Source organism: Stenella coeruleoalba (assembly GCF_951394435.1).
Source record: "Stenella coeruleoalba genome assembly, chromosome: 6".
Taxonomy (NCBI): Eukaryota; Metazoa; Chordata; class Mammalia; order Artiodactyla; family Delphinidae; genus Stenella; species Stenella coeruleoalba.
Window position 1 is genome coordinate 45,662,338 of NC_137151.1, and position 144,179 is coordinate 45,806,516.

Genomic DNA, 144,179 nt, shown 5'->3' on the forward strand with positions numbered 1-144,179 from the left:
GAGTGTGGTCAACTAGGGAGCCTTTCATTGAAAACACATTTTCAGAGATTCTCAATGCTCATTTGACTAAGAGTAGTGGAAAAAAATAATCAATGTCAATGTTGACTATATATCTTCATCTAGTCCTTTCTTCCTTGGCTTTAATCCCAATAGATTTCTCTGAAGCATCAGACCTGGGGAAAAATAACTGACATGGCCTCACACACAAAAGAACAAACCTGGCAGGCTTCTAAGGTACAGCAGCCTTAAAATATCCCTGTGCTGGCAAGTTGCCTGCAAGTTTGACTGCCAAGGGAATTGCCCTGGTTGGCATTCACATCCAGTGACCTACCAGTGAGAACACAGTGACAGAAGCTTGCTGGCCTGCCTATAGCTAAAGAGGTGGTTTCCATCCAGGGCATTTGTGCATTGTTAAGCAAAACCATATGGAGAAGTGTGTTTAGAGGGACTGAGGTTATTTATATTCACAATGGAATGTCCATATTGGGGTCTTAACATAGCATAGGAAATCCTCTTGTGATGCTATGCCTAAAGTCCCATTTGTTCACATAGATGAGTGAAGAGTCATTTTTACCAAAAAAAGTTATACTCAAATTCAGAACACCATGATAAATTGGATCTAAGAAAAAAGTATAAGCTATTTTGTGACAGCAGCACTTTCCATGTGTTTTATGTTAATATCCCATGCTGGCAAAGTACTTTGTCCTATTTTTTATATGATTTTTAAAAAGAAAAGTGCCCACTTTCTCTATAAGCTTTATAAAAAAAAAAAAAAAAAAAAAGGCCTCCTTAGACTCTCCTCTCTAAGAAATTGGGTCAATGATGGAGAATGAAATATTAAAAGCACTTTAAGAGGAAAGGGAGCATAGCTATACAGATTGATGTCATGATCATTTTATTATATCTATTATTGGTTACAGTAAATGCACATACCTTGTAATAAATATATCTGAAAGAAAGACACCTAGACCTTAACTGAAACTTTATTATAGATGTGTTTATAATGTGTTTTTCCAATTATTGGAAAAGATATTGATACTAACTGACTTGCTTTCTTTTCATGAATGGTAATGAGCATATATTATTGATGATGAGCATATATTATTGCATTTTATCTATTTGTACTATCCATGCTTACCATTATCATAAATACTCCATACAGCAAAACTTAGAGAGAAAGTGACCGGAAGATACTTCTTCACTTGGTTCTTTTATTGTAGAAGTAGAACTCCACCTACACAGAGAATTCCTAAGAGTGGCTCTCTATCTGGGTAGAATATTCCCTAATTTTCTTCACCTTAGAAGTTTTAAGTTTGTCTAAGAGGTGAGTAGAAGAGGAATAAAATATTCAAGCAATAATTCCCAAAGATAAGGGGATTTCCATCACTTTGCCTTTGCCATGTTCTTAATTGTTTTCATTAGGGATGATTTCCAAATGTTTTCTGCTCATTGAAGCCATTCGTATACTTCAAGGCTGTTCCTCTTTGGAATTATAATCTATTTCATATGATGGTTATATGTATACAGACCTATCTCACCCAACTGGATTATAAACCCTCACAGAGCAGGAAACATATCTTAGTCATCTTTGTCTGGGAGTTTAATGAACCTTGTGAGGGAAGCCACAGACTGGCAGAGAGGAGAGCAAATACTTTGTGCAAGAAGAAGAGTCATATTTGCATTTGCTTGACCTTTCTTGTAGTATAATCCCAATGAGATAATTTCTGCTGATTCTGTAGTGTTTCTTATATCACTTTATTCTTTAGGAACCCTGTGTAATTAAAGCTATAGATAAAAAATAAATGTGTTTGGGGTGCAAATTATTTAATTATTAACCTCACCTTATCTCAGTTGTGGTATAACAATAGCCAACATTTATTGAACACTTGGTACATATGAAACAGTTTCTAAGTGCTGGATATAGATTCTCATTTGAGCCTCTCTCTCTCTTTCTCACACACACACACACACACACACACACACACACACACACCCCCACCCAATGGAATGGGCACTGTTATTATCCCCTTTTTACAGAAGAGGAAACTGAGGATAAAAAATATAAAGTGGGGCTTCTCTGGTGGCACAGTGGTTGAGAGTCCGCCTGCCGATGCAGGGGACACGGATTCGTGCCCAGGTCCGGGAAGATCCCACATACCACAGAGCGGCTGGGCCCGTGAGCCATGGATGCTGGGCCTGCGCATCCGGAGCCTGTGCTCCACAACGGGAGAGGCCACAGTGGTGAGAGGCCCATGTATGGCAAAAAAAAAAAAAAATACATATATATGTGTGTGTGTGTGTGTGTGTGTGTGTGTGTGAAAAAATGGTAGAGGCTGGATTAGAATCCAGGTCTGTTGACTCCAAAATCCTATACATCAAAATAATAATAAAAAGGATAGTATTATGATGGTTTCTAAAACTACAGTAGTAAAATGCAATTTAAATATTTAACTGAACTGCTTACAATCTACCAGATGATATAAGAAATGCATATTATCTAAAATAAGAGAAATAAAAAAATATTATGGGAGGTAGGGGAATTCCTTTTGAATGGATGAATCAGAGAAGACTTCTTGAGAGAGGCAGAGATTGTAAAGAGTAAGCAATAGACCCTTGGAAAGTGGGAATCTGGGCATTCTAGGAAAATGGAACATAAATACACACAGATGCAACACTGTATGTACTTTTCAAAGTCCCTGTTTTGTTTGGGGGTTTTTGTTTGTTTTTGTTTTCATTGTTGTTTTTTGTTTTTGTTTTTTGCAGGAGTTTAGAGTACTTACAGGGATAGGAAGGTCTTAAATACCAAGCTAAGGAATACAAATTGTATTCCATTGGTAACAAAACAGAGTAGGAACCTGTGGGGCCTTCCCAGGGTGCTAGTCTTTTCTGTGTCCCCCATTCCTTGTTTGTAGGAAATAGGCTTCATTCAGCCTCCTTGACCTTCCCTGTGTTCCAAAGGTCAGATTCAAACAGTTCCTAATCAGGGAAGGGAGGGTATGCAGAAAGAAAGGAGGAGCACTTAAGAAACAATAGTGCAGCCTTGGGACAGGATCCTGGTTCCTCCTCAAGAAATATACACACAATATCTTTGAATTCTTCTGCAGGAACTAAGGGCCCCACCCAGGTAGAGGATGGCAATTTCAGGCTGAGCACAAGATTCCAGAATACCACCCTGTTACCTCACCACCAACCAATCAGAAGAAAGTCACACACTCTGCAGCCCTCACCCCAAATTTTGCCTATTAAAAACTTCTGCCCAAAAACCATTGGGGATTTCAGGTTTTTGAACATAAGACACCCATTCTCCTTGCTTGGCCCTACAATAAAACTTCCTCTGTTCCAAACTCTGACGTTTGTTTGGCCTCACTGTGCATTGGGCACAAGAACTTGTATTCAGTAACAGTAAAAGGGACAGTAACAGTAAGGCCAAGTTGTGCTTTAAAATAAATTCATCTGGTTCTTGTGTTAAATTGGGTTAACATTAGGAGTGGTTGAAAGAGAGGAACTCACTTAATCCAACTCTCTAAATAAAAATGAGAGCCTGGTTTGTAACAGAGGAATGAAAAGAAGGATTGCACCTTGCAGAAATGAATTCTGTAAGGCTAACTATGTAGGGAGAGAGTCAATTCAAAGATAATACCAAGGTTTTGCCCTGAATAACTGGCAAATAAAATATGTGGTTTGAGAAAAAGATATTAAATTTATTTGGTATCTGTTGAACTTAAGATGCCAACCAGACATTTAGGACTATCTGACCAGTCACTGGGATTGAATCATTAGTAGATGGTCAGCTGATTTGACAATAAGGATTGTGGAAGTTATCTGGGGTGACACATCATCTTTGAAATCCAAGGAATGGATTAAATGGTGACTGATACCAACATGTCTTTCCTTTCTTCATATTATTTCTATTATTATTGTGTATTGAGAGTGTTCCAAAAAACTAAGATGGGGGTCTTTTTTTTTTAAATAAACTTTTACTTATTTTAATCCAAAAAAGAAGGAAACATGTAGTCCACATTTGGATAATAAAACAGAAATACATTCTACATTCCCAATATTTAGAAAAGAAAATAAAGTGGAAGCTAGCCCATGAACTTCAAAGTTCATGAAAACATATTGAAAATCGTGTCTGGAGGCAATAGGAGAAAGCGTGTTAATTGATAATTTACAGAACTTCCAGCATCAACCCACAAGTGAGGAACACTAGAGAAACAATGTGCCCTTCCACATTAATTGACTTCAATCCTTTGAGTATACTGTCTAATGAATAGATCAGGGTGAAACAGTGGACAGCTGGACATCAGAGAAGCATGTGATACAACTGCATGACACAAGGATTGATTTACAAGATCAAAAACATAGCTTGAGGGAAGAACTTTTGGAATGGATTACGGATTGGCTTGGGGACAGGAAACTAGTGTCAGCCAGAGGGAGGGGACTTAGTAGCAAACAGCTAATAAGTAGGGGCCAAACATTTGTTCTTCCCATGTATGTCCATGAGAGTCGTATGCAGGATTTTTGGAGAATTTAAACTTCACTTGTCGTGGAAAGTGAACTAACGCAGTAACTGTTGCTAGGTAGAAGAGAAATGGTTAGAATTGTTCAGCTAGGAAGAAAAATCCCAAAGGAGGCCCTCCATTACAGCCCCATCTCCCAATAAGATTAATATAGAAATTCACAGTAAGTATTTAGAAACTTGTGCAGCAGTTTGACAGAGTAGTCATATCTGTTGTACTTAATAATAAAAAAATTGGAGGTTTTGTTTTGTATATCTTTTAACTTCAGTTTTCTATTAATTCAATTATATAGTATTTTATACTTTAAAAATTGGTCTGTGACAGCTTGGAAGTTAGAAGAAAAAGAAAAAAAACTGGTCCTCCCATACAGATAGTTTGAGAAACAGTGGCACCAAAGTACATCTTTTGGTAAGTAACTGAGATTGGGGCACTTGGTTTGGACTAAGATAACTGGGTTGAAATTTTGGAGCAAGATATTTTTCAGGGAAATTCCCATGGACAGTAAAAAGAGACTGATGTATTTTGAGAATCTTATGAATGAATGAATCTGATTTGGTAGGGTTTGGGCCTAGGAACCTGTATTTTTTAAAGCTCTTGGGTAACTTTTATGATCATAAAGCTTTGGAAATACATCACAAGAAGGTAACAGTGCTCTCTATATGGTATTTTTTTATTTATTAGAATCATGAAAATAAGGTCTCAAAATTCTAAATCACACAAATAAGATTTTTTTTCTGATTCTCTGTTTGAGGGCAAAGTCATAGAAAGAATATGTATTATATAAAAAAACATGTCCCAACAACAGGATGAGTGGACTGTGGAAGCTGCCATCAGGCTGACAAAGTGGGAGCCTGGTGGAACTTCCCAGTTCAGTTGCCTCTCATAGCCAACTCAACTGGAGTTGTTCTCTCTGGGACCTGAGAACACAGCCTCCAGTCTCACCTTCAAGCTCATGGTCTGATGCAGTAGCACCATACAGTATCTCCCTTTTTCTTTTCTTTCCTCTTTTCCCCTTCCAGTCTCCCCTTTCTCTCTTTCTCCCTGTCTCTTTTACTTTTCCTCTTTCTCTCATCTGTTTCCCTTTGATTTCCTTACACTTACCCCATCTTTTCACCTTTCCTTCTCCTTTTCTGTTTCTTCATTCTCCTCTCTTTAATTTATTCATTGACTATTTCAGTAAATATATATGTATTGGTACCTCCTTGGTGCAAAATAGCATGTAAGAGCTGGAGTTAAGAGGGCAAGTCAGGCACCAGCCACAGCTTCAGGATATTAGGATGACCATCAAGGCAATAGATGGATTGATAAAGCAGTAAACTCTTTCCAAAACCAGAATAATTAACTCCTGCTTATTCCTTTCTTCTTCTTTCCCTTCCCTGGCAAAACTCAACAAAAGTAAACTTCTCACTCTTGTGAAGATCCACATTTGGCACCACAGGGTACCAAGATTTAGCCCTAGATCTACTCTTTTGTATACATAAATTCACAATTGTCATTTGCTTTACTAGGAAAGACAATTTTTTTTTTTTTCTCTTTAGCTTCTCTGTAGCTGAGATCCTTCCCTCTTGTTACTTCATGATATCCTGAACTGCTTCACACATTTGCTCTTCTACCTATATCCACAGTAATGGTCAGTCCCACTACTTTGTTTTTATCCCAAGGTTGAGATCCTGAGTCTTGCAAATTATACCTTGAAACTGCTCTGAGGTAAAGGCATCATACTATGCAAATATAAGCCCACAGATTTGTATTTCTTCCTGTTTGATTACCTACTGCTGTGATGCAAATTACCCTAAAATTTAGCAGCTTAAAACAATAAACATGCATTATCTTACACAGATTTCTGTGGGTCAGAAATCCAGGGACATCTTAGCTAGGTGGTTCTGGCTCAGCAGCTCTCATGAGGGTGCAGTCAAGTTGTCAGCTGAGGCTGCAATCATCTGGAAGCTTTACTGGGGCTAAAGGATCCATTCCCAAGATGGCTCATTTGCATGACTACTGGCTGGAGGCCTCACTGTATTGTAGATTGTTGACGTGTAGCCTTCATACATACATAAACGGACCTCTCACACAGCTGTTTAAGCATTCTCACCAAGTGGCAGGTAGCTGCCCCCAGAGCAGGACATTAAAAAAAAAAAAAGCAAGGAGGAAGCCTCATTGCCTTTGTGACCAACTACTGGAAGTTGTATAGCATCACTTCCACTTTATTTAATTAATTAAATGTGAGTCACTAAACTCAACTACACTCAAAGACTCAAAGAAAAGGAAATTAGGCTCTGCCACCTGAAAGGAGAAATATCAATAACAGCAAAGAACAAATGACATTTTAGTACACTTGACTCCTTCGTATCATTATAATCTGTATCCAAATAACTGACAAATTCCTTTTTTTTAATCTTCTGTTCAAAATTCATTCAGTTCATATGTAACTCTAAGATAAAAATCTTACTCATTTTCTTAATAATTTAACATCTTTCTTTTATGATTTCTTTAACTCGGATGTAATTCTTCCCCAATAAGCCTATATCAACTTGACTAAATTAATCTCAGTGCTTCTACTTACTAAGAAACCATAACATTCTGCCCATCCCAGTTCTCTCATTAGCTCGCAAATCAAGTGTATACAGTTGCTTCTAGAATCAAGCTTTGCCCTTAAACTAAAACTATTTCCCTTTTCTCTCTCATTCCAACAAAAGAATTGTTAGCCTTTGCTTCTCAGCAGAAGCCATGATCAATCAATCTGAAGTTCAGACAAAACAAGGATAGCATAGGAAGTATTGTTTTAAGTCTAAAAGAGTCTTTCCTGACTGGACACTAAATGACAGGAGGACTATATCTGTTGTGTTGACTGATGTATGCCCAGTACCTGAAACAATGTCTGGCACACAGGGGCCCACAAACAATATTTACTAACCATAACAACAAATAAAACTGAGTGAGTTGATAAGTGAGCTGAATGAAATATCCTCTGTGGCGTTCACCTTAAAAAATTGTCACTGACATATATGATATCCTCATTTCCCCAGGCCACAATATTGCAACTTGAGAGGCCACAATATTGCAACTTGTTTCTCCTACATGTTCTCCTCTTAAGGCCAATATCTGTTGATTCATTTTCATTTACTGATTATTTATGTAAGCTTTAAAGCAAGGATAAAAATCTTTATTTAGGAGTCATTTTATTCTCAATTAAAAATCCTTATTTAGGAGTCATTTTATTCTCAATTAAAAAATAAATTCTCATAATTTTAATTGTGGCACCCAAGAGAAAATATATATATATAATATTACTGAAAATACTGAATTTGTGGTAAAAAACAGTATAGGTAATCTGAAAACCAATCACATTGATACTCATATCACAAACTCTCTTGGTAACATAAACCAAATTTAGAGCCCCTATACCTTTTTCTTTCTATTCAAATAATGAGTTTAATTCACTTGCTCAAGGAAGATTTATTGTGATATTGTCTTATATGTATGTATATAAGCAAAATAGATACAGTTACTATTCTCTCAGGAAACTCAGATTAGTTTTGTAGCAAGTAACATAAATAAATATGTAACTACAACTTATTTCCCAACCAAATTAAAATTTTGGACTTAAGAACAGCAAAAATATATAATCTGATGAAAAAAAAAGGTATAGAAAACTTGTTATCTCCCCCTTACAGCTGACATCTGAAGATGAAATATATTGACATAAAGTTAAAATCCACTGCTTAGGGGGATGTGTAAAATCATTCAATGCACACTGAATAGGAATCATCTCTGCTGTCTGTACTCCTGGTGTTAGAGGCTCTCAGTTGTTTCAATCTACTGAAAACTAGGTTCCATACAACTTCAATTCACGTCAAAATAACAGGATGTTTGAAGGGATAACTTCTACATAACTGAATATTATCTGGAATAATTTGAAATTAAAAGTTAACTATTCTACAGCCACGAAAGGAATTAATAGGGTCTAAATCTTGGTCATTGTAGCGGGGAGGCTGTCAATCCTCACCCAAGAATCAAAAATGGTCCTAGCAGGACTCATATTTCGCTCTCAAAATGGATGACTTGAGGAGAGTTTAACAAAGGAGTAGTTACAAAGGGAGTGGGGAAGGTATTAAAAAATATAAGGGAGCATGCAGTATTCCAGAGCTAGGAGTAGTGGGTGTCATTACCCCCTGGGCCTGCAGGTTCAAGGAAAGAACATGGAGGCAGAGATAGTGGTATGGAAAGGGACATCTGACAGAGGCCTTGGGCTTATGGAAGCGGCCAGTACCCAGCAAACCCACAGGAAACCCGGAAAACAAGTTCCCTAAATTTGCTGTCCTCCCTCAGAACTCGTGCTAGGGTTCCCCCTTATTCAAACAGACAGAAAGCAGAAGGGAAGGGAGATGATGATGTTCATCCCAGTCACAGTCCTTAGGCACAGAGGTGGGATGAGAAGCATGAAGTTGACCTGGAGTAGCAAGCAGAAGATAACCAGCAAAAGTCAATCATTTTCACAAGCACTCCTTAACGTCCACTTTGATTCTTTGTCCAGGCAAGAGATTTATCTCCCCGGCTAAGTCCCATCAGATACTCATCATGGCCATGTTCCTACCTGAAACCTAATCATGAGCCATCATCGGTTGTTTTTTCAATGTAGGGTAATAGGTAAGGAAGAGGAACAGAAGCAATTAATTAACATAAAATAGTTACTACAGTCCCTGCTTCTAAAGCTGATCACAAGGTCTCTGTTTGTAATCACAGCTGACACTATTCATTCTTACCCTATGTCAATACCTCAGTTAGATGGGGCTCTTTAGATAGTGAGGTGACTCCCTGGGGTGGGAGAATATGAGTCCTTAGTTACCTTCTCTTTATTGGGTTTTCATGGCTTTCCACTGATCAGGACTACTGAGCAAGAAAAGATACTAAGAGATACCCTAGTGAGTCCTCTGGGTTCCAAATATAGTTCTCTTTGCCTTTGTTGTTTAGCAGCAACCCAATTTACCCGTAGTAATTGGCACACCTATCTCAACCAAAATAATGACTCCTTTCTCTGTCTTCTGATTCAAAGACATGAAGAGCCAGGCAGCAGGCCCAGCTTCCACCAGAGACATTATCCATTGTTTTGGACAATGGCCACATCGGAAGACCAGTCACACTTTCCTTGCTGTAAAATATGTTCTCTAGTTGGAGGCCATGTTGGGTGGAATATCATGATAAGGCAGAAATATAAGTCAACGAATGGTAATGCTGGCCAAGGCTGTCCAGGCAGGAAAAGCAAAACTGTTCCTGAAATTTGACAATTTTCCTATGGAAACAAAGCACTGACTTTAGCCATGAGGGGAGGGATCAAATGTAATCAACTGGCTACCAGGTAGCCAGATGAATTCTCCAGGAATTGTTACGATATCAGGGCTCAACTTTAGGCTGTCTTGGTAGGTGGACACTCAACAATGGCAGGAGAAAGAAGAGCCTTGGTGAAGGCATACTGTTGAGTTTATAGGGTTTATTTTCTGATTGAGAGGTAGTCTTATAAGATTGAATAGATTCAAAGAAAAAGTTAAGGAACTGCCTACTGAGTCTGGCTCACCTCAAGCTTTAAGGAAAACCCAGCTTTTCCCTGAAAATACCCAGACACCCCAAAGTTTTCCAAGAAAGGTGATGTGGATTCCTTATTCAAGTAAAGGCAGTAGACAAATGTATGAAGACTCAGCAGACTTCTCCCCATGAGGAGAATGTCCTTCTCTTGAAAATTTTGGGGTTATGATTTTTTATTAAAAGAGAGGGTAAACAGAAGATGTTACATATTGGATTAGCCATAATCCCCCTGCCTGCCTTTCCAGCACATGTTTCTGTACTACAGACTTTTTCTACTCGAATTGTGGTTCATGGAGCAGAAGTACTGGCATCACCTCTGGTCTTACTGGCAGTGACCACTGGACCTGATCAGAATCTGTATTTTAACAAGATCTCCAGGTGATATATATATATATTTACATATATATGTATATATATATATATATATATATATGTGTATATATATATATATATATATATATATATACACACACACACACACATACACCTTGAATTTTGAGAAATACTGTTGTAGATTCCTTTAGTCTTCTTTGTAGAAGAAGACTACGTAGCCAGAGTTCTTCATATGACCTGCATTCTGCCAAGCAGATACACCTATATGTGCATAAGATTTATAGTAATAAAGTGAACCATCTCATACAGCAGTAGTTTTCAAACTTTTTGTCTGAATCAAAAACACAAATCATCAGGGCTTACCCCCAGAGCATCCAATTCAATAGGTCTGGGGTGGGCTCTGAGTATTTGCATTTCTAACCAAGTTACCAGGTGATGTCAATGCTGCTGCCAGGGACCACACTTTGAAAACCACTCTTAGACAGTATAGTGGCAGAGGTGTCTGGTTCTTCGGAGGCCAGCAACAGTGGGAGAACTTGCCCAATGTAACATCTTTGTGATCATGGCAGAGGCCTTGGGTTCCAGGCCAATGGCAATAGCAGCTTCCTTAGCAAGCCAGTTTTCAGTGTGGTTCTGGGCATTGTTCCCAGAAATTCAGCCTAGAGTCTGTACTTTTAGCTCTCCCAATAATTCTGTGAACTATCATAAATCCCTTGCTAAGTAAACTTGCTAGGTCAGATTCTGTTGCCCACAACTAAGAATGCTGGTCAATGGAGGTCTTACATATGCTTAACAAAGGAATTTTAGGGACTGTACTTATTGTTCAGCCCAGATAACTTCTTAGTCCATCCATTTAGGATGCAATAACAAAATACCACAGACTGGGTGGCCTACAAAAAAACCAAATTTATTTCTCACAGGCCTGGAGGTTGAAAGTCCAAGATCAGAGTGCCAGCACAGTTGGGTGAGGGCCCTCTTCCAGGTCAGACTTCTCAATGTATCATCACATGGCAAAGAGGAAGCAAGCAATCTGAGCCTCTTTAATAAAGGCACTAATTCCATTCATGTGGGCTCTGCTCTCGTGACCTAATCACCTCCTAAAGGGCCGATCTCCTAATACCCTCACCTTCAGGGTTAGGATTTCAACATATGAATTTTGGAGGGATACAGTCAGACCATAAAACCTGGGTAGGTCAGCAGATAGAAGGGACAAGGCTTAGTCAAAAATGAAGAATGTTTTAAAATAGTGTCTCCTGTGTCAGTTATTTTAGGAACCTAATCACAGTAGCAGGTGACTGAGTGGAGCATGAGTCTAGGACAGGTGAGGGACATTCAGCATCTGGAATTATTAAACTCAATACCTGAGACATGAGTACAACCTGCATTATATAAACCCTAACATGGTGATTAACAAAGACAACATTTTTAATATCCATTGAGAAGTAATCTCTATTGGGTATCCAAACCCTATCGTGAAGCAGCAATGAAAGGCCTAACTTCGGATCATACACAAACATACATTTAAAATAATTTTTCACAGAAAGTTGTGCTAATTATATGTACTAAATATACCTTCTCTTAAAATTAGGGCTAGCTACTGAGTTATGATGATAACACTGCCGAGTGGTGGCTCCCTGAATACCAACAATACAGCCTGTTGATAGCTTGTTGAGACAAAGCTGAGTTTGTTGCTTACCATGCAAGGGAAGATACTACCCTGATGGTGCTTCGGCAGTATCTCAGAGAGGCAAGCTCATAATTTATTGAGAATTGGAAGGTTGGTTTAAGGTGGTCTTTTAATTTGGGGGGTGAGGTTGGAGATGGGGGGTTGGTTAGGACTGGGTAAGGACCATGAAACAGCAGGGTAAGAATTTTTGAGTCAAGAGGTTCAAAGAACTTGAGGGTGCAAAGTGTTTATTGAAGCTTTCCATTGAAGAGTTAAAGCCATAAGTCTGGGCAAGGGTTTCATAAAATAATAAAGTTATGTTAATATAGACAGTACATTGTCAGGGAAAGTAGTTTCCAAGCTTCCAGTATGCAAGCTTTGTGTGTGAGTGTTGGGCGGGGGGAAGGTAGGAGGCAAATTTTTGGTTCTCACATCCTACTAGAAAGTAAAATTCTTACTCTCTATTAGAAAATGAAATTCTACAACCAGTGCCTAGTAAGTACCTGGTACTCAGTAGATGTTGGATGGATGGAAGAAAGAAAGAAAGGAAGGGAGGGAGGGAGGGAAGGAAGAAAGGAAGAAGGATGAATTCACAATGGGTTTTCCACATTCTCATAGAAGTCCTCAAGGGTCCAGTCAGAATCAGTCAGACTACCAAATATTTTCTTACATGGCAAACAATTTCCTAAATGTAATACAAAGCTAATAGACAGGGAAGATTCTGATGCTCATTGGAAGAGTAAGTTGCTACAGTATAGATCATAAAATTTCAATCTGAAAGGGAGATGGCACTCCCTCCCAAAATAACAGTTTGGAGGGTCCTCATGTTCCAGACATACAGACAAACAAAGCCTATGATAGGATTATTGTCCTTCTTGGTTGAAGTCAGCAGAGGACAAATCAATGTGGAGGAGTGGATGCCCTCTCTCCCAAAATACTGTATCCTGGAACATTCATGATTAACATCAACCCCAAGGAGAATCAGAGTGGGGGGATTCTTGAAGGTGACTGGATTTAAATCTGAAATCATTAAGAAACCACTAAAAGTATAAGTAACTAAATGACATTTTCTGCTTCAGACCATAAAGGGGGCTGAAGATTAAAATTAAGTTGTTATGGAAAGATAAAGAAAGTATTGATAATATTTTTGCATATCTATGGCTTATGCAATTTTTACATTGCTACACAAACATATACTTTCCCTCTCCAATAAAAGGATTAGGCTCCAAAAATCCCTGTGCCAGAAGAATCCACACTTCCAGAAAAAATAAGCCTTTAAAGGAAAAATAAGTTTGGGCCACCAAGGTTGAAGGAAGCTACAAAAGTTATTATAAATGACTGTTTTTTGTTCTTGAAAGCCAAACAATGAAGATAACATAATAAAATCTCTTCCCAGCGTTTTCAACAACATACCTGTATATTTGTTTTGCTTTGTGGCAGATAATATACCTCTCCCCTACCCAATACATATTACATTCCATGACTTGCTGGGTAGATGGATGACTCCTTGACTCCTGCCTCCTGGGTCACACGGTGACCCCAAATACATACAGTAACTTGGCTGGAAAAAAGTCCTCAGCAACTTTCATTTAAGCAACTAGGCACACCAAATATGTACCTCTCAGGCCTTTGTTCTACCCACTCACAGAACTTTAGCTCTGCTTGTGATGATTTTGTGCTAGAACACATGCACCGCTCCTCTTTCCAGCCAATGGGATGCAGTTCTAACTTTGCCTCAGCCACCTTCACTTCTCCCAAAGCTGCATTTTAAAAATCTCTCTCCTGGTCTGCCACCTGCTTACCTCTTTTTCAAATTCCCAACTTTTTACTGCCTCTTTTTCAAAGTATCCCCAACAGGTGTGCATCTAATCAAAGTAAGATTCTCCTGATTGTGGAAAAGTGTACAAAAGTAAATCTTCATATGCACAATTTCATGAAAGGGAAATTGCATTTGGTAAGGGCTTTTTGTAAAGGAAATTATGTGTGAAAACTGCTACAGTAGTTCTGTGGACAAAATGCTGGAGAAGCACTTGAAATAACTGAAACTTAAGCACCACGCAGCTGGAATCAAGAGGAATTTGTTGTAGTAGAAACCCGTGCCAGAAGAATTCACATTTCCAAATAATATGTCTTTGAGGAATAAATACGATGGGACAACGAAAGTTGTGAGTGAAACTATGAAAGTTACTATAACTAGCTTTCAGTAGAAACTGGCTCTGTGCCTATAAATCTGCTGATAAGAAAACCACAGTCAGATTAACATGTTTCATTTATTGATCCATTTATTCAACAAATATTATTAAAAACCTAATATGTTCTAACATCTGTGTGGAGCACTGGGAATACAAAGGCAAGCAAATACCCTCTGACCCTGAACTTATGATTCTTGGATTCTAGCTTCCCCATGCAATGGCTGACTTTTGCCAACAGAAAGCAAGAGGCCCCCAAGGAGGGGAAAAACTGTATCTTTCTTCAATTTGCTGTGCTTCTAAAACTAAATAATCAGGTCTAAAATGTGATCCAAATTTTTGTTCTCATGATCATTTAACATTCCAAAAGTTTTCCATAACTTTTTTGTTGATGTTTTAAAATTTAATCTTTAGTACATGTCCCTCTTTCAGAAAGTTTGACAGAGAAATATCATTAGACTGCATTCTTTCCATCAATAAAATTTAAATGGATTGCTACAATAGGAAAGTCACAATCCTACCATTTCTATAGGATTCACGATCTACTCCACACATGATGTGGAGGAAACCATATTTAGCCTTCATTGAAATTGGTTCATTCATTGATTCATATATGCAGGCATGCAGGGATTCATTTCAATAAATATTTGAGGGGCAATTACTATAGGCCTGACAATGAACTGAGCCATAAGGATACATAATAAGACATAGGCTCTGCCAAATAACTACTAGACTACCAACACAACAACCACCAAAAATAATAACAGTAATAATTCAAGATCATTGAACAAATTACTTTTGGAGGAAGGATTGACCAGTTCTGCCAAAGTAGATTGATCAAAATTTCACAGAAGAGGAGATATTTGATCTAGTCCTCAATAAATGCCTAGCATTTTGCCCTAAATTATAATTTGTCTTCAAAACAGGATTTTATGAGATGTGTAATTCCCATATTCTGAAGCACTGTGTTTGCTTGTTAAGTAGTCTATTTAGTTCTACATTTCCTTTGACCCAAGCACCCCACCAGCAATAATATGGTCTTTAGTTTGACTGGCCTATTGTAAAGCACTTTTTTTTTTTTTTTTTTTTTGCAGTACGCGGGCTTCTCTCTGTTGTGGCCTCTCCCGTTGCGGAGCACAGGCTCCGGACGCGCAGGCTCAGCGGCCATGGCTCACGGGCCCAGCCGCTCCGCGGCATGTGGGATCTTCCCAGACTGGGGCACGAACCCGTATCCCCTGCATCGGCAGGCGGACTCTCAACCACTGCACCACCAGGGAAGCCCTAAAGCACATTTTTAATCACTCTGATTTTTCCTTAAGAATGAGCAAGCTACAGGGGTTACTCATTGACTGAACTGTTCTGATGAATGCTTTGCTGTGAGTAGGTTCTGCATAAAGTTAACCAAGTCAGATTTACAATGCTATCTTGTGGTGCCCAGAGTGTCAGTGGTGTTTTCTGATAGGTGGCACTTCTGAAAGTAAGTCATATGAAGGTCTAACCAACAATCCCTTCATTAATAAAGCCGGTACAGCATTGCCCTGACTCTTTTTCTAAGGAACCATTCACAGTACTAGTCAGTGTTTGGAACAAAGAATTCAATCTTAATTTCAATATTCATCACATAATCGTGGTAATTTTACTTGAAAATTGAGAACTAACATTAGAGAACAATGGAGTATTTAACTTTGGAGGAACAGACTGAACAATTCTAAGCTTTGGGGCTGCTAAAGGGAGAGTTTCTTTGGGCAAATTAACCCTAGAGAATTAGCTTTTTCATTCTCATAATATAATTTCACAGGTAGGCCAAAAAGCCACCTGCATCTGGCAGGTAGACAGGTATTCCAAGTGTCATGAGCAGTGGGGAATGACCAGGTGGATAGAAAAATCTTAATAAGAATGCTAAAGTAAGCTTCCCCCTGAAAAGTGGTAGTGTCTTCACCCTAGTCAGGAGGTCTCATTGGCATTGGGTCATCATTGTGGGAACCTGAAGTCCACTGAAGCTTCCCCCATCAAAGGGCAACATGCTTCTTCATCTCCTTTGTCTGTGTATCATAAATTGTGCCTTTACCTACAACAAAGGACTTATATTCTTTTCTTCTGTCCATTACCATTTCTCCATGGATCACCATCATCCTGTGACAACTATATAGGCTACTGTCTGATATGTAAATCAATACAATTGCTCTTGATTTAAAAAAGGTTCCACACCATTAGCTTCCAATGTAGTCACTCTAAAAATCCCTAAAATACATATAAAAATACTCCCTCCCAAAGGGCAAAAATCTTCAATACTGAAAATAATGTTTTATGGGCAACTCAATGCCAAAATCTCAGAAACATACCCATTAAATACAAGGAAAACAGACTTGAATTGAGAAACCCTACTCTAACTTTATCTTATAAAAAGAGACTACCTGTAAAAAAGAAGAAAATGTATTATATCTTACATTTTACACCATTTAAGTGCGACCCAGTGTAAGAAAGAGCTGAACACAAAACAATAAAACAAGCAAATGGCGCCACCACCTCTCTATCATACTGCTTCCTTGGATACTTATCACATCTTGTACCCTACATCCTTTCTAAATCCTTTTCGTGAGAGCAACTCACAGGAAAAATAATGGGATTGGAAGAAGGAGGGAAATATCAATGCACAGTGTACCCTACAAGGTCTGCTCCCCAGAAATAAGAGTTATACATAGACAAAATGAACTCTGAAAAAAGTACATGCTGAAATTTTTTTTTTTTTTCAATTTCTTCTACACCTAATGGCAAAGGTGCTAGGGAATATGGTCTACCTAATGAAGAGTAAAAGGTTTTGGTAAATGGCTAATCATCTCTGCCTCATGTACAGCTCTACCAGATTAATTCCAGAGAGATATTAGAATTTGCTCAGGAGCTGGTGTACTGCCCTCCCCTCCCTCTATAGACTATAGAAATTTTCCCATTGTTCAAGACTATGGCAAGTGGAACTAGCACTTTGAACAGCGGGGATAGTATCCAGATTAAAGTTTTAGAGCAGTGTTCTCAATCCAATTAGATCCAGAGCCCTCATTTTATGACAGTTTGTAGAATTCCCTTTTTTGCCCTGAAACTAAATTCATATATGTTATAAACTATTTACACAAATAATTTCCAAAAAATATTACTATAATTCCCTAACTATACTATAAAGTAAAAGAACAGAAAGGCAATTTATAGTAAAATGATATGTAATTCTAAATGAAAATGCTCAGGTATAATAACAAGAAGCCATATGAAGTAGTCAGATGTTTGTGTCTATACTTAGAATCAGCATGAATGCAACAACTACAAATGGACTCAGGTACAGGTGTGTTGCATTGGCAAACTCATATGCCACAAATGGCGTCGCCATTGGTGATGTGATTTTCTGAAACGGTGAGCAAGTCTTGATAGAGTTCTAACAAAACAAATTACAATCTTTCCTCAATTTACAATGGGCTGTATTCCTAGAAATTTCAGGGTATGATAGATAACTCTGTGTTTATATGTAAAATTGAATCAGGTTTTAGGTCCAAATAATTGTAAGAAGACTTGTTTCACCTACATGAATGTCTGGCAGGATATCTGAAACTCACGTGGGATGCAGAACTGGGCTCATTTCATGGACATCCTGCACACTGCAGGACATCTTAGATCACTGACCCACACACACTACCAAACATCACAATAAGCAAAGATGCAAACAAAAATTTAAAAATGTCCCATGGCGTGGTACTTTCCTGTTAAGAATGACTAAGAAGAGAAGGCAAGTGTTGTCAGTGTGCAGAAAGCAGAGGAAAGTGGTAGGAAATGAGTTAGAGTGGTAGGGAAGGGCAAGATTATGGTGCTGTTTTTGTTTTCAAGTATTGTGGGAAAGCATCAGAGATTTTAAGAAGGAAGCAATATGATTTAAAAATATCATATAGTTTACTGTGTATAGAATGAATTATAACAGTACAAGAGTGGAGGAATCTACAGACCAATTAGGAAGCCATTGCAAGTAAATTCGTAAAGATGATAATGCCTTGTGCTAAGATGATAATCTCAGATGAATATGGAGAAACTGTTGTATTTACGATTTTTATTTTTGAGATGAAGACAGAGAACTTACTAATAAAGTCAGATGTCGAAGGTGAGCAAAAGAGAAATCAAGAATGGTTCATAAATGTTTTGGCAACTGGGGAAATGGCCATTTTCTGAAATGTAAAACATTAGTAAATGAAGAGGTTTTGGTGAAAAAAAACAAGAGTTTGGTTTTATTTTATACATGTTGATATGCCTACATGAAGTGTTGAGTAGGCAGGTCTATATGTTGGTCTGGAGTTCAGTGAAGCAGTAAAGGGAATTAAATAAGTTAAGTGAGAGAGAGTATATAGATGGATCAAACTGGCACAATCACAGGTTGCACCAGAAAACGATCCATTAAAGGAGACTGAGAAAGAGTAACCAATGAGGTAGGAAAATATGGTATTGCTAAAATCTTTACGAAGGTGGCATATCTTTGTTGAATTATGCCGAAAGGCTGAGTAAGATGAGAGTCGAGAAGTGATCACTGATATTGGCACATCCTTTGTACTCACTACTCACCTCCACTTACTGATTACTGGGGAATACCTGCAACTCTGACTAGGGACTATATTTCTGGACACAGGAACAAACTTAGCCCACCCACATGGAGGGCAAACTGAAGGTATAAGAGAGGTAATGCCCCCAAGTAGTTTTCAACCAATGATGAGTGAGGAATTGGTAGATAAATACACCAGTTTCTTCACCGCTAAGGTAGGATGGCCCTGAAGTATGTTCTATACTATTTCCCAGAGACTTCTCACCAAGGATTAAGCTCCATGTGCCTACACTGGTAACTTTCTTATAACACACATTTTATTGAATTCCTTTCCTTGCTATATACTCCCCTGCTAGTGTTTCTTGGGGTGACCTCTCAAATCAATTCAACATACATTTATGATTTCAACTTTGTTAAAATACATCATTTGATGAAATGCTGATACAATACAACTAAATTGTTGGTATTAGTTTATTTTGGGTGGTGGGTATATCAGGGGAGATTCTTTACATTGCAAATGGCAGGAAACCCATCCCACAGTAGCCTTATAAAAATAGTGTTTCTTACTATATATCCAAAAAGTGCAGGAGGAAGGAGACGGTTTGAATCAGGATGCAAATAACATCCTCCAGACTCAAGTGTATCTCTTTATTTCAGTTTTGAGCTTAGGGGCCAGCCGAAAAGCGTCAAGGTGGGACTTAGCTCCAGTCCCCATGTCTTCTCAATCTTCAGAATCACTGAAATGAATGTCTACTTTCATGATAGTACAGACAAAAGTCCCACCATTGAAACTTGTTAGGCCTGATGGGCAGATTTGAGATGTGCTCATCTGTGTAGTAATCACTGTGGCCACAGGGATGAAATGCCCTGATTCTTTCAACTCCAGTAGACAAGGTGTACTCCCCCTGTCCCATCTACAGGGGTCAGGTGATCAACTCTGGTAAACAGATTCTTCTTTGTGGAGGCCTACTAATAAGGTGGACACATCCAGGCCTCCCTCACTACCACATTAAATATGACACCCAATTCTGTGGTCCCTATATCTTATGCATTTGTCTCCTACGCTCTAACCCAAATGCCTATACCGTGGTTCAAGTCATTGGCATCTCTCACATGGATTAGTTGGTAGCCACCTAACTAGTGAAGATGCATCCTCCCTTGTCAGTCCACATTCATTCTTCACAAAACACCCAGAGACTTCTTTCTAGAACACAAAATTGATCATGTAACTTCCTTGTTTAAATCCCTTTAGTGCTTCCCATTTCCCTTAAGATAAAGACAGAATCTTTTAAATCTCCAGTTTGCATCCTAACTTCCTCTCCTATCTCATCCTGTGCTGCTTAATTTTCTATGCTCTCACCATAGTAGATTTCTTTGGCTCCTTGAACATGCCCTATTTTTGCCTACCACAGGGCCTTTGCATAGGCTATATTCTCTGTTTGAAAATCATTTCTCCTCCCCAGCTCCACATCCTTCACCAGCTAACTGAACTTTAAGTCTCACCTTAAATGTTTCATCAACAAGTCTTCAGAGTTATTGCCCATCCCCTTACCCATTCCCTGGAACAGGTAAATTCTGCCCATTGTATGATCTCATAGCACTCTGTGTTTCTTTCTAATACCTCTCACACTTAAGATTATTTAGTCTCTTCCCCAACTAAACTGCAAATTTAATGAGGTCAGGGACTGTATCCCAGCTTCTAACACTGTAGAAGGAACTTAATATTTGAATGAATGAATGAATGAATGGAAATCCCTGCTGCTTTATCCCTCATTGAAACTGAGATCCCAGAAATTCTATGTCTAGAAAACTGAGAGTAGATTATATATAATATATGATTACAATTACTTTTAAAAATTATACTGAAGCACAATAAAAATACTGGAAAGGAATATTTCAAAATGTTAAGAATGGCCTTCTCACATTGTACCGGGGCAGAGGAAGTGAGAGTGAGGTAATGGTTTTCCATTTTCCATACTTTGAGAACAATCAAAAAGAATCATGTATTACATTTATGTTGAAAACATTTTTAATGACAAAATTATCCATCGCTCAGATTCATGAAGAAAAGATGTACACTTAAGAATTCCAAAGCTTAGTTCTTATAACTCCCAGCTGACATTCTCAGAGAGATCATCTAACTGATTTTCAAACATTTTTAGCATTTGAGTTTTTTTTTTTTTTTTCAACTGAAGTCTTATGTGGAAACTTGATACACAGAACAGTTACAAACAGAATTTTCTGGTTGAAGTAGGATGGGAAACAAAGGCAGCCACTGAGACACTGCAGTTGCCCCAACCCACCCTCCCAGAGAAGCCTTGAGATGCAGCCACAGAACCTACGGCTATGGAGAACACAGTTTGAAAACCATGGATCTCACTCAGACATGGCGAGGACAACAAACCCAAGCCCCATAATCTACCAAGTGAAACCCAAAACAGATTGGTATCCCTCAAATCCTGAAGAGCTTGTGGGTCTGTATCTTTAAAATACATAAACTGGTTCAAAACTATGTAATGGATAGGAATTTTGATAATGGAAAAGGTAATTTATTTATTTTAATATTACTTTAAGTCTGTCTGTCTGCCTGTCTCTCTCCTCTTCTCTCCTTTCCTCTCCTCTCCTCTTCTCTCCTCTCCTCTCCTCTCCCCTTTCCCCACCCCCCCTTCTTTGTCTCTTCTCTTCCATTCCTTCCTAGAACAATTCAATTCTATAACAGCCATCAAGTGGGATTGAGTATGGTAAATTTCCTCACTAGGATGGAGGAGATATGGCCCAGAGCAGGATGTAAAAGCCCAAGTAGGTTAGAATGGCATCCATGCAGAGGGCAGTGGCAGCAGTGGTCTGGCATCAGGAATTAGAGCTCAGTAGGATGAACAGAACATCTACATTTGGGGTGGCAGGCAGGGCTGTCAAAGCTGGCAGAATTAGGGGATACATAGATAGATAAGCAGACAGACATCTAGAGGTATAAACATATGAATATATAGAGAAATAGATACAAATGAGAAGGCATGGGAATAGTGACACCCCAATAACAATGTGCACACAGAAGTTGTTTTCTAAATACCATTCATCACTAAATGGAACTAGCCTCCTTAGAGAAATGGCTCATTCCATGACTAGGGCAAAAAAGTTCCCAACAAGCTTGGAATATCTTTATCTACCAGAAAGCAAGAGAGTGTTCAAAAACAGAGATGGTGACATGTCAAAAAAAGACACAGAAGCCGGCTTGAGGGGCTCCCACTGGACAAATCTGAGACAATTCAAACATTAAAATAAATAATTGCAATTACAAATTATAGCCATTTGAATAGAAAACAATAAGTTCATACTGATATAAGTAAATGAATGAATAAACTTAAAGTGTGATAGAGAAATGAATGAATGAATGAATAGAAAGCCTTATGAGTAATAAAATATTTACATAGTTGCGAAGTATCACTCCAAACAAATAATTGTTAATTACAAAGGGGAAAAGAGCAACATTACTGTAGAGAAGCCTGGCAGATACCATCTTTATCAAATGATCAAAGTAATAGCATCAGCAGCAGGGCAAATCCAAATTTACCTAATAAGATACAATGAAAGAACACAGCATCACTGTTGTGATATTCCCACCAAACGTGCATAACTTGAATCCGTTCATGAGCAAACATCAGTCAAACTTAAATTGAGGGACATTCTATAAAATAAGTGGCCTGTAATCTTCAAAATTGTCAAGGTCATGAAAGTCAAGGAAAGATGAAGTAACAGTTTCAGATCAAACGGGACTAAAGATTCATGGCAACTAAATACAAGATGTGATTCTGAACTAGATGTTTTTGCTATAAAAAGACATTACTGGGAAAACTGTAAAACTTGAATGGAATCTGAAGATTATATGGTAGCCATATATAAACATTAATTTTCTGATTTTGATGATTTTATTGTGGTTATTGTAGGAAAATGTCCTGGTGGTAGGAGATACACACTAAAGTATTCAGAATATTGATGAAGCATGAGATCAGCAACTTAACCCTCAAATGGTGCAGGAAAACCAAAGTTCTTCATATAGTACTTGAAACTTTTCTGTAAGTTTGAGATGGATTCAAAACTTTAAAAAATTATAACAGCAAAACACTGTCTGGGCTGACTTTTCATTTAGGAGTACCTTGTAAACCAAATCTTAATCTTACGTAATGGTAAGCCTTTCTCCCCTACTCCTCTTGCTCTAAACTTGAAGGAGGTGCTTAATTCTCCCAATTGCTAGGTTCAGTCCTACCCTTTATATAGACTATGTTTGTCCCTTGGCAGGGAAAATATAAGAAACCCTATTTTCCACTTTAAAAATTCTCTAGTCCATCTGACAGGTGTCAAAAGTTTGCGTCCTTGCCTCTTGACCTGTCTGCCATCCAGAGACTGGGTTTCAGCCTGTTTTTCCCTAGCTACCTTGACTAAGTCCATGGCATTCAGTCAATGTTTCATTTTATCACTTAGTCAACAAAAGACAGAAAAATATTTCCTGGGCACCAACTATGTGCCAGACATTGTCCTAGACACAGGATAAAGACACAGCCAAGACCCTTCTTATTGAACACCCAGGATTGAAACTGACAGGGATGATAATCTCCAGGAAAAGCTCATTTCCAAGGTAACAAGTGTTACTCTTCACACACACACACACACACACGCACACACATACACACATTAGAAGGGGGAAGACGATAAAGAAAAGGACTTACAGGTTGTTATTCTCTGATGCCATTCCAATTGGAATGAACAGCACAGTTCTGGAAAATAAACGACATGTACCTGAGCCTATTAAATTGCTGTGACTCATCCCTAAAGTATTCCATTTGGCTTATAATGCTTCTGAATCAATTCTATTAAAAATATCATTAACACTTGCTTACATCATTTACATAATGTGAAGGGACTAAATTAAAAGAGTTGGGAACAGTTTATCTCAAAGCCTGGATTTAGTGCTATTGTATGCCCCAGTATTTCTATGTCTTATTGCAACATTCTCTCTGGCACCAAGGAATGGGTAGGAAGAGTCATCACCTTAAGGCTCCTTAAAGTGTCTCAAACTAATTCATAATGACTTGTCTCCTCCTTAAATGTTGCCATTTGTAAGCAACATACCCATACTTCTGAATGACTTATACACCTATACACCCTGCCCCAGACTGAACTGCTCCTGAAGAATCCTGGGAGGATGATTCTAGTGCAGGTTCATGCATTGGGTTCCAAACTTCTCAAGACAATTCCACAGCCAGTGTCTTGCCTAAAGCTGTGTACACATTTTACATTATATATTTTAATGAAAAAACAAGTTTTAATTTTATTTTAAAAATTACCCCATAGATGGTTAAAATACAAGATCTGGACAATCTCGTCTAGATAAGCTACACAATTATTCCACCCAGATCTCATCTCTATCTGATTCCCATAGGTACCACTGCTCTATTTAGACCATATCTCTCAAGTGGTAGGCTTCCAGTTTGACAAGGTTAGCCAAATGGTCCCCTTTTGCAACACTTTTCCTTTGTGTATATTAAATCCATGGCTCCTGTAACCTAATCTACTTTAAAACCTAGTCACCCAAACTCGATCCTTGCCTGCTCACTCTGCTGCAATACATCATATGCAAAAATGGCCAGAGCGTGTTCTAGTCTCTACTCAAATGAGCTAGGAAATGATAAAAACCCTGTTGTTTACTAAGTTCCTGGCATTTTCAAAATATTATAAAGTCCTCTCTTGATAATACCTCCTGTATTTATGCAACTATCCCTACATATGGTGAGAAAGAGTGTATTGTTAGGACCCATAGCACCGAAGGAGAAGGAAACACACATAGGTTGCTGCCATTCCTTGTGGTCTCTAGACTCCATATTTAGTACAGCATTTCACTTGCACTGTGAATGGGGTTGGGAAAGAGAATATTTTAACCCAGATGTAGACAAAGAGATAATTTATATTCAATCATAAAACTTCAGAAAGGACACTCAACAATGAACAGGTTTACCTTACTGCCTTCAGATTAGTGTATCATCATCACCCAACACTAAGAAACCCATGAAGTTACATGTCCACAAACGCCTCATTTTCAGAGCTTGTATTGTATTTGACCCTCAGAATGTTAGGAAATTGTTAGACATATGTATAGTATTTCTTGATTACACTCAGTGCATCTGCTTCCCCAGTAGACTGTGAACTCTTCAAGGACAGAGAATAGGTCTGTCTACCTTTTCTGTTGTACCCCCTGCACATGACTAGTGCCTGGAACAGACTGGGTGACACTAAATAAATACTTTTTGTGTGATTAACTGAATTGAAAAAACAAAAAAAGCTCATGAAGGGTATAGGTTATGGTTTAGCACGCTGGAAATCTAGAGATTCATCTTATGCGCCCCTCCCAAAAAATCTCTTCTACCATTTAAATTGAACACTCTTGTTTTTCTAAACAGCAAAAGCAAATGGTAAAACTCTTCTACATAAAGAAAAACTGTATGCATTTGGAAATGCCAATTAGCTGGGTAATGCCAATTAGGATTGCCTTAAATCCAAGCAGGGAGCTAAGTCAAGGCCGGTTACAGATTTTGCAAACCTTCAGGTAACTCTGGTTCACCACTCTTAGTGTGTACCTTCCAGAGGTCCATACTGAGAGACTAGTGAGCTCTTCCTGCATGACAGATGATGACTCCAATTTTTGTCTCTTTATTTCCAGAAGAATGTCAAAAGCCCCAAACTGCTTTTCAGAGACTTTCTGGCTTATTTCTTAAACTTTTTCTCTTCCCAGATTAAGAATTTCTCTCTCTCTCTCTCTCTCTCTCTCTCTCTCTCTCTCTCTCTCTCTCTCACACACATACACACACACACACACACACAGATGTAAGGGAAAATCTTAAAAGGTTGAATTTATTTCTCTGTACCTCCCCTCTCTCCAGGATCTTGGTCCCTCAAGTCCTGGCAGACTTCATAATCCTGTATCTCAATTTTCATCCCTCTTGCACTGTGACATTATCAGAAGTTCTGCTGGGTTTTCTCTTGGCTACACCCCTCTGCTGGATTCTTAGTCTCCCTCCACAGGCCAAGAATTGGTTAATATCCCTATGAGGAAACCAACTCACAGAATATAAGCTCTTCTCTCAGTAGTTGCCTTCTTTTCTAGCAACTTGGCCCCTCAGTCATCTCAGCTGTTCTCTAAATTCTTCAAACAGATCATTTTTATATTCTGTCCAACTTTTCTGTCATTCTCAGTGGCAGTGCTGTTCTGCCATAAGCTAATATATCGTGTACTTTGGTACCTTTTATGATTTGCTTTTTATCTGAACATTCATCATAGTTTAAAAGAACGAAGAGAGACTGAAGGGGGATTCAAGACGGCAGAGGAGTAGGAGGACGGAGTTCATCTCTACATGGATGCATCAGGAATACATCAGTAGATGCAACAATTCTTACAGAACACCAGCTGAAAACTAGCAGAAGACCTTGGACACCGGAAAGGACTATAAAGATCCTTGCATAACTGGGTAGGACAGAAAAAAGAAGGGAGAAGGAGGAGGAGAGGAAGCAGGGTGGAACCTGCACCCCAGGTCGGGGAGCTGAAGCAGAGGAGAGATTCCCAAATTTGGGGAAACCCCCTCTCTGATGGGGAAACTGATTGGGACACAAGGGAAGAACTTGAGGCTGTTGGAAGAGGGTGAAGCAGCCAATTGGTGGCAGACGGGACAGGGTAAGAAATAAACAGATGGTCCATACGCGGCCCTATGTGCCCCGGACTGGGATGTGTGCAAGGGGGCTGGGAGCTTGTGCATGGGGATTGGAGAACAGGCCTGGAGTGAGAACTGCTGTTGGCTGTGGGATACAGACTGAGGGGAAAGGAGGGAAAAATGCACAGCAAGGAATGCCTACGGAGGAAGACTGGACTGCCACAGAAGCAGGGCATTACCGCTGAGTCATACATAGGGGGAGAAGCTGCTATTGTAGCCTCTCTCTCCCCACACACTGGCAGCTGCAGACGAACAATTAAAGAAGCCCCCTTAGGGCTGACCCTCATGCACTGGCTGCAGGGCCAAAAAAAAAAGCCCTGTCAGGGCCGGTCCTGGTGCGCCTTATGCCGGGCACCAGAAAATGCATTCACTAGGGCCATATCTCTTGTGCCTGTGGCCGCCGGCTTCCCTGCACATTTGACGCCACTGGGGCTCCCACAATCCAAGCAAAAAATCTACAAACAGTAAATGCTGGAGAGGGTGTGGAGAAAAGGGAACCCTCCTGCACTGTTGATGGGAATGTAAATTGATACCACTATGGAGAACAGTATGAAGGTTCCTTAAAAAACTAAAAACAGAGCTACCATATGACCCCGCAATCCCACTGTTGGGCATACACCCTGAGAAAACAATAATTCAAAAAGAGTCATGTACCAAAACGTTCATTGTAGCTCTATTTACAATAGCCAGAACATGGAAGCAACCTAAATGTCCATCGACAGATGAATGGATAAAGAAGATATGGCATATATATATATATATATATATATATATAAAAATATAAAATGGAATATTACTCAGCCATGAAAAGGAACAAAATTGAGTTATTTGTAATGAGGTGGGTGGACCTAGAGTCTGTTATACAGAGTGAAGTAAGTCAGAAAGAGAAAAACAAATACCATATGCTAACGCATACATATGGAATCTAAAAAAACGTTACTGATGAACCTAGTGGCAGGGCAGGAATAAAGACTCAGACGTGGAGAACACACTTGAGGATACAGGGGGAAGGGGAAGCTGGGACAAAGTGAGAGAGTAGCATTGACATATATACACTACCTAATGTAAAATGAATGGCTAATTGGATGCTGCTGCATAGCACAGGGAGATCTTGATATTTTGTGATGACCTAGAGTGCTGGGACAGGGAGGGTAGAAGGAAGGCTCAAGAGGGAGGGGATATGGGGATATATGTATACATATAACTGATTAACTTTGTTGTACAGCAGAAACTAACAGAACACTGTAAAGCAATTATACTCCAATAAAGATTTAAAAAAAAATCAAATAATGTAACTTAAATGGAAGTCCACAAGGGAAGTTTGTAACTCCTATTCCTATGTTTCTGTGGCATGTGATATGATTTGAATAATGTAGAAAGGGTGTGCCTACTTCAAAGTGTTTTAGTTATATATTCCTGTTACTTAAGATCCAACTATAAGAAAAATGTTTAGGACATTGTCTCTGCTAACAGACAAATATCTCTAGAAGAAGATTAGTAGTCATTAACATTGATGATGACAGACATCAGGCGTTTACACAGGGAGGAAGATAGGAGGAAAATATGAGTTTGAATCATGCTAAGGAGAGAATCCCAAGATCAGATTCAAGCTACAATGCACCCAGGAAAAGGGAAAGAAAGCACCAATGTGAGGAAAATACCATGAGAGGATCAAGCTTTCTTACTTCATGGCTTTCCCAGGACGGACTCTAATCTGTAGGATTACTGCACCTCTATCCAGATTAATAAATATTAGAAAGAAATATGTCCACCAAGGCTGGATACTCTTCCCAGGGGCCGATATGAAGCAACTCTGCCTGCCTGCTTTGCAGATGGTACGTAACCCAACTAGGCCTGAACTAGTCTCTACCTTCCTATATTTCTCTTTAGTTAAGTTTTTATTGACCCACTATGCTAACATTTGTTGTCTATTTTTTGCTTTAATAATCATGAAACCCATGACAGAGCCTTCTGCTTGCACAGAATTAAAGTAACAAATAGGATAGAAATGAGACTTTTGATCCTTAAGTGCTCATGCTATGAGCAACATATGCTAAATCAAACAATTTCTGTATGTCCAATGTTGGCCTTAGGTTTGGTTTGGACTAAAGCAAGTTCTGTTATTCATTATGAAATGGGTGTGTTTCTTGTTACCAACGAAGTAGGAGCTGGTCTGCATCAAAAGGCTTCATACCAAGACAGAAAAACCACAAATCAGTATTTGTGATCAACGTTAGACATCCTACTAGCATGTTGCAGCTGTTTGCAGCTCTCTTGGGGTAAAGCATTGACACCTGTTATTTGATGAGGTCTCTATGGGGTGGACTGAGCCACGAGAGGAAAGCTGCAAGGCCAAACTGCTGCAAATGGTGTTTTACTTTTTTCCAAAATGAAGAAAAGTGGTTACAACCCCAAGGTTCAACCTTGGACCCTCATGGCCAAATTTGTCCTAAAAACAAGAGATAGCACCTATATCTCAAAGATTCACAGGTACGGGCTTCCCTGGTGGCGCAGTGGTTGAGAGTCCGCCTGCCAATGCAGGGGACACGGGTTCGTGCCCCAGTCTGGGAGGATCCCACATGCCACGGAGCGGCTGGGCCCGTGAGCCATGGCCGCTGAGCCTGCGCGTCCGGAGCCTATGCGCCGCAACGGGAGAGGCCACAGCAGTGAGAGGCCCGCGTACCGCAAAACAACAAAAACAAACAAACAAACAAAAAACAATAAAAGATTCACAGGTAGAAAGAAATGGAAAAATACTCTGACCAGCAGTGACTGATTTCATATTGGGGTTGAGGGTGGGGGAAGTAAATAATCATTATTCATCTACTTTATACCTACTAGGCTCAGGGCTTATTTACATGACAACATTTAGCTTTCTCATTTTTCCCGTTAGCTGGAGTAACATTTTTAAAAACAGATATTAGAAGGTCTGAAAAATTAGATCTTTATCCAAGATGATCCCACTAATGAGTGGTAGATTGGAGATTTAAACCTAGGTGGTTCCAATTTTGAAGCTCATATGCTTTCCATTACTCCATAAGGATGAAATATCCACTTTGTATCATCCTGTCATTTGAAGTTTATGAAGACCACACAACTGTGTTGGCCAAATTCAATGCCTTTTTAAATAACGTGGAGGCAGAGATCCAAGATGGTGGGGTAGGAAGATCCTGAGCCACCTCCTCCCACAGACACAATCTACAGCTACATATGGAACAATTCCCTCTTAAAAAGCAGTGAAAACTAGCTGCACTGCTCCTCCACAACAAAGGATAAAAGGGCCACATCGAGATGGGTAGGAGAGGCAGACACATGGTCTCACCAAAAACCCAACTCCAGTGTGGTGCTCCACGATAGGAGGGGAGCCCACAGGTCTGGAGCTTCTCCCACAGAAGCAAGGGGGCTGTGCCCCACATCAAGCACCCCAGCCCTTAGGACCTGTACCAGAGAGACAAGCCCCCAAAACATTTGGCTTCGAAAACCCACAGACCTTATGTCCAAGGGACCCAAAGGGCTGTGGGGAACTGAGATTCCCCTTTTAATAGGCTTGTGTGCAGTATCACTTTTGCGGCCCAGCACAAAAGTAGCAGCTTGAAAGTGTCTAGACTATATGAGAAGGAGGTTCATTTGCTAATTTTAAAGCATCTGCTAGAGGGGCGGGGCATAGTTAGGACTCTCTCCTGAGACACAGATGCTGGTGGACGCCATCTTCGCACTCTCCCTCCATCCTGCTAGCACAGACGGCACTTTCCCACTGCTTTACTAAGGCCTGCCCTGTTGAAACCGGTGAGTGGGGCTCCCACTCCCTTACTAAAGCTGGTGGGCATATGCAATCCACACAGGAGATGCCCCTTATTGCCTGGCCCTGGTGGCCAAGAGGGCTTGTGCTGCTGGTCTCCACAGGATTGTAATAATCGGAAAGTCAGTTCTTAGCAGGGTACCACCCCCAGGTTGCTGCACAGACAAAGACTGAAACACACCCAGAAAGGTTTATTTACTCATCCTGGACCTCCAGCCTGAGCTTCAGGTTTTTCACACATCTAGAAGCTATGGAGGCTCTCTCAGGGAACACAGATGGAGGACACCATCCTTGTGTACTCCTTTGGCCTCACGACAGCTCACTGATACTGCCCAAAAAAGAATTTATACAGTCATCTGGAGCCCTGATTTTTGTAACTGTAACCCAGGGGAAAATTCTAGATTTCCTGGTCTGGAGGCCAGCAGGGTTTACAATTGCAGCCCCACAGGGCTGTATATATTTTCATCCTTTAAAAGCTGGTGCCTGAGGATCTAGCTTCCAATCAGTCTGAAACTAGGTGCTAAATGATATTCCTCCTCTTGGAACACTGATAGGTCTTGCCACACCCTCAAAAACAGGGACCTATCAAGAATAAGTCAGGCTGCTTAGACAATCACAAAGTTCAAGAGACAACCAAGAGCTAGGGAAAGGTTGAATGATAAGGTTTGGTAGGGAGGTAAGGAGAGGTAGTTGTTTCACCTAATACATAGAAAGACACACACAGAGTTCAGTAAAATGAGGAAAAAGAGTATGTTTTCTGAAAGAATGAATAAGATAAACCTCAGAAAAAGACCTTCATGAAACAAAGATAAGTAATCCACCTGATAAAGAAGTAAAAGTAATGGTCATAGAGGGAGAAAGCAGATCAAGATGGTACAGTAGGAAGAAGCTCACCTCCTCCCACGAGCACATCAAAACCACAACTACATATCAGCTCTCTCTGACAATGACCTGAAGACTAGCAGAATGGCTCTGCTATAACCAAAGTTAATAAAGAAAGAGCCACAGAGAAACTGGTAGGAGGGGAGGAGAAACAATCTAGTTGGGACCCACACCTCTGGTGAGTGATCCAGAAGAGAAGAAAGATACCACAGTTTTGGGGATCCTTCCTAAGGAGCAAGGGGTTTGAGCTCCATATTGGGTACCTCAGCCCTAGGGTCTGACATTAGGAAGATAAGCCTCCTTGGCTGGTTTGTGTACCAGTGGGGCTCAACAGGAGACTGTAGGAAACCAAGACTCCACTCTTGAAGAGTGCACACACAGACTTGCTTAATCCCAGTCACAGCAGGGAGACAGCAGATTGAAAACAGCCTGGTACTCTGGCCAGCCTGCCAGGACCATCCCAGTGTAGCCCCCAGCCTACACTGGGCTCCTGCTCCAGCACTGCTCTCCACCAGGGCAGACACTGCCATTTTACCACGGAGAAGCAGAGCTCACTCAGAAGTGCAACTCCAGCCCCTCACACCCTGCACCCAACCCCTGGCCTAGGGAGAGACCACCATCAAGCCTCAGAGAAGCAAAATAGCTCAGAACTGCAGCTCTAGCCTCCCAGGCTCCACCCACCCCAAGTCTACCCCCACACCCTTGGCCTAGGTAGTCAACAGCAGACTAGACAAAGCAGAAGAATGAATCAGGGCAATGGACCGCACCAAAACAGAGCAGAAAAAAGAATTTGAAGAAGTGAAGATAGCTTGAGGAAACAATGGAAAAACATGAAGCAGAATAGCGTTTGCACTCTAGGGGTCTCAGGAGAATAGAGAGAAAGAAGTAGAAAACTTATTTGAAAAAATAATGACTGAAAACTTCCTTAATCTGGGAAAGGAAACAGACATCCAGGTCCAAGAAGTCCAGAGAGTTCCAAATAAGATGAATTCCTAGAGATCCAGAACAAGACACATTATAATTAAAATGTCAAAAGTGAAAGATAAAGAGAGAATCTTAAAAGCAGCAAGCAAAAAATAACTTATTTTGTATAAAGGAACCCCTATGAGCAGATTTTTCGTCAGAAACTTTGCAGGACAGAAGGCTGTGGCATGATACAGTCAAAGTACGGAGAGGGAAAAAGAATCCAACCTGGCAAGGTTATCATTCAGGATTGAAGGAGAGGTAAAGAGTTTTCTAGACAAGCAAAAGGTAAAGGAGTTTATTACCACTAAACCAGTCAAGAAATAATCAAGGGACTTCTTTAAGCTGAAAAGAAATGGCACTAATCAATAACAGTAAGACATACAAAAGTAAAAATCTCACTGATAAAGGCAAATATAGTAAGTGTAGTGGATTAATCACTTATAAGGCTAGTATGAAGGTTAAGAGACGAAAGTAGTAAAACTAACTAAAACTATAATAATTAAGTTAGTGATACATAAAATAAAAATATGTAAGATGTGACATCAAAAACATAAAACATGGGCAGCAGGGTAAAAATGTAGATTTTTGGAATGAGCTCAAATTTAAGTTGCTATCAACTTAAAATACACTCTTATAAACATAGGATGTTATATGTAAACCTCATGGTAACCACAAAGCAAAAACCTATAGTAGATACACCAAAGATAGAAAGGAAATTAAAACATAAGACAGACTACAAGGGAAATGAGCAAGAGAAGAAGAAAGGAATGTAGTGAAACTACAAAAGCAGCCAGAAAACAGTTAACAAAATGGCATTACTGCATACCTATCAATAATTATGTTAAATGTAAATGGAGAAAATGCTCCAGTAAAGACATAGAGTAGCTAATTGAATAAAAAAAAAACAAGGCTCATCTATATGTTGCTTACAAGAGACTCACTTCAGATATAAGGACACACAGACTGAAAGTGAAGGGATGAAAAAAGGTGTTCCATACTAATGGGAACAAAAAGAAAGCTGATACAGCTATACTCATGTCAGACAAAATAGACTTTAAAACAAAGATTGTAATAAAAGACAAAGAGGGGCATTACATAACAATAAAAGGGTCAACCCAACAGGAAGATATAACATAAATATTTATATACCCAACATAGAAGCACTAAAATATATAAAGCAAATATTAGCAGGCCTGAAGGAAGAAATTGACAGCAATACAACAATCATAGGGGACTTTAATACCCCACTTACATCAATGGATAGCTCTTCCAGACAGAAAATCAATAAGGAAACATTGGTCTTAAACAACACCTTAGGTAAGATAGATTTAATAGGTATATATAGAACATTCCATCCAAAAGCAGCTGAATACACATTCTTCTTGAGCAGACATGGAATAGTCACTAGAATAGAACACATGTTAGTCTCAAAACATGTCTCAATAAATTTAAGAAGCCTGAAGTCATATCAAGCATCTTTTCCAACCACAATAGTATAAAGCTAGACATTAATTATAAGAAGAAAACTAAAAAAAAAAAATATAAATATGTGGAGATTAAACAATATGCTCTGGAGCAACTATTGGGTTGGTGAAGAAATTAAAAGAGAAATTAAAAACAAAACAAAAAAACTAGAGACAAATGAAAATGGAAATACAACCTACCAAAATCTATGAGATACAGCAAAAGCGGTTCTAAGAGGGAAGTTCACAGCAATACAGGTCTACCTCAAGAAACAAGAAAAATCTCAAATAAAAATATTTAACTTTACACATAAAGGAACTAGAAAAAGAAGAACAAATAAAGCCCAGAATTAGTAGAAGGAAGGAAATAATAAAGATCAGAGCAGAAATAAATGAAAATAGAGACTAAAAAGACAATAGAAAGATTAAAGAAACTAGAAACTGGTTCTTTGAAATAATAAAACTGACAAAATCTTAGCTAGATTAACCAAGAAAAAAAGCAAGAGGACTCAAATAAAATCAGAAATGAAAAAGAAGTTATTTACAGCTGATACCACAGAAATACAAATGATCATAAGAGATTACTATGAACAATTATACCCTAACATGTTGGACAACCTAGAAGAAATGATAAATTCTTAGAATCATATAATCTTCCAAGACTGAATCAGGAAGAAATAGAAAATCTAAATAGACTGATTACTAGTAAGGAGATTGAATCAGCATTCAAAAACCTCAAAAGAAACAAAAATCCAGATGACATATTATATATAGAAAACCCTAAAGACTCCACCAAAACTGTTAGAACTGGAAAAAAAATTCAGTAAAGCGGCAGGGTACAAAATCAATATACAAAAATTGGATGTGTTTCTGTAACTGATAACAAACTATTAGAGAGAGGAATTAAGAAAACAATCCCATTTACAGTTGCATCAAAAAGAATACCTAGGAATAAGTTTAATCAAGGAGGTGAAAGACCTGTACACTGAAAACTGTAAGTCATTGATGAAAGAAACTGAAGACACAATGAAATGAAAAGATATTCCATGCTCATAGATTAGAAGAATTAACATTGTTAAAAGTTTATATTATCCAAAGCAATATATAGATTCAATGCAATCTCTATCAAAATTCCAATTTATCAAAGAAATAGAATGATTCTAAAATTTGTGTGGAGCCACAAAAGACCCCAAGTGGCCAAAGCAATCTTGAGAAAGAAGAACAAATCTGTAGGCTTTACACGCTCTGATTTCAAACTATATTACAAAGGTATGGTAACAAAAACAGTATGGTATTGGCAGAAAAACAGAATATAGAACCCAGAAATAAACCCACACATATATGGTCAATTAATTTATGACAAAGTAGGCAAGAATATATAATGGGGAAAGGATGGTCTCTTCAATAAATGACGTTGGGAAAAGCAGACTGACATGCAAAATAATGAAATTAAGACTACATAGAAAAATTAACTCAAATGCATCAGACTTGAATGTAAGACCTAAATCCATAAAACCACTGGAAAAAAACATAGGTGATCAGCTCTGACATTGGTGTTGATGAATTTTTGGATCTGACTCTAAAAGCAAAGGCAACAAAACCAAAAATAAATAAGTAGGACTACATCAAACTAAAAAGCTTCTGCACAGCAAAAGAAATCATCCACAAAATGAAGATAACATACTGAATGGGAGAAAATATTTTCAAATCATATGTCCAGTAAGGGGTTAATATCCAAAATATATGAAGAACTCATAAAATTCAGCAGCAAAAAGCCAAACAATCCAATTTAAAAAATGGGCAGAGGATATGAATAGACTTTTTTTCCAAAGAAGACCTAGAGACAGCCAAAAAGCACATGAAAAGATGTTCAAATTCATAATCATTAGGGAAACGCAAATCAAAATCACAATGAGATATCACTTCACACCTGTTAGAATGGCTATTATCAAAAATACTAGAAACAACAAGTGTTGGCGAGGATATGGAGAAAATAAGATCCTCATGCACTGTTGGTGGGAATGTAAATTTTCACAACCACTATAGAAAACAGCATGAAGACTCCTCAAAAAATTAAGAATAGAACTACCATACTATCCAGCAATGTTATTTCTGGGTATTTATCCAAAGAAAACAAAAACTAATTTGAAAAGATATATGTACCCCCCCTGTTCACTATAGCATTACTTATAATAGCCAAGATATGGAAGCAACCTAATTGTCCACCAATAGATGGATGGATAAAGAAGATATGGTGTTTTATACACACACACACACACACACACACACACACACACACACACAAAGGAATACAAATCAGCCATAAAAATCTTGTCATTTGCAACAACATGGACAGACCTTGAGGTCCTAAGCTAAATAAGTCAGACAGAAAGACAAATACCACGTGATTTCACTCATATGTGAATCTAAAAAAGAAAATAAATGAACAAAAACATCAAAATCACAGATACAGAGAACAGATGAGAGGAGTTGGCGAGTGGGTGAAACAGGTGAAGGGGGTCAAGAGGTACAAACTTCCAGTTATAAAATAAACAAGTCATGGGGTATAATATACAGCATGGTGACTATAGTTATTAATATTGTAGAGTATACTTGAAAGTTGCCAGAAGAGTGATAATCCTGAACGTTAACTTCTTATGGTGATGGATGGTAACTAGATTGTTTGTGGCGATCATTTTGCAATGTATACAAATATCAATTCATTATGTTGCACACCTTAGACTAATATGATATTATATGCCTATTACACCTCAACTTAAAATTAAAAAAAAATAAAATAAAATCACATGGAGGCATGTGTTCCTTATACTGCACAGTGAGACAGCTCAAGACATAAATTAAGTTCCAAGCATGCACTTGCCAGGGCCCTGATAATATCATCCTGGCATAAACTAACATAGTGGTGGGCCTCCTCAATTCAAGTTCTGTCAAATCCACACACTTAATTAAAGTCCTGGGTATGACGGGAATTTCAATAGCAGGGCACTCTAGGAGCATTCTATACTCTAAAGCAAATACAGAAATAAAACTACGAGAGAGAACCTATCAAAGCCATAATACATCTATTACCACAGCTGTTTCTCCCCAGACACCAGGCTCCCTCCTGAGCCTATTATTAAGTGCAAATGACCAGGCTCAGTGACTGTTATTTTTAAAAACATTACTTATTGTGCATTGTGTTCTGAAACTTGTTGACTTATTTTAATTTGCATAATTATAGTAATTTTCTCCAATGTCAATGCCGTGGGATTATATTAGGATTTTGCCTTATTTTTAAAGAAATGCACAGGTTCAAAAGCAAGTTGTTATTATATCATTCCTGACACTTTCAGGCAACTGAGATGCAGGAAGATGGAAGGATACATTTTGCTAAGTTCACCCCTGGCTTATGATTAGAAGAACTGGCATAGGTATGAGAGACCAGAAAAAGGAGAGAGAAACAAAGGAGATTAGGATAGTAGAAGAATGCAGAAACAAAGGGAAGAGCTCCTTCTTCATAGAAATTCTTCAGTGTATATTTCAGTCTTTATTATAACATTTGCTTTTTTTTTAGCAACTCAGGGAATTTGGCCATATATCATCCTTATTTTACAAATTAATGTACTAATTAATAATCACTCATCTAGTTTCCTTAGAGCTATGTCTAAAACCTAGATCTCTCAATTGATAGTCTGATCATGTTCTACTCAATGGAGTAAGAACTTCGTCAAAGAAGATTTGATCAGTGAAATATTCAGACTCCCAGGCTATTAGTTGTCCCTCCTTAGGCTGTACAATACCTCAGGAAGCTTTCTATTGTGTGGTCAATTTTTTTTATTTTTTAAGGAAAATTATCTATGTTTACATACCATATATTACCACTGCTTAAACTGTAATTCCCCAGTTATTCTCACAGGCACCCCCAGGTCCTTCTGGTATGTCTTGAAACCAAAAAGATAACAGACCTCAGGTAGAATCAAGAAAGCAGGATTTGGGACTTGGCTCCTACCAATCAATCCCATGTCCAAAGCTGCCCAAGAAAAGTACAGACAGGTTGGCATAAAATCCAAGACATCCACCCCCAAATCCATCCAAAGGGTGGATGAAGATGGAAGCACATGGGCCTAGAATGTGCATATTGGCATTCTGTCCTCCTATTTCTCTCCCTTCCTTCTAAAGTTCTGTGGCCTTCCAGTCAGTAAGAGGAGAAACAAGACAATTGAAACAGCCCAGAAGGATATGGGAGAAGAAAGGGCGGCATGAGGACACAAAGGAAGCTTACTAGACTTGTAGGTCAGGAGAAAGCCTTTGGCATATGTCATCTGAGCCCCCGAACTATGTTTTCAACTCTCTTCTGAACACATGCACTGGATCACTCATCATCCCTTTATATGACACAGGACCCATATCAAACTTATCTTCTTCCCCTCCTAAGCCAGTTCCTCTTTACAACTCAACTCCCACTCAGATCAGAAACCACAGAATTACCTTTGAATTTTCCCTCTTTCCACTTTCCTCATCCAAACAGCAAATGTAATGTAATACAGGAACACTGGACTTAGAGCCCAAATCCCCCTGTGCTTCCCCTCACTACCTGTCTTCAGCCTCTGTAAGCCTCCCTTTCCACATCTGTTCATTGGAGATAATACCTTCCATGGGTAGGTTGTGAGCACTAGATGAGACAATGTATGAATACCTATAAATACTAAAAAAAAAAAAAAAAGCTGTATTAAATCTTAAAAAGGTTCCTTCTTTTCATTTACAATGTCTTCACACAACGTAGAGGACATAACTCACCTGGACAATCACAATGTTTTCTAGCCTTATGGCTCCCAAGTACATTGGTCCCAGTGTTCTTTTCCAGCATTCTCTCTCACTATTATTCACATACATATGTCCCAGTCAAAACAGTACTCACTATTACCAGGACACCCCCGTGCTTGTTTACTTCTCTGTATTTGTTCCTAGTATCCCCTTTCCATGGAATGTTCTGCCTTCTCTTCTCCTCTTGGCCCATCCCAAATTTCTCCACTTCTATAAAATTTTTCTCTGATTCTCCAAAGTATATCTGATTTGTTTCATATTCTGAGTTCATCCCAATCCAAGAATTTTGTTAGAACCTTTCTTGTAACACAATGCAATTCCTTGTATTTTAATCATTTGTCTATGTTCAAACTTAGAAATTATGTTCTGCCTCCCAGTTTATAACTTCCTAAAAATCAAGGTCTTACTTATCTTTATATGCCCAGGATCTAACATAATGGTTTCCAAACATTTAAATTCTTTTCAATAAATTTTTTTAATGAGTTATTAGTTTGAATTGGAAATACATCCTTTAATTCCTCCAATAATAACATAGGATACTATTAAATTGAATTATACTTATTCAACAGAGAAAACTACATAGCCAATCTTGAGATGACTGAAATTTCTTAGGGTGTCACAAACCATGACTGAAAATCATGAATCTGAATGCAGGTGACTCTAAAGTAAGCTATTTTCATAGTTGTAACCATAATACTGTGCATTGACTTTATGTTATTTTCAATACACACATATGAGATAGAGATTATATATGTATCACCAATAAGAAAACTGAGGCTTAGCAAGGATGAATGACTTGCCTAAGGTAGCACAGGTAGAAAATGGCTAAATCAAGACTCAAGCCAAGCCTTTTTGTCTTCAGAGGCTGTCCTCTTCTCACTATCCAGCACCAAGTGTCAGTTTTATCAATTCTACTTATGAAAGCTTCAAGTCCTTCCTGGGTTTGAGAACAGGCAAAGAAAGATTAAAATGTAACATTTCCTGAACCATGATGTTATTTATAATCTAGGGCTCGGCAAACTTTTGTTATAGAGGACCAGATAGTAAATATTTTAAGCTTCGTGGGCCATATGGTCTACACAAATCTGCCATTATAGTGTCAAAGCGGCCATAGAAAATATGTGATGGAATGAGCATGGCTATGTTCCAATGACACTTTGGAAGCTTTATAAAAATCAGACAGTGAAGCCTGATTAGGCCCTCCAGCTACAGCTTTCAACCCCTGTTAAAATCCCCAATAAATGTCCATCTACTGTCACTGCAAAGAGACAGGTGATGTGCTAGTTTAAGATCATTAATTAATCATTCATATTACACTTGTATTAGATATTTAGGGCACAATGCAGCATAAAACATGGAAACTGACAAAATTATACATAATTACAACTCCAAAACGCATGTTGTTCCTTCAGCAGAAATTGAGATAATCTACTAAAACACATTTTAAAAATCTAAAAGTGTAAAGCATTTTTCCCTGAAGTTGCTTGAATATAGGATAGGTAATTAACAGATTTTCAGTCCAGAAAATAAATGAAGCCGAGTGTCTGTGACCTTTGGTTTCCACATTCTCACTCCTGAAATAAATTGATTCGTTCCAGAGAGTGTGCACATATAGCACCTCGGACTGGAAACAATTTAATAATGAGCTGATCTTTCATGAGAAAAGGCTTGTGTTAGTGAATAGGGAATAAGATGACAGAAATCATAGCACAGATATAACTTGTTCTTAATAGAGATGGATTTTGTCTTCACATAAGCCAGAGGAAATATTTGGCCAAACGTGGCACACAATGTATTTATATATAAAACCCTCCTTCCCCCTTGTAAACTGGGTGAGAGCATTCACTGAGAGCTTCAGATTGGCCATACAAATTGTGGAAAGCTCACACAACATGGGATTCTGACTGCATAAAAGAACAGTATGTGCAGTTCTTTGCTGCCCCTCTGGGAAGCCTGGCCTATCCTTCACAATAGGAGGTTTGTTTCCTTTAAGTCTTCTCTCTTCTCATGGTTCATTTGCTCTTATGTACTGTCTGGTGTTGTTACCCATATTTTCAAATATGTTATCTTATTTTTAGAATTAGATTGTAACATTTGGAAAGAGATACACGTGAGTGTAAACCGCAATTTCAGTTTTTCTTAGCTTTATGAGTATTGCTAAGCTCGTTCTCTTCTCTGAATCAGTTTCAGATAATAATAGTACCTATTTGATAGGTGTGTTGTTGGCTCACATGTGGAAACCTGCGTAACCATCGTCATCACCACCATCGTTATCAGTATTTTCATGTCTTCTCCTCCATGAAGTTTTCCTCAACTCCCCAACCAGAATTCACTGTTTACCATTTCTCAGAACTTTCAAATTCTTTACTTTATCATTTTTTATGCTGCATTTAAATTGTTTGCATGCCTGTTTCCCCTACAAGATCAGGATTCCCTGAAGTCCTCCTAATGAAAACTTTCAAATAGATATTAATTGAATACTTTTCTAATGATCAACAAAATTCCTCTTTGCTTACCTTCTCAACTTTGTTCTTCAGACCTAGTGCACAGTAGCATGAATAAAGAAGACAAGCATGAATTTAATGCATCTTCCTATGCTGATATATAAATATTTTGTCTAGAACTCTCTCCCTATTATTAGCCAAAGCTTGAATTTAAGTTTGAAATTACCTAAAGTTCTATCAAAACAAAATAAATTACAACATTAAGAAAAGAAAAACAAAAATATGTCCTGTGGAAATATATCCAGAACATGTGAGAGGATTTATAATAAATTGCTGGTGCCCACCTCACATGCTGGAAGCCTGAGATGAGGAGAGGTCTATGTTTTCATTGATTCCTTGTGATGATGGATAGATATCAGATTAAAAAATTAAAAATGTGAGAAAGGGCTATTTGTCTCTCCTGGAGGCACAATTTCTGAGCTTTTAGCCCAATCCAGCCCCTGTAGTTGGACATAAAGGACCACCCTTATATGACCAAGTTGTTTTATTTCCCTAATTGTAGCTTCTATTGCTAATTCTCCTAGGCACCTGCCTAGTCAGGCTAAAGCAGAGCTCAGTCTTTATCTCAGAGCATCTCCTGAGTATACATTAACTTCGACCACATTCTATTGGCTGAAACTCAGTTATATTGGCCCCATATAACTAAAAGGAGACTGGGACATGTAGCTGTGTGCCTAGAAGGAAGAGACTAAGAATCAACACATAACAATCTCAGCCATACACATGAAGCACACGCAGTATAACTAGAGATGAAGGATTCTCCTTTTTAATTAATAGCATCGTAAATGAGAGAACACAAAACAGCTTACAAACTTCCTCCTCATACATACTACCTTTTCTCATCTTCACAATGGGTCTGACATACTGACATTGTTATCCACATTTTACAGATTAAGAAGTAAAGTTCAGAGTGTTAATAAATTAGGCAAGGTTATACAACTGGCAAGTATACAGCAGAGTCAAAATTTGAACTCAAGACATTTGATTCTTGCTGTAATAAAGTTTTTACTGCACTGGTGCTAAAACTACTTATGTGGACCCACTTTACATGTAGAACCTTATCTCAGGTATCAAAAATCAGGCAAAAATACATGTAAAACTCCTGCTATATGTCAGGCACAGGCACCGTCCTAGTATCGGGAAACAAGCCAGACACAAACTGTGCCTTAATGGACCTTACGGTCTAGAAACTGTGTCTTCCAGTATTTTTCAATACAAATGGTATGTTCCAATCAGATAAAGTTCATCATTCTTTACCCTTCATCCTGATAGCATGACACTCTTAACTCTCTCTCAGCTTATATATTCTTGGTTTTCTATCTACCAATATCCACTCATTGATTCTTTGTCTTCAAAGTCTAGGTTGAGTATCAGCCTTATTATTATTATTTTTTTTGCGGTATGTGGGCCTCTCACTGTTGTGGCCTCTCCCATTGTGGAGCACAGGCTCCAGACGCGCAGGCTCAGCGGCCATGGCTCACAGGCCCAGCCACTCCGCAGTATGTGGGATCTTCCCAGACCGGGGCACGAACCTGTGTCCCCTGCATCAGCAGGCGGACTCTCAACCACTGCGCCACCAGGGAAGCCCCTCAGCCTTATTTTTACCCTAAGACTTATTCACTACACCAACACCTACTATATTCTTTCTCTGACCAGTCTAGAGTCTATACCTTTTAGGAAAATGTGTGATTACATGCTTCCCATGCTTCCTTGTATCGTTTGCTAATTTCATACATTATTTCCTATATCTCTGAGCCTCATTAGCTCAACCTAATTCCAACAGAATTACCTTAATTTATTTATGTCCTCGATTGTTACTGAGGGTGGACATAAAAAAATAAAAGTCATATGAAGACTACCTATATATTTGTTATAAAGCTGTAGATGAAAATATTATGTTGTTCAATATTCTTTTGATAAGGTCAGTTGTGATAAATTCTTATGAGAACGTGCTATCTGAGAAAATGTAGAAAAACTTAAAAAAAATTAGAACACTTGCTTCTAAAGGATAATAAAATTATCTAATTATATTTTACTTTTTGTCCTGGGTTCTCCAGATTCTGAGCAGTAATCCCTAGTTAGTGTCTGCTTTCTCTTTTATTCAGGGCTACGATTTTTAAAAAACAACTCATTGACATATATATTAACATCTCTTAACTTATATGTTGGTTAGGTTCCTGGAAAGTGGCAAGTAATTCAAAAACACTTAACTCAAACTGAAATTTTGCATAAGAAAAAAAAGGAGATATAGTCTGGTAGGTTTTAAAAAAGCCAGTTATGCCCCATTTTTTTCCATATCACATCAATATTAACTGTAAAAAAAAAACAGTTTATGTAAATATCTGAACATTAAAAGTGTTTATTCATGAACAAAAATAAAGTCTCTAAAAATGTCCAATATATGTGTAGTAGACATAAAGGCATGAAACCATTAGGAATTCTTACGTACAAAGTGCTGCACACCAAGGTGAAGCATGAAGCTAATAATGCTTATTAATTTACATTTTTTAATGCATCTGAGATTAGATTTTTTACTCCATTGGTGTGAGCTTTTTTTTTTTCTTTCTCTTGGGCCTCCTAGATCACACTGCATTTTTCAGTCATGATTTCACTTGAGATAGAAACTCAGGAATCCATAAGACATAATCCCAGAATATTTGAAGGGTGCACATAGCAACTGGAAAGGACTTTGTGGACAATGACAGTAATGTCACATGCTGCTGGCCTGGCCACCAAGAAGTGCCCTCAGACTACACAGCCAGTGGGAGAACCCCTCACACACCCAAAATCTGGCAGGCAGTTTAAACCATGCCACTCCAAACTTAGTACACATATCTGTTAAATACTGTTAAGTTTTCACTTTATTTCCATAATATGTAAATTAATCACACATACATTTATAAATTGACAAATAGGTTTGAAAACAAATAAAAATAATTTGAAGTTAAATCCATTCCTCAACTTCTCTAAGCCCCAATTTTCCTAAGTATAAAACAGCACTAATATACTTCTTTCATTGGATTATGAGAATTATATAAAGTAGTATAGAGTGTTTAGCAGAATGCCTAACATAGTAACTACTCATTGTTAGCCACTATTATTGGCTGTTATTGAAAAATGACAGATGTCAATAAATGAAAGTGTTTACTAGTGTCTACTCTGTCCCTATCACTGATATATAAATTTAAAATGCCTCTATTTGGTCCATGGCAGTTAAGAATAAACACCAGTCAACATGTGCTCTAAACTTATTTCTACCAAATCCAAACATTAAGTCCTAACACTGGAAACCTCAACCATCAGTTACACCCAGAGATACATGCATCTGTCTTACAATAATATTATTATAATTTTCTTGAGTGCAAGAAATGTCTTGAGTACAAATGTCTTTTTGTACCCATCCTTATATACCCTACCCTCAGCATTTCTGAGTTCATAGGTGTCTAATAATAGTTGATGGCTTGGCTTCCTATCCATTACACTAAACTCTATTATCCAGGCACAGAACAACCCACAAGCAGCAAGGAAAAAGAAAAGTTCTATTCCCCTCTTCTCCCAGCTCATTTGCGGTAGGAGCTATGAAAGATATTCACCTGAAGTCACCCACCATTCAAGTTGATCCTGCACCAATACAATACACTCTACAGACGCTCTTAGAGGAAGCAAGCTGCCTGCCAATGCAGGGAGGAGGAGCGGCCTGTGAAACATTTAAATGGATAGGTATTAACAGGGGCCAAAAGAATGCAAATGGCATTTTAAAAGCTAAGGACTCTTGGGAAAGCTTTCAAAATTTTCTTAAAAGATGTGGGTGATTAGTAGGAATGGATTTTAACAGTCTGCAAGTAAATTTGCAGCAAATCCCTGGATGGTTTTGATCTACCTTTATCTTTTCTTTTTAGCTCACAGAATATTAAGCAGATTCAACACTCTCTCCAAAAGGACTGCCATTTCACACACACATACAAACACACACACACACACACACACACACACATACGTACACATGCGTGCGCACACACACACACACACACACACACACACACAGAGTGATGTGTTTGAGCCAGTGAGTTCTTGCTCATAGAAAGCCAATTATTAAATATTAAGGAACTTGTGAACTGATTGATAAACCTTTGGTGGCTGAAACTGGCCATGGTGGAAATATTTACACCACAGAAATCAGCAAACACTACAAATCAGGTTTTTTTTTTTTTTTTCCAGTCAGATAGCCAGTTTACCAGCACATGGTGGCACATGTGCTGCCATTTATGGAATTAAAGGAAGTGTTCAGAAGTCAGCTTCTGCCATCTATAGAAAAGCAATAGAGCAAAACATTTAAAAAAGAGGGGCCATATACTTGAGCAAATGGCTAGATATCAAAAAAGCAAATATTTTAAAGGTAAGTTTGGGGAAATTAGACCCTGTATATTGCTCAGACATTAGTATAATTTTGAATGTTGCCTATAGTGGTGACTCTTCTATTTATGGCTCTGGAAACCCATCCAGTTTTGAATCAAACTGGGAGTTCTTATGTACACCACAGCTGCTGCCTGGACTAAAAAGACTAACATAAAGTAATAGAGGCTCATAACGATAGAAATAGTACTAGGTGAAAAAAATGTAGATAGCCAACCTGGTAATTCAGGGCCTACAAATCCCTGTGATTTCATGGACCAAGTAATTGCCAGCATTCCTAATACATAGTCATTAAGGGACGTCCTAAATGAATGACTCACCATAGAGTCCCTTCCAGACCTCTGTTCTGTGATCTATACTTTAAAATTGATTCATTCTTTAAAGAGGAGGAGGGTGATGGAAAGATTCAGATACAACTAAAGACACTAAACCTCTGGATCATGAGGAGGAGACAGACAAGAGGAGTAACACCAGCTATGATTGGAACGGCGGAACTGAATTCCACATTGCGAAGATTAATCATCATTCCACGGTTATGAAAACTACACACTTAACTTTACTGTACTTTCTTTTTTTTGGTACTTCTTTTTAAGAAGCAATTTCTTGTGGTATTTGTCCAAATGTAGACATCATATAATAAATATTAAAACATCAATTAAAAGTTTCATTACTACAGTAGAAATGGTGTCACAACTAGTGCAATCAACATCGTGAAACTAATTCAGGTTTGTAAGTGGAAGAATACAAGTTTTGAGCCTTAAGCTAATCACCATCAAAAATAGTTTTTGAGTACCAAGTGTGCACACAGTATTGCATTCAGAAATGCAGGCATATGAGCTGAAGATGCACCTCATCTTAAAAAGCCAAGAAATTAATATCTTAGTTTATGAATACCTTTCATAGAGAAGATTACAGATGAACTCAGAGTTTCTAGAATTTACTTTTTTATTTACCAAATTTACTTTTAAGGACTAATGTTACCATACATATTCCCAGCAATAGAATAGCAGTCTACTACTTTAAATTATGGGCAATATGACTTTTGTAAGCTTACTCTACTTTTTAATTTTTCTCTCAACACTGAAATACATAGTCATTTTGATGACTTATATCTTAGAAATTATATAATTGCATAGTAACCTTATCTCTTTGTCTTATATTCCTGTTTGTTTTGTTGCTGTTTCTGAATTACTTATGCGTCTGTCAAATTTTTTCAGCTTTTATGTTTTATATTGAAACATTTCTGTAAATACCTTAATACTTTCTAAATGATAAAAAAAAATATAAATACGAAAATAAAGCATTTGATATGTGGTTTTCTTTCATCTTTAACAGTCAACAGTAAAAAGATACAGTTTTTAATATTTATTAGCCACTTTTATTTCTTCATTTATGATTTTATTGTTCATTTCCTTTGCCTGATATCTACTGAGTGGTTATATGTTTATTTGCTTGCTTGTTTTTTTTTTTTGTTTTAAATGATGAAAAATAACTCGTATTTTATTAAGAATAATAATTTATCCTATGATATAAATAGATTTTCCAGTTTGCTACTTGCCTTTTCTATATTTAAGTTTATTTCTGCTAAAGAGAATTCTTTTAAGGAGTCAAATTTTTCTCTCTTTTAGTTATGGTTTCTCCTTTAGATGTCATGTTAAAAAGCCCTTTGATAGTCCAGGATCATGTAGGTGTTTACAAAGTTGTTTTAAATTAATGCTTTATACTTAACAATTTAATTCTTCTGGAGCTTGTTTTGTATAGCTTGTAAAACATATTACTAAATATTTCAGCACCAACCATTTCATCTTCTGCCACTAATTTGACGCAGCATGCATATTATATATTAGGCCTCTTCCTTGGCTTTCAATTCTGAAAGTACAAGAACTCCCTCCTTATTCTTAAAAATCTCTAGGTATTTTGTTCTTATTTTTCTAAATAAATTTGAGAATTATTGTCCCATTCTCCCCTGTCAACACACACACACACACACACACACACACACACACACACACACACACACACATCTGACAGAAATAAAAATACACTGTATTTTATGGCTTCTTCCCCTAACTGGTGAAGTCACAGCATATTTAGTTTGATATGACCCATTAAAAGACTTCCAGTTCAACCAAAATTGGATTGTCATTGTCAAGTGCCATGGTAGGAGCTGGGAGTTTAAACGTGATAAATTGAGGTCTCTGTCTTGAAAAAATCTCATGATCTAGTATAAATTAAGTATTTTAAGGGCAATTATAATAATGCCAATGGAAAAAAATACATCTTTACAGGCCTATTGCCTATAGTATTCGCTGCACTAACTAGCTTGTATCTTTTCTTGGTATATATCCCTTCCTTCTTTCTCAAACATGTTGCTTGTCAATGTTCCGTATTTAAGATGTTCACTCAGCTAATGTGTAGTTTGTCATTTGAGAATATAATCATTGATTTTGCTCTCCAAAAACCTTAAGAAACACATTCTAATGTCTAAACTAAGATAAAAGTGATATTCAGTCTACATAATTCAAATTTTACTAATTTTATTGGTCTTTTAAATACAAATGTGTCTTCATGATTACATATTAAAGAATCATGAAATGTTAATATGAAAGTATTTTAAGATACAATCAAATACAAAACACTTTGGTTTGGTCTCTTAAACCACTTTGTGTGTGTGTTTTCATGCTTTGTCTAGAAAAATACTAAATTCTATCTCAAGACCTCAGAGGCTGGCTTAGCTGAGACTCTGCTTTGCCATAATCCATCACAAACTGTGACTACGACTCGTATGTGATTAATAACATATGGCACAAATTAAACAGCAAAACATACCTACATATATCCAGGATATATCTGTCATTTAAAGCAGATTTTATATTCACTTAAGTACCATGGTAAAGTTGAAAAAGATCATGTGCATCATAAATTACAAATTATTCATTTCACAGACAAGAAAACAGGCTCCAAGATCACACAGGTCATATAAGGCTATATGAATTTGCCTGTCAAGCTCTCTCAGACTTGGTTTCTCTCTATATAAAAAGATTCTATGAAAGTGATGGGTCAATTTTAAAAGATCACTGTTCTATTATGTTGTATAGAAAATATAAGCACAGGCACTTCAGTGAAAAACTGTTCTCTCTCAGCAAAAACCCTAAGACTGAGACAGAAACTGAGTCCCAAATTCCAGGAGGAGGAGTCTTCACAGAGAGCCGAAACCAAAATGTCTGAAATTGAGGATGAAAAACCCAAGATGGATCCTGGTAGGCAAGAGCAGTTGAGACAGAGGGTAGCTTTTATGCTCCTGGTTTTGGAAGTATGGGGTAGGCCGTGGTGTTTAAAAAGCCATAGACAGAAATGGAAATAGAGTGGAGAGAACTGAAGATTTTGACTAACTTTTTCTATTTTTAACAATTACCGGAGTAACACATTCTCATTTGTGGAAATTTCAAACAAATCAAAAACGTAAAGAGTAAGAAATCCAAGTCTCATTTTATTTCTCCGCCCTATACATACCCTCCTTCCTATCTCACTCTCCTTCCCAGAGGCAATCAATTTTAACAGTTTAAATACCTCATTTAACATCTTTTTTTCAAGTCATTTCCCTAATGTATGGACACATATGCAAATGTATGCTTCTTAACATAAAGAAAACCATATTATATGGGCTGCTCTGCATCTTACCACTTTCATTTAACAATATATAATTGGTATTTTTTCAGATCAGTTCATGAAGACATAGCTCATTCTTTTTAATGACTGAATAACATTTTACAATATACATAAATCACTATTCATTTAAGTATTACCCTACTGATAGAAACTTATGGACTTTCCATTTGGTGGGCTTATAAACAGTGCTTCAATTATCATCCTTTTATGTGCATATTTTTGCATGAATATTAATTTCCTATAGGTTAGCAACCTATTAGAACTGTTGACTACACACATATGTTTTCATAGACAGTCAAACTTCTCTCAAAAAAGACCATGCTTGGGAGGAGGAGATCAAGATGGTGGAATAGGAGGACGCAGAACTCACTTCCCCCATGAACACATCAAAAATACATCTACATGTAGAACAATTCTCACTGACTAACTGGAGATTAGCAGAAAGACTTCTATACAACCAAGGCTAAAAGAGATCCATACAGAATTGGGTAGGAAGGAAAGAGAAGCAATCAGATTAGGACCTGTGGCCCTGGGAAGGGACTCAGAAGAGGAGGGGGATTACATGGGTGGAGATCCTCCCTGGGGAGTGAGCCGTTCAAGCCGTATATTGGGCAACCCAGCCCTGGGGTCCTAGACCACTGTCTGGTTGTAGGGCCAGTGGAACTAACACGAGGTTCTGTGGGAAGCCTGGACTCTGCTTATGAGGAACACACACATGCTTGCTTACTCCCAAAACAGGGCAGAGTGGGAGAATTGAAACTGCACAGGATGCTGGCCTATATCCCACAACTACTCCAGTATGCATCCCAGCCTGAGCTGAGGGCCTGCTCTGGCCCCACTTGTTTCATGATGCAGCTCCACACTAGAATAAGGGCTGCCACAGCTGAGGGGAGAGCTCAGCTGTGAGGACAAAGGTGGTTCAGACCTGGAACAGCACCTGAGCAGAGTAGGAGCAGCCATTACTAGCACTTACTGGGGCAGCACAGCAGAAGTGGTCCAGGTCTCTTGAATGTAAGGCCAGATACTATAAAACTCTTAGAGGAAAACATAGGCAGAACACACTTTGACATAAATCGCAGCTGGATCTTTTCTGACCCACCTCTTAGAGTAATGAAAATAAAAACAAAAATTAACAAATGGGACCTAGTTAAACTTAAAAGCTTTTGCACAGCAAAGGAAACCATAAACAAAATGAAAAGACAACTCTTAGAATGGGAGAAAATATTTGCACATGAAGCAACTGACAAAGGATTAATCTATAAACTATACAAACAGCTCATGCAGCTCAATACCAAAAAAAACAAACAACCCACAAAAATGGGTGGAAGACCTAAATAGACATCTCACCAAAGAAGACATACAGAGGGTCAACAAACACATGAAAAGATGCTCAACATCACTAATTATTAGAGAAATGCAAATCAAAACTACAATGAGGTATCATCTCACACCAGTCAGAATGGCCATCATCAAAAAATCTACAAACAATACATGCTGGAGAGGGTGTGGAGAAAAGGGAACCCTCTTGCACTGTTGGTGGGAATGTAAATTGATACAGCCACTATAGAGAACAGTATGGAGGTTCCTTAAAAAACTAAAAATAGACTACTTTACAACCCAGTAATCCCACTACTGGGCATATACCTGAAGAAAACCATAATCAAAAAGACACATGCACCCCAATGTTCACTGCAGCACTATTTACAATAGCCAGGTCATGGAAGCAACCTAAATGCCCATCGACAGACGAATGGATAAAGAAGACGTGGTACATATACACAGTGGAATATTACTCGGCCATAAAAAGGAACAGAATTGGGTCATTTGTAGAGACATGATGGACCTAGAGACTCCACTCAAAAGTGTGGAGTGCTCATGAAGAGGATTAGTGCCTTTATAAATGAGACTCCAGAGAGCTAGCTCACCCCTACCCCACAAGCAGATGCAATGAGAAGTCTGCAACCTGGAAGGGGGCTGTCATTTGACCATGTTGGCACCCTGATTTCAGACTTCCAACCTCCAAACTGTGAGGAATAAATAAGCAACCCAGTATGTGATACTTTGTTACAGCAGCTGGAACAGACTGAGACAGGCAAATTAGAATGATGTCCATTGGACCAGGGCTTAATCAACTGCTGAAAATAAATTATTTCTCAATGTTCTGCTCTTAGTTTTCCTTTTCTTTCTTCTTAAACTCTATCATTTGGCAATACTGTCAAACTCACCTTTCACTCTAAGTTTAATTTTCAAATCTATAAATTGATCTCTGAACACCCCCCACCCCCCACCATGAGCTTTTGTCCCCTATTTTAACCTATCATTTTATCTATCCATCTGAATTGCTCACTGACACCTCAAACCTAATATATAAAAATGAACCTGCTGTATCACCTTGGTTCTTCAAAAAACAAACAAAATAAAGCAAACAAACTCCTCCCACTTCTCCAATATCAATGTCAGTGTCATAATGATTTAGGCTTAAAATCTTGTCTTCAACTTTGACGGTTCTCATTGCTTACCCAAATGTGGTCACTTCTCCCCCTATGTTTCTAAATGCACCACTCTTTTCTGTCTTCATGAAAACCACCATCATGTCAGTGGTTCATTACCTCTGACATAAACTGCTGTTATGACAAGTTTCCATGCCTCTAAGAAATATGATTCTGACCTATTTTTGACACTGATTGCAGAATACTTTTCCCAACGCACAGTTCTATTTTTATGTCTCTGCCGCCAATAAACCTGCTTTAGTTACCAAATGATGTCTGAGCTCCTTTGGCTTGGTGTTCAAGGCTTTTTATGATCAAGCCCCAATCAAATCATCAGGTAAATTTCTAACTATTCCGCTTTGTGTTTCCTTTACCATCTGTGCAATCTTAAGTTATTTAAGTCCCATGGGTAACAATTTCATCTGCTGATTATATATATATATATATATATATACACACACACACACACATATATATATATACACACACATATATAATTTTATGTATACATAATTTTACATAGAATATATATAATATATAAAATGCTGCCAATAATAAAATAACATTATGTAAAATTATATGATTACTGGAAAAATTAGGTGACATAACTTATCTTTTTGTGAACTGTAAAACAGTTTGCAAATATAAGAAATTCTGTTGACTAGGTTTGGAAGAGCTTTCAGATAATACTGCATATTCAAATCATTCTAACAACAGCCCCAATACTATTGATTCCATGAAGCCTTCCCTGAACCATACAGTTGCTAGTTATTTCTTTATCACTCATCTCCCCTTATATAATCTTTTACAATACCTATTACAGTCTACATTACTACAGTTGTTACTGTGCATGTTCTATTCCCCCTGCTAGACTGCAGGTTCTGAGGACATGAGCCCTACAAGTGACTCTTTCAAAGTTCACTCCTGAGGACACTTCCCATAGTAGGGGCTTAATAAATGTTTAGAAGTACCTGAATAATTATATGTAGTTTATTCAGATGTGCACTTGACTATAAACTCCATGAGAGAATAGAATTTGTCTATCTTGTTCACCAGTACCTAATAGTTCAAGGCACATAATAGGTTGAATGACATCCTAAACTAAAACAGATTTGTGAAAAAATCTGAAGGAAGATAGAGGAGCAATGAATATTTATTGAGCATTTGCAATATGCCATTGTGGTGGCTTTAAAACATATCTACAAGTTTTTGAAACTGCTCCCTTCAAAAAGTAGAGTCAATTTCTCCTTTCCTTGAAAATGGGCTGGCCTTAGTGACTCTCTTCAAATAAACAGAAAAAGGAAAAGTGAAAATGTGTGGCTTCTAAGCAACTCAGATTCTGCCTCTCTGTTTTGCAACTCTCATCATTGAAACAAAGACACTAGGGCCGCCTGGAAAGGCCACATATAGGTGCTCTAACCATAGCCACAGTTGAGGTCCCAACTGACAGTCAACATCCACTCTCTCATACATGATGAGTGAGCATTCAGATAATGCTAGCTCATGCCTTTGATGCCTAGTGGAATAGAGAAAAGCTGTCTTCACTGAGTCCTTCCCAAATTGAAAATTTATGAGCAAAATAAATGTTACTGTTCCTTTAAGTCACTAAGTTTTGGAACGGTTTCTTACACAACAATTGGTAGCAAAAACATAGATGTGTGTATACACACAAATATGTCAGACCTTTCATAGAGAAGGAGGGAAACTGAGCCTAGTACCAATGTTTTATAGAGAGGGAGGGAAACAGAAGCTCAGAGAGTGAGAAAAAAGTGCCCAGGACCTTAGAGTTTATAATTACTAAGCTGAAATTCAAGTCCTAGTCAATTTAAGGGCAAAGTCTATATATTTTCTTCTCCCTCACTGTTTTCTTCCCAGTTCTTTAGAAAAGACACCTTCCTATGACCTTTGTATCTTCTTTAAAATTTCCCAAGAAAAAATACCCAACCATTTAATGATAGTATGCATTCAGTGATAAAACTCACAGTTTTGTTTTTTTTTAAATAAGAGCATATCTCTTATATGTTCACTAAACTGTTATATCCTTAGGCAACTATCAGTAAAAGATTCCCAAAACATCAAAAATCCCCCCAAAGTATAGCACAGTCCCTAGGAATCTAAGTCCTTAGTTAGATGAAACACACTTATGTTTCAGTCTCTCTTTCTGATATTTAAAATTAGACATTCTATTAGACATTATATATATAAAATATTTTAAAAAGTCTGAAGTTAAATCAAATAGTTTTTAAGTAAATAAATAAAATAAACATGTCAATTACAAGCCAATCACTTCTAAAAGTTAAGTACAAGCTGACTTTGATGGGATCATTAAAAATGTTGATCCTGACATAAACAAACAATGTATACTGCCTCCAAGGAAGCAGAATAAACAAAATCTCTCCTAAGTGGTGGTTAAGAACTTGGGCTCTAGAGCCAGCCCAGGTTTGAATTCCAACGCTACCTTTCCCTATCTGTATAAATCTGGAAAGTTTGTGAATCTCTCTGTGCCTCACTTACCTATATCTATAAAGCCAACATCAAAAGGGTGTATCACACAGAATTAGTGTCAGTATAAAATGAGTTAATACCATGCCTAGCATATGGTCAGTACTGAATGAATATTAGCTATTATTATATTATATAGTGTATGAACATTTAGGAAAGAAAGACTGTGTCTATCTGTAGAGGCAAAGACACCTTTTTTTTCACAAATTCATTAAACTGAAATGAAAGGAAGGCACACCCATCAGAATTTATAGTGAAATGACAAGTCTGTATTGCAAGTATAACAGAATTGCAAGTATAACAGCAGCAGATGTTTGAGACAGAATATCTCAACTAAAAGTACTTGAGACATTTTGAGATGTAGTCCCTGAAATTATCTTGCAAAGTAACTATGCATTATCAACTAAGATTGTTTTGGTCTCTTCTCACAGGAAAAATGGATTCTCTCTAGAGATTATGGTCTATTTTTTAGCTTAACCATTTATTTTTCTGTCAAACCCTGTGTCAAGCTGATACACATGCTTTCATGTTAAGATTTTTCAAATATATGATATGCAGTGAAGCTAAGATTAGATGATGATCATCAGCCCCTATAATGATGACTGTTAGGTGATTATTTTATAAAGGGTATAATTTTGGGTTCAACCATCAGGAGATGAAATTCCTCAGACAGTTTATTTATTGTGTTTGCCATTAGCACATCCTATGCAAATGAAATATCTGCCTTCTAGCCCAAGGTGATAGATCATGATTGGACAAAGCCAATCATGACCACCTGTTGACAATTTCCCAGCTTCCCTTGGACATGTGACTTATCACTGGCAAATGAGATGTATGGAGATGTTCCTGGGAAACCTTTCCCTGTCTGACAAAAGGGCTCAGAAAAGAGGTAACCCCTTACGTTAAACACGTATGTGTTGTTTGAAAATGCAGTACCCTTCTTGTGGTCAAGAAATGACACATTTAAGGGAAATGTCAAGAGATCCTGGCCCTTTTACCATCAAAGCACTAAATCAAAGCACTACTTCTAGGCCTTTTGTGATGTACCAAGTATAAACCCCAATTCTTTTAAGGCACTGTAAATTGGGCTGGTGTTACTTACAGCTTAATGAATTCCTAATTGGTATAACACCCAATTTAAGACCTTAGATAATACAGATCTCAAACTTTTAATTATATAATCTGTTCATCATGAAGCAGTAAATCAGGGAAATCTTTCAATATTAAAAATTTTACAGGGAGATGATACTAAAATGTATAATAAATGAGACTCAGAGCTTTCAATAACCCCTCTTGACTTGTAGATAAGTAGTTAATAGCTATCGAGCAAGGAGCTCTTGTGCTCTAGTTTGTAGAATCATAATTTAAAGTGGAGATTGAGTTTTTAAATATCAAAAGAAGTTTGTAATTAGTACCAATCGTAAATGCTAAATGATAGATTCTTGAGTCCCCTGATAGCACCACAGTCCCTTAATCAGTTTGTGCCTGATAGTGTTCTTATAATCAATTATTTGTGAGTAATAAGAAATCAGAGTCTTAGTACCTTTTTGGTAAATTGTGTCAAAGCTAAATCACCCCAACAAACTTAGGGGAACAAGAAGCAGTAAGATACAATGATTTTTGTTCACTACAATGTGGAATATAGAATTTGAAAGTCCTGAAAACATTCCTAAGTTCAAAGGCAAGCACTATTTAACTTCTAAATTCAGGGTAGATTTTTTTTTTTTTTTTAAAGGTGATGAAATCAATCAACATCACTTTCCTTTTCTGGAAGCAAAATGTGATAGAAATTGTATAGTTCAAGCACACTTAATCTCTGCCTTTATTTTCTAGCAAGTGTACATTATGATTTGCATAAATTATATCTTTGGGAAGCTAAAGGTCAGCTTTTTGATTCAATTTTCTTAAAAGGTAACACTGCAAATTCTAATTTTGCTTTTATTTTTTTCTAAATAAATTATTAATCTGTGAAAAAATCCTATTTATCAAGTATTTTCTCAAGTTTACCTTACATTAATTTCATAGTTAGAATATCATGGATATATGACATAGACTTGGAATCGGAAGCAGCAGAAATCAAATGTCATAATCCATGGGTCTCAAAGCTTGTCTGTATTTTTTAAAACAGAAACAGCAGCAGAAAGAAAAGGCAAATTCTGGGTTCCAATTGATAAGTGACTATATGTATGTATCCAGTTTCCCATATCACAATGTCAAATAACCTGACACTCTCAGCTCTGACCTCGACTGGCATAAATATCTAGAGTTGAACCTGATGGGCTGGCACATGGCAGTAGGTTCTGACAAAGGTAACACATATTCCACTGGGCAAGACCATCTTGCTGCCAGAGAAAGGGAGTCAGTTTATTTGCACTGAAACAGGAACCCCAAATTAGCTGGAGCTATGAGGACCTCAACAAATTTTTTGAGTTGCCTCAATAAATCTGGCAAAAAAACCTTGCACTATATTTCATACCAGTGAAAAAGGGCTACGCAGATAGTTAGGGTCTCAGACAAACAGTTCTACAGAACTCCTGCAGAAACCTAGCCACTGGAACTAGGGAAATTACAGGACTAGAGGGAAAAGGATTTAGCCTACTAAGCACGGTGATGATCAAAAATATATTGACAACAGTTTTAGGTAGCAAAACTAAATGTGGATCCTGTCCACTGGCACCTGATTGATTGCAATGCTTTGCTAAGGTCAACTGAAGGAACGTATCACATTGAGAATGCAGGGTAAATAACTTCAAAATCAACTCCCGAGTAGGGGTGGAATAGATAGGAAATGCCATTTTGAATGAAGGTGATAAACTAAGAATTTCCTTCAGTAAATGACGATGGTTTGAGCATCCTCAGGATTTGTGGGTAATAAGATAGTATTATGATAAAGTCAAGGTTATAAGCTGTAAGATGAGGACTGTAGACTTCTAACAGAATTATTTCATATGTATTCCATAATGTCTTATTCTACTATTAAAGACGAGTTTCCCCACAATAGGTATACATATGTATGTATGTATATGTATTTACACATATCTTATAACTGGTATATCCAGCTGTAAGTGGCTGGATGAAAAGCACCTCACTTGATTAAATATCTAAAAAGAGCTCCTTTTTTCCCCATATAATTCCTAGTTTCAAGTTAATCTTGAAATCACCAAATCCAAATGCAATCATATTATCTCTCCCTCATTATCTCCTGCTTCTTTGGTGAACATTTCGAAGTCTGGCTACTCTAATAGTTTAAGTCCCAAGAACTGATTTAAGTTCTTTCTGCAAAGCAGTTGCTTTCCATGAATTGTTTCCTTGATGTCTTTTCAAACAAGGGACTTATTTGGTGACAAAAGGATTCACAATTCAGTTCCTGAAGCATTAACTGGGTAATCATTGTGAGTGGCCTCAACAAATCTGGCAAAAAACCTTGCACCAATATATCCAGAGAAAACCATACTTCGAAAAGATGCATGCACCCCAATGTTCACTGCAGCACTATTTACAATAGCCAAGATATGGAAGCAACCTAAATGTCCATCGACAGAGGAATGGATAAAGAAGGTATGGTACATACATACAATGGGATATTACTCAGCCATAATGAAGCAATGTCATTTGCAGCAACATGAATGGACCTAGAGATTATCATACTAAGTGAAGTAAGTTAGAGAAAGACAAATATCATATGATATCACTTACATGTGGAATCTAAAAACTGATACAAATGAACTTATTTACAAAACAGAAACAGATTCACAGACTTAGAAAACAAACTTATGGTTACCAAAGGGGAAAAGTCACAGGGGAGGGATAAATTAGGAGGTTGCGATTAAAATATACACACTACTATATATAAAAATTATAATTGGGCTTCCCTGGTGGCACAGTGGTTGAGAGTCCGCCTGCCAATGCAGAGGATACGGGTTCGTGCCCCGGTCCGGAAAGATCCCATAAGCCATGGACCGGCTGGGCCCGTGAGCCATGGCCACTGAATCTGCGCGTCTGGAGCCTGTGCTCCACAATGGGAGAGGCCCGCGTACCGAAAAAAAAAAAAAAAAAAAAAAAAAAAAAAAAAAATATATATATATATATATATATATATATATATAAATCAACAAGGACCTACTGTATAGCACAGGGAAGTCTACTCAATACTCTGTAATAATCCATATATGAAAAAAGAATCTAAAAAAGAATATATGTATATGTATAACTAAATCACTTTGCTGTATACCTGAAACAATCACAAAACTGTAAATCAGTTATACTTGAATATAAAATAAAAATTAAAAAAAAAAAAAACTTGCACCAAAATAATACATTACAAATATGTCTTTACCATTTATTGACCCATTATTGCCTGAATTTACTTACTAGTTGTATTTCACATTTTTAGCTTTTGATGAGAACTGGTATAGATATTGCATAGAGCATTTCCCCCAGCAATTACATGTCCAGTTGATTAATAATATCCATATGCCATATGTGTTAGTTGGGACGCCTTTTACTTTTTATTGCAAGTGATGGAAACCCAGTGAAAATCTGTCTAAGCTAAAAAAAAAAAAAAAAAGGTAATTTATAGTGTATAGTCCATAGTTTATAGTGTATAGTCCATACCATGAAGTAAGACATTTTCATTGTCTTGAGATTATAAATCTTAAACTTGACTGAGACAGGAAAAGTCATCCTCATATAGCTTACAAATAAGGCAATTCTACAAATTAACACATTTGATAATTTAAGATGCTACTTTTGAAACAGTGCATTAGTATGTTGATTTTCCCAAACCTGTACACACAAAATTATATTGTCTTGTTGTTTATACTAGCGGTCACAATTATATCTCTATTGTGGGCAATTCCCTTAAATATTCTCTTTTCCATGTTGTTTAGCTTTGTTTAATTTTTTCTATGATAGGAATTTTGCTAACCCTGCAATTTTGGTTTCATTGCACTTGGATACACTTTCTCATCTCTTCCATCATCTTTCATAGTCACTTTTTAAACAGGTCTCTTACATTCTGTGTAGGGTTGGGTTTCAGTTTCTTTTCCTTTTTTTTTTTTAACACTTTATTGGAGTATAATTGCTTTACAATGCTGTGTTTGTTTCTGCTGTATAACAAAGTGAATCAGCTATACATATATATATATATATATATATATATATATATATATATATCCCCATTTCTCTTCCCTCTTTCATCTCCCTCCACCCTCCCTATCCCACCCCTCTAGGTGGACACAAAGCACCAAGCTGATCTCCCTGTGCTATGCGGCTGCTTACCACTAGCTATCAATTTTACATTTTGTAGTGTATATATGTCCAAGTCACTCTCTCATTTCGGCCCAGCTTACACTTCCCCTTCCCTGCGTCCTCAGGTCCATTCTCCACATCTGTGTCTTTATTCCTGTCCTGCCCCTAGGTTTGTCATAACCATTTGTTTTTTATTTTTAGATTCCATATATATGTGTTAGCATAGAGTATTTGTTTTTCTCTTTCTGACTTACTTCACTCTGTATAACAGTCTCTAGGTCCATCCAACTCAGTACAAATAACTCAATTTCATTTCTTTTTATGGCTGAGTAATATTCCATTGTATATATGTGCCACATCTTCTTTATCCATTCAACTGTCAATGGACACTTAGGTTGCTTCCATGTCCTGGCTATTGTAAATAGTCCTGCAATGAACTTTGTGGTACATGACTCTTTCTGAGTTATGGTTTTCTCAGAGTATATGCCCAGTAGTGGGATTTCTGGGTCATATGGTAGTTCTATTTTTAAGGAACCTCCATACTATTCTCCATAGTGGTTGTATCAATTTATATTGCCACCAACAGTGCAAGATGGTTCCCTTTTCTCCAAAACCTCTCCAGAATTTATTGTTTGTAAATATTTTGATGATGGCCATTCTGACTGGTGTGAGGTAATACCTCACTGTAGCTTTGATTTGCATTTCTCGAATAATTAGTGATGTTGAGCATCCTTTCATGTGTTTGTTGGCAATCTGTATACCTTCTTTGGAGAAATGTCTATTTAGGTCTTCTGCCCATTTTTGGATTGGGTTGTTTGTTTTTTTGATATTGAGCTGCATGAGCTGCTTATATATTTTGAAGATTAATCCTTTGTCCATTGTTCTGTTTGCAAATATTTTCTCCCATTCTGAGGGTGGTCTTTTCATCTTGTTTATTGTTTCCTTTGCTGTGCAAAAGCTTTTAAGTTTCATTAGGTCACATTTGTATATATTTTTTAAAATTTCCATTTCTCTAGGAGGTGGGTCAAAGAGGATCTTGCTGTGATTCATGTCATAGACCGTTCTGCCTTTGTTTTCCTCTAAGAATTTTATAGTGTCTGGCCTTACATTTAGGTCTTTAATCCATTTTGAGTTTACTTTTTTGGATGGTGTTAGGGAGTGCTCTAATTTCATTCTTTTACAGATAGCTCTCCAGTTTTCCCAGCACAACTTATTAAAGATGCTGTCTTTTCTCCACTGTATACTCTTGCCTCCTTTATCAAAGATAAGGTGACCACATGTGCATGGGTTTATCTCTGGGCTTTCTATCCTGTTCCATTGATCTATGTTTCTGTTTTTGTGCCAGTACCATACTGCCTTGATTATTGTAGCTTTGTAGTATAGTCTTAAGTCCGGGAGCCTGATTCTTCCAGCTCAGTATTTCTTTCTCAAGATTGCTTTGGTTATTCAGGGTATTTTGTGTTTCCATACAAATTGTGAAATTTTTTGTTCTAGTTTTGTGAAAAATGCCATTGGCAGTTTGATAGATTCATTTGCAGTTTATCTGTAGATTGTTTTGGGTAGTATAGTCATTTTCACAATGTTGATTCTTCCAATCCAAGAACATGGTATATTTCTCCATCTGTTTGTATCACCTTTAATTAATTTCATCACTGTCTTATAGTTTTCTGCATACAGGTGTTTTGTCTCCTTAGGTAGGTTTATTCCTAGATATTTTATTATTTTTGTTGCAATGGTAAATTGGACTCTTTCCTTAATTTCTCTTTCAGATTTTTCATCACTAGTGTATAGGAATGCAAGAGATATCTGTGCATTAATTTTGTATCCTGCCTCTTTACCAAATTCATTGATTAGCTCTAGTAGTTTTCTGGTAGCATCTTTAGGATTCTCTATGTATAGTATCATGTTATCTGCAAACAGTGATAGCTTTAATTCTTCATCTCTGATTTGGATTCCCTTTGTTTCTTTTTCTTCTCTTATTGCTGTGGCTAAAACTTCCAAAACTATGTTGAATAACAGCAGTAAGAGTGGACAACCTTGTCTTGTTCCTGATCTTAGAGGAATTGGTTTCAGGGTTTCACCATTGAGAACGATGTTGGCTGTGGGTTTGCTACACATGGCCTTTATTATGTTGAGGTAAGCTCCCTCTATGCCTACTATCTGGAGGGTTTTTATCATAAATGGGTATTGAATTTTGTTGAAAGTGTTTTCTGCATCTACTGAGATGATCATTTGTTTTTTCTCCTTCATTTTGTTAATATGGTGTATCACATTTATTGATTTGCGTATATTGAAGAATCCTTGCATTCCTGGAATAAACCCCACTTGATCATGGTGTATAATCCTTTTAATGTGCTGTTGGACTCTGTTTGCTAGTATTTTGTTGAGGAATTTTGCATCTATGTTCATCAGTGATATTGGCCCGTAGTTTTCTTTCTTTGTGACATCTTTGTCTGATTTTAGTATCAGGGTGATGGCAGCTTCGTAGAAGGAGTTTGGGAGTGTTCCTCCCTCTGCTATATTTTAGAAGAGTTTGAGAAGTATAGGTGTTAGCTCTCCTCTAAATGTTTGATAAAATTTGCCTGTGAAGCCATCTGGTCCTGGGCTCTTGTTTGTTGGAAGATTTTTAATCACAGCCTCAATTTCAGTGTAATGATTAGTGTGTTTATATTCTGTATTTCTTCTAGGGTCAGTCTCTGAAGGTTGTGCTTTTCTAAGAATTTGTCCATTTCTTCCAGTTTGTCCATTTTATTGGACTATAGTTACTCATAGTAGTCTCTCATGATCCTTTGTATTTGTGCAGTGTCAGTTGTTACTTTTCCTTTTTGGTTTCTAATTCTGTTGACTTAAGTCTTCTCCCTTTTTTTCTTGATGAGTTTGGCTAATGGTTTATCAATTTTGTTTACCTTCTCAAAGAACAAGCTTTTAGATTTATTCATCTTTGCTATTGTTTCCTTCACTTCTTTTTCATTTATTTCTGACCTGATCTTTATATTTCTTTCCTTCTGCTAATTTTAGGGTTTTTTTGTTCTTTTTTCTCTAATTGCTTTAGGTGTCAGGTTAGGTTGTTTATTTGAGATGTTTCTTGTTTCTTGAGGGAGGATTGTATTGCTATAAACTTCCCTCTTAGAACTACTTTTGCTGAATCCCATAGGTTTTGGGTCATGCTGTTTTCATTGTCATTTGTTGCTAGTTATTTTTTGATTTCCTCTTAGATTTCTTCAGTGATCTCTTGGTTATTAAGTCATGTATTGTTTAGCTTCCATGTGTTTGTATTTCTTACATATTTTTTTCCTGTAATTGATATCTAGTCTCATAGCATTGTGGTCAGAAAAGATACTTGATACAATTTCAATTTTCTTAAATTTACTTAGGCTTGTTTTGTGACCCAAGATATGATCTATCCTGCAGAATGTTCCATGAGCACTTGAGAGGAAAGTGTATTCTGTTCTTTTTGGATGGAATGTCCTATGAATATGAATTAAGTCCATCTTGTTCAATGTATCCTTTACAGCTTGTGTTTCCTTATTTTCATTTTGGATGATCTGTCCATTGGTGAAAGTGGGGTGTTAAAGTCCCCTACTGTGATTGTGTTACTGTTGATTTCCCCCTTTATGGCTGTTAGCATTTGCCTTATGTATTGAGGTGCTCCAATGTTGGGTGCATAAACATTTACAATTGTTATATTTTCTTCTTGGATTGATCCCTTGATCATAATGTAGTGTCCTCTGTCTCTTGTAGTAGTCTTTATTTTAACGTATATTTTGTCTGATATGACAATTGCTACTCCAGCTTTCTTTTGATTTCCATTTGCATGGAATATCTTTTTCCATTCCCTCACTTTCAGTCTGTATATGTTTCTAGATCTGAAGTGGGTCTCTTGTAGACAGCATATATATGGGTCTTTATTTGTATCCATTCAGCCAGTCTATGTCTTTTGTTTGGAGTATTTAATCCAGATACATTTAAGGTAGTTACCGATATGTATGTTCCTATTACCATTTTCTTAATTGTTTTGGGTTTGTTGTTGTAGGTCTTTTCCTTCTCTTGTGTTTCCTGCCTAGAGAAGTTCCTTTAGCATTTGTTGTAAAGCTGGTTTGGTGGTGCTGAATTCTCTTAACTTTTGCTTGTCTGTAAAGGTTTTAATGTCTCTGTGGAATCTGAATGAGATCCTTGCTGGGCAGAGTAATTTTGGTTGTAGGTTTTTCCCTTTTATCACTTTAAATATGGCCTGCCACTCCCTTCTGGCTTGCAGTTTCTGCTGAAAGATCAGCTGTTAACCTTATGGGGATTCCTTTTTATGTTATTTGTTGCTTTTCCCTTGCTGCTTTTAATTTTTTTTCCTCGTGTTTAATTTTTGACAGTTTGATTAATATGTGTCTTGGCTTGTTTCTCCTTGGGTTCATCCTGTATGGGACTCTCTGTGCCTCCTGGACTTTACTATTTCCTTTCCCATATCAGGGAAGTTTTCAACTATAATATCTTCAAATATTTTCTCAGTCCCTTTTTTTTTCTCTTTTTCTTCTGGGACCCCTCTAATTCGAATGTTGGTGGTTTAATGCTGTCTCAGAGGTCTCTGAGACTGTCCTCAATTCTTTTCATTCCTTTTTCTTTATTCTGCTCTGCAGTAGTTACTTCCACTCTTTTATCTTCCAGGTCACTTATCCGTTCTTCTTCCTTGGTTATTCTGCTATTAATTCCTTCTAGAGAATTTTTAAATTTGTTTATTGTGTTGTTCATCATTGTTTGCTCTTTAGTTCTTCTAGGTCCTTGTTAAACGTTTCTTGTATTTTCTCCATTCTATTTCCAAGATTTTGGATCATCTCTGCTATCATTACTCTGAATTGTTTTTCAGGTAGACTGCCTATTTCCTCTTATTTGTTTGGTCTGGTGGGTTTTTACCTTGCTCCTTCATTTGCTGTGTATTTCACTGTCTTCTCATTTTGCTTAAGTTACTGTTTTGGGGGTCTCCTTTTCGCAGGCTGCAGGTTTGTAGTTCTTGTTGTTTTTGGTGTCTGCCCCCAGTGGGTAAGGTTGGTTCAGTTGGTTGTGTAGGCTTCCTGGTGGATGTGACCGATGCCTGTTTTCTGGTGGATGAGGCTGGATCTTGTCTTCCTGGTGGGAGGATCGCATCCGGTGGTGTGTTCTGGGGTGTCTGTGAACTTATTATGATTTTAGGCAGCCTCTCTGCTAATGGGTAGAGAGTTGTGTTCCTGTCTTGCTAGTTGTTTGGCATTGGGTGTCCAGCAGTGTAGCTTGATGGCTGTTGAGTGGAGCTGGGTCTTAGCATTGAGATGGAGATCTCTGGGAGACCTTTCACCATATGATATTACATGGGGCCAGGGGGTCTCTGGTGGACCAATGTCCTGAACTCGGCTCTCCCACCTCAGAGGCTCAGGCCTGATATCTGGCTGGAGCACCAAGACCCTCTCAGACTCTCAGCTCAGAAGAAAAGGGAGAAAAAGAAAGAAAGAAAGAAATAAAATAAAATAAAATAAAATAAAGTTATTAAAATTAAAAATTTAAAAAGTAATTTAAAAAAAAGAAGAGAGCAACCAAACCAAAAAACAAATCTACCAATGATAACAAGCACTAAAAACTATCCAGTAAATAAGAAAGAAAGAAAGAAAGAAAGAAAGAAACAGACAGACAGAACCCTAGGACAAATGGTAAAAGCAAAGCTATACAGAAAAAAATCACACAAAGAAGGATACACACACATGCTCACAAAAAGAGAAAAAGGAAAATATATATATATAAAATAAAAGGAAGAGAGCAACCAAATCAATAACTAAATCTACCAATGATAATAAGCTCTAAATACTAAACTAAAATAAACATAAAACCAGAAACAAATTAGACACAGAAAGCAAACCCCAAGTCTACAGTTGCTCCCAAAGTCCACTGCCTTAAGTTTGGGATGATTCATTGTATATTCAGGTATTCCACAGATGCAGGGTACCTCAAGTTGATTGTGGAGATTTAATCCACGGCTCCTGAAGCTGCTAGGAGAAATTTCCCTTTCTCTTCTTTGTTCGCACTGCTCCTGGGGTTCAGCTTTGGATTTGGCCCCACCTCTGCGTGTAGGTTGCCTGAGGGCATCTGTTCCCCGTCTAGACAACACAGGGTTAAAGTAGCGGCTGATTAGGGGGCTATGGTTCACTCAGGCCGGGGGGGACGGAGGGGTACAGTATGTGGGGTGAGTCTGTGGCAGCAGAGGCTGGCATGACATTGCAACAGCCTGAGGCACACAGTATGTTTTCCTGGAGAAGTGGTCCCTGGATCACAGGACCCTGGCAGTGGTAGGCTGCACAGGCTTCCGGGAGGGGAGGTGTGGATAGTGACCTGTGCTTGTACACAGGCTTCTTGGTGGCTGCAGCAGCAGCGTTAGTGTTTCATGCCCATCTCTGGTGTCCGTGCTGATAGCCGCGGCTCACGCCCATTTCTGGAGCTTGTTTAGGCAGTGCTCTGAATCCCCTCTCCTCAAGCTGGGTTTTGGTTTTGTTTTGCTTTTTTTAAACAGATCTGGTAGTCTACTTTTATTTTTCCTTGAACTAGGCAAGTTTATTTTATTTATATTAAAACTGTCATTGTCATTCTGACAAATAATTTTGGATTTACTTCTGTTACCTTATTTTACATTTGTGACTCTTCTGTATCTTTTAATATCAGGTGTGTGTCATCATTGCATCATTTTGTTTTGTTGTTTGTTTGTTTGGGTCTGCTGCTTACGTAAGGTTGGAGATCCTAAGACTGCTTTTTATTTATGTATTATAAGTCTCTTTTTGTTCAAACTAGCAATGCTCCCTTCAATAAACTGTCTTAAAAGCTTGATGGGCTTTCTAGGAATTTTACTGCAGTTGACTCCATTAGACAAAAGTTGCACCCACAGATATTATTTAGATAGAACACTCTCTGCAGGTCAGAATGCTGTGGGACAACACACTTAAAATTCCTAGAACTTTTTTGTCTGACTTAGAAAGTCTTTGAGGCACTGACTCCAATCTTCTTGATGTTTTCAGAAAAGATCTCATTGCCATACACAGAAGGTCTTTGAGGCACTGACTCCAATCTTCTTGATGTTTTCAGAAAAGATCTCACAGCCATACACTTGATTTGATCTTAATTCTAAGCTATTGACATCTCCCTACATTTGATCTTTTCCTTGAGGCCATCTCTTATTCTGAAACATTTTGCCAGCTGGACAAGCTGGTAATAAGAAATAGTATAAATTTCAGCATGCCCTGGATTGGATTTTTTTTTCTGGGTCCTGGTGTAAATTGAGAAGTTCATTTTCTATTTTCTTTCTCTTTTCATGCACTTTATCATAGACAGCTTATAAAATTCTTCCTAGAAATCTCTTCAGCAAAATTTACAAGTTCATTAGGTGTGTTTTCTTTCTTCCATGTACTTGCAGACAATTGTGCTGCCAGACATCACACCACTAGATAAAACAGGTTTTCTTTTTCACCACCTTCCAACAACAATTTCCTCACTTAGGTGTCCTTCCCTCACTGCTCAGACACAAAGCCATTTTCATGTTTTATGTCCTTGTTTTAGCAGCACCCCTAGATCTAGATACCACATTATGTTACAGCTATCTATTGCTGCATAATAAACTAGTGGTTTAAAACACAAATGTATTCTTTTTCTTTTTTTCCCTAAACAAATGTATTATTTATTTATTTATTTATTTTGATTATTTAATCTGGATTGGGCTCAGCAAGCAAATTCCTCTGCCTCATTTGCTGTCTTCCAGAGTTAGAATTCCCAAGATGGCTTTTTCCTTCACACGTTTGTCCCTAAGGTGGAATGGATATAATAGCTGGGGTCTAGGTTGGGAACCTCCTTCTATCTCTGTGTGAATATATTGTGCTTTCTAACAGCGTGGTGTCATCAAGGTAGTTTGACTTCTCACAAGGTGAGAAGAAGAGAAAAAGAACAATCTGCCACCTCTCTTAAATGTTGAGTCTGGAATGGGCATGGCATCATATCTGCCCCCTTCTACCACAAGGGCAACCAGATTCACAGGAAGGAGAAATAGACTCCACCTCTTACTGTAAGGACTCACATGCATATTGATATTTTCCACATTTGGGAATTAACATTATTAAAAATTTCCAATTATTTAAAGTTGATTCATGGAACTATTATAAAAGAGGTTTTATTCAATATTTAATATCAGAAAACCTTCAGAAATTATTTTTATTTCTAATAATTTGTCTGTCCTTTCAATTTTCTGTGTAGATACCCTACCATCAGAAATTTTTACGTTTCCAATAATTTTTCTACCAATTCTTTTCAATTTTCTGTGTAAATAATCATATCATCTGTGGCAAGGACGTCCAATACAGCCAAATCACTCTTGGCTTAGATTTCATTATTCACAGAAGAATCCAAACTGTTCATGTGTTTCTATCCTAAGTTAACTCTAGAACTTATATTTTAGCAGTCCCTACTAATGTATGTCTGAGCCAAATATATCCTTATCAATAGCCATTAAAAAATAAGTATCTGTACAATATTTAGAGAAGCATGTTGCATTCTTAAAAGAATATCTGTAGTCAAAAGTGATTGTTGTAAAAAAGACTAAATGTAGCAATTCTAGTGTTACTCTCTGAGACAACTGTGTTTAGAACTGACAGATAACCTCTGTTTCAATAATGCCCCATTTCAATGTGGTATAGTTTGCAAATACAATAACTGAATATTTGCTTTATGTAAACTCTGACTTAAAATATGAATCAAGGATCAGAGCACCTGAGTTTCTCAACCTTCCTCTTATACCTACCAGTTTTATGACTTTTAAACATTGCTTGACCTGAAAGATTCTCAATGTTGCCATCTTTAAAATGGAGATAATAATTATTGCCTTTCCTATGGGAGGCAATTACTATGAATACGGCCTCAAAAGATTTATATAAAAGCAATTTTAAAAATCTTAAGTGTCTCACAGTATATAAGACAACATTTTTTTTTTTTTTTTTTTTTTTTTTTTGCGGTACGCGGGCCTCTCACTGTTGTGGCCTCTCCCATTGAGAAGCACAGGCTCCGGACACGCAGGCTCAGCGGCCATGGCTCACAGGCACAGCCGCTCCACGGCATGTGGCATCTTCCCGGACCGGGGCACGAACCCATGTCCCCTGCATCGGCAGGCGGAATCTCAACCACTGAGCCACCAGGGAAGCCCAAGACAACATTTTTATAGCATAAAATTTCTCACTTAAAGACAGGTTATTTCCCAGAAATATTTGTTTGTTCTCCTGCTGCCATAATTTCCTGGAGTCCACAGTTCCAGTATATGAACTTTTCACAGTATTTTCATTCTTGGTCTAGAGTAGAAGCTTTTGGAGCCTGAGACTACATTTAAGACATTTAGATGAGCTGATGAAATCTCTGCTGTCATTCTATTGTCCTCCTGTTGTTTGCTTTTATTATTCTTTCTTTGTATTTCATATTCTACAGTTTTTCTGTGACAGAATTAGATGGGCATTTGTTTTATCTTCCTCAGATATTTTCTCTCTCTCTCTCTCTCTCTCCCTCCCTCCCTCCCTCCCTCCCTCCCTCTCTCTCTCTCTCTCTCTCTCTCTCTCTCTCTCTCTCTCTCTATATATATATATATATATATATATTTTAAACCAAATGACTCATATCTTTCAACTATTGGAATTTTTCAGCCATTATCTCTTCCAATATTGTCTGGCCCTGATTCTCTTTTTCTTTTTGTAATTCCTGTTAAAATTCTGTTGGGCTATGTCATTGGAGACTCTGTGATATTTTTTTACTTCCCTTGATAACACCCATCTGTTTATCTCATATCTTCCATCTGTTTATCACTCTATAATATATTTTGGTTGATTTCCTCAGATCTATCTTCCAGTTTAATTTAGTTCTTTGCTAAAGGTCTGTCTCTTTGCTTTATCTTTTCTTGTTCTCTCATGGTTTCAGTTTCCTTTTTCCCTCCTTAATGATAGTAAGCATAGTTTATATGTTTGCTTAGATATTTATATAGTGTGGATTGTGACTCAGATACTAATTTCCTGTTTGGTTCTTTGTTTTTTTATACCTGACGACTCTCTTGCCATAGTTCAATTCCTTTGTGTGGCTTATAACTTTTTAATCCTTAGTTTATTAGGGATGTCTACAAATATTCCAGTTCTGCTCTCTTTCTAGACACACAGATTGTATATTTCCCTACATGTACTGAACTTGGTTGTGCTCAAATGACTCTCTATAGACAGTAATATGTAAAGAGAATTAATTCATATCATTTACTTGTAGAAGTTTTAAAAGCCAGAACTTTATTCACCATGTCTCCTTGTTCCTGCCTTGGCAATCACATGTGCCCAGTTGGAGTCTCAGTCAGCCTGGGTCCCTATGAGGGCTAGAAGACTACAACAGAGTCCTCTGACAACCCCAGCTGGACATGCAATGGGAACCATAATAAGATAGCCTATTCTAACTGAATTAGCTTATTTTCACCACGGTTCACCCCTTTGTTGGATCCTTTTATTTTCCAGATTATGAAAGAATTCTGATAGGTAATTATTTTAAGTTCAGGTATGTATCAAAATTGTCCTGGTTATTAGCATCTCTACGGCTTTAGAGTTGAAAGACAGCCTTTCAATATTCGCTAATTTGACCACCTTGCTGGAAGCCAACAACTATACTGTTGGTCATTCAATTTACAATTGTAAATGCACTGTTAATAAAAGGGAAGATGCATGCATATTATATGCAGTCAACTCATGCCTATTAGATTAAACAAAGGAAAAAACAAGGCAACAAATTTTAAAAAGACACAGAGTCAAACTTCCGTAATTAGAATCAATTAAGGTAGGTTGGTTTGAACTTGATGAAAATTTGAAATTATTGTCCAATTTTAGAAAAATGGATGCTTATTTTTAAGCACATATGATTTTTTTCGAATTATTTAAAAGGAAATTTCTAGGGTATTCTTTGCTGAAATCATTAGTATCTTATCCTTGTAAATAAAAATCTAAAATTCTCAAAATCAGTTTATGTAGGGCAAAGTTAAATTTTAACTAAGTTTATCAAAACTTCCAAATTGATTCTACTTGGATAGTTTGTACTGGAAATGCCGACTGAAGAATGTAGCTAGCCATCAGGCTCTACAGTGATTGAGTCATCAACCACTCACTGTAGTTACTGACCTTTAATATACCCTGAAAGAAGTTCAGAGCAGAAATCAGGAATAAGGCATACTGTACTCTGGGAAAAATGGCAGAACAGGCCTTCAGATAGTGAGATATTTTCACGGGAAAATTTTATGAACCCAAACTCTTGCATCTTCCCATATTTAGAAAAGCACTAAAACCACTAACTAAGATATCTGTCCTCATGACTAGCAGCAACCCTCTACTGAGATGTGTGCTTTATTGCGTGTACCCTCCTTATCCAATATCACATATATACTGACCTCCTCCTTTACTTCCTTGAAACAGTTTCTCAGAGCTATCTGAGGGGCTGTCTCCCATGCTATAGTCCTCAGTAAGCCTGAATAAACTTGACTCACAGCTTTTATGTTGTGCATGTTTTCTTTTTTTTTTAAGTCGACGGAATCTCCATATTCTTTTATAATAGACTATCATTCTTTCTTCCCTGATCTGCTCTACATTTTACCCCATGACTGGCACACAGTAGACACCTAATAATAGTATTGAACTGAATTGTGTCATTTTTGGTTGGTCTTATAAGACCAACCAAATTAATAGCTAAAGTCTGAGAAGGTTAAGTAAACATCTCATTGGATTATGACTAGTAGATTAGCAGAAGAGTGAAGGCTGGTATACTCTTAGATATGCTCTCTTTTAAACCAGTATTTCTAAACTACAGTTAAAGGATGTATTTTCAGAACTCAACAACTTTTTTATAAGAATTTTAAAATTCTGTATTCTCACTTTGTTGATGATTTTTAAAACTCTATGAAAATATTCTATGAAAACTCTATGAAAAAATTGCCTCCTAACCAATTTTTGTCCTATGATTTGAAAATTAGCTTTTGCATGTATCTCATGATCAAGGTGAGGCCAACTAGTCCCTCAGTAATTGTCAAGAGCCAATGGGACAAGAAGAAAAGCAAAGGGCATAAATGATATATTCATACCATAGAAGGCCATACAGTATCACAGTTCACTAGTGATCATACAACACATTAACATCAGCATGCCACATTCTACTAAAGTCATGCATGGTTCAGTATCCCACTTCCACTGTGAGTGACCCATTTAGTTTTAAGAATCAACATTTTCTTTCTCATTTAATTAATGTTGTTAATTACATTTTATTGATTTTGTGGTTTTGTTTTAATTTGTTTAGGTTTTATAGTAGTAGAGAAAGTTATATGCGTAAGAAGGTTTTTGCTGGTTTAACAAATTTAAGTTAATATGGGAGGGACACATCAATTGAATCCTTTAAATGGAATCTGTGCAATATTCAAGTTTGACAAACATCATACTATTTAAAATGTCAACTCAAAACAGTCTACCGTAAATGTGTTGGCATATTTACGTTCATCACCCCAGTTTTAGGTCTGATATAAATAAAATCATCAATATACACAAGGAACAAATGTTGATTCTTTCTCTGTACTAAGGATTTCTCATGTTACTGAGGCTAAAATGGAATTCAAAAATATTCCTCCATTATGAGGTCAGTAAATTCTAATCAGCCAGTTGTTTTTACGAATACTTTCACTTACACAAGTAGTTAATTATTGTTGGTCAACTAAAAACAGCCTTGAGGCTGATCACCATTTAGAGTATAGACAAAAATTCCACCTTGGAAAAACTGTTTTTAAAAAAACATAAAAATCAAGGGTATTTCTCTTTTAACTAAAGAGAAAAGTCCTTTCAAACATAAAAATGATTACTGCCATTTGGTCATTTCAGCACCAAGATAGAGCTGGCAATCAAAGAAAGTGCGAAGAGTGAAGACAGCCTCAAGCAGTTATGGCATCCAGGAGAAGGATTACTTTTTTAAGGTAAATAATACTCCCTTTGACCACAGATTCAGACATCGAAGGCCCCATGCATCAAGTTGATGGCATCATTTACATGAAGTCTCTACCACGATCAGCTCTCTGACTTAACACATGAAAGAAAAACGCTTCCAAGGCCCAGTTAAAATTCTGATTAATAGGTTGGTCAGGTATAGAGCCAAGATTTGCAACAGGCTGCAGTTGGTGCTTTGTCCAGGACCATGGATCATTTAGGATGAATAGAGCCCTCAGTGATGGAGTTAACAGTATCTCTCAGGCAGCAACTTGAAATGCAGTCTTACGGTTTGTTTGGCCCTGCAGTTGGCACCACAGCCAGCAAACACTCCAGCTGGGCAGCAGATCCCCAGCCAGCCCTCCTCACCTGATCTGCCAAGTTTGGCAGGCACTCCCCTTTCACTGTCCAGATTCTGAATGTGTGTGCAGTGAAGGGAGACTCTGTGGTCATGCTTCTTAATGATGAGGAAGTTGGAAGAGGTCGGCTGGTTTCTTTCTGCTTTTTCTTTCTTCCTTCCTTCCTTCCTTCCTCCCTCCCTCCCTCCCTCCCTTTCTTTCTTTCTCTCTCTCTTTCTTTTTTTTTTTTTTTTAAATATACTCTTGCTTAATATAGGTCAGTTTGTGAGGAAAAAAAGACAAGCTTTGAACACAGAAAATAAGGAAGGACTGTAACCCCAAGAGAAACAAATCTGTAGAGGTGATGTAGCAGCTGAGTATTTGTAATATTTATTCCTTGTGAAAAGGGGTGTGAGGCTTTAGCAAGAGAAGGAAACGATAAAAGTGAAAGAGCAGGGATACTCTAGCCACTCAGTCTTAGAGATACAGCTGCTGCCTGACGCTGCCACACAAAGAACCTGGTTGAAAGGCAAAAGGGTTTCAGGTTTTCATGCTGTGGTCATTAGACATGTGAGCCGCTCTCTGAGAGTGTGTTGGGCCTGGGAAGCGAGGCACCTGTTGCCGGCAGAAACACAATACACTTATTGATTTGAGAGGGCTGCACAGAGTAACTAAAGAGCACACACAAAAATCCAAAATAATAAATGGACCCATTACCCAATAATATTGCAAAGGGGTCTCTAAAAGAAAGCCATAGATCTAGATTACTTTATCTAAGGCGGGACAAAGCAGAAATAATTGTTTATGGGAAGTTGGAGGAAGGGCAGGGAGAAAAGAGTGAGGAGAGAAGCATCTCTTAATAAAAAATGGTGCTGTACTTGAGACCATCTAAAAGAACCCCTTCTGATTTATCTTCTCCGAAAGCTGAAGCAGCAGCGATTGAAGTGACTATAATAGCCCAGGAGAAATGTTGGTGCTATTAGTTGGGTGATTGATGGAAGCACTGCCAAAACAGCTAGGGAATTTGTCAATGTGTTTTTTGAAGTTTGTAAATGATGACACTGGCAAAGTATAAACAAACTCAGCTCCAGCAGACACATTATACAGTCCCCAAAATGACACTTTTAGAGACTCATTTGCTGGATTGTTCCAATTAGGAATCATCAACTGGAGTAACATGTCCTGGTTTCTTAGGCCAGGGCAGATGGGGCTTGTGTAACATTCAAGATTTAAAGAAAGACACCTAAGTAACTCGTGTGGACTCATCCAAAGGGCAGGACTGCCAGTTTGTTGCACAGCACCTAGTGGAAGCAAAGCAAAAAGGCCTAGAGATATTTATAAACCGAAGATTCGGAATCCCACAGCTCCATGACCACTATACAAGTCACATAAATGTTTAAGGTCAATTTACAAGGTTCAAGCTCCCGTCAGAGGGACAAGAGAGATCAAAAAAAATGGAAAAGCAAGAAGGCCTTGAGGGGCAAAGAAGCAGGTTATTTTCAAGAAAGACACAAGTTCAGAAGGAGAAGAATGAAATGAAGACATGCAGGCCTGTTAGACTATGTTAAGGATTTTTGTCTGTCTTTAGATAAAGTCATTGAGAGATCTTAGGCATGAAGATGACATCTTCGATATGCATTTAGAGAGGACTACTCTGGCTGAATGCTGAATGAGGTAAATATGAACAAGGGTCAGTAATGAAGTTATTGCCATGGTCTAGCTGAGAGAGTGATGTTAGACTGGACCAAGAATACAGCAGCAGGTATCTATTAAGGAACAGATTATGAAGACATTTGGAAGTAAAAATCCACAGGCCTTGATAACTGAGTGGATATGGAGAATGGGAGGGAGGAAAGTGTACCTCCCAGTTGTCAGGTGTTACTGTTCGTGGTATGAATGAAGGTACCATTATTCCATACAGGTAATTTTCCCAGTAGGCGGGAGAAAAGAGTTAAAATAGCAGGCACCTAGCATCATGTTGCCCTATTAATAAGACACAACACAAAACAAGAAAATGTATATGTTTATGTTTTGAAAAAAAAACATGGACGATAGGAAATAAATTGAAATTTATATCACCAACTTTTAAAATTTTCTTCAAAAACTCAGCAGCCTGGGGCAAAAGTTAAGGAAATATGAGATCTACAGAATACCCTGGAGGATGAAAGCAAGCTGTGTCAACTACAATAGCGACTTTTAAAAGGAACCAGAGAATCAGAAATTATATCCGTGGTGGATACATACGGCACCTCCAAAACACAAAGTTTAACAGAGAAAGGCTAGTTTCTATGAAGCAGAACAAAGTTTTTAATGTATGTATTGTTCTGGAATTGTGGAGCCAGAGAAAGCAAGAGAAACATAATAACCCCTAGGTAGGTCCATTTTTAAACAATACTCTAAATTCCCTATCCAGCAGGTGTTAAAATTAGTCTCAATTTTGTTTTTGTTATATTTTTAAAATATGCGTCTTCAAAAAAAAACAACCTGAAATAAGTTGTATGTTTCCTGACAAGCTAAGTCAAAATGTTTTCCTGTTTTGTTTTCCTACAAGAATTTTCACAATGCAGGTTTTTAATTTTAGGAAAAATATATCTCTATATATAAATCTGGGAGGAATTTGCTTAGATCTTCTTCAATGCCAACACCAGGCTGAAATTCCCCACCTTCGGGACATCCCATTTCCAAGGGCACATTCCACAGCCATCAGCTTACTGCTTCCCCAGCACAATCCTGGATTCAGAGCACACCAGTGCCCAAGTGTCCAAGGGATTCACAAAGAGAGGTGAGCTTGTCAAGATACTTTTTCTCACTTTGATGCTACAGACTTCCAACAAGGCAGTGACGGGCACTGAAAGTAACGAAGTCTGTCAGAGACTTTCCCTGGAAAAGCAAAAGAAAAACGTGTACTGCTGAACAAACTAAAAGCATGTCAGAGTGATTGGCAGGCTGACTCCTGTAAAGAAGAAATAATTATCGCTTGATAATGGCAGCTTACGTCAGAGATGTGCATTTGGGGGCCATTATTTGGGTTATTACAGGCTGCCTGACATCACAGGAAGTCTTTTGTGGCTTCCAAAGTGAAACCGTGAAGTGGCTTTGGCCACATCAACAGTGGCACATAGCATGTACCTCTCACGTACCTGTCCCTCTATGTATTAACCACCAGATAAAACAAAAAGAGAGAGACTCATGGACATGTAGTCATGGCATTTGCTATTTCTGACTAGACGAATTTTTCTAGGCAGGGTAATAATCAGTGTTTGCACAATCAATCTATTTCAGTCAAAAGAAAAAAATAAGTTCGCTTTTTATTTTATTGGTTTCATAACAGTGTTCTTCCCCTGCCAGCCCCCACCCCCACCCCCAAATACAGTCCTTGCCTTCTAGAGGCTTAGAGTTCTTTACTAAATATATTTTTCACTCTTTTGGGTGACTTCTTTTTTATGGACTCCTTTGAGGTTTTGTTTGAGTTTTTCTTTTTTTTTTTAAGTTTTCTCTAGGAATATAAAAGAGAGAGAAGAAACTTGAATGCAAATTGTTAAGGACTTAGAAGGCATAAACTACCTCATAAATAAGAAACATCTAGGGGAAATGGTTTGTATATAGACAGTAACAATCTCACTCTATTCACTACATAGCTGGACTTGCACATTTGCTGGTGACAGTTGTCAAAGGACATCTACTTTTGACTCCTCCGTCACACAGGTGTACTGATGTATTTACTCATTTGGTTAACTATTCCGATAAAGAATTAACTACTGGGCTTCCCGGGTGGCGCAGTGGTTGAGAGTCTGCCTGCCGATGCAGGGGACACGGGTTCGTGCCCCGGTCCGGGAAGATCCCACATGCCACGGAGCAGCTGAGCCCGTGAGCCATGGCCACTGAGCCTGCGCGTCCGGAGCCTGTGCTCCGCAACGGGAGAGGCCCCAACAGTGAGAGGCCTGCGAACCCAAAAAACAAAACAAAACAAAACAAAAGCAAAAACAACAAAAAAAGAATTAACTACTTACTATGTTCCAGGCACGGTGCAAGGTACTGACTTATTTCAAATATATATTTCTGAATGTTTCTAGAAGATAGGAGTGTTTTATATGCTACTTCCTGAGAGAAAAAGAGGTCTGTACAGGGAACGATGTTTCCCTAGAATATGGAAATCATATTATGCTTTGAGGAAGACACTGCTAATGACTTACCCAATGTCATTCTCCTCTGCATCCATACTAAATGAACCAATTTTAAACAGAGGAGAAATGTGCCTGGCTAAAATCTCCAATTTCCCAGCCTCCCTTGCTACTAACAATGGTCACTTAATTCAGGTCTGGACGATAAGTCATTGCCAGAAATCTCAGGCGAGGGCTTTTTTTTTTTTTTTTTTTTCTTGAAGAAAAGGGAGTAGGGGAGAAAAAACGGTCTCTATTGTCATCGTAGGATCAGCACACCAGCTTTCAACAACCTACTCTGAGACTTCTTGTACATAAGAAAAACTTGTTTAAGGCACTAGAGCAGAGATTGCGAATGCTATGCTTCAAATCCATCTTCTCTGATTCCCAAGTGCAGAGCTAGATTACTTTTTCCAGCCTCTCTTAGTGTTAAATGTAGTTGCATGAGCATAGTGAAAGGGACAAACACACTACAAACCTGGTCCACATAAATTTCCTTTGTGTACATCTCCATGCTCTTCCAACTTCTGCAAGGCCAAAGTCGAAATTCCAAGCAAAGTTGGAAGACACACATTGAAGGTAAGTGAGAGCAAAACCTCCCTCAGCATGAGTCTCTCTGCATGATCATGATCGGCAGAACCCACACACACCAAAGAGGAACAACTTTGACTTTTCATGTCAGAGGAAATAAACTTATTAATACATGAAGTCAAAGAAATTTGGGGCTAATTTGTTACAACAGCTAACATTATCCTAAATCCTAACCATTACCCTACTTGAAGTGTGATACTGTTGGAACAAAACCCCCAATATTTGGCATTGGGTTAGCACTCAGGTGGTGGATGGCTAGAAGGTCAGAGAACCCTGTTTTGTCTTGGCAAGACAGTTGATAAAAAGTGCTGCTGTATGCAACAATCTGGAAGGCTGATCAGGAGGCTCCTGAGACTAGTCCCAGGGGAAACAGTTGAAAAGAGAGGAGACGTTAGTGTGTATCATTTGCTATATACTGCCTATAGCAAGTTATTGTGAGGAAGACTGCAGTTAAGGCAAGGACTAAGAAGTTCTAGGTAAATTTCCAGGATTAAAGTGAATGCAAAAATTTGAAGGCTCACAAGGCTGAAAAAGCCAACAGCTTCAGAACCCCAGAAAGTACTAAGTAAAATGGAAAAAGGCTTTGAGTGGAAAAGGCCCATTAATTCTTAGCAATTCCACAAAGGACTCAAATTGTTTCAAATGACCTGAAAACAGCCCCCACAAGTTGAGAGAAAGAGGCATTAAGATGAGGATGCAATGGGATAAATCAGGCTTGAGAATTATATATATGAGAAAGAACTTTGGTTGATGATTACTAGCACGTGAAACTAACTTGTAAGCATATAGTGCACAAATCCCGTGAGTTTTTAAGGAGTTGTAGTACCAAAAAAATCCGTGAATTTGGCCACGAAAATAAAAACTAGCCCATAAAAGAAGTCTTAGCACCCCAAACTTGCACTAACAGGGAACAGGTTGCAAAAGCTGTTCTCCCAAGAAAGGTAGACTTAGCAATGACTCACTTCACATGAACAGGGAAAATAAGAACTTCAAGTCAAGGAAGAAGACTTCAAGGGCAGATCAGGAACGGAAGAAAACAAATAAAAAGGGAATGAGAGTGAATCCAAGGTCTGCTCAGAAATGTCCTCCTCTGCTGAGCAGGGTGTCCTCACAATGCTTGTCCAGTAAGATTCCATCCTTGAAGTGGACCACTGACCACCCACTGGGCCTTCTAACCTTCCCTTTTCTAAAGGGATTTTTTCTTGCAGTTACCCTGTCCTTGATCTAGTATTGTATATCTGTTGGTAGAGGAAAGATATTTTTTTTCTTTTTTTTTTTTTTTTTTGTTAGAGGTGACTGGAACTCATGGAGCCACATCAGTACCTGACTGAGAGAACTGCTAATCACTCAGAAATTATGGACTTTGACCTGGAAACAACACCTAAATAGTACTATTAATTTTCTCCTTTGGGGAGGGGCTGAGTATGACCTTTGAATAGAAAAACTAATCAAAATGTTAGCTGTTTATCAGAATGGTTCCTTTTCTCCCTTTGTTTTTCAACTTACCATTTAGATGATAAAGTAAAGAAATAATTCAGACTTGAGATTTATGCTTAAGAAGGAACTTTGGGGGTGGTTATTGGCACACAGAACTTGTAAGCAAATAGGTATTTGTTTCTTCTTCTTCCTATACATATGTCTCAGCTTCTGTATTATTGGGGTAGCTATATGAGTGAGTTTCATCCAATGGAATGTTAATAAAAATGACTGCTGTCCACCACTTCCAAAATTGATCCAGAAAAATCTCCCATGCAACTTGCTCCATGTTTTTAATTACTGGAAAACACATGTAGAAGATGGAAGTACCTAAGCCTGGATTTCATGCTTGACATCCTTTAGTAGAGCCTCATCCCTCAAGCCCCATGGACCAGTCGTGACACCTACATTGTTAATAAATAAAAAAGAAATAAACTTCTATTTGTTTAGCCACTGAAATCTTGGTGTTTATTCTAACACTAGTGTTTCCTGAACGTTAACTAACATAGGGGACAGCATTACCCTGTGTGTAGTCACACAATTCCTAACTGACACTCCTTTGATGAATGGAAGTTTTCACTCAAATGTGTTTAGATCCATAAGTGGTGATGTCTGCACAGCCTGCATGACAGCCTGCATGCAGACTCAGGAGAAGCAGAAATTATGAAGACTTCTCTTCTTCTCTCTTCTGTTTTATCTGTTTACTTGCATGTAATATATTATTTCTCCTATACTCATTTTAACTTTTATCAATTTATGGGAATTTTGTGATTGTATTCCTATTATATTACAGAGGCTGGGAAATGATCTCAAACGCCAGTCAGAGAAGTCTAGAGATTTCACTGTGACAACTTCCTCAACCCTGAAGTTAAGGTCTGAGCGAGAGCAAAAGCAGAGAAAGGAACCAAAAAATGGCAGCTGCAGGAACACAGAAGAGGAAAGGAGGCATCTGAGCAGCAGGGAGAGCAATTGGATGGGACAGAAGAGATATCTATCCAAACCATGAAAAGAAGATTGTAATCAGGTGGCTTCATTTGTGACAGAATGTGAGGGAAATTTAAGAAAGGCATGCTTAAAGGAGTGTCTGAAATTATTATCCCTAAGGGTTTAGAGAAAATATGTGCAGCTATATGTGAACCCACTATTAAAAGCAGATAGCCCAGGGGAATTGGGATATGTTTGGTTCTAGAGTTTTTCACATTTAACCCACCAGGCACAAGTGGAGTTGGTAAACATGGAAGGCTAGGTGCATTGAGCAACTACCAGATATTATACACTAGCTATACATTAAGGCACAAGTCTTAGCCCATCCAGTTGCTACCACACCAGCACCACAATTGACACTTACCAGAGGTGGTAAAAAAAAAAAAAAAAGAGTCTCTAAACTGGATGGAATTTGAAACAATAGTCAGGAGATTGAATTTTTCTTTTCCTTTTTTTTTCTTATAGTTCAAATATGTGACATATTTATGAAAATGTACAGATTGTTCCCATCCAAACACAGTAGTAGTTCTTTTCCAAAAATACACATGGCCAATTATATTTTAGGAAGATTTATTTTTCTTTGTTTTACTTTTAAACAAAAACATTTAAAGACTTCTAAAATCTTATCACAGAACAAAATCCAGCATTAAATAGGACCGTGGGTATTTTGGATGGGGCATTAACACTCTAAAACTCTGTGTACGTTTCACTCATTCTCATTCACCAAATATTTATTGAAAAGCTGCCATGTGACAATCACCATACCAGGTGAGGGGAAGTCAAAGGCAATTAAAATCTGGCAGGTCTATAAGGACTTTATACTAAAATGAAAGAGACTGATCATCAACCCATTGATTAAGGAACCATGGAAGATCATCAATCCATTGATCAGGGGTCCCCAACCCCCAGTACCGGTCCGTGGCCTGTTAGGAACGGGGCCGCACAGCAGAAGGTGAGCAGCGGTGAGCGAAGCTTTATCTGCCGCTCCCCATCGCTCCCCACCGCTCGCATTACCGCCTGAACCATCCCCCCACCCCCGTCCGTGAAAAAACTGTCTTCCACGAAACTGGTCCCTGGTGCCAAAAAGGTTGGGGACCACTGGTATAAGATACCTTGGTTTTAAAGATAGTTGAAAGTCTTTATTTTCTACTCACCAAATAACAACTTGGTTATTTCCATATCTTCATGAGGCTATAATAATATTAATATAATAATAATAATAGCTTCTAACATTTACTGAGCTGTAATTATGTGCCACATGAATGAATAAAGGTTTTATATGGATTATTTCATTTTATCTTCACAAAAACTGAGGGAGGTAAAAAAGCAAACTGAAATTTGTCACAATTTTTCAGATACAGTACAAAAGTGTAATAAATTGACAAAGACGATTTATCTGGAAAATGGTAAAGTCAGAATTTGAACCTGAGCAAGTTGGAGTTCTTCCCTATGGCATCCATGCTATTTAAGGCATGATCCATTTGAGCCAGATTTCGCCTAGAAACCTATGTCAGGATAGCTGAATCCAAGAAATATGTCATATGTGACCTTCAAACCACCTAGAACAAGGATGCTCATAGCCAGTCTGTATCCCCAGATATTAGCACAAATGGTACACTATTAGATGCACAGTATGCATTATTAGATCTGTTGATTTGAGTCCAATCAATTCCATTGTTCCCCCCAAAAGTCTAGACATTCATAAAAATTTATTACTTGGAAGACAATAAATTAATCCTAAGCTTTTAGTACTTCCCCTGATCTGACCACTCTGACCCAGAATCAACTTGTAAAAACTAAGATACAAACAGCTCCAAACTCTGGACACATATATAACCAGCCTATACTCAGAGAAAACTATCTACCGAGAGCTATTCACTTCAGATGCTTAGCTTCTCTTCATTCCTTTATTTATTCACTCAACAATATTCAGTGCCAGGCATTGTATAAGGCACTAAAGTTAAAACAGTTGACACAGTCCCTACCCTCACAGAGAGTATGGTCTATTAGGAGACACAGTGACAGATAATTCTGTAGCAATGAAATTTTATTTTGTAATTTTTTGTAAACATTTAAAAGTTATTCACATAAATTTGCAGGATGCAAGAAAAGTTCTAAGATAATCTATTAGTGAAATTATGACAGCTAAACCTGCTCCAGATATATTTGGTGGATAAACCATGATAGAGAGGATAAAATAATTTGTCTAAATGGATATAGAAGAGAATGTGGTAAATTTAAAACAAGTTACATGACTTCTCTGAACTACTAGATCCTATAACTGGTTTTAAGTTTATAGGAAATCAGCAAACCTAGAAAGTCCTTTCTAAAGACATTTCAGCAAATGTTTCATATTTTAAAAATCTCAGTAAATTGAGGTTTAATCACAAGATGACTTCAAAACTTCAGATTTACAACAGAAACAAATTATTCCAACTGCCTAGGGACATTGCCTCTCCCACCCAACTAATTCTCAAAAGATGTATGGTTTCAAATATTTCTTTGTATTGGAACAGCTGATTTCACTGCAGCCAATACCAATAATAACTGAATCCTGAATAAGATGGTGAGTTGCTGGAAAACAGATTCAATACTACTGGTTTCTCTAGAATTACAGTGCATGGAAAATAAAAGAAAGAAGGTAAGGTAACAATAATAAGTTTCAAGAATACTAAAGAAACATTTTGCAAAACACACTGATTAAATGCTCACTATCTCTGTGAAAGTCAGAATAAGAGAAGGAGGCTTCAAATTGCAAGACATGATTGAAGTTAGATGCCTAAACGAAACTGCCAGTTGCCCAGGGCACCAAACCGTGCTAACAAATGATGGTGAATCTCTTTGCCTTGCAAGATCAACTCCCTGACAAAGTTTCACTACCTGTCAGAGACACATCACTGCTCTAAGAGATCTGAGTAGTCTCGTCCAGTCCACAAAGCTATGAGAATGTAGCTTCCTAAGCCAAGTCACCTTATCCTCCTCTGATCAGTCTGTGAATATTGAGCACTGACTCTGAGCCTAACACTGCAGATAATACAAGCAGGAAGACACTGTCCCTACCATAATGGATTTATGGAGGCAGAACTAAGAAGCAATTAAATAAAAGCATATAATCAATCAGTATAAAATAAAGAGTCAAATTGAGAGATTTCACTTACAGGAAAAGGTAAAGGAAAAAAGTACACCATTTACATGACATGCTCTTTTTATGTCTTTCCTAAATTAATCCACAACAGCTACATAAGACAAATACTGCTTTTCCCCCTTTCATAGTTTAGGAAATCGTGGCTTACAGGGGATACATATAAGATCATATAGCTAGAAGTAGGAAGAAGCAAGAATCACATCCACATTATGTCTTAACTCCAAAGCTCTTCCCACCAAACCATATTAATGTTGTATTTCGGATCCTGTTAACAACATACTCTCCACAATGGAAGTGATGGCTGTATTGCATCATCCCTAATGTTTTCCTCAATATGAGTGTCTCCAAAAAAAGTAAAAGTCTTTTAGAACTATTTTTAAATGAATAAATAAATGCAAAGCTTGAATTTCTATTTTCTTCTCTGTAAATCTTCTCTTCTAATTACCAAATAATAGCATTTGCATTTTATTATTTGTCATTTCAGGAAGACTCCCAGGGAACTGGACAGTTGAATAGGAAGTAGGAAAACAGTATTAGCTCGAGGCATAGAGATGAATGGATTTAGGGGCACTAAATCAGGGAAACCAAATGGGCTCTCACAGCTCAACGTTTCAGAATGAGCTTTAAGTACTCAATAGAATAATCAAGACCCAACATTAAAAGCCCAGAGTCGGTCATGACCTCTTCCTCCTTTTAAAATCCACATTGTGGGTTTTACTTTCATAACACTATTTCTAATAATGGCATCTTTTAAGAACTAAGATTTCGAGAGACCATGAAGCATCAAACTGCTAACCTCCACATAACATTCATGGCCTACAGATTTATTAAAAAAAAAAAAAATTAAGTTAAGAAATTCCCAATTATTTTTTCTCTGGGTCCACTCTGCCCTGGCCTATAGGAGTCAACATTTCCTAAGCTTCAGTCATTCACATACCAAACTTCATAAATATTGTCCTATCAGCATACAAATTACACTATTATTCCTCTAAAATTTTTCCTTAAAGTGATTCTCTTTTTAAACTTAAATTTATTTTAAAAGGGAATTTTCCATTATAACGATAAATTACAAATTCATTTCATTTACCAGAAATTAGAATTTGCTATAAAAATAAATGTATAACTGTTTTCAATATAATACATAAAAGGTTGTCTTGGTACCATCTGAAGTCATTTTGCGTGCCACCAGTTGCTTGTGTATCATACTTTAGTAAACATGGATCTTAGTCTCTGTCTCCCCTTGTCCTCCCAGAACTATCTCCAGCAAACAAGAGGACACAGATGGACAGGGGACAATGCCTTCCCTTATCTCAAGTGAGATCAGCATAGAGGATCACTTTTCCCAAGAGTGAAAACCTAGGCATGTCTTTCAGATGCTCACCAAGGTGAAAAAGAAAACAGTACTTTGATAGCCCGGAGGAATTGTTCCCCCTTTTCCTTTCCTGCTGATACCTGAGCTATCACAGCGTGGTATCTGAGATGCTTTATAAGAGGCCTGCCTTAGCCACAGGGGAAAGAGGCGATGCTGACAGCAGAAGTCAGAACCCCCCTGACTCCTCACTGTGGCTGCTGGCTGGGAAATAGCAGAAAAAGAGCGGTCACTCCTCAGACAGTCCCAGATGAAGAACAGCTTTTGCTTTCCTAAGGTTCAATACAGCTTGAGCATATCTACTTCTAACTCCATCTCATCTGAAGCTTGGTAACTGGGTTTCCTAAACAAAATTAACACAAGTGTCAAGGTGAAATTGAAAGTGAAACTGGCAGCAAAGGGCAAATCTAGAGGTCTTTAATGGATTGGAAAGCCAAATGGCAATTTCCAGTTAGGTCCCTTGCCTCAGGCTGGATAAACCAAGGCAATCACATTTCAGTCTGCTCTTTCAATAATTTTATCAATATATTAGACCTCAAAGTTTAGTGCAAAGACAATCTTATGCTTAGTTAGAATAGGTGGTCACCTTTATGTGATATTTAGAATGCCCCCAAAATGCTCCCCACCAAATATACCTTCCCTCACGGTCCCCCCATGTTCTTGAAGCTCCTGGTCACTTCTTTGAGACAAAGTTATGATGGTCACTACTAAAGAAGCAAGTACTGACCCAAGGGGCAGTCCATTAAGGCAGGTTCAGCTCCCAGCAGTAACTACAAGTTAAATGTTAGGATTAGGGCTTAGAGCCATGGGATTTAGACAGGTAAATCTGGGCAGACATAAAGCAATGAGGAGCATATCAAAATCTTAAAAAAGTTTTTTCAAAATATACCTACCCAGTGATGAAAGCCCCAGATATTCTGACTCCACAGAAATAGGAAGACAGCCAAGAGGGTGCCACAATTGGGTCAGAGACCCCTTGTTAGAATGCAGGCTGGAGACTTAAATGGGAATAAAAGATTTCTGAGGAGAAATTCCACCTACGTTACACAAACTTGTCTGTGTCTTTGAGGCAACAGTCATGGTCAATTTCCAATAGTCAGAGTGCAATTTCCAACTATTATCCATTTCTGAATGAAGAAGATGTTAGAAAATATTAGCCTATGATACTCCTCTGCATCAGTGTATCTCTTTTCTGCAGACAGCCTGCAGCACAGGGAAGCACCAGCTAGCAGCTGGGCATCATGGGAATGTTCCTGCTTTGGGGATGTATTCACCCCACTTAAGAAAGCTAATCTGCTCTCCAAGTCTGCTGTGCAACCTCCCGCTTTTTCTCTATTCTCACAGATATGGGAACTCAAGGAAGACAATCTAGGAAACTCAGGTTTCAGCAAGCTATGCATATTATAAAAAGAGTAAATTCTCACCCCCTCCCTTTCTCTCTTGCAAAATACTCCCTACTTGAATTGCAAACCTTGGAGCCAACACGTCTGGCTCTAGCTGCCTCATCATTCATAACCTTGTTATGCAAATAAAACAAAGATAAATTAAAATTCTAATTGAATCCTAGTCAAACAAAGAGCCCCCCAGAAGTGTTCTTAAATGATACTAAGTTCCAGTACATTCTATTTTGTGTTTATTATCAGTCTTTAAGCAATTCAGCTGAAGACAGATAGATGAATGAATGTTCTGCTTGATATTTCTAATTTTCATGTATTTGGGTCTATGCTATGGAAATTTGTTAAAATTCCCCCAAATGATGGGGGTGGATCGAACCATGGTCCTTAAATGACAAAAGCAGGATAAATCAAAGCTGAAAAAGAGATTTAAATGGACCCAGGGAGGCTTGAACAACTGAGAAAATACCTTTCAGAAAGTTATTTATATTATTGCTGGAGGCCTGAGCAGTAACACCTCGGCTATTTCAGAGAATGTGCCGCCACCTCCTCACATAAAGTCGTGCTGTTCAACCCTCTTAATGTTACCCAGATCCTCCACGAAATGTAAATATTTATGACTCACAAGCTGCACTTCCCTCTCTCTGTTCAATATTATTCTCCCACAAAACTCTGGGTTTCTTTAAGATAGTTGCAGGGCCTCATCTCTGAGAAAAACAAGAATTTTCAAGAATCTTAACTGATACGTGTTCCAAGAGGGCAAATGATTGTTTTGAATATCCCTCAGGGAAAGCTTTGTTGAAATAAAAAGTCTGAGAGAGACTTTCTGTCACACTGACGACATGGACATTTTTCCAGGAGCTACCACTAATGAAATAGGGAAGGAACAAGGGGGAAGATGCAAAATTAGCTTACAATTTGAGTGGCGTTGGAAAGTTCCTATGGCCAAAATCATCTCTCCTGCTGGTCTTTCAGTACTTAGACAAAAGTGCAGCCTCCAAAGAGCCCTTGCTTGGTTCCCTTACATTATCACTATCTCTAGAAAAGTCTAGAAGAAAAAGTCAGAAGACCTGGGTTCAAGTTCTAATTCTACCCAATTCCCAGCATTGCTATATTGGACAAGTAACAATGTCCCTGCTCTCAACTCTAAAACAGAGAATATGATTTGTTCTGTTTACTTGTCAGAGCATTTATAAAGATACAGTAGGAAAATGAGTGTAAAAACACTTCGAAAATATTTAAGGGATTAACAAATATTATCTAAGAAGTAGTATGCTAATAAAGTCACTCAGTAGAAATTATCTTTTAAAGTTTTACAATATAGAATTATCATTGCCCCACCCCATGGACGCCATGGGTTCACACCATCATGCAAATCCCATATAGTACATTCTGTGGAATTCACAAAGTTGAACTCTTCTGCTGCCTTCTGCCTCCATACTGAAATATTATACATGCCCAAAGAGAATGTAAGATTTGCCTGAGTATAAGACACCACACATGCATCCTCCGTCCATGCATCTTTAAAAATGGCTTCCTAGAAGATTAAGATTTTAGAAGCTTAGAATACTAGAAGTGAATAGGTTGAAAATCCTCTTACCTATCTGCAACATTATAAAGTTCCAGAGGATAGAAAGAGTGCAATGATACTGATTCAGAGCACGGTCCCAAGCCTCCAAGTCAAATGATTGTTTACCATCTATTAATGAAGGGAGCCAATGCCCAACATTCCTATAGACAAGTCTGCAGGTTTTTTATGTTATTCAACATAACATAAAAAGGTACAAGCTGTATGCAAATCTGTATCAATTCAAGGACAATAAGTACTTCTATTATGTCATTTTAAGGTGCTCAGAATTTTTTTTAACCACAGAACATATTAATAAGGAGAGAAAATGCATGTTTAAGCCAACAGAGTTAAAAAGGAATAGTTTTATGATGCCCAGAATCCAAAACTGAACATGAAACGTATTTCAGGCTATGGTTGATGTTAAGAAGAGAGGCAAAACACCTGGTCTGAATTCTAGGACCGCCTATTTGTCTTATTTGTCTTGTGCCATGGCAAGTTACCTAACTTTCCTAAGACTCAATTCCATATCAGGCTTATTTCTCATTTTTTTTTGAATTTTATTTATTTTTTTATACAGCAGGTTCTTGTTAGTTATTTATTTTATACATATTAGGGTATATATGTCAATCTCAACCTCTCAATTCATCCCACCACCACTGCCACCCACCCCCTTAGTTTTTTTTTAATTGAGATATAATTGACAGATAACATTGTATTTAGTTTAGGTATACAACATAATGATTTGATATGTATATCAATTCAAAATGATTACCACAATAAGAGTAGTTAACCTCCATCACCATACATAGTTACAATTTTCTTTTTCTTGTGATGAAAACTTTTAAAACCTACTCTCATAGTGACTTTCAAAATACAATACAGTGTCGTTAACTATAGCCACCAGGCTATACATTATATCCTAGGACTTATTTATCTTATAACTGAAGTTTATACCTTTTGACCACCTTCGCCCACTTCACCCATTTCCCATTCCTCGCCTCTGGCAACCACCAATCTGTTCTTTATATCTGTAAGTTTGGTTTTGTTTGTTTGTTTGTTTGTTTTCTTTTTAGATTTTATATATAAGTGAGATCATAGGTATTTTTCTTTCTCTGCCTGACTTATTCACTTAGTATAATACCGTCAAGGTCTATCCATGTTGTCACAAATGGCAGGATTTCTTTCTTTTTTATGGCTGAATCATATTCATATTTTATATATATATATATATATATGTATTATATATTATACACACACACACCACATTCTCTTTATTCATTCATCCATCAATGCCTTTTCACAAAGAGGTACCTTGAGAAATAAAAGGAGCTATTTGAGAAAGAACATGTTAATGAATTATCCAAAATCCTACACTATTTTCTTTGTTTGTTCAGCCTGCTATAACGAAAATACCATAGACTGGGTGGCTTAAAAAAAAACAAACATTTATTACCCACAGTTTTAGAGCCTGGGAAGTCCAAGATCAAGGCACCAGCAGATCTGATGTCTGGTGACAGTCTGCTTCCTGGTTCACAGAGGGCCATTTTCTCTCTGTGTTCTCACAGGGCAGAAGGGGTAAGGATGTTTTCTAGGGCTTTTATAAGGGCACTAGCTCCATTCGCAAGGACTCCACCCACATGGCCTAATCACCTCCCAAAGGCCCTACTTCTTAATATGAGCACATTGGGGGTTAGAATTTCAACATATAAATTTTGCAGAGACACAAACATTCAGTCTATAGCAACTACTGTCATGGAATTGGCTCAAATGTATATACATCAGCAAAGATACATTGCTTTTAAAACAATCTCAATCTACAGTAAAGTTAATTTTTATACCCTCCCATATACACAAACTCTACTCCCCAAATATAAGCTATAATTAGGCCCAGTCACTAAACAATATACAAGTATGAAAATAAAACGTTCAAGGTATTACTAAAATACAATGGAGATGATGACTGCTTTAAGACGTAGATTCTAATCATTTTCTGTTATTCAGAATCCCTCATTGCTTTTTTAACTTCAGAGTAGTCTAAGAAAAGGTGTCATAATATAAACATTTTCATTAACAGTTACTAAGTATTTGTGTATATTGGGGAAGGGCAGTAATTTGAGGACCTCCTGATTATTAAGTACTTAAACTATACCAGATAATGTGCTGAGCACTTTACCTGAATTATATCATTTCATTCTCACAACAATACTATCAAATATCATGTTCTCTATTTTAAAAGATGGGAATTGAAACACAGGGAGTAAATTTTTCAAAACTGCACATCTAGAAAGTGACAAGGTCAACAAAATAGCACAAAAGTGTTAATGTGTCATGAATTAAAATATTTCAGAAAAATCACATGCTTGATACATTTACCAATTGATATGTGGTTCTTCAGGTATCGGAGGCATTTTGAATGCAAGGATCTTGGGACGGAGTACTAATTCTTCTAGAGAAGAGCAGTCCAATAGAACGTTCTGTGATAATAGAAATGTCCTATGTCTGTGCTACCCGATACAGAGCTATAGCCACGTGTGGCTGCTAAGCACTTGAAATGTGGCTAGTGTGATTTGGGAGCTAAATTTTAAATTTTATTTAAATTTAACTAATTTTAATTTAAATAGCCATATTTTTACATTAAATTAATTTAATTTAATGTAAATATGTGTCTGCCATATCCGACAATGCATTTCTAAAGCATTTGGCTATCATTAAAAAAAAATTACAATATTACACAAGAGCGCAAAATTCTATGGCTTACCAGATATATATGTGGACTGCATTACATACTTCAAAATACAGATGCCCTCAGAGGCAATTACCAGGGCCATGTGTGTAACTAAGTTTAACAGAAAGATACAAAAAGACCTTGAACTTTTGAAAAAAATAGATCAAATAGATTTAATACATAATACAGTGTAAATTCTATTGTGAACCAATTCCTTTGAAATAAATAAATCCTGGAGTTCAAGTTGGCTACATCATAAAAGTTATTTCTACTAGTGTTAAAAAAATAAATTTTGAAAGATGACCTTCTGTAATGAAGTACTACAAGGAAACAAAGTGAAATCATCAACCTGAAGAAAACAAAGTTCACTGAAAATACTGTATGTTTCCCAAATTACTGCAACAGAGACTCCACAAGAAAGTATATATCCTGAATATCTACAGAGAGATGGCCAAAGCACTCTATAAAGATGCCCTGACTAAATACAACAACAAAAAATGGATCTTTACTTTCATGCTGCTTCTAACCCTGCTGATTTTTTTTTTTTTTCCCCAATCTAGTGAAACATCATCAAGAGTTAGGAGATCTGTACTCTAGGTCTAGCCCTGAGTAACTCTATGACCCAACCATGTCACATAATTTCTCTGTGCAGTTTATTTGCCTTTGAAAAAATACTGGCAAATGTTGTCTATAGTTGCCTCCAGCTCTGACACTTAGGTCTCCAATAAATGCACCCCTTGTCCTTTAAAGACTTATGCCTAAATCAGGTTCTGCAAACCAAACTGCTCTATTATGTAATACATAAGCACAAAGTTTGCCTGAGCTGGTATATAAGATCTGAGTCTCATCCACTCGTGTGAAATTTGTAAACCTCTACGTGTATGCATATGGTTGATTCACTTTGTTGTACAATAGAAACTAACACAGCACTGTGAAGCAATTATACTCCAATAAGGATGTATTTAAAAAAATGCCATTTAAAAAACAAATGAAAACATGTTTGGAGGACAAGTCTTTACCCAGCATGCACTGTCAAATACCTGGGTTCTTTTTCAAACCCTTCCTGGAATTGCGGGGGTAGGGAGGGAAGAATGGGACAGGGTATTCCATGGATGTGATTAGTTTACAGTTCACCTATAAAAAGTGAGATGATGTGGTCCCTCCAGTCACTTCTTTCGGGGTCATGGCAGTTTAATCTGATAAGAACACTGAACTTTAACAGTGAACCTGCAATGATTTACATGATTCCTTTCATTCTAAAACTCATTAAGTTGTTAAGCATATTATAAAGTTCATTGAATAGTCACTCTTTCCATACACGTTAAGATCAATGGGGACTCAATTTCCTCCTCTCCACCCATGTGCACACATAGAAATTAAACCATTTACGACTGTTTGGGGCTGATATGAAGCAATTCTTGTCCTTAATGTTGGTACCCATTCTTTGGACAGGCTCACATATTGACATCTCTCATACAATGGAACAGTGAATTTGAGGCCATGATTCCCCTATGACTATTAAATCTTGAAATTTCAGACTTTGACCAAGACTATAGTAACAGTGCCAAGTAGCAAAACTCAAAGAAACCATATCTGAATTGGTCCAAACACATGTGTCTGGAAGAGACCTTGCGTGTGAAGGACTTTGCATGTGAAGCAGTCTTAGAAAATTTACAACAGACCTGTCCTCAAGTTGCTTTGTTTTGGAACAGAATAAGCTTGGAAATAATTATGGTGACGAAGTCAGCTCCCCTGGACCTGATCCTTGGCATTCCCAGGAAACTTAATGCTGTTTAAAATGTTGCCAAGAACAGCTGGCTAGACCCTACACAGTTCTAAAAAAGAATTATCTCAATAGTCATGTAAATCCCTGTTGCCCCAAACCCCACAATGGCTAACAACTGTTTTACAACTGACAAAATTTTCAGCACGGTGTGTTGGAAAGGACCTATCATTTTCAGAGATCTTGGTCTCTTTACAAGTACTTGGGAGTTGTGCCAGACAACAGACTTAAGTCATTATTGCCAGACTTCTGAATGAAAATGTAAAGATATATTTATTCACTGTTCTACATTATATAGCCATGGCTACTCGGGGATGGGCAGTACAAATGGGTTTTTCTTTTCATGCTATTAATTATAAACTGGGGAAACCAGAAAACAGATCAATTAAAGCCAAGCTAGCCCAGCTAAAGAAAGTGCTTGGCAATTTCCTTAAGAGAATTATGGCAAATATGAAAATGTTAATAAACCTAAAGAGAAAGAAGCTTAATAATGAAAGATTATTTTATTATTCAATGTCCTTTCTAATGTTTAAGTAATACTAAAAAAATATTTAATATTTCCACTCTTGGTTCAACTGTTTTCTTCTGTTAAAACCACAAGGTGTCAAATGTCTTCTTTTCATAGCTTTGTTAACAACTAATCTCTGGCAAAATTTGTTGTTACTGGTTTGACAACAAGGTAGCTTTGTTGGTTATTTTCTATACTTAAATCTGTTATCACTATGTTACAATCTTTTTCTGAAAGTTACCCTCATTCACATTAGGATCTGATTCCTTTGTATTTTATAAATTCAGTTCATTATTTGTTTTTTAAAGACCACAATAAAGTTTTTTTTCCCCCTTCTTGAGCATGCAGACCATGATCAGAAATGCAATTTCTAGATAGATCAGCAAATAGTTTAAGATGCTGCTGAGTGTAGCATTATAAATAATTTAAAACACATGAAATGTTTAATAATGTCTCATAACAAAAATGCAAAAGGAAGTCTGCATGGTAATATACCATGCTTGATTCTAAAATAAATATAGGTATTAATGTGGGCACTTAGATAAAAATATCACTTTAAGGAATGTTTACCAACCTCAAAAAATAAGAAATTATACACCTACACCAGAGGCAGAAAATTATCTGCCAATAATAGAATATTTGATTTTCAAAACAGAAATGTAATAGCTAGATGTATATCCACTTGTTATTTTTTCAAAAGCATTTCTCACCTCTAATACATTGCTAATAACTTGAATATGCCCATATATCCCCTCTGTCCTCAGCTGCCGTCTCTATCTAAAAAAAAATGAGTAGATGAAAAAAGATTATAAATGCTTAATAATCTAAGAACTGATTAACCCACAAAGAAAGTACAGTTTGAATGAGTGTGTAAATAAATTTAAAAGAATATTCATTTCAGAGAAAGGAAATGATCAAGATGCATCCTTATCTAAATGTTCATGAACTTTATCATTTCCTTTTTTCATATGTTTATTTAAATCTACCTCCTGTGTAAAGAAAATTTAATCTTCTCAAGTAGAACAATTTTGAAAAACAAAGTTTGCCATCCTTAGGATCAATTTCCTGAGATAAATCCACTGAGGTTCCATTAGTGTCAGTAGAAAATCATGTACCTAATGCCACTGGAGAGAAAGGCCCTCAGTAATGATTTCAATTTGTATTAATCTTCTGTTACGATACGAGAGAAAGCGTGTGTGAGAGAGTGTGTGTCTATGTGGAATAAAAAACTATCTACCCCCAGCCCTACCATTTACTCAGCAGATGATATATAGTATAATATTTCATTTTGTTCATCATTTATTTACTCTAGGAATAAGAGACAGAAGCTCCCCACTGGAGATTGGAGAAATGTCAGGAAGGTTGAGTGGAAATAGGTGGCGGTGATGATTGATACCAATGCTATTGTCAATTAATAAGAAACTTCTCAATGTAGGAAACATCTATTTGAAAATCCCATCCACGACAAAATTCAAAGAATAATGTCATTTAAGTTTATGAGTCTTCAGTAGATTATAAAAATTTCCAAATTATGAAGAAGGCAGTTTGCAAAGATGTAGACCAGTTTCACATGTGAATTTCAATGCAAGAATCCTAAATAAAATGATAGCAAGTTGATTTCAGTGTATATTAAAAAAAAATAATGTAGTCAAATTTATTAAAATGTTAATGTATTATAACAATAAAATTCAAATGATAATATGACAGAATGCAAGCATAGCTCAATATTAAGAACACTAATGATACAGCTCACTTTAAGAGAAAAATCACACTGTCATTGCAAAATTAAAATAATGAATATATTAAAATTCAATAGACATTTCTAATTTTTAAAAAGTAAACTCGGACTGCTATGACCTTCCTTGGGGAGACAAATATACAGAATTTTAAAAAGAAGATTTAATTGACATCTACTTGGTCTGCTTCCAGGAATAATAACTGCTTAGCTTTCTCTCTAAAAAAGAAATTAGTAATCATGGATTTACAACTACTGGCAGATAACAGACTAATCTTCAATAGGTTAATACACATTTGCTTCAACTTGATAAGTGAATATTTACGAAGTTCTATGTTACAAAACACTGTATACACTGAGCTATAACCACATAAGTATTAGAAGCTACAACAATCAATAAAATATAAGTGTCACAGCAAAGGAAAACACAAACAAGACAAAAAGGCAACCCTCAGAATGGGAGAAAATATTTGCAAATGAAACAACTGACAAAGGATTAATCTCCAAAATTTACAAGCAGCTCATGCAGCTCAATATCAAAAAAACAAACAATCCAATCCAAAAATGGGCAGAAGACCTAAATAGACATTTCTCCAAAGAAGATATACAGATTGCCAAAAAACACATGAAAGGATGCTCAACAAAACTAATCATTAGAGAAATGCAAACCAAAACTACAATGAGGTATCACCTCACCCCAGTCAGAATGGTCATCATCAAAAAATCTACAAACAATAAATGCTGGAGAGAGTGTGGAGAAAAGGGAACCCTCTTGCACTGTTGGTGGGAATGTAAACTGATACAGCCACTATGGAGGACAGTATGGAGGTTCCTTAAGAAACTAAAACTAGAAAAGCCATATGACCCAGCAATCCCACTACTGGGCATATACCCTGAGAAAACCAGAATTCAAAAAGACTCATGTACCACAATGTTCACTGAAGCTCTGTTTACAATAGTCAGGACATGCAAGCAACCTAAGTGTCCATCAACAGATGAATGGATAAAGAAGATGTGACACATATATACAATGGAATATTACTCAGCCATAAAAAGAAATGAAATTGAGTTATTTGTAGTGAGGTGGATGGACCTAGAATCTGTCATACAGAGTGAAGTAAGTCAGAAAGAGAAAAACAAATACCGTTGGCTAACACATATATATGGAATCTAAAAACAAACAAAAAAATGGTTCTGAAGAACCTAGGGGCAGGACAGGAATAAAGATGCAGACGTAGAGAATGGACTTGAGGACACGGGGAATGGGAAGGGTAAGCTGGGACAAAGTGAGAGAGTGGCATGGACATATATAAACTACCAAATGTAAAATAGATAGCTAGTGGGAAGCAGCCACATAGCACAGAGAGATCAGCTCAGTGCTTTGTGACCACCTAGAGAGGTGGGGTAGGGAAGGTGGAGAGGGAGGAGATATGGAAATATATGTATATGTATAGCTGATTCACTTTGTTATAAGTGAATATTCACTAAGTTATAAGTGTTATAAGTGAATATACGTATAGCTGATTCACTTTGCTATAAAGCAGAAACTAACACACCATTGTAAAGCAATTATACTCCAATAAAGATGTTAAAAAAAAAAAAAATATATATATATATATGTGTGTCAAAAAACAGTTAGTGTTTCTAAGAAAATTCAGTTAAATTCTTTGGAATGATGCAATAAGTATGAACAATTAAAGTACTTCAGAAAACAATAATGGCTGGGGTAAGGTCATAGTTTAGAAGTATTATGAATCATGTTACTTCATAAATATCTTAAAATGCCAGATACTTAAAAAACATAAATTCTATGCAATGTTTTATGGGTATGGTTTATGCTAAAGAGGGTGTAAATCTCCAATCAGTAGCCCATATTCAAATAAGAAGACTCGATTCTATAACAAAAGTGTGACAAATGAATGCTTAAGTTAAAATGTGAAGTTTAAGTTACACATAATTTTTTTTTTTTTTTTTTTTGCAGTACGCGGGCCTCTCACCGCTGTGGCCTCTCCCGTTGCAGAGCAGAGGCTCCAGACGTGCAGGCTCAGCAGCCATGGATCACAGGCCCAGCTGCTCTGCGGCATGTGGGATCTTTCCAGACCAGGGCACGAACCCGTGTCCCCTACATCGGCAGGCGGACTCTCAACCACTGCGCCACCAGGGAAGCCCATGCATAATTTTTAATGATTGTAGGTTTTAAACTACTTTTTAATTAATCTACAATCTAGTGGACCTAAAGAAATAAAAAGATGCTATGTCATACAATATGGAGAAACATTAACTGAATTGTTTTCACTGAAGTTAGGAATTAGACAACAATATCCTTCTTGAAATTACAGTTAGTACATTTAGTTACAGTTAATACATTTATCCAAAAGAATAAAGTAAGTCTAGGCATTAGAAAAGAATATGCAAAATTGTCATTATTTTCAGATGTTAAAATTTCATTCATATAAACAATAGCAAATATACTATAAAAATGTAAGAAAAATAGAAAAAAAAATTAAGGTACCTGGTTATAAAAAAAATACGTATATATAAAATTCAATAGCGTTCCTTTGAACAATGGCCAGTTTGAAATTGTCATAGATGAGAGATCACACTAATATTGTTTATAGATTAAAAATTTAGCAATAAATTTTAAAAAAAATGTGCAGGATACATAAAAAATTTGAAATTCTACTCTCAAAGGGAATAAGAAATTTCAAGTCAGATTGCAGTTCATATTTTTAGACTTTACTACACAAAACAGTATATAAAATATAAAACAAAAATTTCAAAAGACACACACACACACACACACACACACACACACACACACCCCACACACACATCTCCATGGAGCAGAAATGAAAGACAAATCTAAAGCAATGCAGGGATCAAGGTTCTGGCCTGCTGAGCTCTGATTCCAGAAGCAAGCAGAGACAGGTAGGAATTCATTCTCTCCAACATACTAAGGACTAAGTGTTCCATATCCAGTAAAGGATTGGACACAGACTCACTTTATGAAAAGAGGAGTTGGAACAAGATTCACCCATATGTGAATGGACATGAAAAGAAGCTAAAGCTGTCTTCTGTCTTAGTCTAGGTCTTGTAATAAGCTGACCACCAAGCAAAGATGAAGTAAACAGACCAGCTTTGTAGCCAGCACCTGGCCAAGCAGTCTTCAGCCTTGGAGACTATATCCAGAATGTCCCCCAAATAAGATGGAAGCTTGAGCCAACAATATAAGGCTGGTTCTGGACTTGTTAGTCCCAGGACAGAGTTGAGATTAAAAAAAAAAAAAAAAAAAAAAAACCCAAAAGACAAAAAACCCAAAACCTAAATAGGAAACAGTAAGTACAGAGAAAAAGAATTCATTCAAAATAAGTCTATAAATAAAAATTACAAAATACATGAGAAAAACATGATTCTAATCATCCACCTCTCCAGTACACAGGAAAAGCAGATTCAGAATTGTTAACCAATACTCCCTTGAGAGATAAAGTTACTGACTAGACTACAGTGTTTATGTACTGTTTCTTTTGGTTTTAGCTTTATAGTTTCCCATCAAAACACAATTCTGTGGCACATATATACAATGGAATATTACTCAGCCATAAAAAGAAACGAAATTGAGTTATTTGTAGTGAGGTGGATGGACCTAGAGTCTGTCACACAGAATGAAGTAAGTCAGAAAGAGAAAAACAAATACCGTTGGCTAACACATATATATGGAATCTAAAAAAAAAAAAAAAATGGTTCTGAAGAACCTAGGGGCAGGACAGAAATAAAGATGCAAACGTAGAGAATGGACTTGAGGACATGGGGAGGGGGAAGGGTAAGCTGGGACGAAATGAGAGAGTGGCATGGACTTATATAGATAGCTAGTGGGAAGCAGTCACATAGCACAGGGAGATCAGTTTGGTGCTTTGTGACCACCTAGAGGGGTGGGATAAGGACGGTGGGAGGGAGAAGCAAGAGGGTGGAGATATGGGGATATATGTATATGTATAGCGGATTCACTTCGTTATAAAGCAGAAACTAACACACAATTGTAAAACAATTATATGCCAATAAGGATGTTTAAAAAGAAAACAAAAACACCATTCTCCAAAGTTACTTAGGTAAATTCTTCTTTCCCCCATCCCCTCCACTACAGAGAGGTTATGTCATACATTTGAAACACAGATTTGTTACAACTGCATTCCCTTCTGAAATTCCAGCAACATCCAGTATGAACATCCCTTTATTTTTAGTCTTCCTGAATTACTTTATTTTAGGTTTTCTATTCTGTACAGCATATATCTGGGTCTTACTGAGGAGGCCAAAATGAAAATCTTTTCCTCTTAATAGATGAGTTAAGCCCATTCACATTTATTGATATAATTGCTACACTGCATTTCAACATATTACTATTTCATAGTTGTGTATATTTTATTAGAGTTGGTATATTTCTTTCTCCTCAGGATGTATCTTTAGAAAGGTTGTATTTTTATTCTAATGCTTACCTTTCTATATATAAATTATTTAATGCCCTTAGTTCACTGTTTTCTTATTTAACCTTTTACTCTGATTTATCAGTTGTTGTTCAGTATGTTTTTAACACTTACCGATTATCTATACAGCAATAAGCTTTCTCTATGTACCTCTTCCCCATTTACTTCTATTTTTAGTTTTATTGAGTTTCATCATTGACATTATATATTGCCACAATTTATAATACTTGCACATCAGTCTTTAATTCTCATCTTTTCCTTAGTTGTAGTCTCAAACACATATATTTTAAATATGCACAACAGTCCTTTTGCTGAAGATTTCCCAGTCATTACCTAGTTAGGAGATGCTCATCTTCTAGTAGATTCCTCAAGAATAGCCAATGAGTGCAGAGATCCTGATGTTCTCATGTGTTGAAACCTTTAATAGCCTTGCCGTGTGAAGGTTAGCTGTGTGGATGTAAAATTCTTAGTTGGCATGTTCCTCAATTAAAATTTTTTTTAAGTGCTGCTCCATTTTTGTCTTCTTTTGTGTCTTGGTTTGAAAAGCCTGATACCAGTTTACTTTGTCTTTATGAATTATTTGAGTTTTTTTAAAGACTGGTGACTTTTATCTTTATCTTTGAAATTTAATTGTTTTACTAAGATATGTCTTAGAGTTTATTATTCTTGATTAATTTTCCCAGGTATGTGATGAACCCATTCAATGCATAAATTAGGTCTTTTCTTATCTCTGAAAATTTTTCTTGGATTATGGTTTTAAATACTACCTCTGTTCCTTTTTCAAATTGTTTTCTTCCTTACAGATTCTGAGAATATTAATGTTATTACTTTTTTCCTTGTTTCCCTTTTCACTACTTTCTCTCTGACCATTTTTTTCTTCTTTTTTGATTTTGTCATTTCTTTTGATTTTCATTTCTTTGTTTGCCTAGTTTTTTTTTTTTTTTTTTTTTCCCAACGTGCCTTAATAAACTTTTCTTCAAGTTTATTCTTGGAATTTATAATATTTATTGAGCTAATTATTGTAACTTACTCCTTCATTTACGAGATACTTTTTTTTTTTCTATTTCTGAGTTCAATCTCTCTTCTCAATTTTCTTTTGTCCGTTTCTGTTTTAATTTTCAAATTTCTGATTAAAGATGGTTTCTCAAATCCTCAAATGCTTGTTTGAGTGTATTTAATTTTGTTCAGAGTTACTGGCTTACAGCTTTCTTCTGCTTTGTTTTCATTTTTCAAGGTGAGGCGTGGTTAATTTTCTCAGTTATGTGAGAAATTTCATTTACTAATTTTCTGCAATATCTCTATATGGACTTTATCTTTCTTTTGTTCATTTTTATTATACTGGAGTATTTTCCAGTATTCCCAATTCTTAATACCACACTCTTCTGTCAGTACAGCACAGTCAAGAAACTTTAGCAAGGAGTTTTTATTTGTTTTGATGTTGGGGAAAGGGTATGAGTCCTCTAATTTCATGGTTCTCTTTTTTTCTTGCCTTTCTTAAAAATCTCCCCCACCCTTCTTTTCTATTTCTACTTAACTACCAGACTGCAAAGGAGCACTTTCCAGTCCTTTGCCGTTTTTTCCTCCAGAAGTTGTGCATTTTGAAGAGTGCCTATTTAAATCAGGTCTGTCCATGTAATTGCATCTCTCCCTGTAAACTGGGCCTGTCCCTTTAAATCACAGGAACTCTTAAGCCTCTGACCTGTAGCTCTTGCTCTGATTTCGACAGATACCTTTCCAGGTTTTGATTTTGATTTTTTTCCAGATTCAGGGTAGATATAATATTTTGAGGCAGTCTTCCAAATCACCATTACAGCTCCTTGCTTGTCTCCCTCTTGTCTTCCTCACAGTTTTTCTTTGGATATGAGATGGTGATGTGAAAGATCACTTACTGGAATTTGGTCATTTTTTTTGTCCTTTACAGAAAGTTATTTTTGCAGTTTTGGTATGTTCTGTCTGCCAGGTATGCTAAGGGCACTGTTTTGCATAGAACTTACTTTTCTTGTATTTTCTTATGGGTTGGGGAAGAAATTTTTGCAGATGCTATAAGTCCATTTTCCTAAACCAGATGGATATCCAATAAAATTATATATAATGAGTCATTAGTGGGAAGAAGGCAACCTTCCTACTTTGTCATTTCATTACAGTCCCAGTCAAGTTTCCAAAGTATTTGTTTGTTTGGGGGTGGGGACTTCTAAGGTGGAGACATGATCTGACAATTTATTTTAAAGATCACTTGGAAGACTAAATAAGTGAAGCTATCCATGGAAATGTATGTGGGTGACAGACTAGCCCTAGTCAGTATCTCAAAGGTATATCATAAAATGAATTAAAATTATGTTGTTCTGGTCAGGAGTAGACAGGCAGACTAATGAAACAGAATGAAGACTTCAGAAATAACTCAAATAAATATTATATATTGGTATGTGATAAATATATCATTTAAAAATCAGAGAAGAAAAGAGAATTCTTTAATAAAGAGTACTAGGCCATTTGCCAGGTCATATGGGTAAAACCAAAATTAGATCCCTATGTTGCCCCATACATCAACATTATTTCAGAATAATAAAATTTTCAAATTTAAAGCTTAAACAAATGAATAAATGTACTTTAAGAAAACATACAGCAATGTTCTTTATGAAACAGTAGAGTGGAGAAGGCCTTGCTAAGCATGCCATAAAATTCAAGAGATATAAAGTTACACGTTGGTAAAACTGACTACATAAAAATCTAAAATTTCTGCATAGCTACTAACATCATAGACAAAGCTAAAAGACAAATAAAAAGGGCAAAATAGTCCATTACTATATGTTTTCAAATATTTCCTTTAATATAGAAAACTCTATCTCAAACTGTTAAAAAGATCAATAAATCAATAAAAAATGTTTATACAAGATATGAACAACTCACAGGAACAAAATGGTAAACCAACACAGCTAAAGATGTTCATCTCAAATTTAAACCCAAGACGAAGTTTGACACCTATGGAATTCACATTCTCTAGGATTTATTCCTCAACTCTTCAATTTTCACCCTCTCTTCACTTTATGGGTGGACCCAACCACATCCAGGACTTCAATTAACACCTGCATGTCAGCCAGATATTCATCACAGACTGTCTCCTAAGTCCCAGACCCCTACTCCTCTCCTCTCCTTGCCTTAACAGTCACCAAGTCCTGACAGTTCTACCTCCTTTAGTACCTCCTTACACCGATGTTTTCCAAATAGAAATTATCAATCCTTTAGTCGGTCATGAAATCAACTTAATCAGCTTAGAAGCAACATTTTAAAAAGAAAATATTACTAAGTGAAAGAAGCTAATCTGAAAAGGCTATATACTGTATGATTCTAACTATATGAAATCTGGAAAAGGCAAAACTATGGAGATGGTAAAAACGTTAGCGGCTGCCAGGGATTTGGGAAGGGGAAGAACGAAGAGGTGAAGCACAGGAAATTTTTAGAACAGTGACGCTATTCTACATGATGCTATATAGATGTATACAAGTAATTACATAGATTTTTAAAAACCCACAGAATGGACAGCACAAAGAGTGAACCCTAATGTGCACAATGGACCTCAGTTGATTTTTTTAATAGTGTAGTGTTATTGTGTCCCCCCAGATTCATATGTTGAAGTCCTAACATTCAATACCTCAGAACGTGACTGTATTTAGAGAAAAGGCCTAAAGAGGTAATTAGGGTAAGATGAAGTCACATCCATGGACCCTAATCCAATATAACTGATGTTCTTATAAGAAAAGACTAGGACACAGACATGCAAGGAGCTAAGTCCATACAAAGATACAGGAAGAAGACTGCCTTCTACAAGTCAAGGAGTGAGGCCTGGAACAGATGCTTTCCCCATGGCCCTCAAAAGAAACCAAACCTGCTGGCACCTTGACCTCAGACTTCTAGCCTCCAGAATTGTGAGAAAATGCTTTTCTTTTGTTTACGCCACCAAGTCTATGTTTTTTATTACAGCAGCTCTAGCAAACTTATACAAATAGTATAGCATGGCATGACATAGGATGGAAAATAGTGTGTGCCACAGGTACTAGGAGAAAATACTGTTTAGTAAAACATTAGTTTTAAGTGTGGGTATGTGTGCACATATGCCTATATGTACCGAGTCATGCATGTATATTTCCTAATGTAGGTCTTAATTAGAAAAATTTGAAAAACACTGATCCAAACTACCCACTTTTTTATCCTTCTCAATTATCTCCATCATTTCTTACCTGGATTACCTCAAAAGGTTCCTACATGGTCTCTGTGTTTATTCCTATATTCAACAAATATTGATGAAAGAATTACCATGCATCAGACACTGGGCAAGTTCCTAGAGGTACAGTGGTGAGCAAACAGACCTGGTCCCTGCTCTCATTCACTCATAGTCTAATGGCCCCTCCTATTTATTCTCCACATCTCTGAGAGTAATCCTTCTAAAACACACATTTGATCACTCTGCTCTACTCAACACCCATCACTGGCTTGCCAATGAATTTTGGAAAATAAAAATGCAAACTCTCCGAGCTCACAAGAGAGCTTTCATGATCTGACACCTGCCTGTAACTTTGGGCACATCGTGGTTCTCACCAATCCCCTATACTCCAGATGTATTAAACAATGTACATTACACCTCCCCAAATATGGCACGATCTCTCAGACCTTTATGCCCTCGAATGAGCTTCAGCCTCTAGCCTCCGCACTCTCTCCATTCACTCAGGTAATTCCCAGTTATAATTCCGCTCACTGGCAACTTACCATCCACCCAAACCCCTGTTTCCTACCTCTAGGCCTTCACCTCCTTCAAAAAATCCTTCACTGACCACCCTAGTCTAAATTAGCAGCCTAACCACATCACACTAATTGTCAATTTTTTTGCCTGTCTCTTTCATAGTTCTGCAAGTTCACTGACAGTAATGATTTAGTTTCTTTTCTTGCTTTTCCACACATTAACACATTTCCTGGCACATAAATAAATGTATGAATAGAGGATGGATGGACAGATACATAGCCTTTTATATGGGGATCATTAATGAAATTATTCATCAAAATTTTGAAATGAACATAATGAAAACTTACCACTCTAGTGACATACAGAGAAGAGATTAAAATTGTAGGAAAATATAAATTGCAGTAACTGAAATAAGGGATTTCACTAGACTATATTATGACTTAGCCTGCACTCTGTGAAACATTTTAATTAAAAATTCCTATCAATGATAATTGAAATTGAGTTAAATATTTTAATGATATCTAGGAGTGAATCAGTTTGTTCTCTAGATCTCAAACAATACAGACACTAAGACTTTATTGGGGACTTTTCTCGCAAATGCTTAAATAACCTTTTATTTCTTAATTATAACAATAAATTAGTAACATGATAATGGAGAAAAAATTAGAAAAAAATAACTTCCAACTTTGCAAAATATCCCATGTATAACCTAAGTTGTAAATGTGAGCTTAATAATAAAATGTAATCTACCTATACAGGATTTTGATTATTAGCTAGCTAAAGGTTTCTGTTTATCTTTCTGTTTATCTGTTGTTATCTAAAGACTATATCCTGAAGATCATTAAAATGGAAGGAAGAGTCCAAGTGCTAGTGTCAAATTTTGCTTAGGTGGCAGTCCCTTCTGATAAATCTATGCCTTCCAGATACCCATGCTTTTATACCAGTACTCATCTTACATTATTCAAGCAGTGCTAAAAAAAACAAAAGGGGGGTGGGGGGAGAGAAAAGGAAAGAAAAAGGAAAGTAAAAGAATGAAGGAATAAAAATTGTAAATGTCCTAGCCCAGTTACCCCTTTCAGAAACCTGAAAAAAATTTTAGTTTTTTCAACATTTACTCTTTGAAGAAAACTAAAATGCTTTAGCCTTATTTTCAGAATGGAACGTGTGATTGTTTTGTTTGTTTGTTTTGAATTTTATTTTATTTTTATACAGCAGGTTCTTATTAGTTATCTATTTGATACATATTAGTGTATATATGTCAATCCTAATCTCCCAATTCATCACACCACCACACCCCCTCACCACTTACCCCCCTTGGTGTCCATATGTTTGCTCTCTACAAGGAACATGTGATGTTAATTGTGCATATTATTTAAGCACCTACTACACAGAGGAACTGAACCTGTAGTAGTACAATCCACACAATCTGTTATGACTTGCCACAATTCATTAAATTTTATGGATACTTTCTGTGTAACAGATTTCAATGTCTCCCCCTCTCAGAACTCCAGGAAGTATCTTAAATGTAGAACTTGACACAGAGTTAGGAAAAGATACCTGTACCTGAATGGGACCTATTGATGTGGTCCATACAGATCAGCCTTCCAGCACAGAGAGCAGAGTAGAGAAGTATAGAAAGTAGGTCTCGGGGGCGAGGGGTGGAGGCAAACAGAAAATATCTGGCACATCATTCAAGTAATAAAACAGATTGTAAAATTCATAAAACAAGTATCAGGTGTGAAGATGGCAATAGACACTGAGTACCCATGGGAGACCTGAGCATGCCAAACACCCATCCTACTGAAAAATATTGACACCGTCTGTGAACACATGAGGCCTTGGCACACTCATTTTCATATTCTACCACCCAGCCCATCCTAAACCTTCACATACAGTGAATCTTGAGACAAATTTCCCTCTAAATCTAACCTCTCATTACTGACTACATTTAAGAGCGTATCAGGGATTTCCCTGGTGGCACAGTGGTTAAGAATCCATCTGCCAATGCAGGGGACACGGGTTCGATCTCTGGTCTGGGAATATCCCATATGCCGTGGAGAAACTAAGTCCGTGTGCCACAACTACTGAGCCCACATGCTGCAACTACTGAAGCCCACACGCCTAGAGCCTGTGCTCTGCAACCAGAGAAGCCGCCACAATGAGAAGCCCGTGTAACGCAATGAAGAGTAGCCCCTGCTTGCTGCAACTAGAGAAAGCCTGCATGCAGCAACAAAGATCCAACATAGCCAAAAAAAAAAAAAAAAAGAGCATATCAATCTATTATTTTGTAACATCCTGCCTTCCATGGACAGATCTTGGGAGTAGCTATTGCAAATGGAGTCTCTCCTCCTAAATCATTCTCAAACAGAAGCAAAAGAAGCAAAAGTGCCATAAGAACCCACTCTCTTCTCTCTAAGGAAGAAAACTTATAAGCCTTTTGCTGATAGTACTATTTTATTTCTTTGTATTACTCCCTCATTTTTTTTCTTTCTTATCAATTACTTCCTATATCATTGGGTCCTTCACAATAATCTCACAATAGCAATTCACTATTATAGTGTTATTTGTTATCTAATACCTCTAATCCTCAAAACAGCATTCCAAGGTAAGTGTTATTATTCTCCATTTTGCTAATGAGGAAATCGAGATTTAGAGAAGTAAATTAAGCCTCCCGAGAGTAGACTCTTCTGTGGGTCAAGATATGTAGGTCCCTCTCATTTCTTGAGACTCCTAGTATATTTTTTACATCTAAATAGTTAGAAAATTGTGTGATAGAGAATGCTTAAATGCATATTATTAAGTGAAAGCCAATCTAAAAAGGCTACATATTGTATAATTCCAACTATATGACATTCTGGAAAAGGCAAAACTATAGAAGCAGTTAAAAAAAAAAAAGGCAGTGGTTGCCAGGGGTTTAGGGGGAGGAAAAGATGAATAGGTATATTCTTAGGAGATTTTTAGGGCCATGAAACTCTTCTTTATGATACTACAGTAGTGGATAAATGCCTTTATACATTTGTCTACACGTACAGAAAATACACCACCAAGAGTGAACCCTAATATAAACTATGGACTTTGTATAATGATATGTCAATGTAGTTTCATCAATAGTTACAAATATACCACTCTGGTGTGGGATGTGGATAGTAGGGGAGGCTGGGGGTGGGGGTGGAAATCAGATCAACCAACACTTTAGAGCAAATCCCAGTCCATGGATCAACTCTATAATCAACTCAAGAGATAAGATGTACATCTTGTATTACTGACTGAGTCTAACTAGGGTGACCAACTCTTGTTTGCCCAGGACTAAGAGGTTTCCTGGGAAATAGGACTTGCAGTGTTAAAACTGGGACAGGACAAGGCAAACTAGAATAGTTGGTCAGTCTAATTTGACTGTAACAAATCAGAGTCAATAATATGGCAGATATGCTCGCTTTCTCCATTTTCAGGTCTGCTTATTGGTTATTACATAATATCTTAGAGTCTTCCCAATGAAAGAAACTTAGATGTCACCCAATACAATCTTCCAGAAAATGCAGAAAAATAAAACAGGTAAATTGTGAAGCAGCAAAACTAACCTCTGTTTGTATGTCTTCGGTGATGGGGAGTTTAGAGCCTTTCCCATTATGTTTTTGTAATTTGAATTATAATCTATCTCCATATAACCTAAACTAATCAGTCCCAGTTACCTAGGGCTATACTGAATAAATGTAATCTCTAGTTCATATGCATAGGCAAGACTGGGTCCTTCAGATATATCAAAACAATGGTTCTTCCCCATCAGTATTCCCTTATCCAGTGAAACTCCTCCAGTTCTCCCATGGTGTGATATCTAGATACTTTTTTTCTATTCTGGGCATCATCTTCTGGACTTATTCCCATTTATCAATGACACTCCAAAACTGAATACAACACTCTAGATATTGACCCACATAGAATCCAAGGATACTAATACCTTGCATTTTCTGGATATGTTATTTATGTTAATGAAACTAAAGATCACATTAGATTTCTTGGAAACCCTGTCTTACTGTAAGTTCATATTGAATGTCCAGTCAATTAAAACTTCTAGGATTATTTTCCCACATAAATTGTCAGTAATTTTAAGGCTCCTGCATTATATACTTGTAAAGCTGGGTTTTTTTAATCTAATTGCTTAGATTTAATTAAATTTAATTAAATTTAATTTAAATTTCATCTGGTTGTTCTTAGCATCTTCTTCCAACTTACTGGAAATTTTTTAGTCTTTATCAGCCAATATATTATTTACACATTCTATGTGTGTTTAATAATACTACACATATATGAAAAGTAATTTTTTTTAGCTTCTTTTAAGTCATTCATGAGGGCATGGCCAAGGTCATAGCCATGAGGCTGACCTCTAGTATGGTACCTTCAAGATGATATTGATCTGTTAATCAACATACTTCAGATATTGTTGTTTTAACAACAAGCTACTAATTTACTTAATGGTGCTATTATTCAGCTCAGATATCTCCATCTTCTCCACTTGTTATAAGATATAACAAGAGACTGTGAAATGCTTTACTAAAATCCAGTTGCAATAAATCAAAGGCAGCCTGGTTAAGAAACACTCCACTCCCACCAGCAAAAATAAAATCAGGTTTGTCATAATTGTTATGAGCACACGGTGATTCACTTAACGTTTCCAAATTGCTAACAGATATTAATCTTTGGGATTTGGCAACAATAAATCAGATTCCCAGGAATTCTCAGGAATTTCTGAAACCTTAAGTTACTCTTGAAATACTTTCAATATTATTCATACTCTTTACTCATTATTATGGATATCTAAAACATTGTTTACTAAATAAGAAATATATGTTTAATAGCAATTACAAGGAGCCATAGGCTATAGCAAATATTCAAACACTGGAAAATATCAGCAAACGCTATTGGATAATATTCAAATAACATAACTTGGTATCTTAGCAAAGTCACCAGCATTACCCAAAATTACTTGTTAAAATTGCCATTGTTAGGATTTATTTTGCTCTGAAAATACTTTTTGGAATGCTGCTCATAAAGTTACATGTCATATAATACCAAATAAAATTATTAACATTTATTTTATTTAAGAATGCCAGTTAGCAGCAGACAGAACCACAGACACACAATAGGTAGAAGCATGATTGCCTGACCATGACTGCTTCACTTGGACGTGGTCCTATCCCAGTTTCAGACATGGTCCAGAGATACAAACATTTAAAACAGCAAAATTCTCTTTGTCACTTATCTCCCCATCACACATTTAAATACTGCTTAAGCTATATTTGTTTTCTTTCCAGTTTGCAGCTTCTTCCTGACAGAAAGGGAAGCAAACAAGAGTAGGGAACAGCATTTCTGTCACTGTCATCCTGGATGCACTACAGGCAGCCCCTGACTAATTCCTGCTTTCCAGAATTGTTCTAGGTTGGCATCTTTCTCAAGCCTCAGAATATTTTGAGCTCAGTATATTTGTAACATTTTCCTACAGTTTTCTGCCACAATTTTACACTTAGCCCTTATTGGGGACACGTTCCTTTACTCTTTACATGTGACTTTTAAAAATATCTGAGCTTATCTATAAGCAGTCACACTGGTTCTCCCACACACACACCTTTTCTCCTCTTTAGGGTCCATGATAAATGAGAAAGCAAACTGTTTTTCTAGAAGAACATGGAAGCCTGGGAGAGTAATTAATTTGTAGTAGAAACTCAGTTATCACTGCTGTCATTGTTACATATTTCTACATCATTTTAGCTATGGTTCATTTTGAATCCTTAGCTTTGGAATTATAACTTGATTTTCTCCAAACTTTACCTTCTATACCTTCAAGGATGCTGGCATCAGGTCTGACCAAGTCACCTTTTCCTTCTTTACCTATGAAGAACTTCTATCATATCATGATGACTTCCACCCCAAATTTCCCGACACTGTTCTTGTATCAAGCTGTTTTTTCTTATTAGTTAAAATAAGTGCAGACCAGCAGTTTCTCTTAATGTTTTTTAACTATGAAATTCATTGTCAGCCAGGAATATTAATCACGTACCAACTCCTCTGTTTTTAATAGGACACTTCTAATAAAGTCTGGACAGTAAATAAAAATCTGCCACACCTTTGTGTCTTGTCTCTTTACTAGTTTTGTAATTTTTATCATGAAAACCTCACTCCCGTTCTCTGACTAGGCATGCTTTAGTCCATTCCACAAAAATATCAGGTCTATTTTTCTCTCTTTATATCATTCCCAAAACGTCTCCACCATTCATTACACCTCTACCCTATTAAAAATGGATTATCTTACAAAAAAGGTTCTGACCATCCAACAATTTTAATTTGGCGGGGGGAAGGGGAGCTTATTCCTCATACCACCAAGCAGTTCTCTGATACCAGCTGGGCATCCTACAATTCAACTCAATTCTGACACTAGCTACTAGGAGACAGCATCAAATTCCACAAATTAAGGGCCCACAAGACTGCCCTCCACTTAAGATGCCAATCGCAAACTCAGCTTGTCACCTGTGCTTCTGATCAACCAGCTATAGACTGAAGGGTCCAACAACCCCCTTCTTGGGTTACAGGTTAAGGGTTAAGTTCTACAAGATTGCCCCCCTCCACACTTCAGACGTCAGTTACAAGACCATGGTGTCACCTGTGCTTCTGACCAAATGGCTATGAATCAGAGGTTCCCACTACCTTTTCCTTGGGTTTGATTAGTTCACTAGGATGGCTCCAGAACTCAGAGAAACATTTTATCTACTAGCTTAGCAGTTTATTATAAAATGATGTAACTCAGGAACAACCAGATGGAAGAGATGCACAGGGCAAGGTATGGAGAAAGCCTGCAGAGCTTTCACATACTGAGTATACCACTCACCAACCCAGAAGCTCTCCAAACCCAGTCCTTTTGAGTTTTTTATGGAGGCTTTATTACAAAGGGAGGATTGATTAAATCATTGGCCAGTGGAGATTGAACAAGCCTCTCTTCCCTCCCTGGAGGTTGGGGAACTAGGGGAAGGGTGGTGGGGTGGGATAGCCAGGCTGAAACCCTCTAATCACATAGCCTGCTCCACTGGCAACCAGCCCCAACCTTATATACAATCCAAAAGTCACCATTAAAATATCAAGACACATTTATGCTCTCTTCACTTAGGAAATTCCAAGGGACTTAGGATTTCTGTGCCAGAAATGGGGACAAAGCCCAAATGTATATTTCTTATTATAAATCACATCACATCTAAACTATGCTCTTACATTCCATGTTGTTTGAATAAGACATATACTCCCCATTGCCACATTATATTCAAAAATTTCTACCCATTAAGTCTCAGTGATACATGAATTTATATTCATCACTCAAAATTAAATTTTCAAATTTCTCTTGTTTGTCATTGGCCAACTGGAATCATAATTTTCAGCCCTGATCATCCCTTGTCACCAGTGCATCCTCCATCATTGTTCTTCTACCTTAGACATCTATTGTATTCCACAACAGCTGAAACTTACAGCTCTTCATTATTTCCAGGAATTTATTTCTCAGCCTTACAAGCTCCAGTTTAATTTCACCTGAACAGACGATCACCTCTTCTGGTAACCACAGTCTTTCCAATTTTCAAAATATGCACTTGATCTTTGCCAAATTATAACCCTCCCCCCAAAATAGCAATCCATTCTTTGAGAAAGAAAGGTTTGGGATATCATGAAAAATCAATCAAAGTCAAAAAAGTCATGATTAACAAAGAAATGTTTAAAATAACTTTCTAGTTTCTGTGACTTCAGTTTCCTATTTGTAGACTCTTCAGGTACAGTATATGGAAATAGCATTTATCTTTGGTTATATAATTGACCCCAACATAAATTAGAAGTAATTAGTGGGTTTTATTTATTAATTTTTGCCTATTTTTTCTCATGATATCTTAGATAGTTCTCCAGAAATTACCTACAAACTAAGTATGTCAAAGCTTCAACCAGGAAACTATTAATCCCCACAGTGTGTTACTCTTCCTGGTCTAGGGGACAAAGCTTTGTATCTTTGCTACTACCTAGGGATGTGCCTCATTGTTTCATGGATATTAAAATCTCCCTCCAGAAAGTCTGGTTTCATGCTCAGGATGCTACCAGGATTTATCCTCAGCAGTTTATACACTGATTTCTTTGAAACACTTACCCATTTTCCAATATCTTCATGAAAATTCTAAATATCCAATCCCCACAGATACACTTTTCTCTCATTTCCTTCTTAAACCACCTCTCCTATCTTGTTTAAAATCATTTCATCTTTTTAAATAAGCCAGAATATATACACATATTCTCCAAATCTTTACCTTCAACTTCAAACATGGCGGCCAGTACACATTTAAAGCTCCTACATTTGTTTCTTGCATCAGGAAGAAAAACCTAGGCCAATTGCTCTAAGTGACTGTTCCCTGCACCAGTTATATATGGCTATCACTTCAAAACTTGGCAGCATAGAATAACCATTTATTATTTCTGACAGTTCTTTGTGTTGATTGGGCAGTTCTGCTGGTCTCATCTGGCTTATTCATGGGGTTGCAGTGAGATAAGATGTAGAATGACTGGAAGCAGTTCACCCAAGGTACAGGCAACAAGGTACACTGTAGAATTTTAAAACAGTAATAAAAACTGGCTAAAAGTCAGTCTGCTTTTGGTTATCACTATGTGCCAGTATTTCTAAATAGTGTCAGGATAAACTGCTCCTCCCTGAAAAACAACTGGGGGGAGTAGTCTTGGTCTTTTCGGGCTGCTATAACAAACTGCGATAGACTGGGTAACTTACAGACTATAACAAACTGCGATAGACTGGGTAACTTATAAACAACAGAAATTCGTTTCTCATAGTTTGGGAGGCCAGAAGTCTTGAAGGCACCACCATGATCAGGTTCTGATGAGGACCCACTTCCTAGCTCACAGATGCTCTATCCTCACGTGGCAGAAGGGGTGAGGGAGCTCTCTGTCGTCTCTTTTATAAGGGCACTAATCCCATTCATGAGAGCTTCACCTTCATGACTTCATGACTTCTCAAAGCCCCCACCTCCAAATACCATCACATTGGGGATTAGGTTTTAACAGATGAATTTTGGAGGGGCACTCTATAGCATTAGTCTAATTTCTAGACAATGCTGAAGTTCTTAAGTTTTAATAATATGTATGTAAGTTTCAAATTAGTATCTTTTATTACTTATCCTTTAAAAAAACACTGTATTTTACCTGGAAGTTAATTTGGAAAACTTACTACAGCTGGCAACCCCAACGCACACAGGATCAACTAACTACACATTTGTTTTAAAAATAATTTCATAATGATTGGGAATTTTTCAGGCTTTCTTTGTGTGCAGTTTGTATCTCCAACCCTATGGCACTATATATTCTTCTGTTTAAGATTTGAACTTCACAAGGATAGAACAACAGAATAGAAGGAACTCAAGTTCTGTTTCTTTGTGTTTACAATCATTATCCTATTACCACTTGGAGATTTTATTTATGTAAAAGTATTTTAAAGGTGAGGCAAAGTGAGAATTGTCAGAAATAATATTTTTGTTTTGAAATACAATTTTTAATTTATACACAAAATATTTTTATCCATGTGAATGAATATCTTTGCAATTGACATTCATTATTTTGCCAATTGTTTTAAAATTAAAGAATATGCCAAGAAAATTATTATTATTGAAAATAAATTTGTCATGGAAAAGAGGAAGGTGTGAAAGAATCTACTTTGAGTATCCAGTACTCGAGATACACCAACAGAGGGAAGATGCAAAAAAAAACCTCATAAGTCTGGAGTTGTGCCGTCTGCTGTGTTGCCTGTATCTTCTCCACAATGCTGCTCATCCTCCAGTAGGCTACATCGGCTTCCTCACAAGATGACCTCAGCTTAGCATTCCTAGAAAGTAAAGGTGGAAGTTGCAAGGTCTCTTAAGACCAAGCAAAAGGAATAGCCTAATTTAACCTTCCCTGCCTCCTATTGGTTAAAGTAAATCATAAAAACAACTCAGACTCAAGGGATGGGCAAATAAACTCCACCTCTGGATCACAGGGGACTGTAAGCTTTAATAATATATACATACACAGACACCCCAAAACACACCATTGGACAGGTCCTGCCCACCAGAAACACAAGATCCAGCCTCATCCACCAGAACACAGGCACCAGTCTCCTCCACCAGGAAACCTACAACAACCCACTGAACCAACCTTACCCACTAGGGGCAGACACCAAAAACAAAAGGAATGACAAACCTGCAGCCTGCAAAAAGGAGACCCCAAACACAGTAAGTTAACCAAAATGGGAAGACACAGATATCTGCAGCAGATGAAGGAGCAAGGTAAAAACACACCAGACCAGAAAAATGAAGAGGAAATAGGCAGTCTACCTGAAAAAGAATTCAGAGTAATGATAGTAAAGATGATACAAAATCTTGGAAACAGAATGGAGAAAATACAAGAAACGTTTAACAAGGACCTAGAAGAACTAAAGAGCAAACAAACAATGATGAACAACACAATAAATGATATTAAAAATTCTCTAGATGGGATCAATAGCAGAATAACTGAGGCAGAAGAACCGATAAGTGACCTGGAAGTTAAAATAGTGGAAATAACTACTGCAGAGCAGAATAAAGAAAAAAGAATGGAAAGAATTGAGGACAGTCTCAGAGACCTCTGGGACAACATTAAATGCACCAGCATCTGAATTAGAGGGGTCCCAGAAGAAGAAGAGGAAAAAAAAAAGGGACTGAGAAAACATCTGAAGAGATTATAGTTGAAAACTTCCTTAATATGGGAAAGGGAATAGTCAATCAGGTCCAGGAAGCACAGAGAGTCCCATACAGGATAAATCCAAGGAGAAACATGCCAAGACATATATTAATCAAACTATCAAAAAAAATTAAATACGAAGAAAAAATATTAAAGCAGCAAGGGAAAAACAACATACAAGGGAATCCCCATAAGGTTAACAGCTGATCTTTCAGCAGAAACTCTGCAAGCCAGAAGGGAGTGGCAGGCCATATTTAAAGTGATGAAAGGGAAAAACCTACAACCAAGATTACTCTACCCAGCAGGGATCTCATTCAGATTTGACAGAGAAATTAAAACCTTTACAGACAAGCAAAAGCTAAGAGGATTCAGCACCACCAAACCAGCTTTACAACAAATGCTAAAGGAACTTCTCTAGGCAGGAAACACAAGAGAAGGAAAAGACCTACAATAACAAACCCAAAACAATTAAGAAAATGGTAATAGGAACATACATATTGATAATTACCTTAGATGTAAATGGATTAAATGCTCTAAACAAAAGACATAGACTGGCTGAATGGATACAAAAACAAGACCCATATATATGCTGTCTACAAGAGACCCACTTAGACCTAGGGACACATACAGACTGAAAGTGAGGGGATGGAAAAAGATATTCCATGCAAATGGGAACCAAAAGAAAGCTGGAATAGCAATACTCAGACAAGATAGTTTTTAAAATAAAGACTATTACAAGAGACAAGAAAGTTATCACCTCACACCAGTCTTAATGGTCATCATCAAAAAATCTACAAACAATAAATGCTGGAGAGGGTGTGGAGAAAAGGGAACCCTTTTGCACTGTTGGTGGGAATGTAAATTGATACAGCCACTATGGAGAACAGTATGGAGGTTCCTTAAAAAACTAAAAATAGAAGTACCATATGACCCAGCAATCCCACTACTGGGCATATACCCTGAGAAAACGATAATTCAAAAAGATACATGTACCACAATGTTCACTACAGCACTATTTACAATAGCCAGGACATGGAAGCAACCTAAATGTCCATCAAGAGATGAATGGATAAAGAAGATGTGGCACATATATACAATGGAATATTAGTCATAAAAAGAAACAAAATTGAGTTATTTATAGTGATGTGGATGGACCTAGAGTCTCTCATACAGAGTGAAGTAAGACAGAAAGAGAAAAACAAATACTGTATGCTAACACATATATATGGAATCTGAAAAAAAAAAGGTTCTGAGGAACCTAGGGGCAGGACAGGAATAAAGATGCAGACGTAGAGAATGGACTCAAGGACACGGGGAGGAGGAAGGGTAAGCTGGGACAAAGTGAGAGAGTGGCATGGACATATATACACTACCAAATGTAAAATAGATAGCTAGTGGGAAGCAGCCGCATAGCACAAGGAGATCAGCTCCACACTTTGTGACCACATAGAGGGGTGGAATAGGGAGGTTGGGAGGGAGACACAAGAGGGAGGCGATATGGTGATATATGTATATATATAGCTGACTCACTTTGTTATACAGCAGACACTAACACAGCACTGTAAAGCAATTATACTCCAATAAAGATGTTAAAAAATAATAATCTATACATAAACTTCCCTCAGGGGGTCCTCTGTAGAGCAATTTTTAAACTCTCTAAGTAAACTGTAGTGGAAAACATTTATTTTCTCTTACCTAGAAACTTTAGCATTAGGTTCCCTGTGTGGTAGGAGCTCCTGGAAACGCTGTCTTTAAGTCTGTCTGGCCGTTCCTCTCCCTCCTTTGGCTAATTACTGCTAATTACCTCTAGGTGTTCGCAATTAATACCAATTGACCTCAGCTGTGTACCCCCAGGCTCTGGCATCATATAAGCTCAAGCCCTTAAAGACCAAATATTGCAAAATCTTTTGCTTGCCCCTTTGACCTCTTTTTCATTCTTTTCAGAACTCAATTCTAGTCAGCTTGGCGGGGGCAATTCGGGTCTGTCTGTAAGATCTCCCATAGGAGAGGATTATTTTTGCAGCAATTTAGTTTGCCAGTGACAGTAAGAGACAGAACAAGAACCTAATTAATAAGAATTTGATTTAACTGTAGACCAAATCTAACCAAAGCTAGAAGGAACATTTTTCTTCCTCTGACCTCTCAAAGCCCTTTATTTTGCCCCTTTTATGGCAAATTTACTTTTAACTTTTATTATGCTTATTTGTACAATGGGCAGCTCTCTCCTGGTAGACTTTGACTGCCCTGGGGGGAGGATTCAAGTTGCCCTCTACCTAAGTTTCTTTCACAGCATCTTAGTCAGTTTGATAACATGGTGAGCTCCAGTAAATATCTGTAGATGAACAAATGAAAACATTCTCTGTGTATTACTATTCGTGATACACCAAGAGAATTTAAAAGTAGGTGTAACCCTTAACTCCCTATACGAGAGAGGTAAATATCATGACTGAGAAAGATAGACTAACCAGGGGAAGCAATAATTAAATGTGTGGACTCTGATTCTATATTTTTATTCTCAAGGCTAATTTTTTGTCTGCTTAAATGTAAGATCCTCCACAAAAGAAAATCATTATTCCATGTTTCTTGGGGTGTAAAGAAAAAAACAAAACACAGATGTTCATTCCCTGAAGCTTCCAATAGAAGCAGAAGCACATACGTCGCTTCCTCCACAGCCACCCTCTATAGCATGGCAATGCTCATCTTTGTTCTCTTAGCCTTGCTGCCTTTTCATTTCCTTCAGCTGTGCATGTCTTCAAGTCTTTTGTCTGCTGCAGAGAGCAGTATTATCTTAATAAATGACCACTTGAGGAAATTAAATTATACAATCTTTTCACTAATCTGTCTAATGGTTATTTGCAAAAGAAGTGAAAATGTTGAAGCACTTCCTGTTTTTAAGAACATGGTAAGAAAAAATATATACCCAAGGATCCAAACTAGTGTTGATCTGACTAGATTAATTACCTAATTCTATATCACTCCATTTAAAATTTGTTTTGTTGTTACTAGTTTCAGTTGTTGATATTATATTTGCCAGCGTTTCTTTTTTTTTTTTTTATACCAGTGTTTCTTATCCTTTAGGTAGCATCAGAATCACCTGGAGTGCTTGTCAAAACACAGACTACTGGGCCCACACCTAGAGTTACTGATTCACTAGGTCTGGGCTGGGGCTCAAAACATGTGCATTTTTAACAAATCCCCAAGTGATGTTGACATTGCTGGTCCAGGGACCAAACTTTGAGAACCTCTGACTTAAACAGTCTTTATGCATATATGGCTCCCCCACCCACACATTCCTAACTCCAACCCCTCATTAGAATATCTGATGTAATTCTGGATAATTCATCACCTGGTAAGATACTTAAAACCATAGTCATTTATAGTTAAAAATGCACCTACCATTAATAAATGCACAATTAAAAATAAATAAATAAATGTAAATCAGAAAAGTCAATAATGTCACATGATCAAAATTTTAAATGTTTCAAAACCATAGGCCATTTTACTAAATCAATATAGCAAAATGATTTACCAAATACAAGTTAAGTACACTTCAATAAGTAGAATTAAACTACGCTGTCTGAGCTAGCTAAAATACCACACAATGTTATTATATCTAAGATAGTTACACTTTGGGGGTAGGGGCAGAGAAAGTGTCAGGATCTCTGAAGGGAGAATACTATCTAGGCCAGTAATGTCCATGAATAAGATCTTTCAGGGAAGGTTCTAGGTAAGGGCCAAGGACATAATGTGAAGGAAAAAAGAGAAAAAAAAAAAAAAAAAGATTAAGTTGCCAGGTTAAAGCTTTTGCTCATAGAAAAGAGAAATATTCAAACAAGATGGAGTCACCATGGTACTATAGAAAGTATGGGTCCCCTAACTGTAGTCCTCAAACCCACATCTTCACACTTGCCCCTCTGGAGTTTCCAAATTAGAATTCGCCTTGTGCTCCTTCAACCTTGTATTCTATGGGCTATTCTCTGTTGTATTGCCACTTTCTATCATAGTACACACTGCTCTTTAACAAATGTTTATTGAATAAATGAATGAATATATGGCAGAAATAAAGAAAGTTTATAAATCTAGAAGATGACGGTAAACTCCATTTTGCTCTGAGGTGGAGCAGGTGTTGTTTTGGCTAAGGATGTTCTTTATCATTGTAGTTAGAGGGAGGCGACCACAGGCATCTGTACAGGGTGTACACTATAATACTCCAGAGGCACCATTCATACAGGTTACAATGTAGATGGCAACCCCAAACGTTGTGGGAGCATCACTTGCCTAACTGGACGCAAGGGCCCTGTGGAGTAGCAAAGAAGAGGAAGTAAGAGACGCTGAGGGCTGAGTCTAGGTTACAGAGAAACTCTATAATGCGAGAGTTAGGAATTAGGACTTTGAGATGAGACAAATTCTAACTGGTTCTTACCTCTGTGCTATGTGGCACAAATTTGACCTCTCTCAACCACAGCTCACTCATCTGTTATGAGGGTTAAATAAGATCCTTCTTGTGTTATCTACAAAATGCCTGGAAAAATACCTTTTTCAACTGGTTTGACCTCTTCTCTCCATGACCTTAAACTGCTTCTGATTTCAGGCAACTGTAGGAATGTTAACTCCAGTTTATTTCTGGTCCTGGAACTGGCCCCTGCCTGCCTAATTCAGCCTCTCCCAAACTCTCTCCTGCTGTGACACATTGGTTAATTTAGGCTTCTTGTGTCACAAAGAAACATCTGAGACCAGTAGTGCCTAGAAGTTATTTAACAAGATCTCTGGGGTGGGTGGGGGTGGGGAGAAGAGCCCTGATTTACAGTGTTTGCCAATTTCTATGGTGTAAATACTCTTACTGTGCCAGTTTCAAGCGGTCAATGTGAAATCACTGAACACAGAGTTCAAAAGAAAACTGCCATCAGCTTTGGTGAGCCTGTTGGAGCTGGCTCCAGCACGGAATGACAAGGTAATGAGGGGCTACCACTGCCTCTAATGCCCCTAACTGCCACCACTTACTGCCCTTCCCCCATCTCTGCTTTCTCTGCCTTTTCTTCCTTTCTGTGACAGTCTCCCACAACTTTTTTCCCATTTGTCTGCCAACTCTTGGTACTTACCAATGTCACTCAAAAATTTCATCAGCTTGGATTAGCCCTGTTGGTGCCCTCAGGGCTTAAACTTCTGATCTCTTCTCTACAGTTAATACACATGACCAAAAGAGTACCCAAATACTATCACCAAATGAGCAAAGAGTTGATTCTGGGGCTCCACATGAAAGCTGCTAGAAGTTAAACCAAAGAAGCTCTGGCCATTACATTTGTACCTAAAATTAGCCAATAATTGCCCTTTCAACGTCTTCTATTTTCACAAAGGAATTACAAAATTTTCCATGGCCTGCAAAAAGTATAAGAAAGCAGTAATGGTAGAGGAAAAAAGTCCTATGATGGATTTAGCTCTGCAAGCCCCAGGCTGTGCTCAGATTTTCAATTTAAAGTTTTATATGAATAGTCAATCCCTTTGAATTGTGGGTGAAGTAGAAATGCCTCTTGTGGATAGGATTATTTCCAGAACAAATATTAGGCCGTACCAACTTTTGAAAGATTTTGCCTTCCACCAAATCTAGCTTCCCCTCAACACTCTTCCAAAAGCCTTTGTAATTGGGCCTATTGCCTAGAATCTTCTCCCACCTCTGCACTATGCCCAGCCCCAGCCTCTCCTGCTAAAAAGAAAGAAAAGGATAACACATAAACATATCAGGTTAAGTGAGTCTTCGCCACAGTGTGGGAGGCAGGGGCCTCTGAGGGTCACACTACATAAAGGGCATTGTGGGATAGGTTCCAATTCAAGGCCTCCTTTCAACAGCTTGAGAATTAATAATCAGTACAGTCAAGTGAGAACAGAGTGCTCTGTAGCTGCAGACCAGTAAAAAAGCTCTTTCAGAAAGATGATTGAGGTGCATTTCTAAGTTTTCTGCCTGGTTTCAGAGACAGAGAAGTGCTTAATATGGAGCTCATCTTACTCTTAAATATGAACTGTATAATTCAATTCTCTGGAGTCTAATGCAGAACAACTGCTTCATATTAGCACAGCTTCATTGTATGCTCTATGCTTTAAACATTCACCTCTCTGTTTGGGTACTCTCATCTCCTAATAAGAACACTTTGAAATGGAGGCATCATTGTATAAACAATCTTGGATTTAAACTTTTGGATAGATAGTAAATCAAGGTATAGAGCCATCTCTTTAAAAAGCCACTGAAGCCAGAGGGAGGCCACATAAAATCCTCTGTTTCAAAAAATTTTGCTTTGCGTGATATATTTTCCCCATGTTCCTCACCCTGATTCTATCACTGAATCTTTTTTAAATTTAATTGGTATTTTCCTATAGACTTGCCACCTGATGAAAAAAAAAAAAAAGATAAGATGATCACCTTGCAGGTGCTGCCTGCTTTAAAAACATATGCAATAAAATACAGATTTACAGAACAATTAGGAGGTAATTATTTGCATTAGAGAAAGAATTATCCCATTACAAAAGACTTTGTACATTTTTTAATTACTGTATTTCAATAATGCTAGTTCAAATGTTATTGATTTACAACCACTGAAGAGAAGAAAAGAATCAAGGGAAGGAAAACTAAAAAATATATGAAAGAGGGCTTCCCTGGTGGTGCAGTGGTTGAGAGTCCACCTTCCAATGCAGGGGACACGGGTTCGTGCCCTGGTCCGGGAAGATCCCACATGCCGTGGAGCGACTGGGCCCGTGAGCCATGGCCACTGAGCCTGCGCATCTGGAGCCTGTGCTCCGCAATGGGAGAGGCCACAACAGTGAGAGGCCCGCATACCACACACACACACAAAAGTTCACATATTGCTCACCCAGACCTTCTAGCCAGAGTCACTGATACCCTCTGGGCCAACACTGAAGTAAACCAACAAGTTCAACTGGCCTATCAGGGAGAGCTGGAAAATGTCTTCCGGCCTTAGATCAATGTGCAAATGCCGAAGGTAAGACCTGGGCCTCCTGGCTGGGATCTAGATATTCTGTCCAAACTCAATTCCGGTAACTCCAGACACTGGCTAGGACTCAACCTCAAAAGGACTAACTGGGCCCAACCATGGTCTTCATGCTCCTGTTCCTAGACTCCTGTTGCTTGTCCCACCTGGCACACTGGACCTTTTCAAGAACAAGAGAAGAAACTGAGGTAGAAACAGACACATGTAATAATACCACCTCCCTAGGTGGGACCCCCTTGCTGAATGTGCTACTTACCTGTTCTCTTGTATTTGTTACTATATGTGCCCATTTACGGGGATTTCCTTGATTGTTGGCCACTCACCACCTAATCTGAACTTTTCCCTCAGTAACTGGAAATTTGGATTTGTATCAGCTCTATAGCTCCCATATCTACCAAATATTTTCAGTCTTGCTATGAATCCAGTTCCTCCTGTCTCCCTTACCCACCTCTTGTCCTGACAGCTCTATGATGGTAGGTACACCTAATATGCTCATTGCCCATTATTGTCCAATGGCCACCAACTGATTGGGATGAGTCATGATCACAATGATCCATTCAAGGCAATCCCACACCCTCCAAATTTGTTCTCCACTTGTTCTTTGGGTCCAGTTTCCTATTTCTAATCTTTGGTGGTATCTCTTATTTACAGCTCCAACTACAGTAGACATATTTTATGGCATGCTCGTGCTCATCATGATTCCTTTCTCTCCAGGAACTTCCCACCCCTTCACAGGGTCAGGAGGTTAGCTCTCATCAGTCATGTTTGAACAAAGCAGGAGTGGACACATGGTTCAAACCAGGGCAATCATATTCTCTCCTGGGAAGTTGACATTGGAAATGATAATGCCTTGTATTATTGGACCTATAACATGTAAACTCAGGAGGTGAGAACAGCATATTTCTACTACATAGACTGAATAGCAGTAAAAGAATGTCTGTAGAAAGAAAGAAAAAAAGCAAATGTCTAGAAGGTAACCAAGATAAGAGAGAGAGACACAGAAAGGGAGACAGAGAAGGAGAAAGAGAATACCATAGGTCCCCAAAAGTCTTCCATTACTATAACTGGGGCCCACCTGATTTCTTGATCTAGAGTGAGACTCCCCTGTATCTTTATATATATTCCAATATTTGATTAAACTTTCATGTTTTTTATTACATGGGCATGAAGAATCCTGACTAATTCACTGCCTCCTGGTGTCTGGTTTCTCCAGTATGACATTTAGTTCCTTTTCTAGGACTCTGGATTTGAACCACTAATTGTCCTCTTTGAGGCATACCTTGGTAATACACCCACTCTGCAGAGACCTTGGGCCTAGCTTCTGTCCCTTGCCCTGCCAAACAGATCCCTCACCAACCTATCCAATCTTGGGAGGAAAAGGGGCAACATTTTCCCAAGACCTGGCTTTTAAAGGAGTTTCATTTATTATTATGAATGACCTAGAGTGACATAGCAGTCACAAGACCCTTGGTCCCCTGGAAGATGTCCTAGGTTTGAATTGCAGCAATGGATTTTTTTACCTGTTCCTAATATTGAGATACTGAAATAAGTGAATGCCGTGGCCTCCCCATCTATGCTCAGTTCTGCCCTGACTTCTTACTACTCCTCACTCTCACGCTAGGAGTGCCCCTTCATCCCTATTTTATAGGGTGGGACATGAACTTCCATAGCTTCCACAGGCACTGAATATAGAAAACTGCCTAACAGACTTTTTCATTCGCCAACTTTCTTTCTGACATCATTCAATAACCCTTTTAAAAACCCATGGAGCTCATTCCCAAAGAAGCAACAGATGATGGCTTTTGAGTGGACAAATTTCAACACAGTGGATTTCATAATACTAAACATCAAAATATTAGCCATAACACAACAATTAGTGATTAACAATTTTAATTAACAAGTACTGAGCCTTCTGTCTGAAGGACTCAAAGAGAAGCACAGCACTTAATATATCAAAGAAAGAGGAATTCTCTCCTCTTTATAGAAAAAATACCCAACGACAAAATGAAGACTTCACAACTCCACTCTTAGCTGTCCTTTGACATCTACTATTTCTCAGATTTTTCTCCAGCTCTTAGGTAAGTCATGCTGCTCTAGTAATGCAGAAGATGCAGTAAACCCTGCACTGTTAACATGACTCAGAATTAGTTTCCTGTGCCTCTAGTGTTAATTCTGGAAGGGAAAGTGATGTATGTCAGAAAAATGTCCCAACTTGAAAGTTCTCTTATGCACAGGGAGGCACTCAGGTCCAAGGAGGCAAAAGAACATTACTATTCCCAGCTCTACCATTGGCCCTGTGATCTCTAAAAGCCATTTAAACTGTTCAAATATCTGTTTCCTCACCTATACATTGAGGATAACAATAAACCCTCCTACTTCAGGAGATTACCATGAGGAACAAATGAGAAAATGAGTAGGAAAGGGTTTGCATGACATGGATTCATAGTGAGAGAAACTACCACTGCATAAACCTTCCTTAATTTCATCCCTTAGAACATATCATTTGAGCCCATTAGAACCTTTCTATTTCACTTTAACTTTGTTATTTGGTTAAACCACAAACCAAAATGCCACTTTATCCCCTCAACAGGTTGCCCAAAGCATGAGTAAAAAAAACAGACCTAAGAGTTAAGTCATAACATCTGCAAAGAAATGATAAAATGCTAGAGCATGAGGAAAGGCTGACACCATCCTAAAAATGTATCGGAGATGAGATAATAAATGCAAAAGAGCTCTGAAAGTATAAAGCACCAAACTACTGTCTGTTGTTACTATTAATGAGGAGGGGTTGGGTCCCCGCGATGGTATTTCACAGCTGGGCCCAAGGTCACACAGTCAGACCTCAGACATTGCATAGATGGTTGATGTTCTAAGGAACAAACACCCTCTGTTATCCTCATCCCTGTTTGGACCCCAAACATTACTCACGCTGCTTCATGATTCTTGCTTAAAGGTTTTTGTTGATTTCTGAATGGGGTTTAAATGGAGTTTTCTTTCACACATCCCTGAAACAGTGGAAAGCAACAAACCTGAACCATTGACATGTGTCATTTTGTCTGTGAGGATTCTTTAAAAGCCTTCAGTTTCAGTGGACTAAACAGGACTAACTTTTAAGTCAGAGGTCAACTCCATTTTTAGAAGAAATAAAAGTAGAAGATACATAAATTGGTGATAGTGGTTATTGGAATGACATTAAGGCAGCCACGGCCACCAAGCAAGTGGGTGCTGGCATGTTTTCTGTTAATGAGATGATTTTAAAGTACATCAGAGCAATGACACTCTCAAGAAAAGGCATTGCCTCCCTATCTCCACTTTCTCTTTCTTGGCAATCTTACCACAGAAACACAACCTTGACATCCTTTGTCTAGTCTTCCCCTCATTCCTCTCCCAACTGCCAAGCCAATACTCCTGAACCAGCGTTCTTAACCATGGACTAAAGACCCAAAACTATGCAAATTCAAAACAAACTGTTTTAGGTGAATGGAGCACTGAGAACATCTTAATTACTCATCCCATTGCTTGTCTCCGTTTATACAAACGCACAAAAATAGCTACAATATTTGTCTGTTTGCTGGTTTAATTGATAAAAATGACAACCGCCAGTTCTAATGGATCTTTGTTATAAATGTTTACCCAGCACTGACTGTCAGACCTGAATAATAAAGGCCTAAATTAAAAGTTTCATGGAATTTGAAGGGACCTGAAAGATCACATTATTCAGTCTCAATAGCTTTCAGATAAAGAAGCTAAGATCCAGAGGAGGGGTCCCTTGCCTGTGGCCACAGTGCCAGTTTATGGTCTAATCTTTCTGGTCCACTGCTCTTTTCATTACAACATGCTGAAGGTTCTCCTTGACACCCTAAAAACAAATCTTATTCCCAGGACTGGGACATAATATCTTTGTTCCCCAGGTGTTCCAAAGTCAAGAAAACTAATAAAAATCATCAGTAAAATTAAAAAAAATATGTTGTCCTATTCATCTATTCTCATACACATGGGGCTTTAGAAGAAGTTGTCATCAAGATTTTAAGGTGTTTTAGATAGAAGATAGCACAAAGTTGTATGAATTAAAATATGGATTTATTTAATTATGAAAAAATATTCATAATTAATATTAGGAAAATAGCAAAATGCAGTAAAGTACCAAGGATTTGGAGAGGCGATCATTACACCCCCACTGTTAAGTCACAGCATGGTAAATAGACTATTCGGAAACGAAAACTCTCATAAATATATATATGCCATCCTGAGTACCCCTCCATTTCAATAACACTAATTGCCCTTTTTTTCCTTGCTGCTCCTAGCCATATTTCTTGGAAAACAACAGCTGTGTTTATTCAAATAGCAGCATACTGATGACTTGATGATAGGGTAATCTGCTGGAATTCCAAGTGTGACGGTCCCAGAGACAACTTCTCAGCACACCAGAAAAGTATCCTTTGCATAGTACAAAGCTTTGGAAAGGAATCCCCACTTTGTTAGCATGTGGGATTGGGTGTTCTTTATTTCAACTTGTTGTGACACTGAATTTCTTCCAGCAAGGATCATATTTTCTGGTTCTTGCAGAATAATCTTCCCATGCATCACTGTCAAAAAGTAATCTGCAACACGAACATTTTCACTACAATAGTTTCTAAGCAAAGGGATTAAACAGTACCTTGAATTACAGTGCAAACAGCCACAAAATTCAGTTCAAAATCAGAGGAACAAATTCCATTTGTTGGTATTTTCTCTGAATCAACAGGCACCGGAACGGATAATAATACCTTAGAAGCCATTTATTAGAAGAATGAAACAAACAGACACACACATAAAACAAATATTGCTGAGAATGCAATTAATTGAAGCACAAGACCAATTTCCAAGAGTATCAAGAGTTAAACTTTTATAAGAAATTAGTTACGTTCCTTAATGAAGACCACTCAAGATATAATTGCACTGAATATAAGAATTATAGATGGTTTTTAGAAATAAAATGAATTCAAAAAAATTTAACCAATATTTTTAAGGTAATGAAGTAGTTGGTCTCCTTTAATAATAATCTTTATAGGGACTTCCCTGGTGGTCCAGTGGTTAAGACTTTGCCCTTCCACTTCAGGGGACATGGGTTTGATCCCTTGTTGGGGAACTAAGATGCTGTGTGGTATGGCCAAAATAATAATAATAATCTTTATAAATTTAGGAAGTTTGTAACTTTGCTCCTGAGATGATATTTATTAAGAATTTAATTTTTTTCTGTAGGAGACATGTTAGTAGCAACTTAAGAAAACAGACTTGTACTGATGATTACATAAAAAATAACAATCACAACTACATGTATAACACAATAGAAATTGTTTTATGTGATTAAATACATTAGCTCTTTAAATGAAGTGAATCCTTCATTTTTTTTTTCAGATGGGGAACCTGAGGCACAGAAACATTGTCACTTGCCCAAGGTCATGTACTAGTAAGGGGTAGAGTTGAGACCCCAATCCAGGCCCTAGGCTCTAGAGTCCATATTCTTCATCAGGATACTATACTTCTCTCAAACTAAGCATAAGATGCAGAAAAAATAATACACTAAGGGTCAAAAGCAAAATTTTACAGTTAGAAGTAATCCCTTTAGATTAAAGACATCTACATATCTACACACACACAAAAAGGAGCATGTTAAAGGAGACTAGAGTTGAAGGACCTGCTAAGGCAGAAAACTTTTAAGGTACAGATATACCTAATGCATAAGTGACTCAAAATCAATTGCAGAAGCTTATCTCCAGCAAGAAATTAGGCATTTTTCAAAAACACTATTCTCTACATTTCCTGAAGAGAGAAAAGGGAAATGGGCTTCTAAAATGTCCATTCACATTGGGTTAGACTTCCAGAAGAGCTGTCTCTCAAAATGAGTTCCTAAAAAGGATTTACAGAAATTGTTCTTCTAGATGTTATGTTTATATTTTGTTTTGCTGATTTTTAGTACAGTAGAATGCTACAGATCTAGAAAGAGTTGGTGAAATACTAAGAGGAGACTAATTAATGGTCTCCATAATCTCATGAGGGCAATTCTGTCTTTGGAATAAAATGGAATGAGAATTCACTTCAGCAAACGACTAAGTCATACTCTGTTTCTTCACTCACTCTGGATATCCTTTGGAACACTCTCAACACCACTAAACAAATTCCAAACCTCTTCTGCATGGATTATATCTTTTCTGAAGATTTCAAATAGAAATTTCCAAAAACAGAATAGCAATTTCAGACTAAAATGGCACTTAGTTGGCACTTATGACAGAACACCTCCTAAATTTGAATGAAAATCCCTAAGAGGGCAGAGAAAAAGATGAGAAATTTATTTCTCAATCTCTCTCCACACACATACACGTAAGCTGTGTATTTATACATATATAGGCACAGACGTGTGTATGTGTCTATATATGTGCTTATATATAAATATGTATACATATATATGTATATGCATATGCCTGAGTATCTGTGTGTTTGTGTTTTATGTGTGTGTGTGTGTGTGTATGTATGAAACGAGAATGATGGTAGGTACAGGCATACCTCATTTAATTGTAATTCACTTTATCGCACTTTGCAGATACTACATTTTTTACAAATTGAAAGTCTGCAGAAACACTTCATTGAGCAAGTCTATCAGCACCTTTTCCCAACATTTCCAAACAGCATTTGTTCATTTCATGTCTCTGTGTCACATTTTGCTAATTCTCACAATACTTTTATTTTTTTCATTATTAGTATATTTGTTATGATGATCTGTGATCAGTGATATTTGATGTTACTATTGTAATTATTTTGGGGTGCCACGAACTGCACCCATATAAGATAGTGAACTTAATTGATAAATGTGTGTGTTCTGACTGCTCCATTGACTGGCTATCCTCACCCCACCCCACCCTCACCCCACCTCTCTCCCTCTCGTCCAGCCTCCTTATTCCCTGAGATACAACAATATTGAAATTAGACCAGTTAATAACCCTACAATGGCCTCTAAATGTTCACGTGAAAGGAAGAGACACATGTCTCTTACTTTAACTCAAAAGCTAGAAATGATTAAGCTTAACAATGAAGGCATGTCAAAAGCTGAGACAGGCTGAAAGCTAGGCTTCTTGTGCCAAGCTGTGAAAGCAAAGGAAAAGCTACTGAAGAAAATTGAAAGTGCTACTACAGTGAACATACAAATGATATGAAAGAGAAACACTTATTGCTGATATGGAAAAGTTTTATTGATCTCCACAGAAGATCAAACCAGCCACAACATTCCCTTAAGTCCAAACGTAATCCAGAGCTAGGGCCTAACTCGCTTCAATTCTATGAAGGCTTAGAGAGATGAGGAAGCTGCAGCGGAAAAGTCTGAAGCTAGCAGAGGTTGGTTTATGAGGCTTAAGAAAAGAAGCCATCTTCATAACATCAAAGTACAAAGTGAAGTAGCAAGTGCTGTTGTAGGAGCTACAGCAAGGTATCCAGAAGATCTAGCTAAGATAATTAATGAAGGTGGCTACACTAAACAACAGATTTTCAATATAGACAAAATAGCCTTCTATTGTAAGAAGATGCCATCTAGGACTTTCATAGCTAGAGAGGAGAAGTCAATGTGTGGCTTCAAAGCTGCAAAGGACAGGCTGACTCTCTTGTTAGAGACTTTAAATTGAAGCCAATGCTCATTTATCATTTTGAAAATCCTAGGGCCCTTAAGAACTAAGCTAAATCTACTCTTTCTGTGCTCTATAAATGGAACAACAAAGCCTGGACATCTGTTTACAACACGGTTTATTGAATATTTTAAGCACATTATTGAGATCTACTGCTCAGAAAAAAAGATTCCTTTCAAAATATTACTGCTTATTGACAATAAACCTGGTCAGCCAAGAGCTCAGATGGAGATGTACAAGGAGATTCATGTTAACACAATATCCATTCTGCAGCCCATGGATCAAGGAGTAATTTCAACTTTCAAGTCATATTCTTTAAGAAATAACATTTCCTAAGACTACAGCTGCCATAGATAGTGATTCCACTGATGGATCAGGACAAAGTAAGATGAAACACTTCTGGAAAGGATTCACCATTCTAGCTGCCATTAAGAACATTTGTGATTGATGGGAAGATGTGAAAATATCAACATTAACAGAAGCTTGGAAGCAGTTGATTCCAGCCCTCATGGATTGAGAAGGGGTTCAAGACTTCAGTGGAGGAAGTAACTGCAAATGTGGTATAGAGAGCAAGAGAACTAGAAATAGAAGTAGAGCCTGAAGATGTGACTGAATTGCTGCAATCTGATGATAAAACTAACAGATGAGGAGTTGCTTCTTATGGACGAGCAAAGAAAGTGGTTTCTTGAGATAGAATCTACTCTTGGTGAAAATGCTTTGAAGACTGTTGAAATGACAAAAAGGATTTAGAATATTACATAAACTTAGTTGATAGAGCAGGGGCAGGGTTTGAGAGAACTGACTTCCATTTTGAAAGAAGTTCTACTGTGGGTCAAATGCCATCAAACAGCGCTGCATGCTACACAAATTCTTCTTGAAAGGAAGAGTCAATCAGTGTGGCAAAAGTCATTGTTTTCTTATTTTAAGAAACTTCCACAGCCACCCCAACCTTCATCAACCACTACCCTGATCAGTTAGCATCCATCAACATCGCATCAAGACACTCTACCAGTAAAAAGACTATGACTCGCTGAAAGCTCAGATAATGGTTAGCATTTTTTAGCAATAAAATATGTTTTACTTAAAGTATGTACATTTTTTTAGACATAATGCTATTGCAAATTTAACAGACTATAGGATAACATAAACATAACTTTTATATGAACTGGGAAACCAAAAAATTCATGCGACTCACTTTATTGTGATATTCGATTTATTGGCATGGTCTGGAATCCAGTAACTCTGAGGTATGCCTGTATAGGAAACAAAAATAGAAATTAAGTCTCAGAATTATAGTAGAATTATAGATGTTCCTAAGGAAGAAAACAGAACAAATGGGAACTGAAGCAATAAGTAAAAATATAACTAAAGAAAACATTCTAAACTTGAAAAAAAGTCCTTAATACATATGTATTTTATGTGTATATATATATATAATGTATGTGTTATATAGAGTTCACAATGTTCCAGAAAATATTAAGTAAAAAATATCTATACCTAGAGAAACCCTTGGGAAATGTTTATGTTTCAAGAATAAAGAAATTTCTCATAAACATCTAGAAAAAAATAACGTAAAGTACACTCAAAGAAACAAACTTAAGTTAACCTCAGACTTCTATTTTGTAAATTAAATTGCAGAAGACAAAGGAACAAAATACACAGAATTTTAAAAGCAAATTCAATATCCAGAGTACTTAAAATACATAATTAATAACATTGTCATATTAAAACTCCTCAAAGATTATCACTGTATGGTGCCAGGCACATAGTATATGTTCAGTAAATAGTTGTTACATGAATGAATAAATTAATGAATGAAACACAAAGAAATTCTTACATATACAAGAGCTTGAAAAATATATCACCCATATCCAATTCTTTAAGAGAATGTGTGTGTGTGTGTGTGTGTACTTCGGCCACTCAAAATATTAATTGAGTTAAGGACTCAAGAATGGAAACAATGTGGTCTAAAAATGACCAGTGGTGAGCACTAAAACCAGTTAAACACAGATGCATTTACATAAACATTAAAAAGTCCCATATTATTAACTGCAAATAAAATAAATTTGAAGTTAACAAAAGATTACTAGTAATATCTATCAGTCATGGGAAATGGCTAATTTTTGTTTTTTTACATGCCCTTTTTTAACTCCTCTTTACTTTTCTTTACTTATTTTAACATCATTATTGGAGTATAACTGCTTTACAATGCTGGGTTACTTTATGCTTTATAACAAAGTGAACAAGCTATACATATACATATATCCCCATATCTCCTCCCACTTGCATCTCCCTCCCACCCTCCCTATCCCACCCCACTAGGTGGTCACAAAGCACCGAGCTGATTTCCCTGTGCTATACGGCTGCTTCCCACTAGCTATCTATTTTACATTTGGTAGGATATATAAGTCCATGCCACTCTCTCACTTTGTCCCAGCTTACCCCTCCCCCTCCCCATGTCCTCAAGTCCATTCTCTACATCTGCGTTTTTATTCCTATCCTGCCCCTAGGTTCTTCAGAACCTTTTTATTTTTCTTTAGATTCCACATATATCTGTTAGCATACAGTGTATGTTTTTCTCTTTCTGACTTACTTCATGCTGTATGACAGTCTCTAGGTCCATCCACCTCACTACAAATAACTCAATTTCATTTCTTTTTATGGCTGAGTAATATTCCATTGTATATATGTGCCACAACTTCTTTATCCATTCATCTGTCAACAGACACTTAGATTGCTTCTATGCCCTGCCTATCGTAAATAGTGCTGCAATGAACATTGTGGTACATGAGTCTTTTTGAACTATGGTTTTCTCAGGGTATATGCCCAGTAGTGGGATTGCTGGGTTGTATGATAGTTCTAGTTTTATTTTTTTAAGGAATCTCCATACTATTCTCCATAGTGGCTGTATCAATTTACATTCCTACCAACAGTGCAAGAGGGTTCCCTTTTCTCCACACCTTGTGCAGCATTTAATGTTTGTAGATTTTTTGATGATAGCTATTCTGACTGGTATGAGGTGATACCTCATTGTAGTTTTGATTTGCATTTCTCTAATGATTAGTGATGTTGAGCATCCTTTCATGTGTTTATTGGCAATCTGTATAATATCTTCTTTGTAGAAATGTCTATTTAGGTCTTCTGCCCATTTTTGGATTGGGTTTTTCTTCTGACATTGAGCTGCATGAGTTGCTTGTATATTTTGGAAATTAATCATTTGCCAATTGCTTCATTTGTAAATATTTTCTCCCATTCTGAGGGTTGTCTTTTTGTCTTGTTTATGGTTTCCTTGGCTGTGCAAAAGCTTTTAAGTTTCATTAGGTCCCATTTGTTTATTTATTTTTTTTTTAATTTCCATTTCTCTAAGAGGTGGGTCAAAAAGGATCTTGCTGTGATTTATGTCATAGAGTGTTCTGCCTATGTTTTCCTCTAAGAGTTTTATAGTGTTTGGCCTTACATTTAGGTCTTTAATCCATTTTGAGTTTATTTTTGTGTATGGTGTAACGGAGTGTTCTAATTTCATTTTTTTACATGTAGCTGTCCAGTTTTCCCAGCACCACTTATTGAAGAGGCTGTCTTTTCTCCATTGTATACTTTTGCCTCCTTTATCAAAAATAAGGTGACCAGATGTGTGTGGGTTTACCTCTGGGCTTTCTATCCTGTTCCATTGATCTATATTTCTGTTTCTGTGTCAGTACCATACTGTCTTGATGACTGTAGCTTTGTAGTATAGTCTGAAGTCCAGGAGCCTGATTCATCAGCTCCATTTTTCTTTCTCAAGATTGCTTTGGCTATTTGAGGTCTTTTGTGTTTCCATATAAATTGTGAAATGTTTTGTTCTAGTTCTGTGAAAAATGCTATTGGTAGTTTGATAGATTCATTTGCATTTTATCTGTGGATTGCTTTGGGTAGTACAGTCATTTCAACAATGTTGATTCTTCCAATCTGAGAACATGGTATGTTTCTCCATCTGTTTGTATCACCTTTAATTAATTTCATCACTGTCTTATAGTTTTCTGCATACAGGTGTTTTATCTCCTTAGGTAGGTTTATTCCTAGGTATTATATTCTTTTTGTTGCAATGGTAAATGGGAGTGTTTCCTTAATTTCTCTTTCATATTTTTCACCATTAGTGTATAGGAATGCAAGAGATATCTGTGCATTAATTTTGTATCCTGCTACTTTACCAAATTCATTGATTAGCTCTAGTAGTTTTCTGGTAGCATCTTTAGGATTCTCTATGTATAGTATCATGTCATCTGCAAACAGTGATAGCTTTACTTCTTCGTTTCCAATTTGGATTCCTTTTGTCTCTTTTTCTTCTCTGATTGCTGTGGCTAAAAATTCCAAAACTGTGTCGAATAATAGTGGTGAGAGTGGACAACCTTGTCTTGTTCCAGATTTTAGAGGAAATGGTTTCAGTGTTTCACCATTGAGAACGATGTTGTCTGTGGGTTTGTCATATATGGCCTTTATTATGTTGAGGTAAATTCCCTCTATGCCTACTATCTGGAGGGTTTTTATCATAAATCTGTATTGAATTTTGTCGAATGCTTTTTCTGCATCTCTTGAGATGATCATTTGGTTTTTCTCCTTCAATTTGTTAATATGGTTTATCACATTGATTGGTTTGCATATACTGAAGAATCCTTGAATTCCTGGGATAAACCCCACTTGATCATAGTGCATGATCCTTTTAATGTGCTGTTGGATTCTGTTTGCTAGTATTTTGTTGAGGATTTTTGCATCTATGTTCGTCAGTGATATTGGCCTGTAGTTTTCTTTCTTTGTGACATCCTTGTCTGATTTTGGTAACAGGGTGATGATGGCCTCGTAGAATGAGTTTGGGAGTGTTCCTCCCTCTGCTATATTTTGGAAGAGTTTGAGAAGGATGGGTGTTAGCTCTTCTCTACATGTTTGATAGAATTCACCTGTGAAGCCATCTGGTCCTGGGCTTTTGTTTGTTGGAAGATTTTTAATCACAGTCTCAATTTCAGTACTTGTGATTGGTCTGTTTATATTTTCTATTTCTTCCTGGCTCATTCTCGAAAGGTTGTGCTTTTCTAAGAGTTTGCCCATTTCTTCCAGCTTGTCCATTTTATGGGCATATAGTTGCTTGTAGTAATCTCTCATGATCCTTTGTATTTCTGCAGTGTCAGTTGTTACTTCTCCTTTTTCATTTCTAATTCTATTGATTTGAGTCTTCTCCTTTTTTTTCTTGATGAGTCTTGCTAATGGTTTAGCAATTTTGTTTATCTTCTCAAAGAACCAGCTTTTAGTTTTATTGATCTTTGCTATTGTTTCCTTCATTTCTTTTTCATTTATTTCTGATCTGATCTTTATGATTTCTTTCCTTCTGCTAAATTTGGGGTTTTTTGTTGTTGTTGCTGTTGTTCTTCTTTCTCTAATTGCTTTAGGTGTCAGGTTAGGTTGCTTATTTGAGATTTTTCTTGTTTCCTGAGGTAGGATTGTATTGCTATAAACTTCCCTGTTAGAACTGCATTTGCTGCATCCCATAGGTTTTGGGTCATCGTGTTTTCATTGTCATTTGTTTCTAGGTATTTTTTGATTTCCTCCTTGATTTCATCAGTGATCTCTTGGTTATTAAGGAGTGTATTGTTTAGCCTCCATGTGTTTGTATTGTTTACACAATTTTTCCTGTAATTGATATCTAGTCTCATAGCATTTTGGTTGGAAAAGATATTTGATACATTTTCAATTTTCTTTAATGTACCAAGGCTTGATTTGTTACACAAGATATAATCTATCCTGGAGAGTGTTCCATGAGCACTTGAGAAGAAAGTGTATTCTGTTGTTTTTGGATGGAATGTCCTATAAATATCAATTAAGTCCAACTTGTGTAATGTATCATTTAAAGCTTGTGTTTCCTTATTTATTTTCATTTTGGATGATCTGTTCACTGTGAAAGTGGGGCTTAAAGTCCCCTACTATGATTGTGTTACTGTCGATTTCCCCTTTTATGGCTGTTAGCATTTGCCTTATGTATTGAGGTGCTCCTATGCTGGGTGCATAAATATTTACAATTGTTATACCTTCTTCTTGGATTGATCCTTTGATCATTATGTAGTGTCCTTTTTTGTACATGCCCTTTTATATTTACCAAATAGTCTATAATAAGCATTTAATAGTTTTCTAATTGAAGAAAAGGAATAGTTAATGAAATATTGAAAAAATAACAGTTAAAACATATTGCGTCAACTAATTTCAGTAGTAAATTATTTCAAAGGGCAGAAGAAGAAGTAATCCTATATGCTACAAACATCCAAGAGATACAATTAGAAAACATATATGGTTTCTGGAAAGATGAAATAGAAATGCTTCTCCCTATTCCTTCCTCTAAGTAAAACTAAAAACCCTGGACATTATATACAAACCAAACCTCAGAAGAAAGGTGGAAAGAAGAAGGTAAACTGAATAGAAGCTTCAGGACCGAAGAAACAACACAGTAGTGATTTCTCCGGGTCTTTTTCATGCCTCACATATCTCAGATTTGAATCTTAAGAAACTGGCAGCCTCAAAGAAATAATGGCTGAAATTTTTCCACATTCTGCAAATGACACAAACCTAGAGATTCAAGATGCTAAGCAAACCCCAAAGAGGATAAATATTAAGAAAGCCACACTAAGACACATCATAGTCCAGCTTCTGAAAACAGAGAAATAAGTCTTAAAAGTAGTGAAATTTAAAAAAGAGCTACCTATAAAGAAACAACAATCGTAGCAACAGTGGATTCCTTATCAGAAACCAGGAAGGCTAGAAGGAAGTGGTACATTGTTTAAACACTGAAAGAAAACAACTGTCAACCAAGAATGCTGCATCCAGAGACAATATCCTTCAAAATAAAAGGCAAAATCAAAACATTCTTGGCTGTAGGGAAACTAAGATAATTTGTCTATAGCAGCACTCTCCTAAAAGAACATCTAAAGGAATTTCTCTAAAAAAAAAGGAAATGATAAAAGTAGGATCCTTGGAATATCAAGGAGACAGAAAGAACATGGTAAACAAAAATATGGTGAAAGCAATACACTTTTCTTCTTTTCCTGAGTTTTCTAAATTGTGTTTGATGGTTGAAGCAAAATTATAACACCGTCCTATATGGTTCTAAATGTATGTAGAGAAAATATTTAAAACAACCATAGACTGGGAAGTGTAAAGTGAGATAAATGGAGGTGAATTTTCTATACATAACTTGAACCAGTAAAATGATGATACCAGTACAGAGTGATATGTTATATAATGTAATGTAATACCTGCAGCAACCACTAAAAAATTGATATAAAAAAGATACACTAAAAAACACTATCAATAATTCAAAATAGAATTCCAAAACATGTTCCAGTAACCTATAGGAAGGCAGGAAAAAGAAAGTGGAGAAAGAAAAACATAGAAAGCAAACAGAAAAATAATGGTAGATTTAAACCCCAGTAGCTATAATTCATTAAATGTAAATGATCTAAATACAACAATTATTCATTTGGCAGTAAATTTTAAAAGTTAAGTAAACTATATCCTGTCTGTAGGACACTGTTCGTCTGTTGCAGAAAAAAGCATTTGACAAAATTCAACACTGATTCATGATACAAACTCAGAAAAACAAATAGAGGGAAACATCCTCAACATGATAAGCATCTACTAAAAAACCTATAGTTAACATTAAACTTACTGTAAAAGACTGACTGTTCTCCTCTCAAGAACTAGAACAATGCAAGGATGTCTGTTTTCATCACTCTTACTCAACAGAGGGCTGAATGTTCTACCCATGTAATATACACAATAAGAAAGGCACTAAGAAGCAAATAGATTGGAAAGGAAAAAGTAAAACTGCTCCTATTTGCAACAACATGATTTTCTACATAGAAAATCCCAAGGAATCCACAAAAACAAAAACAAAAAAAACCCTCCTAGAACTAATAAGTTCAACAAATTTGCAATATACACGATAAACATACAAAAACCATTGCTAGGTTGAGAAAGCAGGTTGCAAAACTGCACATATAGGATGGACCCAGTTGATATACACATATGCTCACACACATACAAACAAATACACCAAAATATTAATAGTGGGTTACCTCTGGAAGCTGAAATCATAGGCAATTTTTTACTTTATTCTTCATACTTTTCAACATTTTAATGAGAAATAATAAACATTATTCTTAATAAGAGATAGAGAAATAGGACAGTTCCTACCCTACAAAATTTCTTTGTCCTTCAGCTGGCACATTATTATTAAGAATAATGCTTATTGAGCAGGAATAATCTTTTTTCAGCATGAGCATCTCGAATTCATGCAAAAATAATCTTAACACTTATTATTTTTAATGAGAAAAATGTGCTCAGGTTGAACAATTCTTATCAAATACTTGATATGAGTATGTAGAGGAGAACTTGACTTTGTAAAACTGTGCTGTACACCAAAATGTTACAATTACCAATAAACTCTGGAGAGGAAGAGAGAGGCTGGCAGCTGGCAGCAAAAAGAATGGCCTGAAGATTCAGAGGCTCCATCCCAATGAGTGTGGCCTAGCAGCAGATGCCAATGTTGTCCAGTAGATTTCTATCATCATCACCACCAACACCACACACCACACACCACACACACCCTTACTTCATAATGCAAGTTTCTTAAAAGGCCCTTTTCTTTTTTACTCTTTCATGATTTCTGCAGCTGCCCATTTTCTCCTTCCAGTATCTTCTTCATCTAAAATTCCTCTGCTAAAATAAATATTTGAGAACATTTTCACTGCATCATTTCCAAGACAAATTTATGGCCAACTGTAACTTTGCTAGAAGTTAACTCACTATTTCATCATCTTCGTTGGGGTTAAATTCAGGGCATATTTCAATACTAAAAGCCACTTGGTGGATATATGTTTCCTCTTTGAGTAATATTTCCACCATAGCCTCTATATTATTGGGTATTTTCCTTTTCTCTTCTTTTTTTTTCCAATTCTGCCTTAATTTTTATTTGAACTTTGAAACTATGATATGTAATACCATAAATTGCGTTTCGCTATATATTCCCTCAAAGATCTTATGAACAATGAAATTTTATCTCCTCACAGAATTAGACAGCTCTACAAAATAAGCTTATATCATTCCCATATTTTGCTCCTTTTCACATATATTCAGTTTTCAAAGAGTTATAAAATTGTATTTCCAAGTTATAACATTGTGTTCTCTTTTAGTGATCTTTTTCAGCTCAGCTTCTAAAAGAAAGACAAAATAAATCCATTAGACCATTTCCTACATTTCAACCATTTATTTTAGGTTTTTCTATAATAAATACATGGAAAACAGTCTTTGTCTATTTGTCTGATCATAATACAGTACAGTGTACAGGGAAAAATACAGCCTTGGAGTCAGATCTGAGTTCCAGACTCAGCTCTACTGAATATTTTTAATGACTCTGTTTTACATCATTCACCTTCTATAAGCCTCCATTTATTTTTCTACAAAGTATGAAACGGCCTGCCTTACAGATTTTAATGGTGGATAAATGACATTAATCAAATGTGCTATATAACTTGTTCATCATTATTAATAATTAAGATTTCCCAATTATTTTGATCCTAGTTTGATCTGTTATCACTAAAAATACTATTTCCATAGTGTTTAACAGATCCTAATGGGAGTTCACATAGCAAAGAGCAAGAAAAACTTGCCATGATAAACAGGTTGTAAAAAATACACTTGGTTTTAATTTTAAACTTCCCATTGACCCTTCTAAATTCTAGACTGGAGGCAACCATTTTTTAAAGGTCACTTATGACATTGCCAGCACGAGGTTTATAAAATATTTTCTTACCCATCTCCAGTGACTTCCATAACAAAGTTAGCTGGGAAGACCTATTGTAGGCTGGATATATGTATATATAAATTGACCATTATTGTAGCAAGATGGCAGCCTCCACTTTGAAGCTGAGAAATGCCACTGGGATGGAGTAAAATGCTACTTTAAACTACCATGAGTAATTTTCATAGTTTGTTGCGGCGAGGGAACAGAGGCCGTTAAGTACCTATTACAATGTCAGCAGACATACTACTGAGATGAATCCATTTTGACCTTTGTTCACATTCCATCTGCTCTAGTGACAAGGGTGAATTCACAGGTTCATGATGAGGCAGGCTTCATTTGCATCCTCGGAAACATCTGCAGTTTTGAATATTTGACAAGTAACACACCCCAAGGTGAAAATCCTAAGGGAGTGAAGGATTTGTTAAAGATGTTTCCATGACTTAGGTAATATGATGGAGGTAATATAGTGGAGTTCCTGCACTGAAAAGACCTCACTGTCCTGAGATAGACCCAAAGCCAACTATGGCATCATAGAATTGACCCCTGGCCAAATTGTGATACATTCCCAATAAAAGTGAAATCAATTAAAATAAATATTAAAAGCAACCTTGTGAAGGTGATAAACCACAAAACGCTCCTCTCTGAATTGAGGTATATGCAAAAGAAGAAGAGCAGGCTTATAACCTTACCTTAAGGATGAAGCAGGAATCCATGGAAAGCACATCTGGCAGGGAAGGAACCACATTTCCAGACTGACATCTACATGTAAAACTCTGTCATTAGGATCAAATGGTAAAAGCACTCTGTTTCCTTTTACTGCTTCCTGGTCATAAGGACCATCCAAAGTAGAATGAGAGGAATTGCCCCTACACTAAAAAAATAAATAATCAGGGAGTCTTTACCAAGCAACCACCCCTCACTGGGCGCTCCATCTCAGTCTCCTTAGTGGGTTCCCCTCATCTTTTTTTTAATCTCAAAACAGTGAGGGATTCAGTCCTTAAAATCTCTTCACAATCTATACTTAACTCAATTAGACACTTTATCCAGTTCCAGAGTTTTAAATATTATCTATCTATAGGAAAAAAATTCACAAAATTTTATTTTTGGCCCGATGCTCTGGACTTAACTACAAACCTATCTACTTGACATCCCTACTTTGATGCCCAATAGGCATCTCAGCTTTATCATACCCAATACTGATTGTTTAATTTTCCCTTCCCGCCTGTCCTACAGTCTTCTTTATTTCGGCAGTTGGTATCTTTATTGTGCCACATAATCAGACTAAAAATCCTTGCAGTCACCTTTGATTTCCCTCTTTTTATCAGTAAATCCTTCAGCAAAAGTGTCAGCATTTCCTTTGCATTATGTCCAACAACTTCTCAAGCTTCCACAGCCACCACCTTGGTTCAAGCCATCAGCATCTCTTGCTTGAACAGATGCACTGGCCTCCTAACCTACTCACCAATTCCACACCTGCCTCCACAGCCACAAAGATGTCCCTCATTTCCTTCAGATCACTACCCACAGTTTACCTCCTCAGGGTAACTTTTTGGGATCAGTATGTGTCCCTTTTCTCTTGCTTTATTTTTTTTATCAGAGTTCTTAATCATCAGATATATGTTGTGTCATTTGTTTATATTTTTATTGCCTTTCTTCCCTGACTAGACTATGAACTTTTTGAGGACAGGAATTTTGTTTATTATAATTACCACATTGTGCCCAGAATTTAACAAAATGCATGGCACAGAGATAATGCCCAATGCATATTTTAAATGAATGAATATAAAAATACAGTTCCTATCTTCAAGGTACTCACCAGCCAGGAGTAAAATCAAGATGAACATAGCTAGCTATAATGCAAGCCAACTGTGATTAAACAAATTACAGGATAGCACACGGGAGACAAAATTAATTCTAGTTGGGGTTAGAGAAGGGACAGAGTTTTCTCACACATTACAGACATTTGGACATACACATAAGTATTTAAATTAGGCTGAAACAGATAAATGAGATTTCAGCAAGAAAAGACATGGAGATCAGCATACGGCAAGAACTTGAACGCTTAGAAGTGCTCAGCATATTCAAGGAACAGCAAATGATCCCTGGGTGGCTGCCATCTGGAAGCTGAGCTGAGTACCAGAGGAAGGAGATGAGGCTGGGAAGATAGAGTGAGCCAGATTTCGAGGGGTCTTGAATGCAGTGAAAGTGATGTTGTTTAATACCATCAAGAACTGTTTGTTAAGAACCTACTCCAGGCCAGACTCTGTGCTAAGTGCTGGGGATGTAGAAATGACATCTCTCGTTTCTGTGTTCAGGAAATGTACAGCAGAGCACAGGATATCCAAATATTCAGACAAATAAGTGTCACAAAGCGTTGTGAGTGTCATGGCAGCGATCTGAGGAGCAACATGATGAAGGAGTGAGGATTCTATAGTGCAGAGATGGAGTTGTCCAGAAAGAGTGTATGAAGAAGGCCATGAGTCAAGGGATTTTGAGTTGGAGAGTAAAATGATAGGATCTAAGTTTTAGAGAGATTATACAAGTTAGGGTAGGCAATTGAGTGGAAGAGAGAGAGCGTAAAAAAAGAAGAAATTCTCTTCTGAGTAAAGACTAAGGGAAGCCTAATCAAACTTACTTTAGACTTGGAAAGATATTTCAACACTATCCTCTGTCCTGGTGAGTACTCACCTCCTCAGGAGTTTTCTAATGTTAAACCAGTTTCATGTGCATAGAAAAAAAGACAATCAGAATTCTCTTGCCTGATAATAAATCACATTCTCCTTAAGTTAAAACAGGCAAGAAATCTAGAAAAAGCCATGCAAAAATTCTCAAGACAAGAGTGGAGGATGAACAGTTGAACCTAGCAGTGTGTGGTTTTATATAGAATGCTCTTTAATGAGAGTATAGTAGGTTATGTCACAGCACTGGCTTATATCATGTACATTACTTGTATACTCTCAGTGGTTTAATATTAACCAAATAAAAAAATAACTTGTAACATGTTCTGCTCCCATCCTTCTGCAAACCCTCTTCATGATTTCAAGATGTTAGTTCTGACAAGTTCAAATCATAATCATGATAATTAGTATTTGACACTTACAGCCTCTTCACCAACAGTACATGTTGTTCATTTGTCAACATATAGTTGCAGTATAGAAAATATTTATCATCTATAAGAACCACATTTTGAGTCATTTAGGAACATTTTGATAAGCTAAACATACTGAAGGGTGCTTCCACCACTGATTATTTTTCCCTCTGAGCTATTTCTATTTTGTTAACATGTAATTTTATAAGCTAAATTAATTTTCAAATTCCTGCGTTTGTTGGGTTGGGTCCCTCAGAATTTTTCTCTGACTCACTGAAATGGAGGCACAAAAATGACTTGCTGAGTTTAAAATTTTTTAAATGAATTAATGTAATTCCCACACATATGACTATATGAACATATTATGTGTCATTTTGTGATCACTGAAAATGCATGGAAAACCATACACTTGTTTTTTCCATGCAATATTCAGTATATTTCTTTTTTTCTATAAAAACTAAGTAAGATCCAATGAAATTTTTATTCAAATGCTTATCATCTCATGGAGATACAAAACCTGTGCATTTCTCTGTTTTCTTACAGTAATTATTTTGACTTAGGATTGCTTAATAAGATTTCTTCTCTAGATAAGCATGAACATTTCCTTAGATGGTTGGGATCAGGTTCAAGTGTAGATGGCATCTGCATTCATTATCTAATTGAAAAGAAAATGTAAGTGTGACATATAAGGACAGCAGAGTTGTAAGTTTAAAAGGAATTATCATCATGAATTAATTTTTAGAATATTTAAAATCTGTCCTGACCTTTTAAGCTGGATCTATGTGTATAACCATTTTGACAGCCATTTATTAGGAACTGTGATTCTCACTCAGTTTACCTCCTAAAGTTACCAGGTCTAAAAATCATCCAGGACATGCCATCATCCCTTCTGGGTAGGCAGCCAAACTCCCAGGCTTCAGTGGCTCCTGGGTAAGCTTTCCTGACCCCATCTGGCCAGGCACTCTCAGGAGGGAGCCTGAAAACACCTGCTCTGTGGCCGCTTGGCGGCTTCCCCACAAATACCAGCTGGAGATAACATGTGTGTACAGAAACAGCCTAGAGTTCTGGGATTTTACAAGGTAATTTGATAGAGAGCTGATCAAAATAAACCATGAAAGTAAATAAACACTAAGTTAAACATACTTGTAGAAATGGCATTAGAGCGTATTCATGGAAAACAATTCTCCTTGAAGTAAATTCTCAGGGCTTTTTTGCCCCGGAATTATCTGCTACATTATTACAGTCTGTAGGGATATGCGTAAAAAGTATTATGGTAAAAACTTAGTGAAAACAGTACAAGCCTGTGAGAAACTTCAACTGAATTGAAATACACAAAGGGATTAGGTCGGAGAAAGATAAATGTATCTTTAAGCAGTGTGTGCCTGAGAAATGATGCATGATCAAAAGTCTTCCCATAGCCCCACTTATGACTAAACATCCTTAGCACAAAGAAAATTACAAACAGGTACACTTCTGTATTGGAAATGGAAATGAATAGTTCTCTGTATTTCTTTACCTTCTTACATTTCTATAGTCCTTCATAGTTTAAAAAAGAACTCTTGCAAGCATTATTTCCTTTTATTCTTGCAATAACCTGGTGTGGCAGGTAAAAGATTCTTTTAAAAAGACTTGGAGAAGCCAAGTTGTAGCTTTGCTTGAAAAACAGCATCCTTGACTCCACTCACCAGCCGAGTCCTAAGCTGCTGGCAAAGAGATGGAGCCGGACAAGGAACATTGTCAGAACAGAAGGCACGAGATGTGTGTGTGCATGTGTACCTAATTGCAAATGTTTTGCCTTCCAAACAAGTCAAGAAATTTCTGAATTTCCTGTGATTTCAAAAGACCTGTATCTATTTCTTCTCCCTTTAAATAACAAGAATAAAAATATAAGTATCCAAAGAGCACTGTATAGTCAGTACAGCCTGGTGTGAAAGCTTAGACAAGAAAATTCCAGGAAAGAGAGAATATAGCCAATATGAGACATGTAGAACACATCCATGCAGTACTGCATTGTTGGAAGGCATCCATAGGTACCTATGAAACAAGTTTGAAGAAACACATGAAGAAGCCCTCCATACAAGGCCTGTTTTTATCAAACAACTGTTTTCCAAGGGCATGCTCCTCTTTAGGAGTATTTCAGAATTCAAACCCTGATTTCTCTATTATTTACAATAGTCATTGTCCTTGAGTTTGGATCTGTGTAGAAGCAACATTCCATGGCAGACAGCCATCTATTACAAACTTTAAATGTACCTGCATTTTCCACCAGCAGCTCTACCTCTGTGTTCTTAGCATATCTATAATATAATCTTTTAAAATTAATCTCACTATCTTCCTCAAACTGAATATTACTACATCCCCTCTCTCAATAAATGGCAAAACCATTATGCAATCTCCCAAGCTATCAACCTTGCCCCGTGGACAGTTCCTTCTCTCTCTCATCCATACATAACTTAGTCCCTTTG